Source organism: Mytilus trossulus, chromosome 9, assembly GCF_036588685.1.
Source record: "Mytilus trossulus isolate FHL-02 chromosome 9, PNRI_Mtr1.1.1.hap1, whole genome shotgun sequence".
NCBI classification, from domain to species: domain Eukaryota; kingdom Metazoa; phylum Mollusca; class Bivalvia; order Mytilida; family Mytilidae; genus Mytilus; species Mytilus trossulus.
Window position 1 is genome coordinate 26,031,765 of NC_086381.1, and position 144,179 is coordinate 26,175,943.

The 144,179-nt window shown below is 33.5% G+C and overlaps 2 protein-coding genes across 2 annotated transcripts; both read left to right on the forward strand.

The window, feature by feature from the left end:
• The first annotated feature begins 36,665 nt into the window (after positions 1-36,665).
• On the forward strand, positions 36,666-44,843 carry LOC134684426 (uncharacterized). Its single transcript, XM_063543710.1, has 4 exons — positions 36,666-36,708; positions 41,696-41,791; positions 42,983-43,054; positions 44,596-44,843. Exons 2-4 carry the CDS (start codon positions 41,713-41,715, stop codon positions 44,841-44,843), a joined length of 399 nt encoding a protein of 132 aa, XP_063399780.1. The 5' UTR covers positions 36,666-36,708; positions 41,696-41,712.
• A 16,032-nt stretch (positions 44,844-60,875) lies between these two features.
• On the forward strand, positions 60,876-85,973 carry LOC134685384 (uncharacterized). The gene is made up of 6 exons (XM_063545096.1): positions 60,876-61,178; positions 65,422-65,544; positions 73,835-73,894; positions 74,390-74,665; positions 79,786-79,953; positions 84,855-85,973. Exons 1-6 carry the CDS (start codon positions 61,046-61,048, stop codon positions 85,448-85,450), a joined length of 1,356 nt encoding a protein of 451 aa, XP_063401166.1. The 5' UTR covers positions 60,876-61,045; the 3' UTR covers positions 85,451-85,973.
• The last annotated feature ends 58,206 nt before the right edge of the window (positions 85,974-144,179 follow it).

Below are 144,179 nucleotides of genomic sequence, written 5' to 3' on the forward strand. Positions count from 1 at the left end.
AGTGCATGCATAAGACATTGTTACGTGTACGATGATGAACATTCGTGCAGGACTGCATTGTGTTTTTTTTATATGGAACTTTTGACCAGATTATGGCTTTTTGACTCTTGACCTATGCACTTTGGATGTCGAGTCATCATGTGTTCCTTGGTATATTACCCTTAATTCAAAGTATAATTTTAAATTGACTTTGCTTCTGAATATTTTGCAAGAAGATGTATTGCCATAAGATGGTGAGTTGTGTCACGAAAAACTTGAGCCTAAACTTTGCCCTTAATGTACAACTTGTATATTTAGTTTGAATTATATGGAGAATTGTCTGATTGCACTCATACCACATCTTATCTATATTAGATATATAGATATATTTGTTAATTTTGTGTACCATGATGACCTTTTCCTCAAAATCTGCTTTGTGTTGTTGTTTTTTGTTATGGAACTCTTGACCAGTCTTTGACGTTTTGACTCTTGACCTATATGCATATTGGGTGTGCCTCTTGGTATGATTACCTTGACAAAGTCAGGAGTCTCTGGTTTTTGTTAGTCTTGTATGTTTTTAATTGCAAGTTCAGTTTTATGTTTTGGAGTTTGAACTAGTACACATTTTGTTGGGGGGCCATCTGAAGTCCGCCGCCGGGCGAGGAATTTTCTCGTTTTGTTGAAGACCCATTGGTGGCCTTCGACTGCTTTTTGCTTTTTTGTCATGATACTGTCTCTTTTACACATTTCACATTTCAATTCTCAATTTTTGAATTGAAGAATGTTTGGATCAAATGAAAACTAAATGCTTTAATTGCCGTGAAAAATTAGAGAGAACATTTACTGCTTCAGTAGCACCATGTGTTGCCAGTTGTGATAGAGAATTCAAAATGTTTCAATCAGTTTACCTTGGATTTTATGTCATGGACATGCAGATATAGATAGTCTGTTTTTACATCTTAAAAAATCACACAGAAGGTATACGCATATAAATAAACTGAACTCAGTGCGAAGAACCTTTATAGTACACTTAGACAAAGAGTTCAATCTAGTGAAACACTTCGTTATACTGGTCACTGTCTGTTACCAAACTGCACCGCAATCCTGAAAAAAATATGCAAGTTAATTCTATTAGAAGTTATTTAAAAATTCAAAGAAAGTAAATAAACTAACTGAAATAAATGTACAATATGTCCATGAGCCACATATGCCCCTGCTTGTGATAAAAACACCACAAGTAAACGTCCACATATAGATGCAGGGTTCACGTAGTTTTGACTGTTTTGTGTATATAAGCATTGTGTATGAGTTTCAAAACATTTGGTTGAGGCAAACTAATTTAAAATAAAAAGAACAGAAACAACAGATTTAGCATTTTTCCTATCTTCAGGCACTGTGTTGATTCTTGTAGCATTGGTACTCGTACCACACCTTCTTATATCTAATAACTCATGAACACCACCCAATATATAACTTGATAGATCTGTGTCATTGGGTAATAAGCATTACGTATAAGGTTTATAACATTTGATTCAGTCAAACTTATTAAAGAGAACGAAAACGAAAATTAACATTTTCTATGTTTTTAAAGGAACATGATAACTCATGAACGGTAAAAGTGACACTACCAAATTTCAAATTTGATTTCTGTTATGTGGAAATAAGCATTGTCCCAGGTTAGGGAGATTGTGGAGACCCCGCTAACATGTTCAACCCCGCCTTATTCAGTATGCATGTGCCTGTTGCAAATCAGGAGCTTACAATTAAGTGGTTGTCGTCCGTTTCTTTTCTCGTTTGAAATTCGTTTTATCGCGTTTTTCTATGTTGTGATGTGATTGTTTCAGAAAAAGGGATAAGGTTTGGTACCACTAAAACGTTTAATCACGCTACAAATTTTTTGCACCTGTCCTAAGTCAGGAATCTGATGTACAGTAGTTGTCGTTTGTTTATGTAATTTATACATGTTTCTCGTTTTTCGTCTTTTTTATATAGATTAGACCGTTGTTGACGCCTCCGGGCGCGGGAATTTCCCGCTACATTGAAGAACTGTTGGTGACCTTCTGCTGTTGTTTTTTTCTATGGTCGGGTTGATGTCTCTTTGCCACGTTCCCCATTTCCATTCTCAATTTTATTGAATGGTTTTACACAGTCTAGTAATTTTGGGGTCCTTTATATCTTCTTGTTCGGCGTGTGCCAATGCTTCGTGTTGAAGGCCGTACATTGACCTATAATAATTTACTTTTATAAACTGCTATTTGGATTGAGAGTTGTCTCATTGGCACTCATACCACATCTTCCTATATCTATTTGCTCATTGTTGACGGCCGTATGGTGACATCTAGTTGTTAATTTCTGTGTCATCTGGTCTCTTGTGGAGAGTTCTTCTTTGGCACTCATGCCATATTAGGTGGAGGGTGGTGATCCCGCTAGTATATGTTTAAACCGCCTCATTCTGCATGTATGTGCCTGTCCCAAGTCAGGAGACTGTAATTCATTAATTGTCGTTTGTTTATGTGTAACATATTTGTTTTTGTTAATTTTTGGTACATAAATTAGTCCCGCGTTTCTTTTCTTGTTTGAATTGTTTTACATTGTCATTTCGATGGTAGGGTGACGTATAGCTGTTAATTTCTGTGTCATATAGTCTCTTGTGGAGAATTCTCACTGGCATTCATGCCACATCTTTTTTTTTATTTTGTATATACGTTTTGTAGTATTTGGTTGAGGCAACTAAAGTTAAGAAACGGAACCCTTTTTTTGGACGTTCGGGACGGACGAACCTTTATTATATGCCCCTTTACTGTGGCACCAACCACAGGCGGATTGGAGGGAGGGGGGCAGGGGGCCGGGTCCCCTCTTTTGAGAAAAAAATGTGGCTGCTTATATAGGGAATCACTGAGGCGTGACGAAATCGGGCCCCTCTTTGGCAACCAGTGGGCCCCTACTTCTGAAATTTTTTGGATCCGCCACTGCTTACACAGAAGTTCTGACAATTGTGCTGGTGATACTCATCCCACTAGCACTGTCATTAACACATACACAATTTTATTATAAAAATATTCAATCTTAATTTTGATTTGATTATTTTGGGCCTAATTATTATATGCATGCCCTTCACAAGGAGTATCAAATTTGACAAATTTATTGTACATATATAGATATAGGAAGATGTGGTGTGAGTGCCAATGAGACAACTCTCCATCCTAATAACAATTTTAAAAAAAGTAAACCATTTTAGGTCAATGTATACATATTTGTAATGTTTGATAACTTATTTTTCAATTAAATAAAGCTAACACACTTAAAGTGATCACCACTTTCTTTTTATAAACAAACAAATACTTAACTAGAGTCTCATCTCTTTAACATGTTTAAAACATTTGATATACAACACAATATAATATTAACAATTTATAAAAGAGCCACTCTAAAAAGAGTTATGAGAGACTGTAAAAACACATAATAAAATACATTTATATTAACTCTATTACATATCAATATATCTTATCATAAAACACCATACTATTAAAAACAATTATACAAAAGAAAACAAACAACATTATAAACACTTATCACGAGTATAAAATACACTTTCGCTTTTTAACGCGTTGTTTTAAACATTCTAGAAATAATAACGGAAATAAGGAAGGAGTAAATAAAAATAAATTAAAACAGAACGACTGAATTAAATAAATGGATGTTCGATATCATGTATATTTCGTTTTATTTTTAAAATCTATACGACGCTTTATTTTAATCTAGTTTCCTATTAAATCAAAATTATTAGAATGAGAAGATAAATACTTTACAGCTTCTTTTACCGTCGATCCTGAAATGTTTGATGTTCTAAATTAAAACAATTTTAGCGTCTTTGACCTACTTTATCTTTGTATTCGGATACTTGTGGTTATCTTCTCCAAGCACTAGAAGCACGATTTCAGTCTGAAACGGTCATTTTGGTCTGATCACATCTTGATTGACTGGATTTACCGCTAGAGGAAATCGTCGAGACTTTTTAGACCGTTTAAGACTCCGTTACGATCGATAGTCACATCAGGTAAATCAGTCCGTTAAGGCATGTCAAGATTATCAAGACTGAATCTCCTAGCGAGCTGTTAAGATCCGTTACGACAGTGTCAGACCGAAACAGACCATGGATACAAAATTACGTTAAGATGTTGTCAGACCGTGTTTAGTCGTGTTCCGATTTTATTAATTTGGACAGAAAACGGGTAAAACTTTCCCAGCGTTTATCAGGGGTTGCTCCCCTTTTAAGAAAAAAATTAAAATTAAAAAGAAGACGGTTTATGTTAACTGAAAGTCTGCCATGTTTTAATTAAATAAAGAAAATAATCAATTCTAATTCATAACTCTAACCAGAGACATATAATACAATTGTATTATATGTCTCTGCTCTAACTATTTAATTATTTAACATTTTCTATATTAAAAAAAAACATAAGTGGTTCAAAGTCATACTGCTGCGCAAACCGTGGTGAATTGAGTTTAAAATCAACAGATTGCCGAAATTATATTTAATAATTATACTCATTGAATATACACATCAAAACTTTATATTAAATGGTTTACAAGTGATTGTAAATAAATATGTATACAATTACAGACTGGTGCCGTGGGGGAAAATGTTTCAACTTGACGTTACAGATAATTTGTATACCCTTAAAAATTACGGATGTCGGGATTAACACTTGAAAACGTAATCTAAATATGTTTATCTAAATATGTTTAATTTATTAAATTGTTGATGTTACTTTTCTTTAATATTGTAAATAATATGCATTATCATTTAACTTTTCATGTTTTCTATATAAATTTCATTTAAGTTATTGTAAACTTAAGACAGGGAAAAACTCTAACAGTACTATGTATGTCTTTTGTCGTTTTCTGTTTATTGTCATAGCATTGTCCGTTCATTTTTGTCAGACTTGTGCGATTGATTTCCATATTTTTTTTATTGTGTCTATAATCCAAAAGCCATTTATAACTTTCTTACATACCAGATTTAGAGGCGTTCGTTAAAAAATAAAGGTTTAATATTATTGCAAAAGTCTGTGAATTATTGAAAATATGACGTTCCGAAAACACAAGTCGCTATATTAAAGGCTTGTAAATCTCTATTACATGTGGTGCGCTTTTATTGAAATACATTTCTGACTGTTACATAAAAAAAAGTGTAAAAACAGTTATTGAAATCCAGCTGAAAAAAAGGGAAAACGAATAGTGTCTATCTAACTTATTTTTCAAATATCGAATACACAAATAAATCTCTAACCATCAACGCTTGCAATTTGTTTTTACTGACAGGTGTTTGCTGGCATTCGATTGGATATCAGTTTTATGTAGGCGTAACAATTCATCACACTTATCCAATCAGCTGTCTTGTGTGCGATCTCATAAGGTCCACATAGTTTAGTTTTTTATACATGTAATGGTAGCGATAAAAAATATTCGTGCAGAATATACATATACTATGAAACAAACAATATCCTGTCCAAAAATGACTTACGTGACACCATATTATACCAAATAACTATTTAAAAACTAAGACAGCATAGTATTACATACATGTATAAACTATTATCATTCATAACAATTACTATTTAAAAGTAAAATATTTTACTATAAGTATCCTGGTCCTAGCAATTTAAAAAAAAATATCATAAAAGGACGTTGTTGCAATGGTTTGACAGGGACTTTACGGTGCGTCTAAAAACAACCTTGGCCGCCGTGGTGCACTAAGGTCTCGAAACTGCACTAAGACCATGATGGAACACTATAGCGAACTTTCTATACTTATGAAATGTCCATGTGTGGAAAAGAAATCCTTACTATACACTGTACGGACATTTAGACTTATTCACTAGCTGTGATATACAGCAAAAGATTTAGCAAGGATAGCAAGGATAAAAAAAAATACGATTTTAATAATGTTAGAAATTAAAAGGAAAGTGTACGGAATTCGCCAAAAGAAAACGTATTTTAGAATCACGAAATAATTGAAATCGAATTTAGATTAGATTTGTGATCGTTGGAATTTATTAAGACTGTTTAAAGTATCGATCTCTTTATAATTATCTTGTTTAGATCGAAATTAATGAGGTTCATAATATCATATATATATGTTAAGTATATATTAGTATTGAATTGGTCTATACTCATGCAAATAACCCTTTCAATTATAAATACTTATAAACTGATTTTAAAGTAATCAAACGGAACACATACTACAGGAGATGTGGGATATATTTCAGTTTGACAGCAACCAAACGACAAAAAACATAGATGAATCAAGAGCGCATGTTTAGTCTTCAACAAGAAACAGGTGTCTATGCAAAAGGTCACGGTCTGAATGATCAATCGTCATAAGTTTGTATAAAATTTGTAAATACAATAAATAAAAACAATTATATGAAATAGTCTTAACAACTTAATATTCATTATTTACAAAAGTTCGAATGATCTAAATAATCTACATTGTTTTTATCGTTAGAGACACGTTTGTAAAGCTCATTTTCTGTTCTCTTAATTTTTTTTACGGTCTTCTCTTTTTTCATTAATAACCCACAAAAGTTGCTCAACCTTTCATTCTGACAGCGTGAAAGACCAGAACCAAGGTAACACACTTATATAAGTTTTCACAAACCGGTAATTTCTTCGCCCAGGGATATGAATTTGACATTTAAAGTCCCTCAACAGCTTTACAATACCCGGCCGTGTCACTTCCATGTATATTGTAGATGGAACGGATAATATACACAATGAATTTCATACACCAGACATACTAATACAGGGGAATTTTACCTTTTTTGGAGGGCTCCGAAGAGGTGGTGCATAGCATGTGCGCTAATTTTGAACAAAAATCCAAATTTTTATTTGGGGTACGTTTGAACACCGCTAATGACCTCCTTAGTGCACTCAGGATCTTTCATATTCATCCTATTTGCACACGGGACGGGATGGGCGAATATATTCATTACACGCTGCTTATTTAAGAGTATAATAGAGTTTTTTTTATATAAGATGACCGATAATGCTGTCTCAATTCAGAGATTGAACATTAAAAAACATGATTAAGTAGGTATATAGTACAGAATAGTATAGAACGTGAAAGCGATTCGTTTGATATAAAATTTGCAGCAATTATCCAGTATAAAATGTCTGTCTATCTATAGCTACATGTACATCCAACGCTTTACATGTCATGATATAATGATATTCGTCAACTCTCAATCATTTTTTTACAGCCTTTTTTTTATCATAATATAACTTCTATAATAACTTTATGGAATTATACTGAATATAAAAGGGAATTTAACGTATGAATTTTTCAAATTGTTGAAGGCCGTACGTGACTATAGTTGTTAATTTCTGTTTCAGTAAAGTTAATCTCTTTTCATGCTTTTAGAGAGTTGTCTCTTTGGCAATCGTACCACATCTCGATCTTTTTTTTTTTTTTATATATTTAAAGTTAGACTTCAACCCCCCCCCCCCCATTTTTCATGAAACTCCTCATAGATTTATAATATATAGCTTACATATAACATATGTTTCGATAGCTAATATAGATCTTATTTTAGTTTAAAAACTTCGTTACGAATGCTCAGCAAAGATTAAACGTGTTGCCGCATGATTCGAAGTGATCAGACTATCGCTAGGCCATTTCAACTCAAAATATATAAAAATATCGTTGCATCGGTAAAACTTTGAATCTTTTTTGACAAAACTATTAGAATTTAAGGCTGCCCTGCTTTTATAATAACTGTTAACTTGTTATCATTTCAATGAATATCAAGTAATATTTGTCGATGAACGGTTGTTGAGTTAATGCACGGTATTGTGATTTTTTTTTCACAATTGAATTTATAGAACCTTTTGTTAAGATTCATTGTCCTATGTATCAAATTAAAATAGCTTTCTATTATCAGTTCTTTGGCGTTGCAACACCACTGCATGGTCATCCAATGAAAAATGGAAAGTCGTAATATTTATTTTATTAATAATATAATCTTTTATTCATAAGCAATACAACTTACAGAAAATAATTATTACAAATATTCAATTACATCAGAGAAATAAATTTACATTTAAACAATTAGTCAAATAATCATATAAGTAAGTATACCCATTTATATAACAGTACAGCACAGTATAATCAAATATAACACATTTTCAAATGAATTTAATTTTGTGCCTTCACAGTCAAAAATAAAAATTTCCCTTTAATTGTTAAGTTGCTTTACTTAATGAACAGATACTGGTGAGCACCCAGCCACTTTAAAAGGGGGTCACAACCGAGCATCAAAAAAAGGGACAAACTATATGTCCCTATTCAAATGCATTGATCGTCTAAAAAGTCTAAGATTCGACGGTTTTCTTCAACAATATGGTTTGATAAATTTCTTTTCACATACTAAAATAAAATGATATTCATCTCCAAATACTTGTTTATCACACATATTACAAAATTTTGGATATCTCTCAATATTATAAAATCGACAAGTTTCTATATGCAAACGGTGAGCAGATGTATGCGGTGTTTTCAAATAAATGATTCTATAAATATAATTTTAATACAGCATGATCTAAATAAAATTGTTGGGGTCAAATACATCTATGCAACAAACATTTAGGCGAGTGTTCATTTCACTATTAAAGCTACCGTTTAATCTATCTTTGAATTCAATTAATAACAAATTCACATTTTTTACACCATGATGTAACCGTACTTTTAAAGCGTAGTCATCCGTATCAATAAATTGTTTAATATCAAAATTAAAGTGCATGAGTATTATTAACGTCTGGGATGAGCGTGAGAAATCTCTGTTGATGGGAATAAACAAAATTTAGCTGAATTTGTATTATTCAAATTAATGAAAAGGCAAGCTAGTGTGTGTTTAAAATGATATTGTTGGAATGGATTTATAACATGACAAATGTGTGTAACCGATTTAACGTTGACTTGGACTGCGAATTTGAAAATAATATATTTGTGAAATCACATTCTACAAGATGACATATTTTGTAAGTACTTTAACCTTTGATTCTAATAATTCTAATACTAGTATCTTTGACATGCATTTTATAGCTGACTATGCAGTATGGGCTTTGCTCAATTTTGACGGCCGTACGGTGACATATAGTTGTAAATGTCTGTGTCATTTTGGTCTCTTGTGGACAGTTGTCTCATTCGCAATCATACCACATCTTCTCTTTTATTTTATATAGCTATTACTTAAAACTGTCATGTGTACATGTTCCAGGCTCGTGCCGCTGAAAGAGGTCTCCTTTCAAGTTTGAAAATATGTTAATAGGTCGGAAAAACTATCAGAAATATATATGATAAAAAAATCAGTAAAGTTCCCAATACTCTTTTTGTGAACTTTCTTGCTATTCCCGAGTTTTTTTTAATCGAAGAATTTTCTCTCTAATGACACTATGGTTATGTTAACCAGGATTGCAATTTAATATTTACGGAAGACTTGCGTTTCGTCTTTAAAAAAAAGGCTCATTAGGCTAGTGCGCTCGAATCAAAAATTAAAAAAAGGCAAAATAAAGTACGAAGTTGAAGAGAATTGAGGACCAACATACCTAAAAGTTTTCCCAATTTCATCCTCCGTAAGGTTATCTATTCCAGAGATAAAAAGCCTTAGTGTTTCAAAAATACAAAATTTTGTTAACTATAAATTTATAATTATGAACATATCAATGATAACTCTTCCATCCTTCAATTGCAAACCACATAAAACCTAAACAATTCAAGTGCACTTATCAATTAAGTGATGAAATGATGTAAAGCAAGACTTTAGTTAGCGTGCTTGCTTTGGTTTTTTTTTTTATTGTACAATCATTATGATAACACCAAATTTAATTCAAACATAATAATTTTATAAATACAGGTTAAACTATGCCGATACATATTTTTTAAAGATGTCAATCTTATTAACAAAGTTTGTATAAACAATTAAACAAACAAAGCAAGCAAGTAAACCAAAGTTTTGCTTTACATGCATTAGGAAACTAGCTGTAAAGCCTTAATTTAGCCGACTTGCTCAAACAATAGATAAAGTAAGAGACGGATTTGATAAAGTTTAACATATGGAGGAAAGTTTGGGTTTAAAACACTCTAAATAAATTCAATAGAAATTTCATTTATTTCAAATGTATTCCATTTAATTTCTTATAAATCGTATAGGGATCTTTATCCTTGTTTTTTTTTATCCATTTCCATATCCTTGTTTTTTTTTTTATCCATTTCCATGACACTTCACCACTAATTACGTACATCTTGATATAGATTGAATCGTTGGTTTTCCCGTTTAAAAGGTTTTACACTGGGGCCCTTTATAACTTGCTGTTCGGTGTCAGCCAAGACTCCATGTTGAAGACCGTATTTTGACTTATTTTTATTATATACTACATTTGTATAATAAACTGTGACTCGGATGGAGAGATGTCTCATTGTCACATACGACATCTTATCTATCTATGGCTCAATCCGAAACGAAACGGGACAAAAAGGGATAAAAACACACTTTTTTGATATATTTATAATGGGCTTAATATGAGTCAGAAAAGAGTAGAATAGTGAGTCGCGTTGGGGTATAAGCGTGACGCTGAATTGCCGATTGTTTTTGTAAGCGTGACACGTGAAAGTTAAATGATTGTGTCGTGAAAACGAGAAATAAAGTATAGCAGGACACGGAAAATTAAAAAAAATGAGAACTGCATAGTATAAGCGGGATACGGGAATCTGACAAAGCAGTAAGCGGGATCAGGTATCAGACTGTCTTTTTAAGTTCAACGGTAACATTAGAATAATCCAGAATAGAACCCAGATGGAACCAAGAAGTCGGGTTGCTATAACCAAATAACCAGGATGTTGAACCAGTTACCATGGTTTCGAACCAAAGAACCCGGATAGAACCAAGGTTCAGAACCAAACAACCCAGATGGAACCAATGTTTAGAACCAGAGTGCCCGAATAGAACCTATTGTATTCGGAATTCTCATGACCTTATACCGGCAACGTATTTTCCAAATCATTTATTTATTAAGTATACAAGATTGATCGTTTATATAAATATACAGTGTTAATTTCCATTGTTTAACCCAAGCGTACATTTTAGATAAATAAATTGAATGAAAACTACGGTTCCTAATTTGTGCAATGAGATTAAAAATTCGATATGTATCATTACTTTCTTTTGTTTACAACTCTGTCTTGTATAATTGTTCTGGTCGTACTATTTCAAATATTCAATTTCATGACTGTATCATGTGTTTCCATAAGTTTACCATAGTACTATCATATGGTTGGGTTAAAAATTAATGGTAAACCCTAGTTTTAGTGTTTTAATGTCTAATCTTACCGTTTTAATTTATTGTCATAACTGCACGACTCGATTCTCAAATATATGTGGTAAGATAATCGTTGCAAAGAATCCTGCTCAAACTTTAGTGAAAGACGGGTTTAACTTTGCATTGTTGCGAGAGTATATATTCTTTGTTGAAGGCAATTGTAGTGACCTGCAATACAAGTACAATTCAATTGAGTTTAGTTATATGTCTTGTGTTTCAGTCCTATGTTTTCTATATTTTCCATGTGTAGTGCATCATGACATAAGACATTGTTACGTGTACCATGATGAGCTTTCGTACAAGACTGCTGTGTGTATTTTTTTACATGGAACATTTGATCAGACTTTGACCTTTTGACTCCTGACCTACATGAATGCACGTTGGGTGTGTCATCATGTTGCAGTGCGTTCCTCGGTATATTTCCTTCACCTCAAAATATAATTTTCAATTGACCTTGCTTCTGAATATGTGGCATGTAGATGTATTGTCATAAGATGATGAGTCTATTGGCACGAGAAACTTAATGTGAGCTTGACCTATGCCCTTAAGGTAAAATTTGTATATTTTGTTTGAATTAAATGGAAAATTAACTGTATGATTGGCACTCGTACCACATCTTCTTAGATATAATAGATATATAGATATATTGTTAGTTTTGTGTACCACGATGGCCCTTTTCTCAAAATCCGCTTTGTGTGTTTTTTTACCAGACTATGACTTTTTGACTCTTGACCTTTGCATATTGGATGTGTCTCTTGGTATGATTACCTTGACGTCAAGTCAGGAGTCTCTGGTTTTTTGTTAGTCTTGTATGATTTTAATTGTAAGTTTATTTTATGATTTGGAGTTTGAACTGGTACACATTTTGTTAAATGCCATCTGAAGCCCGCCTCTGGGCGAGGGATTTTCTCGCTTTGTTGAAGATATGAAAAAGAAGATGTGGTATGATTGCCAATGAGGCAACTATCCACAAAATGACACAGACATTGACAACTATAGGTCAACGTACGGCCTTCAAAAATGAGCAAAGCCCATGCCGCATAGTCAGCTATGAGGACCTATTAGTGGCCTTTGGCTGCTTTCTGCTCTTTTGACATGGTTACTGTCTCTTTTACACATTCCACATTTCCATTCTCAATTTTTAAGAATGTTTGGTTCAGATGAAACTAAATCCTTTAATTTCCGTGAATATCAAGTAAGAAAATTTACTGATTCAGTAGCATCGTGTGCTGCAAGTTGTGATAGATAATGCAAAATGTTTCAATCATTTTACGTTAGATTTCATTTCATGGACATGTAGGTATGGATAGTCTTTTTTTACATCATAAAAATTCACACAGTATACGCATATCAATAAACTGAACTCAAGGCTAAGAACCTTTAAAGTACACTTAGACAGAGAGCTCAATCTAGTGAAACACTTTGTTAAGTTGGTCACATTCAACTTGAAATATCACTGTCTTTTACTAAACTGCACCGAGATCCTGAAAAAAAATGTGCAAGTTAAGTCTATTTAAAGAAGAATTCAATGGAAGTACATAAGCTGATTACTGAAATAAATGTAGAATATGTCTATTAACCACAGATGCCCCTGCTTGTGAAAAAAAATGAGTAAACTTCCACATATAGATGCAGGATTCGCGTAATTTTGACCGTTTTGTGACCATAAGCATTGTGAATAAGTTTCAAAACATTTGGTTTCAGCAAATTAAAGTTAAAGAACGGAAACAATAGATTAAGCTGTTTTCCTAACTCAAGGCTCCGGGTTGACATTTGTATCATTGGTACTCGTACCACCACTTTTTACATCTAAAAACTCATGAACAGTGACGCCATCGGTACCCAATATCGAACTTAATAGATCTGTTTTATGGGGTAATATGAATCGCGTATAAGGTTCCTAACATTTGATTGAGTCAGACTTATTTAAGAGAAAGGAAACGAAAGAGTCAGTACTTCTTATGTTTTTAAAGGGACATGATAACTCTTGAACGGTAAAAGTGACACTTAAATATTTAAAATTTGATTTTGTGTTGAGGTGGGGATCCCGATTACATGTTCAACCCCGCCTTATTCGGTATGTATGTGCCTGGTAAGTCAGGAGCCTGTAATTCAATGAATGTCGTTTTTTATTTGTTACATACTTGTTTTTCGTTCATTTCTTGTACATAAATTTGTTCGTTTATTTTCTCGTTTGAATATTGTTTTATAATGTCATTTCAGTGCCTTTTATTACTGACTATATGCGGTAATGACTTTGCTCATTGTTGAAATCTGTATATGACCTATAGTTGTTAGTGTTTGTGTCATCTGGTCTCTAGTGGAGAGTTCTCATTGGCACTCATGCCACATAAGGGGGAGGGTTGTGATCCCGCTAACATGTTTAGCACCGCCTTATTTTATATGCACGTGCCTATTTTGTTTTTCGTTTATTTTTTGTACATAAATTAGACCGTTTGTTTTCTCGTTTGAATTGTTTTACATTGTCATGTCGGGTCTTTAATAGCAGACTTTGCGGTATGAGCCTTGCTCATTGTTGAAGACCGTGTGTTGACCTAGGCTACATTGTATAATTGTTAATTTCTGTGTCATTTAGTCTCTTGTGGAGAGTTCTCATTGGCACTCATGCACCAGCTTCTTTTATATAGTGTGTATAAGTTTTGTAGTATTTGGTTGAGGCAAACTAAAGTTAGAAGAGCGGAACCCGTTTTTATGGGACGTTCGGGACAGACGGACTAGTGTAACTCTTTATGCCCCTAAATCATGGCGCCAACACAGACGTTCTGACTATTGTGCTGGTGATACACATCCCACTAGCACTGTCATTAACATATGTACACATAATTTTATTATACAAATAATTAATCTTAATTTTGATTTCTTTATTTTTGGCCGAATGATTATATGCATGCCCTTCACAATGACTGAATGAGTATCAAATTTGACAAATTTATTGTACATAATCACTGATAATTATACATTTTATTATATTTTATAACTTTTTATAACTATAAGATTTGTTACATATACTTCTCATGTATTTCTTTCAAATCTGACATTATTAAAAAGCCATTTAATAAAATTCAGTCGAACTTGATAATAAATGTGCAATCAAATATATATGCAAGTCGTCAACTGGTCAAGTGGGTAGATGCACATATCTTTAGCTATATAAACATCATGTCCTAATTGGGTGGTTTTAAAACTTCTAGCAAAGGCGGATCCAGGGGGGAGGGCTGCCTTGCCCCTTTCGTGGGAAAATTTTGGTTGATTATATAGGGAATCATTGAAGCATGACTGGAGCGGGCCTCCCTTAGGAAAAGTTCTGGATCTGCCACTGTCTAGACATATTTACGTAAATAAGGGATGAGTAAAGGAAAAAAAAAACAAACAAAAAAACGACTGAATTAAATAAAAGGATGTTCGATGTACTGTATACTTCGGTTTGTTTTAAAAATCTATACGATGCTTTATTTTCATCTAGTTTCCTTATCAAAATAATTAAAATGAGAAGATAAATACCTTATAGCTTCCTTTACCGTCGATGCTAAAATGTTTAATGTTTTAGTCTTTGACCTACTTTACCTTTTTATTCGGAGACTGACGGTTATCTTCTGTTATGTTCAAGGGGAACATTAGAATTATCTAGAATAGAACCCAGATGGAACCAAGAAGTTGGGTTGCCTTAACCAAACAACCGGATGTTGAACCAGTTACCATGGTATCGAACCAAAGAACCAAGGTTCAGAACCAGAAAACCCAGACGGAACCAAGGTTTAGAACCAGAGTGCCCGGATACAACCTAATTGCATTCGGAATTCTCATGACTTTTTATACCTACAATCATTTATTTATTTAGTATACAAGATTGATCGTTTATATAAATATACTGTGTTAATTTCCATTGTTTAACGCACGCGTACATTTTGAATGAAAACTAAGGTTCCTTATTTGTATATTGTGATTAAAAATTCGTATGTATCATTACTTTCATTTGTATACAACTCTGTCTTGTAGTGTTCTGGTCGAACTATTGCAAATATTTTGCATCAGTTTACCATAGAACTATCACATGGTTAGGTTTGAAATTAATGGTAAACCCTAGTTTTTAGTGCTTACCGTGTTAACTTATTGACATAACTGCACGACTCGATTCTCAATTGATAGTGGTAAGATAATCGTTGCAAAGAATCCTGCTAAACTTTTATGAAAGACGGTTTTAATTTTGCAGTGTTGCGAGAGTTTATGTTCTATTTTGAAGGCAATCGTAGTGACCTGCAATACAAGTACCGTTCCATTGAGTTTAGTTATATGTCTTGTGTTTCTGTCTCTGACCTACGTTTTCTGTATTTGGCATGTGTAGTGCATCATGCCATCAGACAGTGTTACGTGTACCATGATGAAATTTCGTGCATGACAGCTGTGTATATTTTGGACACGTCGGGATACAGTGACTGTGTATATTACCTTGACCTTAAAATATAATTTTCAATTGACCTTGCTTCTGAATATGTGGCATGTAGATGTATTGTCATAAGATGGCGAGTCTAGTGGCAATAGAAACTTCATGTGAGCTTAACCTTTGGCCTCAATGTACAACTTGTATATTTTGTTGGAATAAAATGAGGAATTGTCTGATTGTCACTCATACCATATCTTATTTTATCTATTTTAAATATAAAGATATATTTGTAAGTTTTGTGTAGCACGATTACCCTTTCCTCAAAATCTGGTTTGTGTTTTTAGACAAGGAATTCTTGACCAGACTATGACTTTTTGACTCTTGACCTCTGCATATTGGGTGTGTCTCTTGGTATGATTACCTTGTCAGGAGTCTCTGTTTTTTGTTGATCGTGTATAGTTTTAATTGTAAGTTCAGTTTTATGTTTTGGAGTTTGAACTTTGAAGACTTTGCTTAGGGGCAGTCTGAAATCCGCCTCCGGTCGAGAGATTTTCACGCTTTGTTGAAGACCCATTGGTGGCCTTCGACTGCTTTCTCCTCTTTTGTCAGGTTACTGGCTCTTTTACACATTCCACATTTTCATTCTAAATTTAAAAAAATGTTAGGTTCAATTGAAAACTAAATACTTTAATTTCCGTGAAAAATTTCAGTGGGTCTCATTGGGGTCTAAGAATGACGCGGGATTGCTCTCTTTTTGTAAGCGTTACACGTGAAAGTCAAATTATTGTGCCGTAAAACAGGAATTGAAGTCTAGCCGGACACGGGAATTTACAAAAAAAATTAGAATTGCTTACGTACATAGTGTAAGCGGGATACGGGAATCTGACAAAAAAGTAAGCGGGATCCGGGATCAGAACCCCCAACGAGACCCCCATTAGAGAAAACATTTACTGCTTTAGTAGTACCATGTGCTGCCAGTTGTGATAGGTAATGCAAAATATTTTAATCATTTTACCTTTGATTTCATTTCATGGACATGCAGATATGGATATTCTGTTTTTACATCTTAAAAATTCACACAGAAGGTATACGCATATCAATAAACTGAACTCAATGCAAAGTACCTTTAAATTACACTTAGACAGAGAGCTCAATCTTGTGAAACACTTTGTTATGCTGGTCACATGTAATTTGAAATATCGTTGTCTGTTTCCAAACTGCACCGAGATCCTGAAAAAAATATGCAAGTTAATTCTAGAAGTAGAATTCAATGGAAGTAAATACGCTGTTTACTTAAAAATAAATGTAAAATATGTCAATGGACCACAGATGCCCCTGCTTGTGAAAAAACATGAGTAAACTTCCACATATAGGTGCAGGATTCACGTTATTTTGACCGTTTTGTGACTATAAGCATTATGTATAAGTTTCAAAATATATTGTTAAGGCAAACTGAAGTTGAAGAACGGTAACAACAGATTTAGCATATTTCCTATCTTAGGGCTCCGTGTTGACATTTGTATCATTGGTACTCGTACCACATCATCTAATGACTCATGAACAGTAAAAGTGACACCACCCAATATCGAACTTCATAGATCTGTGTCATTGGGTAATAAGCATTACGTGTAAGGTTTATAACGTTTGATAGAGTCAAACTTATTTTAGAGAACGGAAACGAAAAATTCAACATTTTCTATGTTTTGATAGGGACACGAATTCTCATAAACGGTAAAAGTGACGCTACCAAATTTCAAATTTTATTTTGTGTTGTGTGGTAATAAGCATTGTCCCAGGTTAGGGGGATGGTCGGGATCCCGCCTTATTCGGTAGGTATGTATGTGCCTGTTGCATTTCAGGAACCTGTAATTCAGTGTTTGTCGTTTGTTTATGTGTTACATATTTGTTTTTCTTTCATTTTTTGTCCGTTTCTGTTCTCGTTTGAATTGTTTTACATTTCGGTGCCTTTTATAGGTGACTATGAGGTATGACCTTTGCTCATTGTTGAACACAGTATTGTGACTGTAGTTGTTAATTACTGTGTCATCTGATCCCTTGTGGAGGGTTCTCATTGGCACTCAAGCCATATTAGTTAAGGGTGGGGATCCCGTTAACAAATTTAACCCCGCCTTAGTTTGTATGTATGTGCTTGTAGGAGCCTGTAATTCAGTGATTGTCGTTTGTTTATGTGTTATTTGAACATAAATTAGGCTGTTAGTTCTCTCGTTTGAATTGTTTTACATTGTCATTTCGTAGCCTTTTATAGCTGACTATTGTGTATGGACTTTGCTCATTGTTGAAGGTCGAATGGTGACCTATAGTTGTTAATTTCTGAGTCATTTGAATTGGTCTCTTGTGGAGAGTTCTCATTGACACTCATGCCACATTTTGTTTTTTATATTGTGTATAAGTTTTGCAGTATTTCCCAATATTGGTTAAGGTAAACTAAAGTTAGGAGAACGGGACTCCTTATTTGGGATGTTCGGGAAGGACGGACTAGGATAACACCTTATGCCTCTGCACTATGGCACCAACACAGAAGTTCTAACTATTGTGCTGGTAATACTCATCCCACTAGCACCGTCATTAACACACACACACACACACACACAATTTAATCATAAAAATATTTTATCTTAATTTTGATTCTTTTTTGGGGGGTCGAATGATTATATGCATACCCTTCACAAGGAGTCTCAACTTCGACAAATTTATTGTACATATACATTTTTGTAATATTTTATAGCTTATTTTCCAAATAATTAAATCTTACAAACTTAAATTGATCATCTCTTTCTTTTTATATGTCTTTTAACATTTTGTTTTGAACAAAACGATTTGTTACATATAATACTTCATATGTATTTCTATCAAATCTGGCATTACTACAAAGCCAATTTAATAAAATTCAGTCGAACTTGAAAATAAATATGCAATCATTCAAATATATATGCAAGTCGTTAACTGGTCAAGTGGCTAGATGCACATATCGTCGGCCAATTGAACATGTCGATTTAAAACTTCTAGAAATATTAACGGAAATAAGGAATGAGTAAAGAAAAATAAAAGAAAACAGAACGACTGAATTAAATAAAAGGATGTTCGATATACTGTATATTTCGGTTTATTTTTTAAATCTATACGATGATTTATTTTTATCTACAATGTAGTTTCCTAATGAAAATAATTGAAAGAGAAGATATATATTAAATACCTTAAAGCTTCCTTTACCGCTGATGCTGAAATGTTTAATGTTATAAAACAATATTAGCGTCTTTGACCTACCGTTTATCTTTTTATTCGGATACTTGCGGTTATCTTCTCCAAGTTCAACGGGGACATTAGAATAATCTAGAATAGAACCCAGATGGAACCAAGAAGTTGGATTGCTATAACCAAACAACCCGGATGTTGAACCAGTTACCATGGTTTCGAACCAAAATAATGTTCGATATAATGAATCATTTCGATTTATTTTTAAAATCTAAACGATGCTTTATTTTTATCTAGTTTCCTAATCATTAGAATGAGAAAATAAATACCTTACAGCTTCTTTAACCGTCGATCCTGAAATGTTTAATGTTATAAAACAATTTATGCGTCTTTGACCTACTTTACCTTTTTATTCGGATACTTGTGGTTATCTTCTTCAAGTTCAACGGGAACATTAGAATAATCTAGAAAAGAACCCAGATGGAACCAGGAATTCGGGTTGCTATAACCAAACAACCCGGATGTTGAACCAGTTACCATGGTTTCGAACCAAAGAACCAAGGTTCAGAACCAAACAACCCAGATGGAACCAGGGTTTAGAACCAGAGTGCCCGGATAGAACCTTATTGCATTCGGAATTCTCATGACTTTTTATACCTTCAACGTATTTTCCAAATCATTTATTTATTTAGTATATTTACAAGATTGATCGTTTATATAAATATACAGCGTTAATTTCCATTGTTTAACGAGAGCGTACATTTTAAATGAATAAAATGAATGAAAACTACTGTTCCTAGTTTGTGCCTTGTGATAAAAAGTTCGTATGTATAATTACTTTCATTTGTTTCTTACTCTGTCTTGTATTGTTCTCGTCGTACTATTGCAAATATTCAATTTCATGACTGCATCAAGTGTTTCTATAAGTTTACCATAGTGATATCACATGGTAAAGTTAGCAATTAATGGTAAACCCTAGTTTTAAGATCCGATTTTCAATTAACAGTGGTAAGGTAATCGTTGCAAAAAATCTTGCTCAAACTTTTGTGAAAGACGTTTTAATTTTGAATTGTTGCGAGAGTTTATGTTCTATGTTGAAGGCACTTGCATATAGTGACCTGAAATACAAGTACTGTTCCATTGAGTTTAGATACATGTCTTCTGTTTCTGTCCCTGACCTATGTTTGCTGTATTCGGCATGTGTAGTGCATCATGCCATGAGCCATTGGTATGTGATGAAATTTCGTGCAGGACTGCTTTGTGTTGTTGTTTTTTTGGCATGGAACTCCTGACCAGACTATGCCTTTTGGACTCTTGACCTATGCAGTGTGGGTGTATCATCATGATACAGTGTGTTCCTTTGTATATTACCCTGACCTAGAAGTATAATTCTAAATTGACCTTGCTTCTGAATATGTAGCATGAAGATGTATTGTCATAAAATGGCGAGTCTTGTGGCACGAGAAACTTTATATGATCTTGACATTTGCCGTCATTGTATAACTTGTATATTTTGTTTGAAGTATATGGAAAATCGTCTGATTGCACTCATATCCCATATTTTATATCGATATTAAATATTTAGATATATTTGTATATTTTTAATTGTAAGATCGATTTTATGTATTGGGAGTTTGAACTAGTACACATTTTGTAAAGGGGCCATCTGAAGTCCGCCGCAGGGCGAGGGATTTTCTCACTTTGTTAAAACCCATTGGTGACCTTTGACTGCTTTTTGCTTTTTTTTAATATAGGTCACCGATGAGTTTAAAAAGATATTTCAAATTTAAGGCAAAAAATGGCATTTTTGCACCAAAGGGAGATAATTTGGAGCTTTTTCAATTTTTAAAGTCATCTGGGGCCATACCAAATCATGTTTAGTACCATATCATAAGGTAACAACTTATAATCTAACAAATAAAATATGTAATGAAAAAATAAAGGGTTTTTTTTTGCTTAAATTTTTGTACCCACGAGCCACCTTAAACACATTTCACATTTTCATTCTCAATTTTTGATATGAAGAATGTTTTGATCAAATGAAAAATAAATCTTTTAATTTCCGTGAAAATTAGAAAGAATATTTACTGCTCTAGTAGCACCATGTACTGCAAGTTGTGTTAATTGATAATTCAAAATGGTTCAAGCATTTTACCTTGGATTTCATTTCATGGACATGTTGATATGGATAGTCTGTTTAGGCATCTTAAAAATCACATGAATGTATACGCATATCAATAAACTGAACTCAGTGCGAAGAACCTTTACAGTACACTTAGACAAAGAGCTCAATCTAGTGAAACACTTTTATATGCTGGTCACTGTCTGTTATCAAACTGCACCGCAATCCTAAAAAATATGCAAGTTAATTCTAATAGAAGTAGAATCCAAAGGAAGGAGATAAACCGTTTACTGAAATAAATGTACAATATGTCTATGGGCCACAGATACCCCTGCTTGTGAAAAGAAAACACAAGTAAACTCCACATATAGAAACAGGATTCACGTAATTTTGACTGTTAAGTGACCATTTATATAAGCATTGTGTATAAGTTTCAAAACATTTGGTTGAGGCAAACTAAAGTTAAAGAACAGAAACAACAGATTAAGCATCTTTCCTATCTTTAGTCTACGTGTTGATATTTGTATCATTAATACTAGTACCAACTTCTTATATCTAATAACTCTTGAACAGAAACACCACCAAATATCGAACTTGATAGAACTGTGTTAGGGGGTAATAAGCATTACGTATAAGGTTTAAAAATTTGAATGAGTCAAACTTATTTAAAAAAAACGAAAACGCAAATTCAGCTTTTTCTATGTTTTTAAAGGAACATGATAACTCTTGAACGGTAAAAGTGACGCTACCAAATTTTAAATTTTTTTTTTGATATTTGGAAATAACCATTGTCCCAGGTTAGGGAGATGGTGAAGACCACGCAAACATGTTCAACCCCGCCCTATTTAGTATGCATGTGCCTGTCGCAAATCAGTGGCCTATACATTTGTTCATTTCTTTCCTCGTTTGAATTTCGTTTTATCGTGTTTTTTTCTATGTTGTGATGTTATAATATTGTTTCATTCGGCTGCAAATGTTTGCACCTGTCCTAATTCAGGAATCTGATGAGTAGTTAATTTATACGTTTTTTCTCGTTTCTCGTTTTTTCATTTAGATTAGACCGTTGGTTTTCTCGATTGAATTGTTTTACACTAGTAATTTTGGGGCCATTTATAGCTTGTGGTTCGATGAAAGCCAAGGCTCCGTATGAAGGCCGTACATTGACCTATAATGGTTTACTTTAATAAATTGTTATTTGGATAGAGATTTGTCTCATTGGCACCCATACAACATCTTCTATACCTATTTGCTCATTGTTGAAGACCGTATGGTGACATATAGTTGTTAATTTCTGTGTTACCTGGTCTCTTGAGGAGAGTTCTTCATTGGCGCTCATGCCACATGAGGTGAAGGGCGGGGGATACTGCTAGCATGTTTAATCCGCAGCATTCTGTTTGTATGTACCTGTCACAAATCAGGGGACTCCAATTCATGAATTGTCGTTTATTTATGTGTTACATATTTGTTTTTGTTCATTTTTTGTACATAATTTGTCCGTTTCTTTTCTCGGTGCTTTTTATAACTGACTATGCGGTATGGACTTTGCTCATTGTCGAAGGCCGTAGGGTGACTTATAGCTGTTAATTTCTGTGTCATTTAGTCTTTTGTGGAGTGTTCTTATTGGCACTCATGACACATCTTCTTATTATTTTGTGTATAAGTTTTGTAGTATTTGGTTGTGGCAACTAAAGTTAAAACAACGGAACCCTTTTTTTTTACGTTCGGGACGAACGGACTAGAGTAACTCCGCAGTTTATGCCCCTTTTCTGTGGTACCAACACAGAAGTTCTGACTAGTGTGCTGGTGCTACGCATTCCACCAGCACTGTCATTAACACACATACACACAATTTTATTATAAAAATATTCAATCTCCATTTTGATTTGATTCTTTTTAGCCTATAATGATTATATGCATGCCTTAATTTCACAAGTAGTATCAAATTTGACAGGGACGAACAGATACTGAAGTTCATTACACAAGCGTGATGGGTTTCAACTTTAAAGTTTAAAAATTCTGGAAAAAAAGGGGGTCAAAAACGGCCCTTTTTATACCTTTTCCTTTGTTGTACATATACATTTGTGTTATATTTTATAACTTTTGTTTTCAATTAAACTTAAATTGATCATCACTTTCTTTTTATATGTCTTTTAAGATTCCGTCAAGTCTGACATTATTACAAAACAGCTATTAAATACAATGCATTCGAACTTTAAATGTGCATTTAAATATATATGCAAGTCGTCAACTGGTGAAGTGGCTAGATGCATATATCGTTGGCCAATTGAACGACTAGTCTCCAAATTTTGTTGTTTTAAAACGTTTAAATATTAACGGAAATAAATAAAACAGAACGGCTGAATTAAACAAAATAATGTTCTATATAATGTACCATTTCGATTTATTTTTAAAATCTAAGCGATGCTTTATTTTTATCTAGTTTCCTAATCATTAGAACGAGAAAATAAATACCTTACAGCTTCTTTTACCGTCGATCCTGAAATGTTTAAAGTTATAAAACAATTTAAGCGTCTTTGACCTACTTTACCTTTGTATTCGGATACTTGTGGTTATCTTCTTCAAGTTCAACGGGAACATTAGAATAATCTAGAAAAGAACCCAGATGGAACCAGGAATTCGGGTTGCTATAACCAAACAACCCGGATGTTGAACCAGTTACCATGGTTTCGAACCAAAGAACCAAGGTTCAGAACCAAACAACCCAGATGGAACCAGGGTTTACAACCAGAGTGCCCGGATAGAACCTTATTGCATTCGGAATTCTCAAGACTTTTTATACCTTCAACGTATTTTCCAAATCATTTATTTATTTAGTATATTTATATATAATATATAATATATAATATAATTTATTTAGTATATTTATATATAATATATAATATATAATATAATTTATTTAGTATATTTATATATAATATATAATATATAATATAATTTATTTAGTATATTTATATATAATTTACATATAATTATTTTGTAGATAAATCAGTCCGTTAGTTTTCTCGTTTGCAGTTTTTTACATGAATTTGTCATTCAGGGCCCTTTTATAACTGACTATGCGGTATTGGCTTTGATAATTGTTAAAGGCCGTGCGGTGACCTAGAGGTATTAATTACTGTGTCATTTTGTCTCTTGTGAAAAAGTGTGTCATTGGCAACCATGCCATATCTTTATAAATAAAATAACACTGACGAAGGCTATTTTTTCAGCCGGAATATTTCGCAAAGCAATTTTATAACATCACCTTAAAGTTCGTATATCCCCACAATCAACCATCAATTAATCATTCGTATATCCCCATCTTATTTTAGAACCGCAGCGCAAATCTTCTAATTTTTATAAGTTTTCCCTATCTGCAGTGTCGTCAATTCTAGACAATGCGGTAGAAATTTTCTAGGTACGTAATAATCTGCAATTTGAAATGGATTTTTTTCGGACACGAAACAATACATTTAGAGACATACCTGTTTGTTACAGGCTTTTTATGTTGAATGTATAGGTCATATGTTACTATAAACTGTTTTATTTCAGCAGCAGATCCCTAATGCCTGGAAACGTCATATGTGTTTTGATTTTCACCTTTTTGTTGCATTGTAAAGGTAAATAGACTATTGTAATTATCAATTAAAAGTTGAAACGATTGACGCCATTTGCCAACCATATGTCCCCATTCAAATGCATTGAACGTCCTAAAAAGGGAGTTTCAACCCCCGCCCAGTAAAGAATGATTAAATGAGTCAATATTTTTTTATACCATAAGAATTTGATCAGAAATCTTTTTGTTTGCTCTCCTTCTATCTTTCATTATCGATTGTCTCGACAGTTTGCGTGAAATATAAAGAGTAACATAAAAAAAATCCACAAATTAGTTGTACATTGTATATCTCATTTTAACCAAAAGAATATTGGCAGTTAAACAACGAACATACATACCGTATCAGTTGAAAATGAGTCTAGATCGTATTCAACATACGATTCTATATCAAACGAAATGAGTTATATTGGAACACTCGCCTAATCAATCATAATGAAACATCTGCGAATCATTGTCTTGCAAGCCAACAATTAAAAACAAGTCAATTTCTTCTAAATTTGGAAGAATTTTGTCGGAATACAAGACAAGACAAGACAAGACAATATTTTATTTGAGTCTCACCTCTTCTAAAACATTTACATGATCATGATAATGTTACAATTTACATATTACAATATAAAACAAGAGCCACTCTAAAAAGAGTTATGAGAGACTATAAAAAATGGTATATACATTTACATATATATATATATATATATACAACTCGTCTAAACATCAACCCAACAATGTTAGATCTGTAAATTTGCTTTCGCAAATTTTTGGTTCTTCCCTCGCCGGGATTCGAACCCATGCTACTGTGATATCGTGACACCAAATCGCCTATATATATATATATATATACATACATAAAACATAAAACAAACTAGATATCATTGAGATGGAAGCCATCTCTGTGGGCCCCGCTGTCAATAACGTTGGGTAAATAAATATAGTGTGAATCAAAATTGTAAGCGATGGACAGACCAACAGATAGACAGACCTTTGACCTAGGAAGTTGTACATACATCATGACACACCCTCTGGTGTTGGTTAAAATGGATGTCAAGTATAATATTTGAAATCAAAACGGTTCCCAAGATATAGAGCGGACACAATCTTCAACTCAGGACACAGGGTTGTCAACTAAAACCAAAGTTTTTTTTACCTTGACCTTTGACCTAGGAAGTTGTACATACATCATGACACGCCATCTGATGGTGGTTAAAATGGATGTCGAGTATAAACTTTGAAATCATAAAGGTTATCCAGATATGGAGCGGACACGATCTTTACCACAGGACACAGGGTTGTCAACTGAAACCAAAGTTTTTGACCTTAACCTTTGACCTAGGCAGTTGTACATACATCATGACACACCCTCTGGTGTTGGTTAATAAACATGTTAAGTATTAAGTATAAAATCAGAACGGCTATCTAGATATGTAGCGGACATGATCTTCATCACAGGACACGAGGTTGTCAACTGAAACCAAAGTTTTTTTACCTTGACCTTTGACCTAGAAAGTTGTACATACATCATGACACGCCCTCTGGTGGTGGTTAATAAACATGTAAAGTATAAAGTATGAAATCATAACAGTTTTCTAGATATGGAGCGGACACAAAGTTAAAGTGTTACGGACGGACGGACAGACAGACGGACGGACGGACGGACGGACGGACGGACGGACGGACGGACGGACAGACTGATCACTATAGGGCGACCCGACTTTTAGTCGGGGCCCTAATTAAAAGTATACAAATGTTAAGAATAACATAAATCAGTTGAAAGAAAACAAATGTTAAGAATATAATAAACATTTTCTTTTCAGTAAAATATCATAGCAGATTTTGGCAGTGTAAAAATAAACATTTTCATCACTAAATAAAAATACAAATTTATCATCATCTGACATACTATTAAAATCATGACAAAAAGAATAAGCATGACTAAACAACACAGCACGAAAATCTGCATATAGTGGACATTTCAAAATTACATGTTCATCATCTTCTATGGTTTCATTACAACTAAAACATATTCGTTCATTAATAGGTAAGTTCTGATACCGGCCCGTTTCAATTTTTAGTAGCGCAACACCACAACGAAATTTTGCAAAAGCACTTCAGTCTATATTTCCCTGCAATAGTTTTACAAATGTAATTTTCTACCTTAAATTCTGTTTTAAATAATTTATAAGTACGAAGTTTGGCATATTCATTCGAAACCAACTTAGTATGCCATTCAGTTTTATATAAATCAATAGCTAATTATATAAGCATTCTATATCCTTAATTACATTTTTAGTTAACAATATATCACAGTTACAATATGGTTCAAGATTATACTCTTTAAACTCAGTCATCACTCTGAAGCATCAGTTTTTAATTGGCTTATTTCCATACTTATATGACCATATAAATACTCTTTTGTTCAATCTATCATTGTCCATTTTACAAAATCTGGACCATAATCTAAAAACAGCTGTCCATTGCTTTACATTGCATGGAATCAAGCCCATATCACCATACAGAGATAAGTTTGGTGTATACTTTCCTACACCCATAAACAATCTCATCGCTCTGTTTTAACAGCATTTATGCAAGAGAATTCTCTTGTTCCCCATATTGAAGCACCATAATCGATGACTGACCATACCAGTGTGTCAAAAAGCTTTGTATAAGTAGAGTAACAAAAACCACCATTTCGATTTACATTTTGCGATCAATAACCCAAGAGCTCTACTTGCCGACTTGGCAATAGCTTTTGCCATTAAATCATAATTTAAAAATTCTGTAAGATGTAGACCAAGGTAAGTATATTGTATTACAATTTCAATATTATCATTACCCAGCATAAATGTATAAATATATCTTGGAAAAGAAGGTGGTCTAAAATGAATAATCTTAGATTTACTCAAATTAACACTAATATCATTTGTATGACACCACATATGTAAAACATTTAAGAGCATCTGTAAGTCTGATTCATTTTCAGCAAGTAAAACAATATCATCAGCATAGAGCAAAATACATATTTTCTCTTCCTCTATCGGAATACCAACATTTAAACTTTTAACCTCATTTACTAAATTATTAATAAAAATATTGAATAAAATGGGCGATAACACACACCCTTGTTTTAAACCACATTGAACATCAAACCATTGGGTTAAATTCCCATTAACTTTAACACATGACTGTACTTTATGATATACATATTTTAAAGCAATTAACATTTTACTACTAATTCCTATTGACTCAATTTTACAAAATAATAAAAATCTGTTTACAGTATCATATGCTTTTTTGAAATCAATAAAAGCTGCAAAAGTTGACATTTTACACATTTTTCTTGTTTCAATAATAGTTGTAATTGTTGACAAATGATCAATAGTATTACGATTAGATCTAAAACCATTTTGTTCATCATGTATAAAATTTAGATCATCAAGCTTTACGGTTAATCTTGAATTCAGTACTCCGCAATACAGTTTATATGAAGTTGGCGCCAATGTTATTCCTCTGTAAGACATCGGGTCCCGAGGGTCGGAAGTCGAACTCTTCGGTATCGGGGGGATTATTCCTCTACTCCATAGCTCCGGTATCATTCCTGTATTATAACAAATGTTGAACACTTGAGTGAGGGCGTTTATAGCTGTCTGATTTTTATACATCTCCATCGGAATTTCATCACAACCAGGAGATTTTTCCGCTTTTGACAATTTTAAAATATTGACAAATTCTTCATTGGTTATTTCACTATCAAGAATATCATCGGTTATTATGCAACTGTTAACATCTGTTTCGGTAGTTTCATATAAATTTCCGGAATTCAACATATTTGAAAAATCACATTTCCATTTTATATCTAAAACAATTTTCGGATCGGTACATATTGAATTATCTTCCATTTTCACTTCCATTGGAATACTTTGCCTGTTGTTTCCTACTCCAATTTTCCCGATTTTCCTCCAAAATTCTTTTGGGTTATCTTCTAAATTCTTTAATTCATCTTGCATACTATACCAGTATTGGCGTTTGGAACGTTGACACGCTTTATCGAAATGTTTCCTCTTTTGGACATAATTATGACGTAACGTACTTTTATTACAGGTTGCTTTAATCCATATTTTTTCTGCAATACAAACACCATTCCATAAAACGGTTAGTTCTTCAGTCCACCATGGTTTTTTGCATCTACGGCGTTTGTTATTAAATCCATCCGTTATATATGTTTTACATGAATGTTTACTTGACATCTCTGATTTTACCACTTTAACAAATTCACAATACATCTGGTCTAAATCGACTTGTGACTTATTTGAGTTTTCAAGGTCTAAAATAAGTTTGTTTAAGTCACAAATAGCTTCCGAATTTAAAAGAAAGTCATGAGGTATATTTTGTGTGTCGTACCTCGTCTTAACAGATTGTTTGGTATTTTCACGTGTTATTTCAGTCACTAAAAAGTCTAGTGACATCTCCCATGATAACATAGAACAATGCAATTCTTTTAAGTCATATTTTCCGATGCCATTTACAGTGTCGACTAAGGTACTTGCACGACTTACACTAAACTTTTCAAAATTTTGTAACTTTTCGTAAGGTACTATACAGTAATCAACTACACTAGATCCTCGAGTAGATATATACGTAAAGTCGTTTTGAATCGTATTTCGGCCATTAAGTATACAACAGCTTATATCAGATAGAAAATCGCAAAATAATTATACTTCCATACGTATTACATTTAAAATCAACTACATTTCGTTCTGGTAAGGAATCTACGCCTGGTATATAGTCTAGCATATCACCACATCGGCTATTCCAAACTCCACATAGATAAAACATATTTTCATTCGGAATTGTATAAATATCACCGATAATATTATCAAAAAATTCTTGTGCGTTTACAGCTCTAGTAGAGTTCTCTGGTGTCAAATACACCACGCAAACATAAAAAAAGTTTTGGACACAGTTTTTTTTCAGTAAATCGAATCCACATGATTCCATCTTTACTGCTTTCGACAATTTCTATTGAAAACTGGTCAGCAAAATCGTTCCTGACTAAAACACCAACTCCACCCGATCCACATTTCGCACGTTTATGTATATTATTTCGGTTATGGCCAAACCATTGATAACCATGCATTACAATAGAATCATTTCCTCTTAAGTGTGTTTCCGCCAGTCCAACTATATGCAGATTACATTGTGCGATGATATCGGTTAAAAGGTTAAATTTATCCCGTTTACAATCAGTATTCCAGCTATTTAAGTTCCAAAACCCACATTTAACCTAATACCCTCTTCGTTTACCATTTCGACCTCTGACGCCACCATTTCTACCACGTCCAGAATTATTATTTGTTAGTTGTGTTCTTGATTGTCCATTCACTTGATTGACATCGCTTTTACCGGCTACGACAGGACTTTTCTCACTAGACACACGATTATCATATGATGTTGGACAAACCCTTGTTCCTCTCATTTCTAACTTATTCATACCGATTGCTTTCACTATTGCGCAAGTTGTTGTTCATTAGCCTCTGTGCTTTCGGTATATCGTTTTTCGATAAAAACGTCCTGGGAATTTCTCGACTGTTTCAGCTCTCTTTTCTTTTCCATCACTTTACGTTTTTCTGCACTTGACTGTAACTTTACTACCACAACCGTTTTCTTTCTTTCCGCTGAAACCACTTGTATATCTTTCAGGCGTAATCCATCTTTAAAAACACTGATAACTTTATTTACAACATTTTCTGTTTCTGTTTCAGGTAAGTTACGAATCACAAGGCTATCATCATATGTAGAGCGGTCTGTATTTGCTTTCACCACATTAGCGTAAGAAGTTTCCATCTTGTTTACTTTTTCGGTGACAGCATTCAGATCAACCTTAAATTGCTCTTTGACCTTACTAATCTCTTCAGATATTTTTGCATCAATCATAGCAGCGACTTGCCTAGGGATATTCATTTCAAAGTCATCCATCCGTTTTGTCATTACTTCACAAATACTAGTCATGGTGCCCGTTAATCCTAAAATCAACGATTTCAGTTCACTTATATCACTCTTATCTGTGTTATTAATATTACACTGTTGTGAATCTGTTAATCGATATATCTCGTCGTCTTTGTCACCACAAATTGATTTTAGTTTTTTACAGTTATTTGGTTTATAATTAGGATCTGGTGATAAACAGCGTTTTGTACCAACATTTGCTACTTTTTCTGTATTTTTACTCACATTGTTCTCTGTATGTATATATCTGCTGCTGTTGTCATTCTGTTTCCAACAGTAGTCTGGGACATTACCGACTGCACATAATCTTCTGCTGATTGTTGACTAAGTGGATCAAAGCAGGCAATGTTTAAACCTTCCATATTTAAGCAGTTTTATATAATCCTAATGCACTAATGTTTTCAAAAAGTAGAAATTTCACAAAATCCTCAACATAAACAATAAATAAACTAGTAGATTTACGGAGCAAAGGACAATTAAGGTATGATAAGGGCCGTTTTTGGACCCCCTTTTTCCAGAATTTTTAAACTTTAAAGTTGAAACCCATCACGCTTGTGTAATGAACTTCAGTATCTGTTCGTCCCTGTAGAACCTTATTTTTAGGTGGTATGTACTCAAATATGTTCAAACTTAGACCTTGAAAAGGTTAAAACGACGAAAAGTGTATATGAAATCTACATTGTTGTCATGTTCGGAGACGAAATTTGACATCAGCGCCAACGTAGACCATCTTGAAATTTTTAACCATCAACTGTACTCTTCTGTATCTTTCTCGTAATAAAATATCATGGTGGTCTACATTGGCGCTCATGTCTAAAAATTTGAAAATAATCCGATTATTTACATTATTTTGGCAAGTCATTGTAATAAGGCACGGGTAAGAAATTATTCCGGGATACATAATCGATCAGAATATCACGTACGGATAGTATTACGCCGTATCCAGTCATCAAGACATATTACTCTCTTAAAGAAATATGTTGTACGTGAAATTAGACCCATGTAAATCAAAATAGTCTAACACTGTGCAGCCAAATACAGAGTTGTGTCCCTTGAAATATGGTGAATTAATTTTTATTCATTATTATTTTCAAATATTCAACGAAATCTTACAAATGAATTTTATAAAAAATTCACAACATATTCAAACTCTTTTTGTAGTTCTGAAGAAAATCATTTCATCAAAACTCATATATGTTGCACTTTGAAGTTTTCTATTTAACCTGAGACTACTATAACACAGTGTTATAGTAGTCTCATATTTAACCAACTACATAAATAAATAGTTATGTATCATCTATAGTTTTCCATACTTTCCATACTTTAGGACATTCTTAAAATGAAAATTAAGAATATTACTAGACATGACTTGTAAGTACTAAACTAATACGGTATGCATCAATGCAGTCAGTATTGAATCCAAAGTATGAAATGAAATTATTTAAAGAACAGTTGATACTGAAATTAAGTTAACTACACTTATACTATACTGTAAATTATGTGTTCCAGCCTTTTCATATATCGGTAAACTAATAGTTTTTCTTATATATGTGTCAGAGAACTCTTTTGACAAGCTGTAACCATAAAATAAAAGTACACATGAAGCATTCAATTGACTTAGATCCTATTTGGATTTTCAAATAAAACATGCTATAGCGAAATTACGTTTAACATATTTTACTTTTTAATGTCGAGCACGTTCGTTATTTTAGATATGTCCGTACGTCCATCCATCCATCCGTCCGTTTGACTCTGTCCGGACAGATACGTATATTTATCTCCTTCAGTTTTTGACCTAAAAAGCTTTTTATTTATAATAGAGGTGTGTATGTCTACAGGATATTGATTTTTTTTTATAAAATTTTCTTTAAATGTCCGGTATATTGACACATTAACTTTTTGGTACAAGCTATAAATATAAAGAGTCGGTTACAGAGGCGGATTTAGGGGGAGGGGGCCCGGGCCACCCACTTTTGCCTAAATAGGGAATCACTGAAGCGTTACAAAATCGGGCCCCTCTTAGGCAGCCAGTGAGCCTTCACTTATGAAAATTTCTGGATCCGCCACTGGGTTATCCTACAATTTTTGAGATACAGCTGTAATACCTTTATTGTACACATAATTGAAGCATGCATTGCCACCGGATTTTTGTTATTCTTCAAATATTCTAAAAATGTCAGGCTTTTGGACTTAGTCAATATTTCTTGCTACTTAAAAAACAATTAGGGTAGTTGTTGAATATTCACCAAAAACGGTACATGTGTAGTTGAACTTGTTTTCCCTCGCACATGCTATATATATTATTGAAGACACAAATTGCACTACTAGTACTACAATTAAATGTCCCTAATGCAATAAATATATATTTTTTTAGTTATTTCAAATATTTATTCAATACCGGAAAGGTTGAACTTGGTGACTACTACAGCCGATATCATTGAGTGTGAAGTCAAAGGTATTTACCGTAATATCTTTAGTTAGTTTGCTGGTTAGATGAACCATTAAGTCATTGTTAGGCTAGGTTAACTACCCTCCTTTAAGAATATACTACTCAAGCAGATTACCAATCTTTTTATCTGATGGACTATGCTACTTCGAAAGAGGGTAGTAAACCAGACATTTCACGGTTCAACTAACAAGCAAGCTTACCATACTATACTTTTGGCTACACACTCAATGAAATCGTCTGTAAATCTTGAAATTGAAACCATTTGGCAGGACATTCAGACATGCAGAATGAAAATAATAAATAGATCAACATTGAAAGGAGAAATTAAGTAACTTCTTAGACCACTCGGCCACCAAGATACTTTTATTATCTTTAATGAAGTATGTCTACGTTTCTTATCAAATTCTAATGTTTTTGGGTATAAAATACTACTTACCAATAACTGTTTCATTAAAAAAAGCATAACATTTTGGATAAGATAAGGAGATGTGGTATGATTGCATATGATTCTATACACCGGCGATCAATGTGCTAATTTCAGGATATATATCGTAGAAATAATATAGTTGTAGAGAAGCTTGAAGATGTTCATGCCTCTTTCGTCTACATATCTTCATGAGTTTTTATCGTCTTAAACCCTGACCTCATCGAAAACTTTGAACTTTGTTTTCAGCATTTCCTTCTTTAACATATTGTGTTTTAGTGTTAAAAAGTTCACAGTGTACGATTCTTGAAGTGACAAACAATGGCATTGTACAGGCTATGCATACTTGCTATACATACTGTATAAAACTGATACTGAATCTTCAATAGTAGTTTTAATCCATCTGAGTTTTTTTATGTACCGGTAATCATCATGTAAATGTGAAATGCTATATTCATAACTTTCACTTTTATTTATGAATTATAAGTGTGCCACTTCTTGTATAACTTAAAGTTTTTTATGCCCCATTTATGGACATTATGTTTTCCGGTCTGTGCGTCCGTCCGTCCGTTAATCCGTCCGTCCGTCCGTTCGTTCGTCCATCTGTCGCGCTTCATGTTAAAGTTTTTGGTCAAGAAAATTTTTGATGAAGTTGAAGTCCAATCAACTTGAAACTTAGTACACATGTTTCGTATGATATGATCTTTCTAATTTTAATGCCAAAATAGAGATGCTGCCCCCATTTTCATGGTATACTATACTGGGGAAACATTCTTATATAATTTGTATTTATACTTTTTTTTATTTATTAAACAAACCAGTTCCTTGATAGCTATCTTTTTATTTAATACTAAAATTGAGAATGAAATGGAGAATGTGTCAAAGAGACAACAATCCGACCATAGAGCAGACAACAACGAGAGGCCACCAATGGGTCTTCAATGCCGCGAGAAATTTCAACACCATGAGACATCTTTCAGCTGGTCCCTAATCAAATATGTATACTAGTTCAGTAATATTTGGCGTCATACTAAACTCCGAATTATACACAAGAAACTAAAATTAAAAATCGTAAAACACTAACAAAGGTCAGAGGCTCCTGACTTAAATGCTGCGGGGTTACACAAATTTTATTTAGATCTCAACCATTTTTTTGGTAACAGCATGCATATGATTTAATATTTACTTCATCAAGATATAAATATGACACCAAAAATTCTTCTTCGGTATATAAAAACAACCAAAACATTATTTGATCGTTGCTAAGCACTGTTTGGTTGCTAATCTTTTTATCAGTATGATATGCAATTGACTTACTTTCATTTCTTACTTCTAGTTATTCTTGCATGTTTAACCTTTCTATAAACCTGGTTTTACTCTAATTTGTACCATTAAAAATCAAAAAGGTTTTTCTGTAGTTCAATTTGATTTCTATCTTTTTCGGCTGTTGCTAAGCAACTTTTAGGTTGCTATGGTCAATTTTATTTTCTTGAAAAAATAATGATGACTCAAACATCATATATACGAAAGAAAAATCATTTACGGTAGCTAAATCTTTAAATATTGCTATAGTTTTACCTCATATGGCCGAAATTACAAATTTTTGAACCGTTGCTAGGCAAAATTTTTGTTGCTAGGTTGCTAGGTTGTTGCTAATCAATTTTAAATGAAATTAAAGTCACTTTTTCTTTGCAAACTCAAGTTATTGTTAAACAAACAATACTATTTTGAATTATGCTAATGTGTAATGAGAAAGCAATGCATATGTGATAATTTGGCTATTTATCAAAACCGTTGCTAGGCAACCTTCCTTTCACCGGAACATAAAAAAATCATAGTTTTTAAGAGTTTCTATCCTAAGGCTATCAATGATGTATATATATAAACTTATTTAGGAAGGGGGCCAAAAACGCCTCTTATCATACCTTGTCCTTTGTGTACGTCCGATCACTTTGAAATCTACTCATAAAAATACATGTATGTGTGATTCAGAAGATAAGTTTATTTGTTGTTCCCTTAATTTACATGTATTGTTGTTGTCACTAGGGCACCATATGTGCAGTAAAAGTATATGCCTTGAATGGAGGGTTTCAGAAACCCGACTTATGCTGATTTGTCAGATCCATGAAGTTCGTCTGTTGGTTTTAATTGCTGATCCAAACGGAAATATCCTGGCAGACTGTCTTCCATTATTTCAAAGTAACTGCGAAGCATATTATAAGAATGGAACGATAAATTATAACGCATCAACGAAAGAAGTTGTATTTACAGTACATGGTACAATAAACAATAAAGTGAATGGTAACTGGACATGTCGACACGGAGCTAAAGGGAATACAGCTGTAGCGTTTGTTTCAGTCGACAACTCAAACGGTATGTACTTTGAAAATTAAAACAAAACAGAATTTATTTTTTAACTAATAGTATTTTATAGGACAGTCTTACATGTACTAGTGAGAGGTTTAGCTAGCTATAAAACAAGGTTGATCCGATCATCTAACTTGAAACATAAAAACTTATAACATTTGTCGAAAAAGAAATGTTTTGGAAATAATTAATGCTTGATAACTTTGGACCATGATATTTATTAACAAATTCAAATATTAAGAAGTAGTATTTTGTGTGTGCTGTAAATGCAAGTTCTCACAATACAGTGCACGAACATTTTAGTAAATACAACGAAAGAAAATTAGACCGATTTCTTTTATGAACATAATAACTTACTTAATGTAAAAACCATGTGAAATTTTAGGCAGACGGCAACTGCATTTTTTATTTTTGAATAACCGAGTGATCTGAATGTGACTAGCAATAAGACAGTTGGTGTAAAACAGAGAACTGCATACGCTTAAGCTATCGTTGTGTTGATTATCAATCAATTAAACCAGACATTAACCGTAACACACATAATCAAGGAAAGCTGTCAAAGCTTGAGATGCTTTTAAGAACATATTAAAGTTACTATAATAGGAACTAGTATATTAAGTTTATATTTCTTTCTGATCATCCCTGGTACACATCTGCATTAACTTTATTTCTATAGGAACATATTGGTACCATGTACCAACGACAAAAGTCAACTTAAAGTCTAAAATTATAAGTACTGATACGGAACAAACAAAAGGTTTGTAATATTAATATGTGTTATTGTTTCGGGAGGAAATACAAACTATATATAGGAAACGAAGGGTTAAAGTTTTTATGTCCTGATATAGAACTGATACATGAAAATAATCCGATTCCAGAAAATGCTACATGTATGTTGTCTCGCTACATTGAAGACCCATCGGTGGCCTTCGACTGTTGTCTGCTAGATATGGATGGGTTGTTGTAGCTTTGGCACATTCCCCATTTCCTTTCTCAATTTTATGAATTGACAAATACATCTGATCTACTTTAACAATAACATTTCTTGTTTAACTGGATTTTACGCATTCAAAGTTCGACAGGAATCAGAAAAGGGAAGAGGAAAGATTCTAGAGGGGCCCATTTCCATTCTCATTTTTATTTAATCTCATAAGTCTGAATCAAACAGACCTTTTCGCCATGGCTAAAAGTAACTTATAGACCGACAGACAAATAAACAAACACTAACACAAAAGACAACATAGAAAACCAAAGACTTAGCTATAATTTTTTTTTTAGTGAAACATAAACAACATTGGTATTGAACACAAATTAATTGATTTAACCACGAAGAGACACTTAAGTGGTCAATGTATTAAATTTGCTGAGTTTGATTAACAGTAAACTAAACTTTCAGAAAGATATTTAAAAACACGCCTTGTATACGAGGGTTTGGATGGGGCCTTAATTTATGTATTCTTTAAAAATTAAGGACAAAAATAAAATAAAACGATAATATAGACGTTACGCACAATATTGCGTCCCAATTGGTAACGTCAAAATTTGACGTTTTATGTCGGTAATCGAGTATACTTTGTTCGTTTTGTTTGTAATCATTTTTGATCGATATGGATACTTCAAAGTCTTGAATATGTATGAAATATTTGCTACTGGTAGATACACAAGCAAATGAACTTTTCGGACTTCTGATTCGGCTTGTGTTGTATTTTTCTTTATATTTATTGTAACTTTTATTTTTTTGCTCTTTTTTTTTTAGTTTCTTTATCTCTTTACACTATTTGATTCTCTCTGTCTAGGATTTGAAATTGTTCTTTTCTGAAATTATTTTTTTACCTATTTATTGACAAATTACCATATGTTTTTTTTTCATATTAGATAATTATTCATTTTCTATTTGATTATAACTACTTTTATATATTGCAATTCTTATCGTGGGTTCCATGATTCTATCTATTTTCGAAATTTGTAATTTGGTTATTTTGTTTTGTCCTCTGATCTCGAAACATGAAATCGAACCGTACTTGTTATTTAAAAACAATAAAATATCGTTCATATATCATATGATAATACGAACTGCTTTCAAATTCGATGGCCTAGGGGGGTGATTGGCCTAATGAGTTCATACAAAGTGATAAAAAGCATGGTAACTTTAAGATAGTTTTTACGCTCGTGGCGAGATTTGTTCGACTCTGATCCTAATCGACAGTTATTGCAACTATTTCACTTAAGGTCGTCTGATGTCCGGCTTCTCCTACTTTTGATGACAGGTCAATAAATTACAAAAAATGTCGCTTATACATGTCGTGGTGTTTAACACCCAACAAAAAGAACAAACTTTTAGAAATAATTTGAAAACACATATATGTATAGCGTCCCGAATCGAAAACGTTCAAAACGTAAGAAAATTGCTCAGTGGACAAACTTGCAAGACATTTGATTTGTTAAAAAACGAAGTCATTTCGACATAACAGCTTATCAAAAAGTATGTTATCGTATTGTGGGGTGAGAGCACAATTACGAAAAAGCACTGTTTTATATGCTACAAATTGAATATTTAATATAATGACGTTGAAACTGACAGTGTTTTTGTAAAAAGCGGCGAAATTCGACATTGGACAATCTTGCAAGACATCTTCCCGAAGCCAATGCGTTTTTATTTGTGGTGCGAGTGCTGTAAAATTCTGGATTTGAAATGGGCTATCTAAGCACATTTGTAAGAATAACTTAGGAAAGCAACATTTTTTATCATCTGATATTTTAAAAAGCGATAAATTTTGATAACTTACCATTTTCAGAAACCTGACCATGGCGAGGATTATTCATTTTTGAAAAAAATCAGCTTTTACCTTTCGATCAACACAAAACACAGCAATGGCGTCATAAATTATTTTAGACGTTTATATTCATGCGAATTTTCGCGGATTTTAAACTTTTTATTAGACCACAAAAATTCCCGCAAAAGTTATTTTGCAAATAATTTGTTACGTCTGACACGCATATTTTTGACGTTTTGGTAATATTTGTATCATTATTTGAAACTTGTATGAAAAGTTAAAGAACATTTTTTTATATTTTTGGAAACAGTAATACATGCCTAATCTACGGATATAAATTTCAATAAGCTGAACTATTTAGTTTTCATAGAAGAGCTATTTATCAAATTGCTCTGTCACATTTCACGGCATTGACGCAATAACGTGCTTATTAAACGACGTCATAGTAATATTTTCTGTAATTATATTGTTTTCTTCTTCTTTACATCGTTTATTGCTGAAATCAGTTTTATTTTCCAGAGTTGTTGCTTGTACTTTTGCACGCATCCAAATATTCTCTATTTTTCATATTTGGTCTCATTTTTCATATTCAATTATCAGTTTTCTTCATTATTCTTTAAAAATGATTACCCCGTCCAGAACTTCCAATACAGTAACTAGAAAATAACACAATACATTTTACAAAATTCATCCGTAAGTCAACTTATTTTTAATTCAAATATAAAAGTCTGGACAAATTTGAGAGACTATCCTTTGAATAGACTTATTAGGAAGGGATATAATATTACGATACTGTTGTCAAGTCATTAAAGATTGCTTATTTTAGCGTTAATATTGAGTCACTGATAAGGTCTTTGCGTCGGAACTAAACACATTTGTTCTAAAAACAGTTGTTGGCATGACACGGGTTATGTTCTTTTCATATATGTTATGATGGTATGATACTAAACCCCTAACGGGAAGGATTGTGCCTGATGTTCATATGATGAAATCATAATCTTTCAGTCAGTTTAATTGAAGTCTGGAGCTGGCATGTCAGTTAACTGCTAGCAGTCTGTTGTTATTTATGTATTATTGTCATTTTGTTTATTTTCTTTTATTACATCTTCTGACATCAGACTCGGACTTCTCTTGAACTGAATTTTAATGTGCGTATTGTTATGCGTTTACTTTTCTACATTGGTTAGAGGTATAGGGGGAGGGTTGAGATCTCACAAACATGTTTAACCCCGCCGCATTTTTTTGCGCCTGTCCCAAGTCAGGAGCCTCTGGCCTTTGTTAGTCTTGTATTATTTCAATTTTAGTTTCTTGTGTACAATTTTGAAATTAGTATGGCGTTCATTATCACTGAACTAGTATAAATTTGTTTAGGGGCCAGCTGAAGGACGCCTCCGGGTGCGGGAATTTCTCGCTACATTGAAGACCTGTTGGTGACCTTCTGCTGTTGTTTTTTTATTTGTCGGGTTGTTGTCTCTTTGACACATTCCCCATTTCCATTCTCAATTTTATCTAAGATCTGATGTCAACAAACCTCGATTAAAGAGCCTAACTTTTTAGCAATGTCAAAATTCAAAAGAACATCAATTCGAAAGAGGCACATACATTGTATATCTTACAACATGAATAGTATACGCACGGAATATTTTCAAATTGTTCTAAAAGTGTGAAGAACAAAATATCAGTCACATGTATCCAATTGTACGGATACTAGTAGGTATTCCTCATTACTATTTTATATTTTTGGGTCCTTTGGAGGTAAGTTCAAACCCTGAGTCAACTCTGACAACACAGTACCAAATGAAACTATTCAGTAAATAGCAACGGAATTCCTACATTTTTTCTTACAAACTAAACAATTTGTATGATTTGACATTATGCACGTCTTTCAATAGTATATTTGAATATACACAACACGTTCGCAGTATATATCAACAGAAAAATTCACACAAAGAAAGTAGAATCAACAGAAAAGAACAATTGAACGTGTACGAAAATTAAAAGTTATTTTTTATATATAATTGCCTTTGTATCCCTCAATAATAATTATGCTTAGTGAGAAATGAACGAAGGAGTAACCTATTAAAGTATTAAGTAAACATATTTTTTTATCTACTTTTCTTTTTAGTCCTTTTCAATTTGTTTTTCTACTGTTTTTATTTTTGAAAACATGTCGCATGTAAACTGATTGATCTGCAGCTTATCCCCCGACCCGCCTCCCTTAAGGTTTACATTTACACACTAAAGTATAAGATATTTATGTCCAACCCTTAAATTGGAAAGCATAAAATTGTCAAACATTGTTTTAGTGTCGCTACACTCGGTGATATTTTTTTAAATTTTATTGAACAACATCCCTTTAAAATCCAGGATCCGCGCATAAACACAAGAATACTTTTGAACTGTACAGAGGTATCCAGATTATAGTACAGTTAAAAAAGATATATATCGTACCCATGCTATGTGTTAACTTTTAAGATTGAGCAATTAAAATATATAAACAAAAATTACTACTTAATAGTAAGAATGCCTGAAAAAACAAAACAAAACTTCAAAATGATTTTTAAGTATAAAAATAAACTTCAGTTATTCGATTTAAACAGATGTCTATTTAATCATCCTCGTGAATCATTGGTCGGTTTGCTTCTACAAAATAAATAACGAATGGAAACTTTGATTTAGATCTTATAAACACACATAGGTGAGAAAAATAAGTCTCAAATCTTGTGAAAGTGTGTCCTGTACCGTCAGGTTAAATTAATAATCATGGATCATACATCTTCAAAATAAAACAGCATGGAAAACTATCCAAATAAGTACAATTAAGCTGCTCGCATGCTAAATTTTTGATTTGGTAAGTCATTGATGTGGAAATCTATATCCATTGATAGATATGGACGTACATGTAGATACATGTACAATGTATCTATAGTTGATAATTTGGGAAACTAGGTTAATTGTGTTATAATTTAGGTCTTGAGGCAAGCACTATGAATGAAATATCAGCTGAAGGAAAGGGCACTAGAAACTCTTCAACTACACCAACATTTATTACTGAAAGTTCTGCAGGTTTGTACATGTTTAAATAGGTAATGCCCATAATGATTAAAACGTTCTATAGGCCTATAGGTAGTAATTTCAAAATGCATTTTTAAAACAATAATTATAGAAAATTAGTTTGCTATTGTCTTCTGGCGACCTTTCTCTTTTTGGCTCGTTTTTCTACAAGCAAAAGGTTTCAATCAACCAATATCGGGTTGTTTTTAAAACTTTTTTTTTTAGATATACATGTAAATAACACAAGAGTGACACATAATGTTCGGAAATGCATACAGTCAAGAAATACTAATTCAACGCATACAGATTATTTTATGACGTCACAATTACGTCATAATATACCTGTACCGTTTTCACAAAAACGATGCAAAAAACAGTTTCCCATCGTTATATCCATTTTTGAAACATCGTGCGCTGCCAAGAAACAATATAATGGTTTAAAAGAAGCTTCATTATAATATAACCTAATATAAAGTTTTTTGGGGTGCACACATACTTTTCAAATCTAAAATATACTCAAAATTTTTTTGAAAAAAAAGTTTATTTCCAGTTTTGGGAGAAAAAAATAATTTGTTTTTGACCCCCGAAAATCAAATAGTTGTTGCATACTGCCCCTAGTTTTTACTTGATTTTGTTAGTATGTTCGTTTGATTTAGTTAAGCTATTTCATTGACCATCAGTATTGTATAGTGTGACTTTCTATGTTTTAATGTTACACTTCTGTTTCAGTTTAGAGTAAAGGTATGTATATAAAAAAAACAAATAGTATGTGTCTGTTAAAGAGCTGAAACTCACTGCATTTGCTTGCACCTGTGTTTTTAAAGTCGGGAATCTGTTGTTCGGTGATTGCGGTTTGTTGGTGTGGTTCATAATTTGTTTCTCGAACTCCCACTGGAAAACGAGGGTATATTGGCAATAGAAATATTGCAACGGGCAAATTCTGAACCCCACAATAATCAAGTTGCAAGGGTTCTGGACATGTCTAGAGCATCCTCTTAACATGAATACTATGAAAACCATCATGACCCGACACTGCTGCGTACTTGTACATCATACACAGTCAAACGGAGGGCCCACTTTGGGTATTACTGTGGGTAGGGAAATACCGAAATGATCATATTTCTATTACCTGCTGACCATTTTACAGTAGTTACAGTTCAAAAATATACACGTCAAAGGTTTGAACTCTTTCAATAATTGTAGATAATGCAAATGATGAATACGTAGAGAGGAGTACACAAAGCAATGTTAATCAGAAAACAGGAAGCGGAACAGGTACATAATATATTCTCTGTACTCTATTCTATATATGTACTCTGAGGTCAATTCATAAAGTTGTCAAATATGACGAAAAGGAGTAAGTTCGGCATGGGCCTTATTCGGCTCAAATATTAAGTTCATAGTATCAAGTTGATGAAAAGACCGGTAAATGTAAGGGACGACATCAAAAGTTCAATGTAGGATAAAAAAAATTAATTCACATAGTTTCTTCACTGACCCCCTACCCTCCTCTTAACTTAATTTGGAAAAAATTATTGACCAATAGCCTAGGGATATATGTATAATCGATGTTGGATTTACATGTTAACAAAACTTGCAGCAATGTTGATCCCCCACCCCAAACTATTTGATTTAAGTTTTTTTTTTTTTTTTATCCTACATCGAACTTTTGATGTCGTCCCTAAGGAAGTGAAACAAAATCATTTCAGTCATTTGTTTTAATACAGTTTTCACATTCACATCCCAAATGGACCACAAATAAAGATTTTATTTACAGCTTACACATTTTTCTGAATTTTAACCAAATTTAGAATTATTAACTATAGCGTGCATGTTTCGATAGGTAGAATTAATAAGACCTCCCGAATAAGACTATTTACCGGGTCTGGAATAACATGAGAAACATGACGGGTGCCACCTGTGGAACAACTTACCCTTCCGGAGCCCCTGAAATCACGCCAGTTTTTTTATGGGGTTCGTTTTGCTTAGTCTTGAGTTTCTATGTTGGGTCTTCTGTAATATTATTTGACTGTCCCTCTGGTATCATTCGCCCCTCTTTAAAGTCGGTTTGGTAAGTTGTTACAAGGAGACTCTGAATACAAATCGTTGGTTATTATAACAAAGTTAGTTAAATAGATCTTTTTGTCTACAAAATCGCATGCGCTTCATGTTTTTAATGATACACATCGATTAACATTTTTGTTTTGTTGTTGCTGAAAATGGGACCCTGATATGGCTTTCCCCAACCTCCTTAATTTAAAGGAGTGATAAACACTTGTTACACCTATTCTAATGTTAACTCACCTTTTGTATATATGTACTTTCCATACTATTGGTAAAAGTATAAACTATAATTCCAATGGACGAACCTCTTCGGCGTGATCATATTAATGTACTTTTATAAATTGTTATTTGGATAAAGAGTTGTCGTATTGGCACTTGTATCACATCTTCCTATATCTACATCTTTAAAAACGTTCTCAACTTGGAGGATGATCCTGAAAATAAGACTATATATAAAAAAGAAGATGTGGTATGATTGCCAATGAGACAACTGTCCACTAGAGACCAAAATGACACAGACATTAACAACTATAGGTCACTAGCCAATATTAAAGGCGTTCATTTTCAAACAAAAGTTATGTACAATCAATTGAACAATTTTACAAAATATAACAATATACAATTTAAAATATGAAACAAAAACATGTGTTCCTATAACACAAACTACTTGTTAATATATTGAAATGATTAAGAAAGGTAAAACATTTTAGAAAAATCTTCTTTTTAAAACTGCGGTGCAATTTATTTTACAGAATTAAGCCACAGTGAATTATATGCTCCATTAGCAGGTGGACTGGTATTATTTCTGTCTTTATTCGTTGGATTCAATATTTGGATAAGTCGAAAATGCCGAACTGTGAATTTTAAAAACGAAGAGGAATTTCTGAGAGTAAATACTTCAAGCAGTGCCCCCATTTCAAATACAGGCACAAATTATCCTCAAGTTGAAAACCATGTGTCGGTATATGAGATGATAAATGAAAACGAGATGATACAATAGTTACTGTGGATTCATTATTATTCGTTGGATACCAATTTTCGTGGATTTCGTGGGCACAGTCAAACCACGAAATTAAACATTCAACGAATGATAATTTTTCTATTGGTTTGTATGCAGACTTCAGCAAAACCACGAAATTAAATATCCACGCATATGGAAGTTTTTCTTAATCCACGAAAATTGGTACCCACGAAAATAAATGAATCCACAGTATCAAAGGTACCAGGATTATAATTTAGTACGCCAGACGCGCGTTTCGTCTACATAAGACTCATCAGTGACGCTCATATCAAATAATTATAAAGCCAAACAATTACAAAGTTGAAGAGCATTGAGGATCCAAAATTCCAAAAGGTTGTGCCAAAAACGGCTAAGGTAATCTATGCCTGGGATAAGAAAATCCTTAGTTTTTAGAAAAATTCAAAGTTTTGTAACAGGAAATTTATCAAAATGACCACATTATTGATATTCATGTCAACACCGAAGTGTTGACTACTGGGCTGGTGATACCCTCGCGAACGAAACGTCCACCAGCAGTGGCATCGACCCAGTGGTGTAAATAGTTATCAAAAAGATACAAGATCCTGTTGACTTGAGTATGCTTAACAAAACCGAATCAACCAGTGTAAGCAGCTGTTCCCGAACAAGTGAATCATCATCTGCCTCAAATCGATCATACTTGGAAGTTGTAGATTATAGTTTTATTTCAAATTCCTATGAAACATTACAGTGTAATAGATATTCAGACACTGTTCATATTTATAATACCACTGTTGCACAATTGGAATGTAAATTAGAGTCTTCAAGCATTGAGTCATCAACATTTCCTTCGTACAAGTTATCTCCTGAAATAAAACAGGAGGTTGTGACCACTGTCCCCAATCATCAAAGTCAATTACTGTTACCTACAAATGCCAACAAAAATGCTGCCAATGATGCTAGTCTAAAATCAGACACGAAGGAATGTGGAGATCAGAACACACCAGCTAGATTGGTGAAAATCGATTGTTTGGTGGTTCAAGACATTCCTAAATCAACCAATGCACCTAGTGTTTCACCATCCACATCTAATCCCGATAATTCTAACCCTTCTATTGAGCTTCCAAGGAGTACAAATCCAAGAAATGCAATGAGTACACTTCTGTAATACAAATTATGGAAATTCGTGGGTACATACATACAAATATTTTAAATTCTTCTGAATTTAAATTTACCTTTTGTAAATAAACTTATCATAGATACCAGGACTATATTTTTTATATACGCGCGTTTTGTCTACAAAAGACTCATCGGTGACGCTCAAATCCCAAAAATATAAAAAGGCCAAATAAAGTACGAAGTTGAAGAGCATTGAGGACCAAAATCGAATATATTCAATTTGATATTGTTGTTCAGACAAATGTTTTTTTTCTTCAAAATATTTTTGGTATATCAAAATGGTTTGCGAATAGTAGCATTACGTCATACAAATAACCGTATTTATTTACCGTCATCAGCTGGTTTCTGTTCACCATAATCAGCTGGTATTTGTTCACCATAATCAGCTGGTATTTGTTCACCATAATCAGCTGGTATTTGTTCACCATAATCAGCTGGTATTTGTTCACCATAATCAGCTGGTAGTTTCAATCGTCCAAAAGTGTAGCGACTACATCATCAGGTATATAGAGATCCACAGATAATAGTGATAATTTGTCATGCTTTGTTATATACCTATTATACTTCACATTTGCGTATATAAGTATCAACAAGTTGAAAGGAAATCTATTATTTTGATTCACTCATTAGTATATCTTTTCTGATATTTATAATTCAAAAATGAGTATTGTTCCAATAAAGACTTCACATAAAATTTGTCACTCGTTATACATGTCTGTTTATCAAGAGACTATACTTACACCAGCCAAGTTGTTTGTCATTATCAGCTAAATTAAGAATTTTGACCAGATTTTTTAAAACTTTTTCCTGATACTTAAAAAACCTAAACAGACACTCAAATTTGGCTATTACAAATAACATGAGAAATAAGTCAATAATTGCAAGAGGGGCGAAAGATATCAGTTGTAGTTACAACATTAGGAACATATCCGCTACTGTCTATGAAACGGATATTTAATTCTACAACAGTCAACAACTCGTGATGACGTCCGTAAAATTAACGAAGGAAGGTTTTCAACTTCACCATCTGGAACTCTTGATATAATAACTTCCTTGTGAGCAGTAACCCTCTACCAATGCAATTTTGATAGGAAAACAAACCTGGGAATATCGTATCAGTTGGAAGGTTTATACTTTGTAAGAAGGCGCAGCTGGAATGTTACATATAAACAGAAAAAGTTCTCATTTGGGGGGGCTGAAATCATCATTGTGTTTTGTTTTCACCCTCATTGTCAATTTCTAGATATACATGTAAGCTATATCTGCGGGGAGAACATATCTATCACGAAAGTAGGATTTTGCAACACGTGAGTCTTTAAAGATTGTTGTAACATGGCTATTGATAGGGCCATTCAGTTTCTTAATTCTGATTTGTATCAACGAACTCACAGCCTTAATGTATTCGGAAAGATTATATACGTGTTTTTCTCTTGTTTAACCCATTGCCGTCATGGCATAATCCTCGAATGAATCCATCAGTACCTTGAAGTTACCACCTATGGACAAAACAAACCTCGAGAGTCAACACACAGTGTTAACATAAGTCTAAACCGTAGAGCAGCTCTAAATCATTCCGTTTCAAAGAACATGTGAACTAATCAAACAGAGACAATTACATATCAAAGACCCACATAATTCCCCATAAAGCAAAGAAAACTAGGTGGAGAGAACCACTGATGGGATGTACGTATTAACATGTGGTGGTAAAAAACCTCATCAACGGTTTGAAACAAGTTGGATTTAATTTCAATCTTAATCCTGTTCTCATTAAAATACAACAGCATATTTAAAAGTTACATACAAGAACATTCAAGATTGTGTAACCCCATTCCAACTGATTTATGGATTGTAATGTATTCTTACATATCTGTTGATTCAGTCTCTTTTTTTTTGTTGTTTTTTGTTGTTGTTTGTGTAACTTTGTTGTTTAAACTCATATATGTCAAAATTAAAACTCATCAGTCGAACTTAAACATGTAATGATGTATGGTATTTGTGAAATGACCTCATTACAGTATCATGGATTGTTTGGATGTAATTTCAAACCCATTTTTCAATGACTCTACATGGACTCAAAATTAAATTGGTGTAACTTTATTGTAAACAAGGAAAGTCTACAAAATAAGCACAGAATAAACTTTTGTCTTGTATATAAAAAAAAGTTGGTAAAAAAACTGACAATTTAGGCGCAATTTGGGTAACTACAAATTTATTTTCATGACCCAAAAAAGAGTACAAAACTAAAGGCAATAAAATGTTTTGCCACACATAGCATGATAGGAGCACAGATGTATATTTAGCATATATATGTAATTGATATACCATGATTTGTGATTAGTTTGTGCAAATAAAATATTTGTATTTGTATTTGTATTAATAGTAATTCTTTAAAGGTGCAATACCACCAAACCATGATACACCACATCCGGTTGCATACGAAAGTAGGTCTAAAAAAATATTCCCTTGAATTTGACAGTTGTAGAAAATTAACCCTGCATTTCAATGCACTTAAATTTTTCTGAGTCATAAACATGTATGTTGGGTGTCTGAAAGCATCATTCTTTTTTTATTTGATGGTCTTATAAAATATTTTGGAAAGTTAAGGTTACATAGTTACCAAAGCAGGTAACCAGTAAATAACCTGGTAAAAATTTGGTTGTTTACTTCCGGTGCAGGTTACTTTCTTATATGCAATGAAATGTAGTGTGAAATTTCCACTGTAGCACTGGAAAGGATTAAACTTTATTCATGCAAAGTATTTCTTTGGTTGAAATAAAGGTAAATTTGGGGCCCTTTATAGCTTGTTGTTCGGTGTGAGCCAAGGCTCCGTGTTGAAGGCCGTACTTTAACCTATAATGGTTTAATTTTTAAATTGTTATTTGGATGGAGAGTTGTCTCATTGGCACTCACACCACATCTTCCTATATCTAAATACTGTACATTTTTTTTAAAAGTGCCAATTTAACAAAGACTAATGGGGAAAAATCAATGGTGGTATTACACCTATTTAGGGAAACAACACGTGCACTCGTGACCTTATTGTACTTTCATTTTTAAAAATGATTACTAAATTAGTTCATACGTTGTAAAAATGGACTATTCCGAATGGATTGAGACACAGAAAGCACGTTTGAGGGAAAATTGCATTGAAATGGGGGTTTACGGATGTTTGCTAAGTCAAATGGGTGGACAGACAAGGCTTTATTCAGTGTATAGTATTAGGTTTCATTGGGACAGAAAAAAAAGAACCTTGTATGGTCACAGATTTGCATACATGCTGCACACTGAGAAATTTGACCTATCAGATGAATTTGATGTGTCTCATCTTTGTCATCAGAAGAGATGCATTAACCCTGAGCACTTGTCTTTCGAGCCGCCTCATATTAACCAAGACCGCGAAGTTTGTCGTGGTACACATCCAACAAGGTGTCGAAAACACAAATCCTACCAAGACTGTTTGATTTAAAATGGTAAAACAATAATGGTTTAAAAGAGAAGTCCTATTTTTTTTCATATGATATGATTTATGAAATAAACTTTTGAATCAACATACATATATTACATTGAGACTTTTCTTATACCTTGCCATGCAAATCACCATTTTACGTAAGCCTCTGTGTCAAATTTTAAATCACCCTTACAGTTTTGTTTATACAACATGTGATTTTTCATTTCAGTGTTAACCATGATGTGACAAGCATTCTGTTGAAAAATCTTATATGTGAACCGGTCTGCAGATGACACTTTAGCATTGAGGTATATATCAACTAATGTCATTTTTTTTTTGGCCGCAAAAGTTTTACAATTTGCCATTGTGCCGTCTGTATTTTGCACCGACAAAATATCATCTCAACACTTGCCTTGGATTTATACATATCAGAATCCAGTCTCACATACTTAAATTTTATAATTCTTACCAATTTATTTTTTTACTCGCATTCAAAGGGACATAACCCTTTTTTAAACCATTTTGATGTATTTTTTATTACTCTTTCTCCTCATTTTCTAATGTAAAATACAAGAAGGTGGACCTTTTTTGGTGTAAAACTATTAGAAATATACTGCAATAAATAAATGAAATGACTTTGATATCAGTAACAATAATTTGTTGACTGAAAGGGAACCGTTATTTGTCACACTCGGGGAACAGACCAAAATCTCAAGTTACACATAAGGGCTTATAGAAACTTCGGTGGAGACTGTTAACATTTATAGAGACAGTTCTTTCAGCTAAAACACTTTAATTATTGATTTGACATTACATGTCTTTCATTTCTTTTGGGAAAATAATTACATTTGTTTTATTTTTTAGGCAAAAGATATCAAGTTTTGATGAAAAAAGAAGGAAGAAGGAAAAATGGACCAAAAACAGACCAAAACAGACCTTCAAATGAACTCTAAAAGGTGCAATAAAATTGTATATCATCTTAAAGTTGTCTTTTGTATCCTATTTAATTGTTTGAATGCTTAGACCATGAGTATATGATCAGATATAAGTCAACACTGCATTTTATAATGATACACTGAAATAAGGATTTTTTGAAGAAATTAGACTGAAATCGCCGTAGGATATGGCCTTACATTATAGTGATTTTCTCTGAAACTATAGATCTGACTGAGACAAAACTTGGCAGTTATGCTTGAAATAACTTGCAATTGGAGGGAAAAAAATTACATTAAGTTTATTTGACATTAAGGTGTTCTTTTAAAAGTCCTGAAAGTGACTAGTTCTTATATATATAAATGTCTGGTGTATAGAAACGAGATTTTGGCTTCTTAATTATAACATATTTAAATACTAGTAACTGTATGCTGTATTCATTGTTGTAACATTGTAATGCACTGTAATATGGGCCTTTGCCAATTATTGTAATTGTGTTTGTGCCAATAAAATATTTGTATTTGTATATAAAAAAACATTTTTTTTTTATATCAGTTGAAATCATACATATTTTAATTTGGGATCCTTTAAACTTCAATATGGACTAATTTGAAAACAGGTATCAGGTGAATCCACATATTTCTATTCAGCAGAAGTCTCTAACTACATATCTCCTTAATTTTATATGACAGTAAGTCCTACAAAAATATTGAAAATGTGTACATTTATTTTTTTTTGTAGCTTTTCTCATGTGAAAGCAGTACCTTTTTGGTCACTATTTATGTGTTGCGTCTAAATAAGAATTGTAACACTTTATAGTGACTGAACATGATAAACAAATACTTCTAAAGAAACCGAAAATGAAGACAACTTGAAACAGCACCAGCCATGCCAGTATACATGTATGTATGAATAAAAATTCAGATCAGAATAGCATGGACAATACAGGGGCAGATCCAGCCCTTTTTAAAAAGGGGCCTTCGCAACCCAGGACAAAGGGGGGAGGGGTCCAACTACTATATGTCCCTATTCAAATGCATTGATTGGCCAAAAAAAGGGGGTGGGTTCCGACCCCTGGAACCCCCCCCCCCCCTTTCAATTTCAATGCAATTTGTTAGTTCTATGTCCTTGTGAATATATCGAGAGGAAAGTTATCAATAATTCTGCAGGTAATGCAATTTTGTCAAGAGTTTTGTACATTTTCTGTTAAAATTTTCATACAATCAGTGAAACATTTAAACAGGCTAAACTAAATTTTTATTACTGAAAGTGTCAAACAATGACAAGTGTTTTATTTACCACTCATGTGTTTTTGTGAGAAAAATAATCATGTGCAATATTTGGAATTAAAGGGAAAGAAGATCCTTTTGCCTCGCACTGACACATGTCAATTGTGAATATATACTTAACAAAAATATTTCTTTATCTTGGTACTCACATCGACATTATCAAGAAGTACATATCATAGGAAAATACACAAATTACAAATAAAATATTTAAAATGCCCTATTTTGAGTGCATCTCCTGCCAAATCAGTATTTGTTGCGTCTATATATATGTACTAGATGAGTAATTTTTTGAAGAAAAACCCAAAATTAAAAAAAAAATACCCCAATAGTGTTGTACTATAACCCCAAAATCAATTCTAATCTTCCTTTTGTGTATTGAACCTCCTAGTGAAATTTCATGGAGATCCATTAACTTATACTCAATTTAAGTTATTGTCTGAAACCAAATGTGTCTTCTTGAAAACAACTATGACATGATTAAGCATTACTCGAAAGCAAATTTTTGACATGCTTGTATTTCTCAATTTTATTTTGCTGTCATATAAGAACTTGAATAGTAAGCGGTATCATGTAATACAAAAAAAATATATGCAAGAAATGACATAAAACTGACTCTGAATTTAACAGTACATGATATTGATGTAGAACTCACAAACTGGAGATGATCAGAAATACAAATGATTTTTATTAGAGTCAGATTTTTATTACCGAAGCCCTTCAGCGATATATATTAAAATTATTTAGTTTATCATAACAAATTGATTGCCAAATACGGCCTTAATAATAATTATCACCTAAAAAATACTGTGTACAGACTGACATGTGTGGTTTGGGAAGTTTTTAAGGTTTTAAGATATATAAAAGTTAAATTTATTTTGCATATCTGGAAGATAAAATCGTTTTTGGTAAAGATCTGGATTCAAAATATTTTTTTGGTCCTATGCTTGAACGGATTTTTTATTCATCATTTTTTAAATCAGAATTTTTTTTCAGGAAAAACAGCATAACCCTTATGCCTTTTCGAGTTCTATTTTTGTTCCCTTAACATTTTCTATCTGAACTTTATTTTAGACATAAACAATACGTTAATGTTGCCTTCGACATTCGTTCTGAACATGCATGAAATATTTGCCACTAAACAACAAACAACCAATCAGTACATAGGACATTGTCTTAGTATAAAGCTGGCATTTAAGGTAGCGCCTTCTTCATATTATGCCAGCTATGCTGGCACTTATGGTAGAAGCATCGTTTTGGGACAAAGAACGATAACTCTTTCTAGACGACCCATCTGAAAAGTTTCGTCACTCTCGTTAAATCTCGTACGATTATTTTTTTTAATGGCTGCCAAAATTCTCGTTCTATCGCGATCTTGTAAAAACAGGCAGAACGGAACACATTCGATGTTAAATACGACATAAATTTTGATTTGTTAAAACAAACAAAGAATTGTGAAATTTTGTAACTTGCGTAGTTTATTTAAATTTTATTGTACCACGGAAATTACCGAAGTTAGGACAACAACATCTGACGCCATGTTTCGTCTGCTTCAACATTCCATTATCAGTGAGGTCAAAACAAATTACCTAAATAATCACAGGTACTGCATTTAAAAGTCACAAATTCATAGTAAACGATTACATATTTAGTGTAAAAGTTCTGTCCAGTCATGGGAACACAGTGAAAAACTCTGCAAGCAATACATTTCGGATTTTTTTTATAATGGGCATGCGGGGTAAACTCCGGTGCACTGGTTGTGGTTGACCATGACTACTTATGTTCACCTGCCACATAATCCCCCGTATCAAAGAAGAGGGATAATGACCGTTGGTTATACTGTTGAATGTGATCACGGTAAGTCATGAAACCCACAGACTAATTCAAAACTTATGATTAACAGTACCCCCCTCATAATTCATAATCTGTCTGGTTTTTAAAAAAAGTTGGTTAAAAAACTGACAATAAATGTGCAATTTGGGTACTCTCATGTTAGCAACTTCATAGCTACAAATTTATTTTCATGACTTCCTTTGGCAAACTCTCAACAAATCTTTTCATCGATAATGTCACATAGATCACTTTAATAGATACAGTCCCAGGAGATGGAAACTGTTTTGTTTTCTCTCTCTAAGTTCAATTATAAAAGGAGACTTGAGTCTGAGTAGAACATTTAAGTACAGACTATATATTGTATGCTCCCATATTGTCCAAAATTAGATTTATGGGAAGATGGGAGTTAATTATATAATATGATAACCCATGATAATACCATGACTTTGATAGGTATATATACATGACAGGGCATACATTACTTGGGAGATTATCATGTTTGTGGGCTACATCCTTAAAAATTCAAGCTGCAACATTCACCTGTATATTTTATGCATCAGTTTAAACCTGATCAAAAAACATTTTCACTCTACCAAGTACTTTATCACTATATCACTATCAGGTTCACATTTGAACCTATTTAGCAATACACACTTATGGTTATATAACATTACAGTACCAAAACTGCACTCAGTAACCAAATTGCACCTTTTTAGCCAAAAGCAAATGCAAAATTCTTACAAGTTTTCTTTCACCATGTGGAGTTATTCAACAACAAAAAAGCTGTGGAAATCTTACAAGTTTTCTTTCATGTATCACCATGTGAAGTTATCTAATTATCATCTTTTTAAAATGAGTAAATTAAATTTGTTACCAGCATCATTTTCTTCAAAACATAAAAGTTTAAGCATGGAATAATGTCAAATTTATTGAAATATTTGGAGAAATAAAACAAAACATCTGTTTAATTCCAGTTTTAAGGATTTGAAATATGTATGGAATTTGATACTGACCTCATTACAGAATCATGGATTGTTTGGAAGTCAGTTGAAACCCATTTTTCAATGAATATTGATGAACTCAAAATTAAATTGGAAACCGTGTAACTATATTGTAAACAAGGATAGTCTAAAAAATAAGCACAGAATAAACTTTTGTCTGGTTCATAAAAAAAGTTGGTGAAAAAAACTCACAATATAGGTGCAATTTGGGCACTCTCATGTTAGCAACTTCACAACAGAACTACAAATTTATTTTCATGACCAAAACAAACAAAAAAGTACAAACCTAAAGGCAATAAAATGCTTTGCCATGCACAGCCTGATACGACCGCAGATGTATATTGAGCATATAAATAACACATTTTTTTTTTTATGTCAGTTGAAATCAAACGTATTTTAATTTTGGATCCTTTAAACTTCAATATGGACTAATTTGAAAACAGGTAGCAGTTAGACCCATATATTTCTATTCAGCAGAAGTCTCTAACTACATATCTCCTTAATTTCATATGATACATGTAGTAAGTCCTTCCAAAATATATAAAATGTGTACATTTAATCTTTTCTAGCTTCTCTCATGTGAAAGCAGTACCTTTTTGGTCACTATTAATGTGTTGCGTCTAAATAAGAATTGTAACACTTTAAAGTGACTGAACAGGTTAAACAAATACTTCTCAAGAAATCAAAAAAAGAAGACAACTTGAAACAGCACAGCCATGGCAGTATATGTATGTATAAAACTCAGATCAAAAACTCAGATCAGAATAGCATGGACAATATGTTAGTTCTATGTCCTTATGAATTTATTGTGAGGAAAGTTATCAATAATTCTGCAGAGAATGCAATTTTTTTTAAGTGTTTTGTACATTGCTGTTAAAATTTTCACACAATCAGTGAAACATTCAAACAAGCTAAACTGAATTTTTATTACTGAAAGTTTCAAACATTGACAAATGTTTCATTTACCAAATAACTCATGTGTTTCTGTGAGAAAAAAAAATCATGTGGAATTTTTGGAATTAAAGGGAAAGAAGATCCGTTTCTCGCTCTGGTGCATGTCAATTGTGAATATATACTTATGGTTACCTAATATTTTTTCTTTATCATGATACTCACATCAACATTATCAAGAAGTACATGTACATCATAGGAAAAATGCACAGACTACAGATAAAATATTTAAAACACCCCATGTTGAGTGCATCTCCTGACAAATTATATACTAGATGAGTATAATTAACCCTTTCACGTTCCGCTAAATTCGACGTAAACTTATGGAAAGACACTATCAAAGTTCAATCGCCTATAGCATTCGCACTGAGGCTTACATAAAGGTCGTTTAAGGTCCATTTGAGAGATAATTGATAAAATATTTCAAAAAATATTATATATCAGAAATGTTGTATTTTGAAGTCACGTGTTATCTGTCCAAAAGTCACGTGACTTGCGAAAAAAAAGTCAAAAAAATACAAAAGTCTTCCGAAAAAGGTCGTGTGGAGACTTTTATAATGGCTAATAGCATAAAGTTTTAGTGTCAAAGCAATGTCCTAAGTCTGATAGACACAGAAAAGTTACCATTATGGTATAGTTGGAAGAAATACGTGCTACATGCCCTCCAAACGTTGATGCCCGCAACATGCAAAATAACGGTTTTCAGCCGTTTTTTCGTCAAAAATCTTTTCTTTGACACAAATTTTAGCTTAAATTATGTTTTTCAAGCAGCACATAGAATTTTGACTTTGAAAGTTAAGATTCAATGAATTACCAATAATTACTTTGGTGCTTTGGGCCTATGATGTTTTAGTTTAAGGGGGGGGGGGGGGGCGTAATTCTTTAAAAACATACAAACATAGTTTTTAAGTTGAGTTTTGTGTGTATTCATCACCCTCTTTTTGAAATTGAAAGTAAAGTTAAATACAATGTAAGTTTCATTTAATATAGGAAATTATTTTTTCACCTCCGGCATTGAGGTTCGAACATGCAATCTTCCTACTGCGGGCTAGTGCGGCTTCCCACTGAACCACGGGAGTGCCAGTTTATCATATCGAAATTTTAATACTTAACTCTTTCATTAACGAACGAAGTGAAAGTAATCAAATAATCAGCCTGTTTACTGTTTTCGTATAGAAATTGTGTCTCGATATAACATAGAATTGTTGTAAAACCCATTATTTTGAGCAAATATAGGATGATATCATACTTTAGTCTGCCATGTTTTTCTAGACTTTTACCGGTTTCTTTATTTGAACAAAAGTGTTTTCGACATTTCCATAACCAGGCACTTCAGAAACAATGTTCTGTTACATCTATTTCAACTTCGAAAAAAAAAAATTCATGACTTTTTGTCTTTTTTGTCTTTTTTTCAATTAATTTGGAAAGAAATTACCACACATTGAGAGTGCATTTCAAGTAAATGATTGCGTTGGTACACTTTCAATCACTTTTTTTCACTTGAGTTCAAGTTTTAATCATACTTTGAATAGTTTCACTCAAAAATACACGGCGTAGTTAATAAACAAAAGTCATATTGCCCCTAAAATCATCAGTTTATTTTCCCATACTCTACGGAAATATTGTGTTCAAATTAAAAAAAAAACACGTTTTTTACAGGAGAAAACGTTGTCCGTTAGGGGCGATTTGATACCAAACCGTACTCGGAAGAAGTTTTAGGCACCACTAATCACACAGCTGTGATACAGGGGATTGATTTGAGCCATCAACCACTTATGTACGTCAACAAATGTCAAAGATTCAATACTTTGCGCAAGCTAGTTACCCAAAAATATAGCCTATCGGTACCAGAGTACCGATGGGAATAGGAAGGGGTTAATGTAAATAAGGTAATTTTGGAAGAAAACCTCAAAATTTAAAAAAAAAATACCCCCAATTATGTTGTACTTTAACCCCAAAATCAATTCTTATATCCTTTTGTGTATTGAACCTCTTATTAAAATTTCATGGAAATCCATTTAAAGCAATTTTTTACATGCTTGTATTTCCCATTTCCATTCTCAATTTTATTTTGCTGTCATATAAGAACTTAAAAAGTAAGCTACATTTTGTACATGTAACACAAAAAATATATGCAAGAAATGACATAAAACCGACTCTGAATTTAATATAGTACATGATATTGATGTAGAACTCACAAACTGAAGATGATCAGAAATACAAATGGTTTTTTTATTCGAGTCAGATTTTTTTTACTGAAGCGCTATCATTTAAAATTATTTAGTCAAAATTTAACACTAGTATTAAGGTTTTTCATAACAAATTGGCAAATACAGCCTTATTATCACCTAAAAATATACTGTGTACAGACTGACATGTGCGGTTTGGGAAGTTTTTATGTTTTTAGATATATAAAAGTTAAATTTATTTTGCATATATCTGAAAGATAAAATCATTTTTGGTAAAGATCTGGATTCAAAATATGTTTTTGTCCTATGCTTTTTTATTCATCAATTTGGGAATCAGAATGTTTTTTCAGGAAAAATAGCATTTTCCATCTGCGCTTATAATTTTATTTTAGACATAAACAATACGTAAATGAAGCCTTGGACATTCGTTCTGAACATGCATGAAATATTTGCCACTGAACGTTAAACAACCAACAACCAATCAATATATAGGACATTGTTAAGCTGGCATTTAAGGTAGCGCCTTCCCTCATATTATCCATTATAGCAGTAAACAAAAGTGTTTTTTTTTTTTATAAAATAATGATAAATTATATTGGATGACTACGCAGCTCATCCCTAACATGAAACATTGTTCCCGAGTCTACAGTTAAGGTAGATTTTAAGCATTTACACCATAAACAGCACAAAAAGATTATGTCTCGTACACGTACAATGTCCATAACACATATTTAAAAAAAAATAAGAAAATAGGCAAACGAAATATTACCGAGTCTATTTTATATAACACAAACACATTGCTATCCATAGTTGGACATTTAGCCTGCTCTCTATCATCTGTAATCTACAAGTAGTGTGTATTCTTAATTTTGTTTCTTTCCTCCAGCGTTGAAACTAATGCAATAGTTTGTAATTAACTTAACGTTTAACGGTAAAAACTTGCAGAGCGATGAGATGTTGTTGTTTATGCTTGGTGTTGATGGCCTCTTGTGACTTTGAGATAAAGAACGGCAATAAAAGCGCTGTTCCTTTGCTTTGCGTTGTTTGTTGTTTTTTTGTTTGTTGTTTTTTTGTTTGTTGTTTTTTTGTTTTTTTGCTGTGCATTTACTGATTTTGTATTCAGGATGGATACCTCATATCTTTTCTTTTTCTATTATATGTACAATAAATGAATCCAGATTAATATGCTTACTTAACGGATGTAGTTTTATCTGGAATCGAGGTAATTACTATATATCATTATCATGCTGAGTTTGTTTATCCTTCTCATAATTCTTTAGTCACATGTACATTATATATGATGTATTATCTTAATGTGTAGTACAATATGTTTGGATGATTTCTTGAAAATTTTATCATTCGAAAATACACAAACTTTAAGACACAATATGGTCGAATATTGAAAATTGATCGAATGTAGGAAAAAGAAAAAGACATGATGGAGAAAGATGAAGACTAATAGAATAATCTAAGGTAATTTATATTCATTTAAAGCAGCATTTATTTCTTTAAAAGTGATGCACCGTTTAAGCTTATTGGCATGTATTGTAATATAGTACGTATACATATTATGTTACACGCGATCCCTGTAATGTATTAAACTACGTATGGCTCTTATCAGTAACCATTTATGTTTCTGAATGAGTCTGTATGGTTATTCTTGTTTTTGTTTATGCTTTGTTATTGCCAGCTGGTATCATTCATGTATTGGACACCAGTAAATCATTGATTTGAATTGATTTCTAACAAAAAATATCGTTCCCAGAGAGTTAGTCCTAAACATTATCTTGAGATTTTAAGACCAGATATTACATACTATGTAGCCGCAGATTGTTAATAAATCAGATTTTGTTTGTAAGTGAGTAGTACGTAATTAGTAAAATATTTATTATAGTGACATGTGTAAATTATGCACAGCTTATAAACATATATGTATGATAAATAGTAATACACCCGGCCCAATGGACCTATAAGTCACCTCAAATAAAATAAATAAATATTAAACAATTATATCATGTTCCAATCTCTTGTTGACGTAAGTAAATTTCAAAAATATAATGACATAAAAATATTTGTTAACAAATAAATAAGTGTAATACAGCAACTGACGTCTTTTATGAAATGCACGAACTATATATTTTGCTAATTTTCTTATGTGGAAAGACATTAAAAAAGTTTAATTTGTCAGCCTGATTCAAATCTGTGAAGTTTTCCTCAATTAAAAGTCTACCAAAATAGTTAATTCGACATTCAATGTATATATATATACACATGACATATAATGTATTAACATTAACTATTTTTATTAAGACCGAATAAAACCAGTTAATCTTGAAACAAACAAAAATCTCGATTATTTCAGGGATTTTGTTAAATTGAAAGTCGAAAAAATATATCTTATAAAAATTATCAAATTAATAAATACTGATATAGCGAAAGTGGTATATAGGAGGACAAACACCGAACAAACAGTCCTCGTGGGGGGGGGGTCTAACCACAGAAAGAGGGGTGGGGTGGGGGTAATCCTAAATGACTGTGCACACATATATCAAACTAATATAGACCCCTTTTTCATAGCCAATTTAATCATATAGTTTGCAATGCCATCAATGTAAAATATTAAAGGGTCAGTAGTTTCCATCTTCCGATAAGATTTTGTATAATGCTGTTTTATCTTTTTAAATCAAATTATGATGTTGAGCTAAGAAATTGATAATGGTTTATGATTTTGTAAGGAAACATATTTATTAGTCGTGCTTTTCACCAGACTTCAAAAATATGATACAAATCTAGGGAGGACAAAAAAGGGGGGTGGTACAGCTACACGTGTATTCAATTATTTTTTGAATTCATTTATTGATATAAAACTAATAAACTAATTATTTACTTACTTACTATAAACTTAGTTATAAGAACATTATTTAAAAAGGTATAAAACATTTCTAGTCTTATTTAAAATAAGATTGAATTTAAGATTACAGGCTTTAATTTGGCACAGCTAAGAGTCATATTAGTATTTGTAAACAAACACACGAAATTCTATTCATCATCACCCTCGATGTTATTTAATAGATGATCCTTAATTAAGAATACGCTTTGTGTACAATGTCGTTGACATCTTTTTTCTTCTTTTCAGATAAATTACCATATATATATGTATATATATATACCAATATATTTCGCTGTGGACTAGTTATTGACCTTTTAATACCTGCTTACATCCTTGTTGATATGGCTACACATATTGACGTACTTACCTTTATAATTTAACACCGATCGATATTTATAGATTTGTAAACAGCTACCCGCTTAATGAAGATCTATAAATGGTATTGTGAAATACTCGAGTTTTGTACGAAGATAGACCATTGTGGGATATTCAGAGTGGTGCAGTTACAGAGTAATGTCGAAGGCCGTTCATCCTTTATCACCCCCGGAGTATTCAGGACCAGAACCCGGTTTTAATGGCGGAGCAAACTCCGGGATATATCCAGGGCTTGTGGAAATAATGACCCCCGATCGTATAGAAGACACAAGTAAGTAATTATATTATCCAATGTTAGTATGTCCTCTACATAAGACACACTTAAACAGCTTTGTATACCTTCCGGTTTTATACCGCATTTCCTTGTTTAATATTTATTATAAATTAATCTACTTCGTCAAATTCAAACGAAAATAATGTTTTGCTAAATCAAATACTTAATATTAAGAAGGGATATAGTTTCGATACTGTTGTCAGGTCATTAAAGATTGCATATGTTGGCGTTAATATTGATTCACTTGTAGGGTCTTTGCAGCGGAACTAAACACATTCATTTAAAAACCAGTTGTTGGCATGACACGGGTTATGTTCTTCTCATTTATGTTACGACGGTATGATACTAAACCCATAACGGGAAGGATTGTACCTGATATTCATATGATGAAGACATAATATTTTCTTTGGTTACAACTTCAGACATCAGACTCGGAATTCTCTTGAATTGAATTTTAATGTGCGTATTGTATGCATTTACTTTTCTACATTGGCTAGAGGTATTAGGGGGGGGGGGGTGCGATCTCATAAACATATTTAACCCCGCCGCATTTGTGCGCCTGTCCCAAGTCAGTAGCCACTGGCCTTTGCTAGTCTTATTTTAATTTTAGTTTCTTGTGTACAATTTGGAGTTTAGGTTAGTATGGCGTTCATTATCACTGAACTAGTATATATATTGTTTAGGGGCCAACTAAAGGACGCCTCTGGGTGCGGGAAATTTTCGCTGCATTGAAGACCTGTTGGTGACCTTCTGCTGTTGTCTGTTCTTCTATAGTCGGGTTGTTGTCTCTTTGGCACATTCCCCTTTCCATTCGCAATTTTACATACAGATTATTATTGTAAAATGAATAATATTGAAGATGAATATCATTTTGTGTTGATATTTCCTGCATATAGAAAACTTAGATGTATTTTTTTGCCAAAGTATTATTGTTCATGGCCAAATACACGAAAGCTAATTCTCCTGTTACAAGCTGGGTCAAAAAGTTCAACTAAAGATATATGTAATTATCTTAAAGCTGCATGGAAACTGAGATTGCAAATTATCAGTTAAAGTCATAAGAAACCTCAAATCAAAAAAAATAATGCATATGTTTTTTATAACTCAATGGATAGTTTTCATTATAAAACTTATGTACATATACTTTTTTCTGAAAAAAATTCTTTAATTTATCCATATTTAGAAGAAGTTTACTTTATTTTAATTGCTTGCTTCCAGCAACCAATTCCCCTGACATATTTTCCATATGCAAAGTGACCTCAGTGTGACCCATCTCGTAAAAATCCGGTGATCACAATACGCATGGATGTCCTTAAAATAAACTATTATCTGAATTCACATGTGAAACACGTGCTCTCTTTCCATGCTTTTTTGTTTATTTTTTGTCGATTGTTGACAAACAGGTGACCATCGTTAAACTTCGGCTTCAAAACACGAACTTTAATTACCTGCCATATTTACACAACAACACTAACCGATTGAAAAAAGAAATTGACGATTATACGAAATTTACACGAAAAAAAATGAAAAATTCGTGCACAGAAGACTAAGTTTATGATGTGTGTATGCATTGGTTCAAAAATTGGAAGAACATAATTTTTCACCGGTCACTCGTTTCTTATGACTTTAATATTGCCAATAATTAAGAAGTTCCGGATCGAATCCGACACCGATACCAATAGTATATTCACCTGTTACCTATTACTTTATCTGTACGTTCCGCATCTGACAGGCGCACCAGCAAACGGTGTATTTAGAATTTTGCTGTATACTGTTGTTGAGTAAAATATACTTCATTCCACATGTTCCAGGCCCTTTTGTTTTCCAAATTATTAATATTACCAATAATTGATAGGTTCCAGGTCGACGGGTTCAAACAGAAAGATTTTGAAAGTAGAGAAAACTGTGCATCTTATAATCTGCATGACTTTATCAGATGACAATACCAATACTTAAATAAGGCAAACATATAGTTATATATTTTAATTCAGTCACGGACCCGCGATATCACGGGTGTGTTCTAGTTATATTTATAATTATTATTTGCATTGTGTGTTTCAGCAAGATGAATACTATTTTACATTCTTAGTCTTTTTTCCAAGCCTGCAAATGCTAAATAAACAAACACCCTAATTAAATATGATACGTTCAATCAATTTAGTTAAAAGGACTATCGTTGTTCAGTTATCTATTGTCCTCCATTGTTCATGTCGATCAATACAAATTATTACAGTTATTACCTGAGGGGAACGTCTCAAACGATCTATCAAGCTTAGTTTATTTTTACAGTTGGAGCTTAACAAGGGATATATCTAAATCAAGGAAAGTTTAAAATTTTATGAAACATGAAATGATTTTATTTTATTATTTTTCTAGGTCGTACAATGCTACTAATATAATAAATGGTATATGGTGTTTATATTTGACAATTAATTTTGATGAACCTTGCCCATTGTTAGGTCTTATCTTTTGTATTCATGCATTACTTACATTTTGTATTTGCCTTAATTCATTTAGCATTATCTTCAATTATTGTATAATTGAAATAATTACATGCATACTTAATAAACTGTGGTTAGTTTTCCCAAACCTGTCTTTGTTTAGATATATAACCAACACTGCCTTATGTTCTATTTGGCCGCTGAATCCTTCGGGTGTATCCAAACTTGATTTGGGACGTTATATAAGTCATACCAGATCAAGCGTTGGCAGGGAGGCTGAAAAGAGGCAGTGTTTAACATCATTGGCAAAGGGGGGAAGGGTGGGTCCTTATTTTCATAACATAAGATTAATAACGGAAATTTGAATTGAGATTGTGACCATATCTTGAGGAAGATATATTTTTTAAGAGGGGGGGGGGGGGGGGATTTTTCTTTAAGATTTCAGAAATTTAATTAAAAATTTTCAAGTATGTTTCGCGTAAAAATATTTTTGGTTTTTTTGGGGGGAGGGGCAATTCGCAACAGCATAGTGTATTACACAAAAGCATAAACAAAGTGAGGTAAAAAAAAATATTGTAAATATTGTATATGAATTTGAATCACACCACCAATTCAAAGTTCTCTAACTATAGTTATTGTGTGTCAGAAACCTATTATGTGTCAAGTATTTAATCACAATCCAAACTCAGACCTGTATCAAACGCAAATATTGGTCCGAGTACACAGTTATTTCGTAGTGCATTTCTTTTAGACAATAAATGAAAATTAAAAAAATCCCACCTGCGCTTTCTCAATAATACTTTGACAGCGTGTTGTACTACTTTTGGGACAAATTATATCAAAATTATAGAAAACTTCATCAGCTCTAACTCAAAATATGGATAATTTTCTGTTAAGGGGGTCGTGAAATCTTTTGACAGCTTCCGAAGTGCTAATTTTTTACCTTTTTCAGCTGGACCTTATCACTACTTTAAATTAATATTTATGACCCAATTTTTTTTTACAGTGTCATTTCACCCCCTACTTGCTATATGAGACATAACACATGAAGAAATAAATTTGGAAGGGGTATAAAAAAAAAATTGGCAAGTAACACACTGTCCACACTAAGGACTAAGGACGATAACTGTATATTCGGACCTATTGTGTCCATATTTGCCCCACTTGGTCAGGGTTGGACCTGTGCGGTCGTATGCAGCTGCGGTCGGCGAATCAATTATTTTTTCCTATCTTTATCTATTTACACAAACAAAATGAACTACATCTGAAAGTAATCAACAAAACAAGTTTGATAAAGAATAGAGAGGGATTTCACAAATTTAAGAAATACAGATGCATGTAATTAGATATGGGACGCCGAATACCCAATGCTGATCATGGTTTATAACCATTGCAGACAGCTCATATGAGACCCAATAATTCCTGTTCTACAATGCGGTTTGATAAGAATGGTACAAATTTGAAATTTATATACTCGAAGCTTTTAATAATAATAATACTTTATTGACTGAGAAGCAATACAATTATAGCCGAATATATTTACATTTTTACAATAATAAAATTGAGAATGGAAATGGGGAATGTGTCAAAGAGACAACAACCCGACCAAATAAAAAACCAACAGCAGAAGGTTACCAACAGGTCTTCAATGTAGCGAGAAATTCCCGCACCCGGAGTCGTCGTTCAGCTGTCCCCTACACAAATATATACTAGTTCAGTGATAATGAACGCCGTACTAATTTCCAAATGGTACACAAGAAACTAAAATGTTTGAATTAGAGTGATCTTTCTTGTTTCAGCACCTCCACCAGCATACGATACAATTTTCGTCAGTGAACAGAGCTCCAGTCAATCAAAACCTAACGTGCACCATGATGATAGAAATTTGTGGGAGAAAGTTCACGAATGGTTTGAATTCTCGAGTAAGTATATGTATTGCGGGCATTCGTTACCACTCGGCCTATTCCGTACTTTCATCTAACGAATTGAAGAAGTGTAGCGGATTCACCCGAGTAAGTCCGATTGATATTGTGGATATTTTCGTTCACATACAAATTGTAACATGAAGCATTGCACTATTATAATGATTGTTGGTGTTCTAACTAAATGCCATTTTTAAGCGCCACTTTTGGTATTTCGTGGCGGCCAGTTTTTATTAGTGTAGGAAGCCGGAGTGCCCGAAGAAAACTTCCGACCTTCGATAGAGAAACTGACAATTGTACTATATCATTTTGATAAGAACAAAGAACAGGTTGTATAGATAATTAACCAATTAAAACGGATTGAAACAATTTTTAAAAGCATATTTCCGATGAATTTGTCCTCTTAGGGTAAAAAGTCAAAAGTTGTCAAATCGTACAGGAAATGAAACGTTATTCTAAAAAGAGTAGTCATTATTTGATTAATTTTGTTTCAATAACACAATATAATGACCTACAGTGGAGATCACTTCTAACCTCTCATTAGAACTGTCAGAATAATCTGTCATAGAACTGTTCTAACCTGTCCTAGAACAGTTCTAGGTAGAACTGACTAAATCAGTTCTAGGTAGAACTGTCAGGATCGGTTTTAGGGTAGAACTGTCAGGATCGGTGCTAGGGTAGAACTGTCCAAATCAGTTCTAGGTAGAACTGTCCAAATCAGTTCTAACCGTAGAACTGTCAGCAGAATTGACTATAAATCAGTCAGGACTGTAGAACAGTTCTAAATGACGTCACTACAGTAAGGGCACTTTAGAATTTAGAAGAAATAAATCACTTCCAATTACTTTGCTATTTAATAGCAGATTTTCTATATTTTTTACTAATCAAACGTTACATGTACACATATCGAAGTGAATTGAAGGTTATCCAACTCATCGGAGAAACATTTTTATAAGATTGCATAGAAAACATCATTGTTTACGTTTCTTCGTTCCCCGTCTTTAACAGTCTCTTCATTAAACTCCGGTACCACGATTTCCCGAGAACTACGAGAACAACATAATATCCCGAAAACAAGATTATATATCCCGAGAACAAGATTTTTAATTGTGTTATAGGTGTTTTTATTGTGTTTTTACTACTTTTTACGATAATAAAGAATACTAATAAGGCATAATACTCGTTTTTATTCAATAACCAGATGCTTCGCAGGGCGTAGCTTTATACGACCGCAGAGGTTGAACCCTGAACGGTTGGGGCAAGTATGGACACAACATTCAAGCTGGATTCAGCTCTAAATTTGGATTGTTATTAAATAGTTGACACAGCATAGGTTTCTGACACAGAATGAATGTGTTTTAATGAACTTAATTTTTTTGTTTTCTCTTAGAGCAATTCCTCTCAAAATAATGTTTGAAGAAATTTTCTTTTTATTTATGAAATTTCAAATGAGAAAAATTGAACCCAATTTTTTAATCACATCCCCCTTTCCCTTATTCCAAAACTAATCTCAATTAAAATATTCTAATGGAGTTTGCAACAATAACTACTCATTTAAATACATCATAAAATAAACTGTAAATAAAATGTAAAAAAACTGCTTGTTATCACTGAATGGTAAAGATTATTTAAATTTATCAGTTGGTAGTAAAAAGTGAATATACATTGTATATTGTATATAACAAAGATTTAAATTGATTCTGGACAAAGAAAGATAACTCCAATTAAAAAAAATTCTTGCAATAAGATATTTCTTGCTTACTATTTTGGACAAAGAAAGATAACTCTAATTAAAAAAAAAATTGCTATTTCACAATATTGTGAAATTAGATATTTCTTGCCAAAAGACTTGCTATTCCACAATACTTAATATAATAATTTTAGATCCTGATTTGGACCAACTTGAAAACTGGGCCCATAATCAAAAATCTAAGTACATGTTTAGATTCAGCATATCAAAGAGGCCCAAGAATTTAATTTTTGTTAAAATCAAACTTAGTTTAATTTTGGACTCTTTGGACCTTAATGTAGGCCAATTTGAAAACGGGACCAAAAATGAAGAATCTACATACACAGTTAGATTTGGCATATCAAAGAACCCCATTTATTCAATTTTTGATGAAATCAAAAAAGTTTAATTTTGGACCCCGATTTGGGCCAACTTGAAAACTGGGCCAATAATAAAAAATCTAAGTTCATTTTTAGATTCAGCATATCAAAGAACCCCAAGGATTCAATTTTTGTTAAAATCAAACTAAGTTTAATTTTGGACCCTTTGGACCTTAATGTAGACCAATTTGAAAACGGGACCAAAAGTTAAGAATCTACATACACAGTTAGATTCGGCATATCAAAGAACCCCAATTATTCAATTTTGATGAAATCAAACAAAGTTTAATTTTGGACCCTTTGGGCCCCTATTTCCTAAACTGTTGGGACTGAAACTCCCAAAATCAATACCAACTTTCCTTTTATGGTCATTAACCTTGTGTTTAAATTTCATAGATTTCTATTTACTTATACTAACGTTATGGTGCGAAAACCATGAAAAATGCTTATTTGGGTCCCTTTTTGGCCCCTAATTCCTAAACTGTTGGGACCTAAACTCCCAAAATCAATACCAATCTTCCTTTTGTGGTCATAAACATTATGTTTAAATTTCATTGATTTCTATTAACTTAAACTAAAGTTATAGTGCGAAAACCAAGAAAATGCTTATTTGGGCCCTTTTTGGCCCCTAATTCCTATAATGTTGGGACCAAAACTCCCAAAATCAATATCAACCTTCCTTTTATGGTCATAAACCTTGTGTTAAAATTTCATAGATTTCTATTCACTTTTACGACGACGCCAACGTGATAGCAATATACGACGAAATTTTTTTCAAAATTTGCGGTCGTATAAAAATGCAATTTCAGGTCAAAAATTCGATTTCTATGTCTTGTATGCAAAATCCTTGTTGAACACAATATGGCGGACATTCTAAAGGTAGACAACTTTAGAAAATCAAAGTATTAGAAGAACTGACAGAAAAGAAAAGTATCAAATGTACTGAAGGAATAGATTTTATTAAAAAAAATGTTAAACATTCATATAAAAACTGATTGTTGTTAATTAATTATATGTCTCTATTGTTAATAAATTTTATTTATATCGTTATTGTTATTGTTAATAAAATGAAATAAATTATGATTCGTCAAAGTTTTTACTAAAATAACATGTTTTCAAAATCTTAGTAATTATATTGTTTTCTTATGATATAATTAAATGCTGTAATTCCTGTACAATTTTCTCCAAATATCTCCTTTTAAACTAAAGCTTGGTGTGGTTTTAATACAAAATACAAAAATTTCAATTTTCTCAAATTTTGTTCATCAAAGAAATATGAAGACAACGGCTTGGTATTATTTTAGTAACATTTTGCATATAAAAAGTGATTTACGATTTTGGTGCTTATTCTTCCAAAATGTCAGAGGAAATGAAATATCCGTTTATAAAATGTACTGAATGTACTGATGATTGTGTCATTGATGCATCTACCTTACAAAATATGACGTCCGCCATATTGTTTTCAACAAGGAATTTGCATATAAGTAACAAGACATAAAAATCTATTTTCTGAAGATTGCGTGTACTTTTATTAATTATGAACGCCATAAACCTTAATTATTATATGCTGTTACACTTATTTAAGCAAAAAAAACACATTTAACACCATAAAAAATCTTGTTCTCGGGATATATAATCTTGTTTTCGGGATATTATGTTGTTCTCGTAGTTCTCGGGAAATCGTGGTACCCATTAAACTCTGCATTTGATTCATGGAAGTTTAATCTTAATTTACCTTGTTTGCCTTGGATTTACATTCATGATTTAAGATTCTGTTTTGACAAATGTTCAAACGAAAATTGTACAGTGGATGAATTATGGGATATTTTAACGAAAAAAGTGTTGTTTTAAACGTAAAAAACTATGTAGGCTACATTTGCATTATCTCGTAAATAATCTGGGAGTGTGGAAGTTGGAACGTCAGAAAAATATACTCAATGTGAACATGAATGAAACATTTCCCACTGGACTTTAGGCTACAACCAAAACCAATCATTTTCCTCCTTCAAATTATTCCAAGATACATGTACTTTTCATTTTAAAATAAAGTATATGAATCAGTCATGTAGTGTTGGATGATGCCGTTAAATAGTTTTGTTTAAAAAAAAAACATCATGAACTACACTGACTTAAAAAGTCACTTTTGTGACGATTCATTATTTAATAATTTAATTTTGGATGTAACGGGTCACTGATTGGCTGACGTTATTTTGTTATCAGCCCATAGATAAAAGTTAGTCATGTGACCGTATCGTCATAAACGTTTTTTCATTGTTTGCCAAGGTTTAAATTGGAAGTGTTAAAAAAAACCTGCTACCCGCGTTATTCAGTGTGCACCAAATTTTTTATGTTATTTCTTCATAGACAGAAAAAATATTACAGTCATTTCTTAATAAATAATAATATTATCGATACAGAGAGGAAATAAGGGCTCGCTAAATCGATTTTGAAATTTGGTATTGTCTTTATCATGCAGTATCTATCCTGACATAGAAACATTATTGGTTTACAATGAGGCCATACATGTATTTATTTACATGATGAAGTATATATGTTCAGTTTTGTTTGATGTGGTCAAATAATGTTGTTATTGAAACAACTCAGTCTGATATATCGAAACTACTGAAATTTGTTAGCAATTCAATATTTTGAATATAAAGAGGACATGCTGTCATTTGAATTATACTATCCATCGTGATCGGTTGTTGTCTGCTCTTTGGTCGGTTGTTGTCGCTTTGACACCTTTCGCCATTTCCTTTCTCAATTTTATAAGTGATTTACTATGCAGCTATATAATTATCTAATAAAGTGTAAATATGGTCAGTTTTGGTTGCTGCAGACACACAATTTTGTTATACCAGCATGACCAGTCTGTCTTCTGTATGAAAACTACTGAAATTTGTTTATGATGCAATATTTTGATTAAAAAGAGGACACGCTGACACTGTTAATTGATGCAAAAGAAATTAGGTGTTCCAATATTTCTATCATTTGTATTATACAATCAATTCTTACATAACAATATAACAGATTTACTATGCAACTAAAAGAGTTAACGGTACATAAAAAAGAGCAAATATGGTCAGTTTTGGCTGATGTAGTCATATATGGTCAGTTTTGGTTGATGCTGTCAAATATGGTCAGGTTTGATTGATGCAGACAAATAATTTCAGATATGAAAACTTATGATGTTTGTTTCTGATGCTATATTTTGAATAAAAGTAGGAAATGCACTCTCAATCAATGATTTTTTTTTTTGTTGTCTTTAATTTCCAATATTGCAGTTATTTATATACTACAGTCCCTCTTGACCTAAAATTATAACTGAAGTACTGTGCAGCTATATAGACTTGCATAAAAAAAGCAGATATGGTCAGTTTTAGTTGATGCGGTCAGTAGATTTTATTACACAACTCAGTCTAAAGTATGAAAACTACTGATATTTGTTTACGATTAAATACTTTGAATAAAAAGAGGACATGCTGGCACTATAAATTCATGCGAACAAAGTTTTGAGGTCATCATTGGTCATTGTTTTCCAATATTGCTGTAACTTGTATATTCCAGTCCCTCTTGACCTAAAATTATATCTGAATTACTGTGCAGCTATATAGATTTGCAGAAAAAAAGAGCAAATAAGGTCAGTTTAGATTGATGTGGTCAAAACATTTTATTACATGACTCAGTCTGAAGTATGAAAACTACTGATATTTGTTTACGATTCAACATGTTCAATACTTTGAATAAAAAGAGGACATGCTGGCACTTTAAATTCATGCGAACAAAATTTTTAGGTCATTGTTTTCCAATATTGCTGTAACTTGTATATTACAGTCCCTCGTGACCTAAAATTATAACTGAATTACTGTGCAGCTATATAGCTTTGCAGAAAGAAAGAGCAAATAAGGTCAGTTTATATATAAAAAAGAAGATGTGGTATGATTGCCAATGAGACAACTATCCACAAAAGACCAAAATGACACAAACATTAACAACTATAGGTCACTGTACGGCCTTAAACAATGAGCAGAGCCCATACCGCATAGTCAGCTTAGATTGATGCGGTCAAAAGATTTTATAACCCGACTCAGTCTGAAGTATGAAAACTACTGATATTTGTTAATGATTCAATACTTTGAATAAAAAGAGGACATGCTGGCACTTTAAATTCATGCGAACAAAATTTTGAGGTCATTGTTTTCCAATATTGCTGTAACTTGTACATGTATATTACAGTCCCTCTTGACCTAAAATTATAACTGAATTATATATAATTACTGTGCAGCTATATAGATTTGCAGGAAGAAAAACAAATAAGGTCAGTTTAGATTGATGCGGTCAAAAGATTTTATTACAGGACTCAGTCTGAAGTATGAAAACTACTGATATTTGTTTAAGATTCAATACTTTGAATAAAAAGAGGACATGCTGGCACTTTAAATTTATGCGAACAAAAATTTGAAGTCATTTTTTTTTCGATATTGCTGTAACTTGTATATTACAGTCCCTCTTGACCTAAAATTATAACTGAAGTACTGTGCAGCTATATAGATTTGCAGATAGAAAGAGCAAATAAGGTCAGTTTAGATTGATGCGGTCAAAAGATTTTTGTATAACAGGTCCATCCGAGGTAAGAAAACTACTCGTAAACAGATATCACATTTGTTTAAGATTCAATATTTCAAATTAAAAGAGGACATGCTAGTATTATAAATTGATTGCAAATAAAATTTTGAAATCATTAATGTTTGCCAATTAATATAATTGGTATCCTTGCCTTAAAATAAACTGAATTCCTGCAATGTGCAGCTAAAGTATATAGATTTATATGAAGAAATCAAATATGGTCAGTTTAAGTTTATAGTGGATCGATGGCAGATCCAGAGGGGGTGACCCCTTTTTTGGACGATCAATGCATTTGAATGGGGACATATAGTTGGACCCCCCTTTTTTTCCTGGGTTGGGACCCCCAACCCCCATCCCCTTTTAAAACTGCCGGATCCGCCGGAACAACGTATTACATTATAGATGGTAAGATAATTTTGTTATTTAAAACGAGCCATCCTGACTCCCGGAATGACAAATGTAAAACAATTGAAATAATGCCTCCTCCCCCATATTAACGGCCTAATTTATGTTCAAAAAATGAAAGAAAAACAAATAATTAATGTAATACATCAACAAAAGAAAATCACTGAATAACAGGCTCCTGACTTGGAACAGTCACATACGTGCAGAATATGGCGGGGTTAAACATGTTCTCTTGCCGACGAAAAATTTGAAATAAACCGTCAAAATAGCAAAACTCTTTATAATATTAATCGCTATTTTGTCGAAGCCTTTATATTTAGTCAAAGATTTCTTAAAAATTATAAATCAATTCTAGCCGTAGAATTTATAAATCAATTTTAGCAGTAGGATTTATAAATCAATTTTAGCCGTAGAATTTATAAATCAATTCTAGCCGTAGAATTTATAAATCAATTCTAGCCGTAGAATTTATAAATCAATTCTAGCCGTAGAATTTATAAATCAATTCTAGCCGTAGAATTTATAAATCAATTCTAGCCGTAGAATTTGTAATCAATTCTAACCGCAGAACTGTTCTAGAAGTGGTAGAACTGTCAGGATCAGTTCTAGGGTAGAACTGTCAGGATCAGTTCTAGGTAGAACTGTCTAAATCAGTTCTAGCTAGAATTGACCAAGTCAGTTCTAGCTAGAACAGTTCTAACCTAGAACTGACTAAAAGGTGTCAGGCTGACAGTTCTACGTACTGTTCTAGAACAGTTCTCCTGACAGATTCTGACAGATTTAATGAGAGGTTAGAACTGATCTCCACTGTAGTTTTAACGCGTCATTGAACATACAATTATATTTAGATCAGATTAAGTTTGATTGTCAATGGAAGGAGCTTCTTGTGTTGTTCAGATGAGGTTTTACTATCAAATCAATTATATATAAGAGTGTGACCGCCATTGGCAGTTAAACCAATTCTGACCCACCAACCAAGCAACTGTAGTCCGACTAGATTTTGATTATGACGTAGCTTGTTGAAAACATGTGTGTTATTAAAATTCTCGTCAATTGTTATTTATTCCGATGATGTTTGCGATTTTATAGTTAACATTCAAATGTTAACAACATGATGTTATTGTTTTGATGTGTTGTTTACTTTTTTCAGTCCTACAACAAATAATTTGGCTTGGTGCTCTCGTCTTTGCGACAACCTACATTCGTTTCGGTAAGTTAATACTAATGTAATATGAAATTAAATAATTGAAATCAAATTATAGATCATCATAGATACCAGGATTGAAATTTTGTATATACGCCAGACGCGCGTTTCGTCTACTAAAGACTCATCAGTGACGCTCTAATAAAAAAAAATGTTAAAAAGGCCAAATAAAGTACGAAGTTGAAGAGCATTGACGAACAGAAATGTGTATGTACATGTAGTTCAAAATTTTTGTGTTTTATTATACCGTCATCTATAGATTATTTTATTAATTTTAACAGGGATTTAAACCAAATCAAAATTCTACATGTTGTAGCTATCCAAATTGTTGTTTAAGTAATGGACTTCGTGCGTACGCATGTAATGTTCGTTAAACATGTTAAAGATATAGAAGTCATATATTTCTGTTGGATTTTTGGGACGTTTGCTTGTAATGAATTGACGAATATCCGGCACCTCCCTTTTATAATGTTAACTATTTTTTTGTATTTATTACTAAAGGTTTGAAATATGCTGGTCAGTGTTTTCGGAAAAAGTACGATGGAAACGGCAAAACCATAGAAGAAGAAGACCTTCCTTCATTCATGAAAGCAGAGGGTGGAGTTTTGTGTGCATTAGTTCTCTATGTCTTCGTTTGGCGTTTAATATTCATCTGTGACAGGAAGCGGACTCATCGCATCAACAAAGCAGATTTGGAGGGAAGAAAAAAATGTGGTGGCTACTTGTTTTTCTTCTGCTGCGGTCTATGCTTTGCAACTTTTGTTTTATGTATTATAGGTATGTACTAATAGCTTCAGCACATGTTTTCTTTAGTAAAGCAAAAGAAAAATAAACAGATATTTAAAACTGTTTTTATTTAGAAATTAAATTGTCTAATTAAAATCAAAGACAATTTTAAAAGCTACCTATTTTATTATAGTTAATATAGATTGCACTTTGTAAATACAGCTGTTTCTCAAACCACGCCTCTTTTGGGGAGATCAGGAATATTCTTAGAAAATTAATTTGGTTCCCAGTTATGCTCTCTGTGTTCCATCTCACGGAGACAAAACTTGGGAATGTTACCAGTAAATATATATGTGCATATTGTTTACATTAAAATGTGTGGTAACCTTTCATTCGAGGTAGGGGTAGTTAAAATTAGTGCGAGTTTAAACTCTGAGAAGTTCAGGGCATATAAAAGTTGAAAATACATGTATGCCGCACAGTCCTATAATAGCCCTGTACTAAGTACTCCCTTCCGCAAAGATAGAGAAAATTATTGGATAAGGGAGTTAGGGACTGCAATGCCATATGGTTGCAATGACAATATTAAAGGAGTAGGAAATTTGTCAAGTCCTGCCTGCAGTGATGTTAATGTAATGGGTTTATTTAATACTACCTTACGACAACAACGTAGTCATGGGCAAAAACATTACCATCGGCCTAATGTAAAAAAGTCTTCCAAATCTAGATCACCATCTGGGAGCTTTGATGACCTTCTTTCACATCTTCATCATCCACTAGGGTTACATTACATAAGAACTATTCTCTTTTCACTGCCAGTTAATTTTCTTAAACGTTTGAGAGATTATGCACTTGACAAAGGAGGCACCAATACGTTTTCTGCAATATACAGACTTGTCAGTATTATTTGTGATGTAGCTCTTTTCCGTCTTTTCAAACCAGTAAGATCTGAACCTTTACATGAAGAAAAGAGGAGATTCCTTCCTGTTGATTTTGCCAATAGAGGAATCGATGCAATCAATATCTGCAACGTTCTACATCACAAGGAGGTAACATCTAAAATTCCTATTTATTTTCAAAATCAGTCTGTTCCTATTGTATCCTACAGTTACACCAAAACCATTGCACCTAAAATATTTAACTATAAACAGGCATTGCAGGACCTTGACTTAGAACAATACCTTAAAAACCCTCAGACATGTGACTGTTCCCACTCGCCTTATAATTACAGCCCCTCTGGTCATGTTATAACTGGGGATCTAAATATAATTCAACATGAAAATCTCCGAAAGGTGATTTCTCATGGTCCTAAGTTTAGAGAACCCCAACACATCAATTGGAACCATAACTTCAAAATAATTATGGATTCTATTGAGGACTACGCCAGAGCATGGGCTAAGCGAGAAGAAGTTGAACTGGACACTTTGTCAGAATGGGTTAAAACTATCAGGTCTCTGATAAAACGTCGCATTCACAAGTTGAAAAAGTGTGTGAACGATCGACCAAAGTCCGTTTTCAGAGACAAAGAGGTCATGAAATGTCTATCAACTCTTCATGATAAGTATGTTGTTGTTCCTGCGGACAAAGCTTCAAATAATATTGTCTTTGTATGTAAATCGTATTACTACGAATGTCTTGTAAAAGAATTGGGTATAACGGAGCACTCAGGTAATCCCACATACAAAGACATATCATTTGACAAGGATGAGATTTTAGCAAATCATAAGTCCTTCATGGCTTCAATAAACATTACATTGAACACCAAATCGGAGGACTTACCTTGTTTGTATTGGATACCAAAGCTTCATAAAATTCCGTACAAACAACGGTATATTGCTGGCTCATCTTCATGTTCCACTAAAGAATTGTCTATTAGATTGACTAAAATTCTGTCCGCAGTGAAAGAGGGTCTTCAGAAATACTGTGAAACTGTTTACTCGCGTAGTGGTATTAACCATATGTGGATTCTTAAAAATTCTAAAGAACTTCTAGACAATTTCAAATCTCGGTCTCTTTCTGAAATAAGTTCCATCAAAACTTTTGATTTTTCAACCCTGTATACCACCATTCCCCATGTAAAATTGAAAAATCGCCTAAAAGAAATTATCCACAACGCCTTTCAACATAAAAATGGTAGCATACGCTATAAATTTATTACTTTGGGATTTCATAAAGCATATTTCGTTAATAGTGACAAACAAAAAGGTAAATCATGCTACACAGAAGAACAAGTAGTCAGTATGCTGGAGTTTCTTATCGACAACATATTTGTTGAGTTTGGAGGTAGACTTTTCCAACAAGTTGTCGGCATTCCTATGGGAACAAACTGTGCGCCTCTTCTTGCCGACCTCTTCTTATTTTCATATGAATCGGAGTTCCTCCAGATACTTGTCAAAAACAAGAGGATCAAAGAAGCCAGATTATTTAATTTCACTTTCAGATATATTGATGATGTTCTTTCCTTAAACAATCCGAACTTTTCTGATTGGGTTCCATTAATATATCCCCCAGAACTCGAGATTAAAGAAACAACAGACACGGCTTCCTCCGCCTCATTTTTAGACTTATATCTCGAATTTGACTTACACAGTCATCTCAGTACCAGAATCTATGACAAACGAGACAATTTTAATTTCGAAATTATAAATTTCCCCCACCTTAGTAGCAATATACCAACTTCACCTGCATATGGGATATATATTTCCCAACTTATTCGATATTCAAGAGCTTGCAGCTCCTACTCAGACTTTGTAAAACGTCATCAGTGTCCGAGTAGAAAGTTGATGAACCAGGGGTATGTCAAAGAACGTCTCGTCCTTTTTCTAAAAAAAGTTCATCGGAAGGTACCAAGACCTTGTTGATAAATATTCCGTATCAACTTCTCAAATAATACACGATGGTCTTGATGTATAGATTCTGCGTACTGATGTTGTGTATCATCTTAACAACATGTTTTATTGTTCTTTTATTTGTTTTTGTTCTATTATTAAGATTACTTTTACTGTTGAATGGTTTTATGTGATATCCGTTTGACGTGGCTCGGTACTTATACATCTCGTCAATGTGTTTGTATTGGCTTTCATTTTTTGGTGATTTGTTTTGTATATGTGACTCTTTGTATTTCTTTTGTGCTTATAACGTGACTCTGTACTTTAAAAGATCCCGTCAGTATGATATTTGTCTATAATATGTCATTATGATATATTTCTATTATGAATTACTTGTATACGTTGAACCACAAACGTCTAATCAATCAATGGCGTAGTGGAATTGACAATTTTTGGATTCTCATAAATTCTATGTATAACTTTTGAACTAGTTTGAATCTCGGTCTATTTCTGTAATTTATTCTTACATACTTTTGATTTTTTAACTCTGTATGCGTACATTGCCTATGAAAATTTTTTTTTTAAATTGTTTGTATGCACATTTATGTGACGTATATAATTTTTCTAACGTCAGACACTCAAATCAATCCATGTGTTCTTAGACAGTAGATGTTATTGTGTCCTGTTAAATTGTTCCCTTTAAAAAGTTTTGGATTCTCATATATTCTATGTATAATTTTTGGACTAGTTTGAATCTCGGTCTATTTCTGTAATTTATTCTTACATACTTTTGATTTTTTAACCCTGTATGCGTACATTGCCTATGTAAATTTTAAAATTGTTTGTATGCACATTGAACGACAAATTTATGTGACGTATATAATTTTTCTGACGTCGGACACTCAAGTAGATCCATGTGTTCGTGGATAGGTTTTTGTGTCCTGTTAAATTGTTCCTTTTAAAAGTTTTGGATTCTCATAAATTCTATGTATAACTTTTGGACTAGTTCGATTTCTGTAATTTATTCTTACATACTTTTGATTTTTTAACCCTGTCTGCGCTCATTGCCTATGTAAAATTTAAAATTGTTTATAATCCAGGTACTTTTGATAACTATTGTATGCACATTGAACGACACATTTATGTGACGTATATAATTTTTCTGACGTCAGACACTCAAATCAATCCATGTGTTCGTAGATAGTAGATGTTGTTGTGTCCTGTTAAATTGTTATACGATGATGACTGATGTTCCCATATTTTGACTATTTTATTGAGTGTGACTGTTTATTTAACGCATCATGTAAATGTAACGGAATTTGATGAGACTGTTATTAAAGTGAGAGGGTTAGCGCTATAGAACCAGGTTTAATCCACCATTTTCTACATTTGAAAATGCCTGTACCAAGTCAGGAATATGACAGTTCTTGTCCATTCGTTTTTGATGCGTTTTGTTTTTTGATTTTGCCATGTGATTATGGACTTTCCAAATTGATTTTCCTCTGAGTTCAGTATTTTTGTGATTTTACTTTTTACCTGAAACCAATTGCATTGCATATGAACTTTCAATTCTAGGATAAGATTTTTATAATAACGTCATAGTAAAAGTGGTACAGTTTTAGTCGTATATGAAGTTCCTATGGGAAATTGCATTGTCAATATTTACAGAAATGTAACCTATAACTGTACGTATTGCTGAGTATTTGTTTAGGGGGTGATGGTTGGGAGGGATTAAGATTCCATAAAACATATCCAATCTTTTATCACACCTTATATAAGTCAAGAACCTCTAGCCTTTGTTCGTCTTTGTGCTTGTTAGATTTTGGTTCATTTGTATGTTTCGGAGTTCAGTGTGACGTCAATTTCGCTGGACTATATAGAAATAGAAAATGACAGTAATTTGAAAGGACTGTATGTGTAAGGGGAAAGGAAGTACAAATGTATACTGCTGTTATAAATCTGTTTAATATTTTTTTTTCTTCAGTATCGAATTGAATAAATTTTCGGTTATGGATTATGTTTTGCATAAATCTGGAAGATAAATTTGTTAAGGTTGTATTAAATCCTTCAAGTTTTGGTAAGACATCTTCCAGTAATATTGTAATTAGGCAAGAGGGATATTATAAATATCATTTCAACAATCAGATTTCGTAATCTTCAAGTCTACCTGATACATGTAAAATCCATTCCTAAACCACGTGCCTTGCGTAGTACGTATAACTACTTTAACATATGATATTGTGTGTCTGTACAGGGGAGAGTTTATGTACTTTTGTTTTATGTGTGTGTGTGTGAGAATCAGCAGAAAGTATAAAATAACTTAATATAACAATTTTTATCCAGGAGCAACAAAAGTTTTCCAATTTCATGATGTCACTAAAAACCACACATTGAAGTGTAACGATGAGTTCTACAACTTTTATCACGATACCAAGATAGGACAGATGGTCATACTGATACCGTATGCTGTTTACGTCATTGTCTCCATGTTTATTGTTATTCCTAAAGCAAGTAAGTATGATGTATACATAATCTTTCAATCAGTTTAGTTGAAGTCTAGAGCTGGCATGTCAGTAACTGCTAGAAGTCCTTTCATTTATGTACCACTTAAACACACCCGCGAAATCGCGGGCATATACTATGAGTGGCCGTTCATGTCATTTGCGCGATTATATACGCGTATATAATTTTCAACGCGTATATATACGCGTATATTGTGGTTTTCAACGCGTATATTGTGGTTTTCAACGCGTATATTGTGGTTTTCAACGCGTATATTATCGTTTTATACGCGTATATTGTTAAAATAAACACGTTTATACTTTATTCCAATTTATTTATCATATACGCGTTAATATACGCGTTATTTGCATAAATATACGCGTTAATATACGCGTTAATATATATACGCGTTATTTGTGTTAATATACGCGTAAGAAATCATTATATACGCGTTAATAAACATTCGTTTGTCTTATTGTTTTAACCAATGAAAGCTGCGTTCTTAAACTTGTTTGCATTTTAAAATCAATCGGGTCCAGGACCAATCCAGTATATCGTATCAAAATCCTTCGTTTTTAATTCAATTTTCTATGTGCATACAACTAGAATAATTAAAGATGAAGAAGAGGTGGAGCCGCTTTCTTATTTTTATAATTGTTCTCTATTGAAGTCATTTATGTTATTGCAAGATCTTCTAAAACGAATAATTTCAAAGGATTTATTACTGCAGAAATTATTCGTTTTAGAAGATCTTGCAATAACATAAATGACTTTAATAGAGAAGTCCAACTTTTTAAGTCTAAACTTCTTAAAAGAGGACATTACGAAAATGAGATTGACAACATTATAACTAATACAACAAAACGAGAAAGGAAACAAACTTTGAAATACAATTATAAAAATAAGAAAGCGGCTCCACCACTCGTTTTTGCAACTAGATTTAACCCAGCATTTAAAGGAATCGGAAGAGCGTTAAGGAAACATTGGCACCTAATCGAACAAAACAGGAATACTAAAACGATGTTTCCAAAACCACCAATTATTGCGTACAAAAGACATAGAAATCTAAAAGAATATTTAACGAATTCTAAAATGGAAAATAGTGTGATAATTTAAAATCAAATAAAAGATAAAAATATCACACATATTAAATTTTAACACAGCTAAAATATTAGAAGAGAAATAAATAACAAAAGAACAGATGAAACATAAAAAAGAAAGAAACGAACTAAAACGTATAACAGGTGTCGTATCCCCATAAGAGAAATCAAATTTAAACTATTCTACATATTACAAAGGAAGAAACAAATAGGCTAGGGATACCTGACGAGGATAAGCCTAGGTCAACATGACCATAACCGAAACACCTTTTTTCAATACAGACACAATAATTATTAAACTACAAACATGCAATTGTGTATATCTAGAAAAATACGAAAACAAATGCTGAAAAAATATATTAAATAATCGGAAATATATATTTATCATCTTTAATTATTCTAGTTGTATGCACATAGAAAATTGAATTAAAAACGAAGGATTTTGATAAGATATACTGGATTGGTCCTGGACCCGATTGATTTTAAAATGCAAACCAGTTTAAGAACGCAGCTTTCATTGGTTAAAACAATAAGACAAACGAATGTTTATTAACGCGTATATAATGATTTCTTACGCGTATATTAACACAAATAACGCGTATATTAACGCGTATATTAACGCGTATATTTATGCAAATAACGCGTATATTAACGCGTATATTTATGCAAATAACGCGTATATTAACGCGTATATGATAAATAAATTGGAATAAAGTATAAACGTGTTTATTTTAACAATATACGCGTATAAAACGATAATATACCCGTTGAAAACCACAATATACGCGTTGAAAACCACAATATACGCGTTGAAAACCACAATATACGCGTATATATACGCGTTGAAAATTATATACGCGTATATAATCGCGCAAATGACATGAACGGCCACTCATAATATACAGCTTGTAAATTGTTGTAGGATGATTTTTTTGGAAAAAGATATTTTGACTGGAGAATTTCATATAAGGAATCAAAAAGCCCTCCGTTATGTGTTTCCTTTCTGTTAAATAGACCACTTTCGAGTTCATCCGTCACCGGAAAAAAACTCGTCAAGTATACGCGCCTTTATCACCGTCATGTGTGCGTTTAGGGGCGTCGTCACTTCCCTTCCAATGTTGAGCGAGTGGTTGGAAAACTATAATTCTATATTGTACGAATTATTCGGCAAATTGAATTCTCAAAATTGACAATCAACACTGCTATCATTAGGGAATTGTCAGTAAGTACCTACAGAGCAACCATTATATCTAGTTTATCCTACACAAAGAAGATCACTAAGACGCTTGATGAACGTAAATAGTGCAGGGATATAGGCGACCCCCTCTATCTGGTAAATGACGTCATAAAGGCGTGCATAATTGACGAGTTTTTGCTGGTGACGGATGAACTCGAAAGTAGTCTATTCGATTATTTTTTTGTGTTTCTGGCCTTATGCAACAATTTTTCTTCCTCTTTAGTACAATGCATTTTTTGATAAAAGTCAAATTAAATTAAAAATTTGCACCGCTTCAATCATGAAACAAATGAAACTGCTTATATACCATTATTATTAGATAATAAAATGTGCTTGTAGAACAATCCATCAGTGCTTTTCCATTTGAAAGCCATAATAACATGTCAATGGTAGGATTTGAATCTCGTATAAATGACTAACGCTCATTTGAGGGGTGGTCTGAGGGGCCCTGATTCTGAAATCCCAGGCTTAAAAACATGAAATCCAGAGATGTGTATTTTAACGAAATTCATATCCCGACATCCCAAAATAAAAAAAATATTCCCGCATCACTTAAAAATCAGTTCCGAAATCCCGAGCTTAAAAGCACAAGATCCCGACGTTCCTAATAAGTCTTGCCTCCCGCTAATCTTTACCCTACTTTTATTTTGACCAAATCACTACTTTCACTTTCAACAATAAATTTGTATGCCCCATTCTTCCATTCGTTTGTTAGTCCGTCCTTCTGTCCGGCTTCAGGTTAAAGATTTTGTTTAACAATAAATTTTCATGCCCCATTTATGGGAATTATATTTTCTAGTTTGTTCTTCCGTCCGTCTGTCCCGTTAAAGTTTTTGTCGAGGTAGTTTTTGATGAAGTTGAAGTTCAACCAACTTGAAACTTAGTAAATATGTTCTCTATGATATGATCTTTCTTATTTTAATGCTAAATTAGATTTAACCCCATTTCACGGTCAAAACATAGCAAATGATAGTGCCGATCGGATGTGGCATCTGTTTACTATGGACACATTATTAACGTGACAAATAAAACATGATAATTTAGGCTATGCCTGTGTCGTTATTTACGTGACGATAAGTGAATGAAAAAAATGATTGTGTTTATTTTCACACAGCCTGAGTCGTTGCTTACACTTGAGACAACATATAACGATTCAGTCAATGTGAAAATGGCTTGCATGAATCTTAAATAAAACATGATAATATAGGCTATGTATGTGTCGTTATTTACGTGACGATAAGTGAATTACACAAAAGATTGTGTTTATTTTCACACGGCCTGGGTTGTTGTTTACACTTGGGACAATATTCTTATATAACGATTCAGTCAATGAATCTTTAAAACATGATAATATAGGGTATGTAATGTAAATTTACAAAACTTCTGGAAAAATAAACGGAAGAGGAAGTTGTATATGAATAAAAGACGGGGTGATGACAGACACATATCCGGACTTCTTTTTTTCCGTTTTTCTCCCAAAATAACCTTAACTGAATAATCATAAGAATGGATGACAGATGCGACTATGCATCGAACCTATAGGACATACAGTAACAATGATCAATTTATTGTGGAAGGAGGAGAAGCGACACCCAAAATGAGGTCTTCTCGTTTAATAGTATAGATTGTCATATCGCTTAGTTTTTTTTGTTACCTACTCTGACATATGTCTCGGACCTCTTTTAAACTAAATTTTAATGTACGTATTGCTATGTGTTTCTTTATTTACATTTGCTAGAGGTATAGGGGAGGATTGAGATCTCACAAAACATGTTTAACCTCGCCGCATTTTTGCGCCTCTTTCAAGTTAGGAGTCTCTGGACTTTTCAGTTTTGTATTTTTTTTTTAATTTGAGTTCATTTGAATGTTTTGGAGTTAAGTGTGACGTCAATTTTCTCTGAACTAGTACACACTTGTATATAGGGGCCAGCTTAGGATCACCTCAAGGTGCGGGATGTGCTCGCTGCGTTGTAGACCCATTGATGGCATTCGACTGTTGTCTGCTCTTTGGTCGGGTTGGTGACTGTTTGACATAATCCCCATTCCCATTCTTAATGTTAATTATCATTAGTGAGAGATGTTTAAATAATAGAGTTGTTGGTGACAGATTAATTAGGTGTAAAACCACGTATAAGTTCCAAAAGTACGTAATATTTCTGAGTAAAGACATGACTTGGCTAACAAAGCTGCATTTTATAAATCATAGCTGGTAGATTGGTCTAGTGCGATGGACACGATGCAGGTTGTGTTGCAACGATGCCTCTGAGGTAGGGGTTCGAATCTCGCTGAGGGAAGAACAACATTCATGGTTAATGGGCTATATTTGAGAAGAAGAATTACCAAAACAATTATACTTCTTTTTATGTTTTATACGAGAAAAATCTTTATAGTTTAATTAACAAATAAACTCATCATAAATACTAGGATTGAACTAGTTACACAATCTTTTTTTTTAAATACAATTTATTTTTGAAATGGCTAATTTTAAAAATGGATTTTATATTTTGTGCCATCATTCGAAGTTATATTATACATGCATATTCATCAAGGTATTCTTTTGTTTTTAATCACAGAAAATTGGTTTATGCGACATAAATGGCACCAGTGGGCCAGTCTTCTTGATGCCGACCAAGATGGAATAATCAGTTCTGATGATATGAGAAAAACCAACGCAACGCTTGAACATTTACGACTGGCCATTGGTGATAGGAGGACTGCATTGAATGCAGATGCGCAGAAAAAATGGTGGGATGATCATATTTTCAAAAGAGGAGCCAACAAACACATCTCTGTTGACGACTATGTCGCTTATCTGGAGGGAATTTATAATCCCAGAGATATGGGGAACAAAATGCGCCCAGTTATCACCGGCTTTTTTAATTTCTTCTCGACTCCAGACTTCCGGAAGAAGAATTGCATTTTGGCGGAAGAAGATTTTATAAAGTTTTGGATAATTCTGAAGAATGTCGATAAAGTTCATTGCAGGAATATATATATTAGACATTTTTTGAATCCTACTACGATGGAAAATTTGCTTGGAGACTTTGTTGCCTTGGTTTCCTCTAATGATTTCTTTGATGAAAACACCATTAGAGTCCACACTGTATTGAAACCCCCACGATCAGCATCATGTGATCCTATCTGTCATCCTTCATGTTGTGGTGTCTGAACAAGATGAATACAACAACGAACTCTATATTGTTATTATCAGATATATTACCAACGTTTGTATGATTTACGTACTACTAATGTGTTGATGTAAAACAGATCTTAAAAATCAAATGACGGTAATAACCATGATAACTTTAATAACAATCATGTGTAAAACATCAAATGTTTAGTATGCCCCAAGTACTTTATATTGCATAATATTAATTTTTTAAATGATCTTGAATGTCTATGTCATGCAAACACTGCGTCTGAGTGTATCAAAAAAGTTGTGAAGATATAAATGTACACGCTATATAAAGGATATCAAAGACATTTATCTGAGTAAGAACAACTGCAGATCTGTATTTTAACGAGCGGTTTATGCCTATATCAATGTTGTCCTGTTGTAGATTGTTTAAATATAAATTGTGTAGATACATGTAGGTATGAATAGAAGCGATACACTAGTATATCTGAAATATATGAATGGAGTATGATAGGTGTCAGAGAATCGCTACTAGTCATTTTTTTGATTTACTGGATTTTATAAGGCAGCAACCATTTGATTTTCTGGGGGGGGGGGGGGGGGGGGCTATGGTTTTTTTTGGAAAAAAAAGTTTGTTTCCAGGTTTTGGTGAAAAAAATCATTTGTTTTGGACCCTGAGAAAAAAAAAATGTTTGTTTCACCCTCAGCTGCCACTATATGTAATGCTAAAATTGAAGAAAAAAAAAAGTTTGCACAGAATCAAAATGTATGTTGCTCGAGAATTAGCAAGACAAACCTTTTTCCAACAATTTGTTTTTAAAATATTTTGTATTTTTATGAACACTCACAGGCCTACCTCATTGTAATCTTTTAAAATCAAACGAATCTATAACTGCCCATTACCTCGATTTTTAAAGTATGTGTTAGTGATAAAAAATAAAGAGGCATTTTTAAAAGTGTATTTTAATTTTCTTATATTTTGTTTTATATTAAATGCATGTATGTATCTTTTTATGTCCTTTATACATTTAATTTTACAATGTTTTTTATACTTTGTTTTAAATATCTATATATAAACAGAAATCGTTTTAACTGATAAAATAACTTGATATTGAATTTTTTTAAATAGGACAGGCAGATATATGTTAACCTCCAGTGTGTAATCTGCTAGCTGTCTGCATATAGATAGAAAAGGCAAATGGGGAATTATTATATTATACATTTATATAACTTTCATTGATGGGCCGACAGAGCCACACGGGCAGATGTTTTTATTTTGTATCAACACGTTTACATAGACCGTGTTTCTAGACACTAGCTTTCTGTTTTACATTAAGAGCTAGACTTACGCCCCAAAATCTGTGACTTTGCAGTACTTTAAGTTAATTGGTTAGATAAAATATGTAATAAAGTATGACACATTCAGTATTATAAAGACAAATCCTAGTAGTATTATATTCCGTCTCATTTCCCCTTTAAGTCACCTACAATTACTGTTAACGTATTACAATTTGATGAATGATAAAGTTTAGCTTTTGTTTCTTTGGAAAAATCAGCATGACATCAATTATTACCCCAAACCGATTTTATTTTCATAATAATATATACAAGTCTGAGACATTAAACAAACTCTTCAAACACATCCTTAATATATACATAGAAATAACAATTTTAATATTTGTCTCTGATTGTGATATTCCAATGAAGTTACTAAAATTTTAAGATGTTTTATAGAAATATTTGTATGCAGCACTTCGTGAAATCGCATTATCTAATCTTGCATTATTGTCTGTTTGCAGTAATAAATGGATGCACAAATGTCTAAATTTAAGAACTAATAGGGTTTTGTGTCAGGTGAAAATTTTTGTTTTATTTATAACTATTGAATTCTATTAGTAAATAACATACACTTTAAGATTATTATGTTGTTTAGTTTGTGTGTTGTTATTTAATAAAATTACTAAATACTGATGATTTCTACACTGCACTGTTATATTATTAGTTATAATTCACATTAAACTAATGGAAATAAAGTGAAATTATAAAAATAACGAACTCTTTAAGCAAATGGCAACATCAAAAGATGTGGACTGGAGAGAGAGGCAACAGTATCACCTGAATACCTTATATAATCTTGAATGTTGTAATGATTGACTGCTAAGCATTACATTTATAGTAATCTAATATGCTTTCAATATGTTATCAAAACAGTTTTAAACAGGTTCTAGACATTTTTATTAGAAAATATGCAAATATGGTAAGCTGGCAATAATTCTTGTTTTCAAATTTAAAAAAAAAAATTGAAACAGAGGAGGGGGTATAAAATGTACAGTAAAGAAAAAGTTAGAGTATACGCAGTGATTTCTTCAAGGCTATAATTCTGATAAATGAGTACTAATGTGAGAATCAAAGAGCTGAAAGTTCTGAGGAAAAATGACGCCACTGCTTCTAATATTGGGATTTTTTTTATGCAAGTCTTGATTTTCTCATACCGTAATAAGTTTAACATTGCAACATGTCTCGTTAGCATATAAATGATATTCGTATATGCGGGTGTGAAGTGAAGATGACAACTGACTATTTTTAATACAAATGAACAGGTCAACATGGTCAAGAGTCAATACTACCTGAATGACCTACAGTATCCAATGAATACTGGCTGGTTTTTTTTTTACAAAAAATAGGTCAAGAATACTTGAATGATCTACAATATCCAATGATTACTAGCTGTTCTTTCGTAAAAGATTACAGACTCATATGTATATACAAAGTAAAGTAAAACCTTTGAAAATATCTAAGTAATAAATGTGTAATTTTTTTCTTGCAATTACATTTTTCTAAATCAAGAATACAGACTACTAGTATCCTTTCAAGCCAAATGATTATGAAGATCCTGTTGTAACAAGCTCTTATACCCCACTAGTCCTATAACATATGACCTCGCATTCTTATTCAGTTTCTAACGTTTTTATACTGATATTTTCATTTTGTTTTATTTTGAATGCGAAGGGTGACACATTGATTGTAAAACCAATATCAGAACAGTAAATAGAAATATAAATAATGCTCCCGAGGTCATATGTTATAGGACTAATTACCCACATACTCATTAAATAAGTTATTAGTTATTTCTATTACTTGATGCAAATTATATTTCTGTAGATATATGCAATAGCATAATATTGTGTTGGTTTTTTTTTTTTATCTTTTATTTGTTTTTCAATAGTCAGGATTTTACAATACCCCTACAATCACCACCTGACTATGGTTTTTGGGGTAAATATTGAAATTTATATACAAGACTATTCGTTTTTTTTTTTTTTAAATTTATATTCATAATACAAGAATATAGTTATTAAAGAAAAAAAATAATATAGCTGCTCACACTCACACTTTCTCTCACTACTTACACACAGTCGTTGCAATCTTACCATTAGTATGCATGCATGTCTATATATAAAGTAAAAATTCAAAATACCACTGCTCACTACAGAATAATTTTAAGCATAAATGATAATAAATCATGAAAAAATTATATGTAGTGGGGACTTGAATCTTTCATAAGATGCTGCTCTATTATTTTTGTTTGCAATATAAAATTCATTTGATTGGTATTGCTTTATTCTGAATTTAAGTCCTATAAAACTAGGAGCTATATTTCTTAACTTACATCTAAAGATGTAGTGTTTAGCTATAATTATTAACAAACTTATACACAAACTCTTATTTAAAAATCCCAATAAAATTTCCATCTTGCTAATGTTGAAATGCTCATCAAATAATTTTATTTTCCGTAAAAATGACAACCAAAAATTGTATGTAACATTACAATCATAAAATAAATGTTCTATTGTGTCCTCTTCCTCATTACAGAAGGTACATAGACTTGTTTCCTTTGGCTTAATTCTATATGAAAATGTATTGCTAGGTATAATTCTATGTAATATTTTATATTGAAAGTTCTTTAAATATGTATCCCTTCAACATCTTTTCAAAAGAGAAAAATACTTAGACCATTCTGATATTTCAGAATTTGTTACATCCTCCCTTTTAAAACAATTCTCATATGGGAGTATGCATTAGTTATCTACAAGATCTCTGTATACAAATTTTAACTTCTTATTCCAAGATCCTTTTAGAAAATGTATCAAAAGTAACAAAAAGTTCAAATCACAATAATCTTTAATGTATTTTTTTTTTATATATTTTGGAATGTTAGATAATAAACTATAGTATCTCAAAAAAATTTCCAAATTAAGTTTTTGTCTTACTTGTTGGAATGTTAGTAGTGATTTACCTTGAACATCTACAATGTCTCTTATAAATTGTATACCATATAATTTCTATTTCATATAAACAGGGTATTCAGATAGTGGTATAAAGTTTAAAATATCCAATGACACAATTTCTGGAACACATAACTTTGTATTAAGCTTTGCCATGTGTAGACATTCAAATATGTCTTTCCAAAATGGATTTTTTACGCAATTAGAAATTTCTTTAATTTCATCCTTTTGCAATGTGAAGACTCTGTCACCACCTAACTGTTTTAGTTCTGCTAGTAATAAATTCTGCCAAGTACCTTCTGAATTTGATAAAAATCTCTTTACCCAAGATAATTTAAGATATGTACAGAAAGACTGCATATGCACCATATTTAATCCTCCCTGGCAGGTCAGTCATCAAATGAATCAGTCTTGGCAATGACAGAGTCTTAATTACAGTAATTTTTCCAAGTAATGTTAATTTTCTATGTTGCCAGCTTTTTAGTATAGCTGAAACCTCTTTTATCTTTTTTTCTAAAATTAATATCAAGAATACTTTTTAAATCAAGCGAAAAATCTTTTCCTAAAAGTCTAAAGTTTGTGTGTGACCACATAAGATTGTAATTAGGACACAATATTTGATCAGAATATTTTTTGTTACCAATCCAAACAGCTCTTGTCTTTGATGTGTTCATTTTCAATCCAGATAACATATAAAAAGAATCAAAACAATTGAGGCTTTCTTGAAGTGATGTTTCACTACCATCTAAAGTTAGAAAAGTATCATCTGCATACTGACATAAAAGTGTTTGTTTATCATTAATGAGGATACCGTGAATTTGGGGTTTGACTTAAGATTCAACGATAATAACTCTACACCAATAACAAACAAATAAGGGGAGAGCGATTCACCTTGTCTGCAACCTCTCTCAAGATTGAAAAAAAATGACAAATTGCCATTGTTGATTACATGTACACAACTTTTAGCACTTTTGAAGAGAGTCTCAAACCATCTGCATATTGAAGGACAAAATTAAAACTTTTTAATGCTTTTTGTAAAAATACCCAGTCAACAGAGTCAAATGCCTTTTCAAAATGAACTAATAAAAGTAAGGCGCTCATGTTGTGATATTCAAGATAATGCTTCAAATCATACAATAATCTAGTATTCTCCCCAATGAATCTCCCCTTGATAAATTCCTTTTGAGTGTCACTTATAATAAATGGTAATACAGACTTAACTCTGTTTGCTACAGCTGCAGAATCTATCTTAATGTCTGTTTTTAATAGGCTGATAGGTCGCCAATTACCAATATATCGCCTATCTTTTCCTTCTTTTGGTATACAAGTTATGACACTTTGATATTGAAAATCTGAAAAAAAAGTCCAGATTCATATCCATAGAATAATGATCGATAAACAAATGGTCTAAGATCTCTCCAACAGAATTTGTAAAAATCAACAGTAAATCCATCGCATATTACTCAATGCAAAAGCACATTTCTCGTATGTCAAGTTACCCTCACACAGGTCATGTTGTTCTTGGGTGAGGGCAACATCATGAGAAAAAAAGCTTTCACTTGAACAATCATTTGTTTTTATAAAAAATATTTTGTTCTGAGAGAATCGTGGATTGGTCAGATATATGATTACCCTGATCACCAATCATTTCAACCATTGTCTTCTTTATAAAATTTCTCTTTTCTTATTTTCAAAAGTATTGGGAAAATTTTTCACCATTTTCCTGCCAGTTTGCCCGGGACCGTAATAGTAACCTCTATCTTCTGCTCTCACATGGATTCTAATTCTACTTTTTTATCATTTGAAATGGTCTGTACAGCTTCAGTAGGGGCTGTATTCATAATAATATCTAAATTTTGTATATCTTCTTCAAGTTTCAGAGTAGCTCTTTTTCCTTCTTTTGATTTAGATATACTGTGTGTAATGGACAAGGATCGGATTTTCATCTTCAGTACTTCAAGATCGTTACAAGTAAATTGTTCATGAAAAAGGTCATCTCTACTGTCTGAAAGATAGAACTCAGAAACAGTATCCTTAATACACATCTTTACCTTTTCAACATATACAGTATCTCTCACCAACTGTGAATTAAACTTCCAATATCCCTTACCCCTTTTATCAAGACTGGCAGAAAATGTGAAAACAATGGCTGAGTGATCGGTTTTGTATCCAGGTATAATTTAAGCATTTTTCATAAGTGAAAATATTAAGTCTTCGATCACTAAAAAATAATCTTATCGACTCTGCTTGATAGGGGAGGTTTGACGCCAAGTAAACTTTTTGTCATCTGGATGACAAGTTCTCCATGGAACTAAAAGTTCAAAAGTTTGTGAAATTTCTTCAATCTTATTACGAGAGTTCAAATTTCTATTGTGCAGAATATTTTAAGAGTCCATATGAAAAACTTGTACAACATTCCGGTCACCACACATCATGATGCTAGTATTAATATAGCAAGAGGTGTGATGTAAAATATCACTAAACAATGATGGTTCATCAATATTAAATCCATAAACAGTAACAATAACTGTTTAACAATAAAACGACCTTTCTGGTCTATCTTAGAATCATGAATCTTAAAATCTTAACCCTTGTTAAACATGACACTAACACCATCACTTTTATTTTTGCAGTGACTGACAATGCATGTTTTACCTCATTCATTTTGCCAAAGTTACTCGATATCCTCATTACTGTGAGTCTCTTGAAAACAAACAATAGATGCATGTTTACCTCTAACCAAATCAAAAATATCTATTAATCTTTTTTTCTTGCTCGAAAATATGTCCTTCACATTCATAGATAAAACTGTAATATTATTATCAATACTCATTAAGTAATATGTTCAATCAGACAAAAGACAAGCAAAGCATTACAATTATACTTAAAATAAAAATGCATACCCATATGATACTATAACTACACATTTATACATCACAAACATACACAAAAGATGGCGCTTGAAACAATATTCAATATACATCAGATACACATGATATTGTTATACTTGTTTTATTTCATCTTGACGATTAGACAAATAGGGATACTCCTTTGATTTTTTATTTCATGTCAGTCAGGTCCCTTTATATGAAACTTGAACCTCTTCTCTGCCATATTGATATTTTATAACAACTCTGCTCATGACCCATATAATTTGATATTCATTCATTTACCATATATCATAGTAAGCTAGTTTTTTTTATTTAACACTTATCCACAATCTTTCATGTCAAATTTCTGTCTCCATTTAAGTTTATGCCATTGAACCATCATGGTATTAAACACAATTCCAAGTAATTATTCTGTTATAGTGGGTCACCATATATTCAACTTGGGTGGCATTCCAGTTATTGAAATTTGTGTCAGATTGGATAATAAACTAGACCTTTAGAAATTGATCTCATAATTTAATATGGAGCAATAATATCGGACCCCTACCTGGTATTTAACAAAAATAAGCATGTCAAACGGCCAAATTTATCAACAGAGATTACAAGTCAAGAGAAGATGGATAAGTCTCCAAAATGCTTGCCAAACTGGAACTACAACAAGATCTCCAGACAAGGACTAACAAGGAGTTGAAGCCAAAGTTATTAATTATGCAAAAAGTAGTTGAGGGACTGATTAACGCTATTGACCCAGACGACTTCCTCAAAAAGCATGTCCAAAGAGAACAATAACTGCGTGAAATTCAAAGAATACCACGCAACAATTATTGTGGAAAACAATGGAAAAGCAAGTAAAGAATAACTCTAACGGTGAGTGTATTGACATTACACCAAGTAAAACACCGTACAATATTCAAACTCATCCTTTGTAAGACAGTATTCGCGCCGAATCAGCTAGACGACACTGTTGTGCACGTATCAAACGTAGATAGCTTCAAATCTGTTCTCCCGCCCCACAAATAAATCGGCGGCTCTTTCTCCAACCGTTGTATTAAAGCCATCATCTATATCGACATATTATTCACATGTCATACAGATACAGTCTGTAGCTTTGTAAACAAAGATTGAGTCGAATTTCCGATACTTCGATCTGTCTAGCTTATAACCAGTAGAAAGTGGACCAACACGGACACATTATATTTTCTTATAAAAAAAGGCAGTTGTTTGTAAAAGGTAAAGACTATCAAGTATGCCCCGATTAGTTATATATCTTTAATGTTTTAACAATGTTTTAGTTTTACTTCACATAATCAATAAAGTTATGAAAATAGATTTATGAGTATCTTAACTACATTGGTTGGTACACTTTAATCTTTTTTGGTAATAAGAAGGACCGGATGTATTAAGCTGTTTCCGGTTGATTACTACACATGGGGTGTGTTTGGATATACGCCTAAGGTGGCCTATGATTACCCATAGGTATCTATGGTTTGATTATTTTATGCACAAAATATCAAACCATAGGTTTCTTTTGGGTAACCATGGGTGTGTTTGGATATACGCCTGAGGCAGCCTATGGTTACCCATAGTTACCTATTGTTTGATATTTTACATATAAAATATCAAACCATAGGTATCTATGGATAACCATAGTCTGCCTTAGACGTATATCCAAACACAATGGGTGTGTTTGGATATACACCTGAGGCGGCCTATGGTTACCCATAGGTACCTATGGTTTGATATTTTGTGTATAAAATATCAAACTAAAGGTACTTATTGGTAACCATAGGCCGCCTCAGGTGTATATCCAAACACACCCAATATGATATGGGTGTGTTTGGATATACGCCTGAGGCAGCCTATGGTTACCCATAGGTACCTATTGTTTGATATTTTACGTGTAAAATATCAAACCATAGGTACCTATGGGTAACCATAGTCTGCCTCAGGCGTATATTCAAACACCCCCATTCGCTATGGTTCGATATTTTAAACACAAAATAGGCCGCCTCAGGCGTATATCCAACCCCCCCCAATGATAATACAGGGTGTGTTTGGATATACGCCTAATGCGTCCTATGGCTACCTTTATGTAACTCTAGGTACCTATGGTTAGTTGTTTTGAGAAATAAATCTGACCATGGGTGACCTTTTGTACCTAAGGTTCACCCACAGTTTTTGTTCGTTATCAAACTATAGGTTGTCATTCCTACCCATATTTAAGAGCATAGTTAAATGAAAATATGTCACAAACATGGTAGAAAACCTGCCGATTTAGTCGTGTTACTGGGTTAACACAAACATGATCCTATCTGATATCGTTCGCCCCTCTTTTATAATCGGTGAAGCGGTAGAAAGTCGGACGGGAAAACGGAAAGACGGTACCGTTATACGAATCCCCAGCACCTCCATTTTGTTGACGAGATGACGAAAAAACATTTAATTCGCGAACATGCAGACATTTAAGTGTTATTTTTACATGATGGCAATGAGGGCACGAAGGGTCATTAATGAAAGATCGTTATAGAGAATGAGAATGTTACTCCGAGAACCAAAGGCTAACTTTTTTTCTTTGAACATTCTGCAGTAAACTTTTATTTCTATAATCAAAATCATTAGAAAATTTATCATCTTATCAAAGACGCTGGATTATGATATATAATATTTGAAAAAAAATGGACTATTCACATGAATATGATATACCTTGATGAATTTATCAAACTTTATTGGTTCTTGAAAAAATATTCCAGGAGTTTGAAACACGCCAATACAGGTAACCAAAAAAATAAGTATTTGTTGATTATAAAGGGTATCACTCAAACACGACTGGAGCTTATGTCAGTCAGCGTCCCCCCTTTTATGAGAAGTTCTGGATCCGTCACTATAGGTAAACAGTTTTCGTATTTCGATTCATATGTCAGTATGTTTGGCAGTGATGCAAATAATGCATGATATAAGGCAGTAGAAAAGTTAATAACTAGGGGTACGGCGTCGGCAGCTCTATGTCTGGCTTGTCTTATATTTCGCCAAAACAATTATCGCATTTGTGTTAATGATACTGTCTCAAAATCACAATTACTTGTAAAACATTTTTTTTTTGTTCGCTTATATTGTTAATTTTCTATTTTTAGATGGTGATGCTCCTTTGGCAATATCTTCCGTTGTTTAAATTTCACAACTCGTTCGCTATGCTTGTGTCTGCTGTGACGTTTTTGATTTTAGCAATCGTTATCTATGTATTACTGATAAATTATTAAACCAGGGATATGGTTACCATAAATTAGTTAAAACCTTTTCTTGAATTTTCAAATTTTTTTATAGGTATAAAGATTTGGTTTTGAAGATTTGTTGTTCCTGTAGAAAACTTATTTCAAATGGGATAGCACATCCTCATTTTTACAGAAATGTTGCACAGAAATTAAGAAATGATCCTGGTTATCTTATCGCTCCTTTCAGTAAACTTATTCTAAAAGGTTACCAATTCAACCCTGTTATAAAATCATCGAATATTGTTTTTATTGGTATAAATATTGATTATGTTATCAGTTGATTAAAAGCAAATTAAATATTATTAATGCTTAAGCTATTAAACACTTGTTAAGGTCAATATGCAGAAACCATATCGGCAAAGGTGAATCCAGGGAGGGGGCGGTGGATTTGCGCCCCCTTTTCGATGGAAACATTATGTTAATAAAATAGGAAATCACTGAATCATGACTGGATGCCTCCTTTTATGTTAGTCAGCTCTACACCCACCCCCTTTATGAAAACATCTTGATCCGCCACTGACCTCACAAGATGTCTTGCTTAATCGAAAATGAATCTTAAATTGGTATCGTCTCTGAATAGTAATAAATAACTTTTTTTCTACTGTTTTTGTTGTGCAAGAAAAACAATATCTGCTGTGCATTTTTCATATGAATGGTAGTGAGTAATGCCATGACATTGAGTTCCATCTGAGTCACATTCATCATTAACATACATTTTAATAGCCTTTGTTGTCGTTAATTGTGTGCCATTTTAATAGCCACAGATGATAAAAAAAATCGTTTGGAATTTCTTATGCAAACCATACATATTCTAAAGCAAAACCTTAAGGTAGCCCATGGGTTTTGAAATGGTTTTTCCTTTTTGTAGACGAATCCAATGGTTAAAATCACTTATAATATATGTATGGTTTTTCGACTTCCGATTTGTCAGCCAATTCATGCTTGCTATCATTTGCACTGCTCTTGACTAAAACATCAATATTGCTGTTTACTTCTCGAACCTTGGATTTAAACATCTATTTTTGATTTTCTCTGCCCTTTTTGTGGCTTCGTCAGAAAGTTGGTACACTTTTGATAACAGCTTCCTCAATTCTTTAATGTAATTTGTTGAAGTTTTAATGTCATACTTCCGCAATTCAAAAACTCGTCTTAGACTTCATCCAAACGTCAATACGTTATGTGACTGACCAGTATTCGTGCTTTGTTCAGTTACAAATATGTACCAAAGGTCTTATGTACTGTTTCCAGTAGACTTGATGTAATTGTCAAGAGATTAAAGCATGTACAATACATTACGATTGATTGGTTTATGCATACCTTTATCGATAGCATGGTAGTTATCAAAGGTACCAGGATTATAATTCAAAACGCCAGATGCGCGTTTTCTCTTCATAATACTCATCAGTGACGCTCATATCAAAATAGTCATAGAGCCAAAATATTTTTTGTACTTGTGTTATTAATCTATATGGTGTCCGCCAATGTATTGTATTGATTGTCACATGTATTAATCTGTATTATCTCCCTTACTCCATGTGTCATGATTATACATGTATGATTGATGGGTTATTTCCCTTTACTGTTTACCGCCTCACGATCATTATTAAATGTGCCTTTCTAACGATCACATGTGTTATGTTTTCTCTGCTTATTGGCGTGGCGGCAGCGGTTTAAGAACCTACATCTCAAATAACTCAACAATTTGAACATTATTCCACTCTAAAAGTAAAAGGTGAGCAGGAAAATTTGTCATTTATTCTGACTAACACGACAACATTTTCTATTGTTGCACTTAACTGATCTTTACAAAATGGCAGGCACACGTGCTCCAAAACAATGGTCACTCTCAAAAGTTGAAACAATAACATCGTTTGAAGCATGGAGACAAAACTTACAATATACCTTGTCCCTTGATCAAAACTTCGCAGCGTTCCTTGTAGATGGATTTACATGGCTGAAGAAAACCAAAGCCAATCCTTTACGTGGCATTGTTGACGATGGCGAGGCGGTTGCCGAAGCTAACCGACGAACAGCAGCCCAAAAGTGCACACATTTGCATTGGACCTTATCCTTGGGCAAATAGCAAATAACTGTCCGATTATTTCAAGAAACACTATAATTAAAAATTCGACATCCATTAATTCTATTTGGCAGTCAATTCGTCTACACTACGGATTTCAGTCTACTGGTGGACACTTTCTTTTTGGAACCAGATGAGCGTCCTGGGGACTTATTTCAGCGATTAGCTAGTTTTATTGAAGACAATATGCCTCGTGCCGGTGGCAATATTCACCACCACGGAGAAGTACCCGAAGCCGACGAAGAACTATCGCCTTCTTTGGAAAACATGATTGTGCTAACTTGGTTAAGACTTATTAATCGTGACTTGCCCAACCTAGTGAAGCAGCGATATGGAACTGAGTTACGGTCAAAAACACTAGCTTCTTTGAAACCTGAAATTTCACAGGCACTTGATAGTTTACTTGACGAAATTCATTCAGACACTGATGCAAAGGTTTTACGGGCGTCCATAAAAGACAAACATTTTTAAAAAGTGCAAAAAAGACAGGTAGTATACGAACTGGTCGTCAAATAAAGTGTTGTATTTTATGTAAGCAAGCAGGTCGTCCGTCCCAACATTTTTTAAGTTCTTGTAAATATTTACCTGATGAAGACAAACAATATACATTGTATGTCCAGAGTAAGACAATCTTATTGTACAGAAGTAGGTGATAGTGAGTCTGAGGACAATGTTGATAATGAACAAGTCTCATTTTTAAATGATAATGTAGGTCCTAGTAAGCTTAGAGTTGTATCTGCATTAAGACGGGTGAGCACTAAACAGTCCCCTTACTTTAAGGCATTTTATAAACATTTCCCGCTTGAGCTAACACTAGATACGGGTGCTGAGGTGAGTATGATAAAAGCTTCTTCCGCGGATTACATCGGCGTAACAATCAAGAAGAGCAACCATTCCGCTTTACAAGCTGACGGTGTTACCCCGTTAAATATAGTTTGTGAATGTCATTTCACACTTTCGAGAGACGGAATCGAGTTACAGTTAGAGGCCCTAGTAGTGAACGACTTGGACGTTGATATTATCGCCGGTATTCCTTTCATGTCATCGAACGACATCGCGATTTTCCCTAGCAAACATAAAATCGTAATTCGCGACAAGGTAACTGTTATGTATGGAAGCCTAAACGAGGAACTTAACTCTAGTAATACTCGCGTACGTAGAACACAGACCTTTCTTATCCGGGCTCCATCAGCAATTTTAGTAGTTTGGCCAGGATGTTACGGCGAATACGACATCCCATCGGAAATAGAATCGGATTGCATTTTTGTGGTCGAGCCTCACCCTGACGCTTCTCGTACGAAAGATTGGCCCAGTCCCCAAATTGCCCAGTCCGTCGCAGACAAAATACGCATCGTGAATAACACGTCGGTACCGCAGTTCATACAACGAAATGAACATTTCTGTCAAGTACGACTTACGACTACCATAGACAACGCACCTGAGGCTCCGGACAAAATCCGTGACATAAAAACAAAAAACTACATAGACTCCACGCATACTTCCCAATTTTTCAAGCAAGTCTCTGTAGACCCAGATAATTTACTTAGTCCAGATCTCCAAACCCAGTTTAATGAACTTCTTCGAAAGTTCAGTGAAGTTTTTAGTCCTAACTTTGAAGGTTATAATGGGGAAATAGGTATTTTTGAAGCATCTGTTAATATGGGTCCTGTCCAGCCTCCCCAACGGAAAGGTAGAATGCCACAGTATTCAAAAAGTAATTTGGTAGAACTCCAAAACAAATTTGACGAATTGGAATGTAAAGGAGTGTTCCGTAAACCCGAAGACGTCGGAATTTCAGTCGAGTATATTAACCCGTCATTTCTTGTCAAAAAAGCTTCCGGTGGTTTCCGACTTGTAACAACATTTGCCGATGTTGGCAGATATAGTAAGCCGCAACCTTCTCTTATGCCTGACGTGGATTCCACACTCCGTACGATCGCACAGTGGAAATATATAATCAAGTCTGATCTTACGAGCGCGTTTTATCAAATCCCCCTGGCAAAAGATTCGCAACGTCAGATATTGCTACCATTTAGTGTAACAGAAAAATGACGTTAAATTGGAAATGCGCTTTATCTACATGATCTAATTGTTCCTGCTTTCCTTTTTGGGTAAATGCAAAAAAGTATAACACACAAGTATAAATGTCGTGAGAATCCAATCTAATTTGATTTTATAATCAAAATAGGATATTCAATTTTACTGCTAGTATTTATGTGTTTTGGGGGAATATTGCTGCATTATATATTCAACCCGAGTATGATTTTATTCAAGTAGTGTCATACAATAGCTTATACTTATGACACTGAAGTTTTCTTACTTTTTGATCGTCTAATAGATGTGTATTTTTGTAATGTGTAAATCATTTCGTTTTATTGAAAGCAAGACCTTTATATTTAGTGGAGGAAGGAACATGCGAAAATGCAGTTAATGCCGTCCCTAGCAAATTACGCTTGTGGCGAGGTCAAATTATGATAACGGACAAACTTGCAAGACATTTTCATTAATCTGTAATTTTTATAGATAACCCTGTAATCTTAATGTTATTTGATGTCCCAACTTCTAATTTAAAAGTACTTTTTATTGGTATAGTTATCAAAGCCGAAAAATAATCTTCACGAAATCAAATCTCTGTTTGTTTGGCCGTAAAAGTTTTGTGAAGGCATGAAAGTTTAACTCGGACATTTCCGCAAGACATTGCAAATCTATTGTTTAGAATTGAATATCTAGCTCAATTTATTTTCCAATTCGAATTTTGGGAGCTAACACTTAGTACAAAACGATCGTACTTACAATTTAATGAATTATCTGTCAAAATTTTATTTTTGAACTAAAATGTTTCAAGTTTCGAAATAACATTTCCGATGGGACATTTCCGTACATCTTTTTTTTTTTTTACATATGTATGCAAATTTTGAATAGAGACAGCCATGTTAACCAATACTGAAATATATTACATCATAGAATGTTCATGCAAAATTTCGAAGAGTAGCGTGAACATTTAGCAAATTGTTCGAGTTTTATGGTTCTAGTTTGTTACATGGGACAACGCTAAGTAAACGTTTTTTTGAATAATCTATGTCTTCCTAAGCGTATGAATATTATATTTTTATTCTTTCTCTATCATAATGTGAAAATTTAAGAATCAATCTTTATTTTCATGTATAACTTGAAATATTTATTTCAGCATTTCTATAAAAAAATTCCATTCAAATATTTACTTAACGCTATTTTTCGTGGTAGTAGCAATATCTAACGTTGCGTCATGATCAAAGTATTGCGGAGTCGCGACCCCTTACCGTGGAGTTCGCGTATATACACGTTGTGCGATGGTTCCGAAACGGCTCTTGAAGAACCAATGTGTCGTATAGTGGGGGATTTCTTACAAAAAGGTTGCGTAGCTAAGTTGGCAGATGACTTATTTTGTGGCGGTAATACACCGGAGGAGCTTTTATACAATTGGGAGTGCGTTCTTCAGTCGCTACAAAAATCAGGAATTTGACTATCACCTAGCAAAACTGTTATTTGCCCAAAATCGATAACAATCCTATGTTGCATTTGGTCACAGGGTTCGATTTCCGCTAGCACACACAGAGTAGTAACACTAGCATCGTGTCCCGTACCAGACACTGTGCGGGGTCTTCGATCATTTATCGGGGCGTACAAGATGCTAAGCCGCGTCATTCCGAATTGCTCCAACTTAATTGCCCCATTATAAGAGAAAATAAGTGGTATGAAATCAGCTGACAAAATTATTTGGTCCGACGTGCTAAGAGAACATTTCGAGTTTGCCCAAAAGTCTCTGAGCTCCCGTAAAGCCATCACGCTACCTAAATGCAGTGATCAACTGTGGATAGTCACAGACGGTTCCGTCACTAAACGCGGTATCGGAGCGACCCTATACATAAATCGTGACGGTAAAGTGTCCTTAGCAGGATTTTTCAGTGCTAAGTTGCGTAAACATCAAGTGTTGTGGCTACCGTGTGAAATCGAAGCGCTTTCCATTGCCGCTAGTGTCAAACATTTCAGTCCCTTTATTATCCAGTCAAAACTTTAAGCTAATGTGTTGACAGATAGTAAACTATGCGTACAGGGATTTGAAAAACTATGTCGCGGTGAATTTTCGGCCAGTCCGCGTGTCACATCGTTTCTTTCTGTTGTAAGCCGATACCAGGTCAGCGTCAACCATTTATCCGGTCGTGCAAATATTCCATCCGACTTTGCAAGCAGAAACGCACCCGTTTGTACAGAGCCTAATTGTCAGGTTTGTTGCTTTATATCGCGTACCGAGGATTCTGTCGTTCGAGCCGTAAGCATTCAAGACGTTCTCAATGACGAATTTCGCTTACCTTTCACCACCAGGTCGGCCTGGATTAATATTCAATCAGAGTGTCCCGATCTTAGACGCACTCACGCTCATTTAAAACAAGGCACTCGTCCCTCCAAAAAACTGACAAACATCAAAGATGTCAAACGTTACCTGAATGTTGCATCAATCGCCAAAGACGGTTTGTTAGTTGTTCGCCGTTGTGATCCTCTTGCTCCACCCAACGAATTGATCATTGTTCCACGTAACGTTCTTGACGGACTCGTCACCGCTCTACATATTAAGTTGGACCATCCGTCAAAACACCAATTAAACCTCGTCTTAAAGCGTCACTTTTACGCTTTAGACATGCCAAAAACGGTCGAACAGGCTAGTGACTCCTGTCACACATGCGCGTATTTGAAACGGTTCCCTAAGAGCCTCGTCGAGCAGTCTTCAGAAGACCCACCGGACTTGGTTGGCATATCTTACGTGGCCGATGTTCTTAAGCGCAACCGTCAACACATACTGGTCGTCAGAGAAACTGTAACGTCGTACACTAGTACATGCTTTATCAAAGACGAAAAACTAGGTAGCTTGCGAGATGGGCTAATACACCTATTGATACCTTTAAAGCCTTTAAACGGTCCAAGTGTTGTCGTTCGAGTTGACCCGGCCGCGGGTTTTCGCCCTTTATGTGACGATTCATACTTAAAGCAACTCAACATAGCAATTGAAATTGGCCGTGTTAAAAATCGGAACAAAAATCCAGTTGCCGATAAAGCCATCGCTGAGCTCGAAGACGAGTTACTTCGTGAGGAACGCGATCATTCTACTCTATCTGAAAATACACTAGTAATAGCTACTACGAGACTTAATTCTAGGCTTCGCCAGCGTGGATTGTCCTCCCGCGAACTATGGACTCAAAGAAGTCAGTTTACTCATGAACAGTTGCCAATTTCTGACATGAACCTTCTTTGTGCACAGCACGAATCTCGAAATAAAAATCACGGATTTAGCGAAAAGTCTAAATGCAGTCGACCCGGTCGTCCGACCCCTGATATTAGTATAGGGGATTTGGTTAACCTTTATACCGACAGATCAAAGACCCAATCGCGAGATCGGTACCTTGTTGTAGCCCGTGATGGCGAATGGTGTTTCACCAAAAAATTCTCAGGCAATCAACTCCGCGCCTCGTCCTACAAAGTAAAACTTTAGGAATGTTATAAAGTTTTAAACACTGTAATTGCCCAGCAAAATCCAAGATATTCTCAGAATGTGTACAATCAGAAGTCTGATTCAGATGGCCATGACGAAGATAGCCTTCCTGGGCCTATCCGTGACCTACCACCAGATCGCGCGGAGCCCCCGCCTATTCTTATTTGCGAAAATATCGACGATGTTGAAAATCTGGACGAGTCAACTGCGCAACATGACTTGACACTTACAAACTCGAGCACTAAACAAGATAATAAGCGCGTTCTCCGTAAGCGCTCTGAATTGAAAACGCCAGCGCGGTTTAAAGATTTCATTTCCTTTTAAGTTTAATGCTCACTCGTCACCTTTGGTCAATTTTTTACTTAGAGATACACCAAAATGTACGTCGTATTTCATTTACTGCTTATTTTATGTTTACTACAATGTATATGCACAGTATTTTTTGCTTAACTTCTTATATAGTAATATGCATTTGATGAAGATATAGAGACTTTAAAAAAAAAGGAGAAGAAGAAAAAAATGTCAGAATTATTTTGTTTCTTATTGATAGCTATGTGTTTAGTTTATGCATAATGATAACATTTATTTTCATTCATGTTCTTATAATAGCAGAGATTATTAGTTGAAAATTGTAAAGAGTGAGAGAGAGAGAGAGAGACTTTAAAGGAGAAAAGAAGTTGCGCCAATGTATTGTATTGATTGTCACATGTATTAATCTGTATTATCTCCCTTACACCATGTGTCATGATTATACATGTATGATTGATGGGTTATTTCCCTTTACTGTTTACCGCCTCACGATCATTATTAAATGTGCCTTTCTAACGATCACATGTGTTATGTGTTCTCTGCTTACTGGCGGTCTTTGAATTAATCTGTTGTGAAGAATATAGCTTTAAAATCTGCGGAAGTGTAATCAGTCTGATTACGTGTTGGAATTGCTTGTTCATATATTTTGCAGTGATTTGTTATGACGAATATATTCTAACCTACCTTTGATAATACCTTTCGGAATAGTAGATCCTCAATGGTCCCAACTTCGAATTTTGTTGGCCTATCTTATTATTTGGTAAGAGTGTCACTGAAGAGCTTTTGGTAGACGAACCCCGTGTCTGGCGTACAAACTTGTAATTTAGATATCTAAAAAGAGTTTATTTGATTGTTCTTCATTTGTGTTTTCCCAAATAATTGATAGAAACATGTTGCGTGTCGTTAATATTTAGATACGTATTTGTTGTATCGGAGGTCTTTTGTTCGTTGTTGTGTTTCTGCTTATACAACGATCACATTGTTTAATCCAATGTTCAAGTGAACGTCGATATCTATTCTTGATCAATAAAATCGGTAGTGATTTTTTTTCTTCATTTTCCAGGATGTCTTATATCACTTTAAATAAAGTTGATGCATTAGTAACATGCATATCTAGTTGCTTTCTAATTTTCTAATTTTAAAATTCTGTATGTTGTCAGTCAATGAAAGATGTTGATTTTGGCGCGAAAATGAACCAGACTGAGTCATATATCGATTCAAGCTTTTCTTGTCTGACGGACAATACAATCCATGATCTGATGTCATAATCCATATAGGTACTTTTTCCCAGTCATTAAATATTCAAAGATTGATTCATCTGTTGACAATATCATGAACGATCTCATAAGATGAAATAGTATGGAACGCCAACACTGTCTTGTTATGACCATTTTCATTATATGATGTACATTTACCTTTATATGATGTGCACTTGTCATTATATGATGTGCAAACACCTTTATATGATGTGCAAACATCCTTATATGATGTGCAAATATTCTTATATGATGTGCAAACATCCTTATATGATGTGCTAACATCCTTATATGATGTGCTAACATCCTTATATGATGTGCAAACATCCTTATATGATGAGCAAACATCCTTTTATGATGTGATAACATCCTTATATGATGTGCAAACATCCTTATATGATGTGCAAATATCATTATATAATGTGTAAACATACTTATATGATGTGCATATATACTTATATGATGTGCATATTATACTTATATAATGTGCATATTGTAACGGAGGGGGTCGGTGACGACACCTCCCGGGACGTGTAGCGGCCAGTACTTCGCCCCTATTCGACCATTGGGATACCTGATATCAGATTATGGCTGAACAACAGACAATGAATCAAATGAAACTATAATTTATTCACAAATGTACAGTAATTGCATGAATATTAAACAAAGTCGGAAATAAACAGGAGTCAGAAAACTTTCTATAATGGAGTTAAAAAATAAAGTAATTTCAAATGTAAAATGAAAAATAGAGTGTTCCCAGAGTTAGTCTTTTAAATAAAATAAGGTAAATTTGCTTCGCGTTGTGTTTTAAAGTGGTAAAATTGCACCTAAAAGGGGTGACTAACTCTGGCGAACTGCACCGAAGTGGTGGCTAACTCTAAACTCGATTAGTACTAATATTAGTTCCGGCGAGTATTTTGCCGACTCCGACTGAATATTAAATGATATCCTAAACTTGTCATTAATCAGGAGAACTTTAACATAAAAGGTACTGAAGAAAAGTTAAATAAATGAATATTCTTAAAACATTATAAAAACATCAAAAGTTAAATACTAAAACAGTTAAATTAACATTCATTACTTTTATTTTACTATGTTTAAATCAAATTTAACTTAAAATAAACATTTAAATACTAAATAATTAATCTGTCCAAATTAAGGGGAATTAATCAGGCACATCAAAGCACATCTATTACAATATATACTTATATAATATGCTGCTATACTTATATGACGTGCAAATATACTTATATGATGTGTAAATGTGCTTATATGATGTGCGAATGTACCTGTATCCTGTGCAAATATTCTTAATAATATATGATGTGCAAATGTACTTAAAGTATGTGCAAAGATCCTTATATAATGTGCAATTATACTTATAGCATGTGTACATATCATGATATGATGTGCAGTTACCATTATATTATGTGCAAATATCTTTATATGATGTGGTTGTGTCATTATATTATGTGCTTGTAATCCTATTTGATGTGGTTTGGTTTACTTCATTATATTAAGTCGAAACGTCATTATATGATGTGCTTTCATCGTCGTTATGGCCAATGAACATGATTACGATAAGAATGATTACCGTCTACGTCATAACTGATTCCGATCTGCTTCTGTAAACTATAAACCCGGCTCAAATATGTGTCTATCGCTAGCGAGAGTGCAATTAATAGGAAAAATGAGACAAGGCAGTTTAACAAAATCAACGTTTCAAACATTTCAGAGGGAGATTAAGATTTATTAATACATGAGGTAATTGGAGAAATTTGCGGCTGTGGCGAAAATATGAATATACAAATTTTGAGATTCTTTATAGCTTGCTATTTGGGTTAAGCAAAGGCTACGTGTTGAAGGTCTTACTTTGACCTATGATTGTTTACTCTTACACATTGTATGACTTGGATAGAGAGTTTTTCTCCTTGGCTCTAATACCACATCTTCTTATTTTTTTTACACCATTACACTCAGAGTCAGTTTTAAAAATATTTCACAATAATAGCTATACAATTATCTACTCATGCATAATATGGCGAGATGTTTTTTTTTATAAAATGTTATAGAATAATATAAATGGTAAGATATATAATGTTTCATTACTTCTCCAAAACCATAAAAAGTCGGAAATATTTGTGATATGACGTATACATGTAGTGTTTCGTACTTCCTTTATTTGTCTTTGAAACAATCTTTTTTCCACAGAAAAAGCCAAAATATCCAAATTCGGAGACCGCATGCTTAGTCCACGGACTGCCAGCGAAATGCGAAAAGGTCAGGTTGGGTAATGTTCACATATTTGTATATACACATTATTTATTATACTTGAGATTTTTTAATTAAATTCTGCAGGTTGCGTATGTCAACAGATTTGGAGTGGCGTCAACGGTTTTTGAGATACAGAGGGGTTGATTCCTGGTGAAATGTTTTGGATTTTATATTTCATCCGATTAACTGGGATTTTTTTCATTGTGTACTCATTTAGATTGTTTTCGGTAATGTCAAATGATTTTACGTAGTTCATACGGTTATTTAGTTAAAAGGGAGAAAAAACACACACTGAAAATCACACTTTGCCACACTTTTTCAATTTAGGGTATTTAATATTTTCATTTTCCAACAGAGATGAATGGGGGATGGCCGTCTTTTACATTATGTTCCTCATTTTCGTCTCTTTAACGAAGAAGAATTAAATGCATTAACCGTGTCCAAATCCTTAATGTGTAAACCTTATTATTGTGTCCACACTCTTTGTTTCAACACTTGCCCAATTGTTCCGCGATTTCGCTGGCATCTTCTAGTAATTATAATTTGGAATACTTTGCTTGCTTGCGACATGGTGTTCGACAAGGAGAAAACTTGTTACCTTTTCTATTTTTTTTTATTTTTGATTGACTAAATAAATGCCTTAAAGAGTAAAATATTACAGGACTTAACAGAACTATACCAGAAGATCTGGAAAGAAAATTAGAAATATTATATCTTAATTTTTTTAATATATTGTGTCGAGTACTCGAAAACCAGTCTTGAAGATGTTTTGCTCATTTTTTTTTTTTATATAAACGCATGCATTTGTCCCCCTGCCTAAAGACTTTTGAAACATCTTCCTCTTGTTTTGTATATATTGTAAAGTTATTATTGTTATCTCTGTACTGATGTCATACATTGACTTTCTGAGAATAAAGATATAGATTTAGAGGCCATACTTATGATTGATTGATTATTTGTTGATTGATAAATATTTAAAGCCACTTTCAACACTTTCATGCTATTTCGTGGCGGTGAGTTTATATTAGTGGAGGAAGCAGAAGTTCCCAGAGAGACCATCCGACCTTCGTTTAGAAAACTGACAATTTTGGTCAATTAAGATAGGCGTCGAGCTTACCTGTCACATGCGGTATTCCAACTCATACACCTAATTGTCGACAGACTAGTGATACAGTAGTTCGACTATTCACACCACACGACCAAGGTGCATATATTTCACATCTTCAATATAGATATCTATGGATGAAAGCTTGATGTTCAGTGGCAAATTGATATGCGTATTCGTACAAGAACATGTTACAGCTATTTTTCTAATGTATAATGTAGTTTTAAGGTTTGATTGGCTTGCTTGCTTTGTTTGTATAAATGTTTGTTCAAGCATTCAATAACATCATAAAAAGTGAAACCCAGCCTATCTGTTGATTAGAATTGTAAAACTTAATTAGAATGCATGAGCAAACAGTAATAGAAACAAAGCAAATCAAACATTTGAACTACATGCTTTAAGAAAATAGCTGTAATGTGATATGAATATTAACCCTGTTTTCTACTAGACCGACATTTTTAACATTCACAAGGTAATTTCCGAAGTGAGACATTTCACCTTGACCGGACAAATTCTTCTGATTCCGAGCCGACCAGCGTTTGCTCTCTTTTCTAATTTCGCGTGCATAGCAGGGAAGCAGCAAATATCAATTTGAAAGTCTTTGGATTTGACCCGACCGGGGTCGTACCAATGACCTCTCCCACTCTTTGCGAACATGCTACTACGAAAGCACCACCACATGCAGTAACCCGCAATATAAAGGGTTGCGTGGTAGGTCGCTCATTTTTGTTTGAAGAGGTGGGGGAAGGGAAGCGAAATAGTTTGTTTTCCACTTAAGATCAGGGAAAAATAAAACAATAATGAAATTAAGAAAGAAAATAATCATGTTCTTTTTTAATTAAAGTCCATTAAGAAAATACACGTGCTCCTACCCACACTACAGTCTAACAAATGGTTAATATATAATGTACAGATCATCTGTCTACGCTTTGGTTACAAGGATCTGACAAGACTTCGTTTTACTTTCTGTCCTGGTTAATATAACATCATCCGACAGAATTTCAGCCTTCATATTTTTGAAGGGGTGTGGATAAATCCGACAAAAACACAGAATCCCCAACCAGGCAGAAGCTAGCGAACAATAGCTAGCGAACAATAAGCCAGCGAACAATAAGGCGATATATCGAGAAACCAAAAAACAGAATAAGACAACAACGGCCGTTAAATAAAAAAGTATTCAAAAAGGCAGAAAATCAGTTAAAATATAGCAATTTTAACTCAATTTTGAAATGGTTTTTATCCAATCCATTGATTTAACAAGTCGCATTACTTTTTAGGCTAATATTCAATACCACAATAACTCTGCATCTATCAACGGATTATTTGTAGGTGTAAGGCCACCAATGCACCCACTTCAATTTAGAACGTATGTAAAAGTAGTCCTACCCTGTAAATTATAGCACCTTTTATGTCATTGTTTGATTTAGAGCTCAAAATTTGAAAAAAATGTCAAAAAATTAGGGGGGTCGGCCTATTCCAGGGCTTCTAGAGAAAAATAATGAGGGGTGTCACGGGGAATGACTATATAGGTCTTGTAGAGGAGAAACATGCGCTTCTTTTGCGCTAGGTATTGAAGGGCGCTATGTTCAAAAATCTGAAACTAGAGCTCAAAATTCGAAAAATTGTCCAAAAAATGGGGGTAGGGTCGGCCTATTCCTGGAGTTCTAGAGAAAAAAAATGAGGGGTGTCACGGGGTATGACTATATAGGTCTTGTAGAGGAGAATCAGGCGCTTCTTTTGCGCTAGGTATCGAAGGGCACTATGTTCAAAAATCTGAAACTAGGGCTCAAAATTTGAAAAAAATGTCAAGAAATTAGGGGGGTCGGCCTATTCCAGGGCTTCTAGAGAAAAATAATGAGGGGTGTCACGGGGAATGACTATAAAGGTCTTGTAGAGGAGAAACAGGCGCTTCTTTTGCGCTAGGTATTGAAGGGCGCTATGTTCAAAAATCTGAAACTAGAGCTCAAAATTCGAAAAAATTGTCCAAAAAATGGGGGTCGGGTCGGCCTATTCCTGGAGTTCTAGAGAAAAAAAATGGGGGGGTGTCACGGGGTATGACTATATAGGTCTTGTAGAGGAGAAACAGGCGCTTCTTTTGCGCTAGGTATCGAAGGGCGCTATGTTTAAAAATCTGAAACTAGGGCTCAAAATTTGAAAAAAATGTCAAGAAATTAGGGGGGTCGGCCTATTCCAGGGCTTCTAGAGAAAAATAATGAGGGGTGTCACGGGGAATGACTATATATGACTACCTACGCAACAAATTAGTCGATTTATGGCAGAAATAATAACACGTTAAGTGGCGATTGACCCTTTAAATGGAGACTGCGCACAAAGTACTATTTTTTTGGCGTATAACGATTAACCATGATGTGAACAATCATCTTAAGATTAATTTTGAAATGTCTGACATTGTAAAGTTCGACTATAGTAAAAGTGGTAAAATGCAGTTTTTTGTACAAAAAAAACACCTCATTTTGTTTTTAGAATTGTGGTTAGATAAATATTTTTTTTTCAATCATTTTTTGTTCGTTAAAATGCCAATATTTTCATAAACTATGTTTCAATATTATTTTAAATATATTTTATCTTATTCCATCAAAAATAAAAGGCTGATTATTCAAGTTTTAAAAAATCAATATTTTGCAATACTTTTTTCCATGTGTATATATAAAAAAAGATACATTACTTTTTAAGTAAAATATATTTAATATATTAGTTTGTAATATTTTCACGATTAAAACTAATGACCTGAATAATTTATTCATGATCATTTAGTTTTAGTTTTTTAATTCGAAGATAACTTAACGCCATTTTCCGATTTCAAACAAATACGCATTTTTTTCAACCATTTACCTTTATAGAGATGGAACTGAGTTTTCCTTTTGATCATTAAATGTATCGAGCACTATTCAATGTCTCTAGAATGACTTTGAAAGGCGCTAAAGACTCGTCTTAGAGATACTGGTACAACATTTTAACGTCCCCGAGGTTGCAACTCACGTGAAACGAGGTTGTGTGAAGATTGGCAAATCCGCATTATTCATCTCCATAATCGATTTGGAGAAACTCATGGAAGAAACAAAAATAGGCTATATGCGCAAACAGTTTGTAACCGACTTTATTTTAGGCAGTCTAAGAGCTCGTCGTTCGTTGAAGTGACCTATCCTTACGCAGAATCGAAGGATGTTGCGAGTTAAATAAGGGGGTTCGGATTCGATGACATAGTCTAACATGGAGGCAAATCCTTTTTACCGCTGAATCGAAATTCAACTTGACATTTATCGACGGCAGAGACATGGTCTGCCGCAGGTGCAAGGCATGCTTTTTGATGCGTGCGTACAGGAAACAAATTGGCTTTAGGGTGGCGAATTAATGGTATGAGATGGATAACCTACCAGGAACGCCCCGATCTGACAATTAGTGAATGAAACCTAAATGTAAAAAGGTATAGAAACGAAATTCTGGCTCCACTAGTTCTCCCGTTTCTCCGAAGGCATCGTTAAACTACATTTTTAACAGAAAACGCCCGTTGTAAACACATTTTAATGAGTTTTGGAGAATAATCGCATTCGAGTGTTGCCGTGGCCAGTAATGTCTTCAGATTATCGCCAATGGGACATCTTTTGGGACGAACTTGGACGACTCACCAAAAAGAGCCCAAATCCATCGGAAACGGTCATCCAACTTGAATAACACTTTTCAGGGAAAATAACAACAGAAAAATTCATTGATAAAAAGGGACGATCAAGTGTAGTTTCTTCAGATACTGGAACATGAATGACTACAATATCACCATCATGAAAGCTCTGAGGGCCATTTCGGATGCTGTAATGAAATGTTGGTTCATTCAAAAGCACGTATGAAACGGATATAAAATGGATGCAAATAGAATATGATGCAGCAATAAAAGAACATGAGAAAAAAATAATGAACAAGCTGGACAAATGCAAGTATGACCACAAATTAAAACATGCAGAACCATTGATTTGTTAACTTCACGAAAATAAAACGACAGCTGAGATCCAGGTGATGAATGTTTGGTAAGCAAAACAAGAAGAACAAGAAAGAGAAATTGAATAGGTTCACGGAGTGAGATGTGTTGAGACAAACTAGAGTAGATATCGAAACCTTAAAAATTTAGGGTAATACGTTGCATCATACTCATACCTCTCGTAAATACCACACACATGGCGTTTACTATGTGCCGCACTCAATGTAATGTCACGTCACTTTGACATCTTTCTATGAATAATACGTCTCTCACATAGTTAAGAAGTCCTTTATTTCTATTTTAAGAAAGGAAAAGTAATACAAAGCTTAAAGCCATTTGTTCCGGAAATGAACGAGCACTTACAAGACTTTAGAAGAATTTTGGATACATAACTAGATAGTTTCGATATAAAAATTGAGGAATTTTAGATTCATTCTCACAAAAAAGTGATATTTATATAGGTCATCATGATAAAATTGTAGAAGATTGCTGGTATAAAAAGGTGGTGGAAGAGATTTAGCAAACAAATCAGTAAATGTTCGTTCAGATTAAGAAATTCGTTAAATTAGATTATTCAATCCTCACAATCATCTAGTTATAACTTACCCGTCAATACTATCGTTTTTTGAGGTAGCCATGTTACTACCTCTAATACACAAATACATATCATAATTTCACCTACAGACAATGTCTACCCGCAAGTCACTCCTCTCAATAGCACCGGCAGGCCAATTAAATTGATGCACGTCGACATCTCTTGTTTAATAGAATGCAGCATATATTCATAGTAGTTACTCTGATTTATCAGAGAAAACCGCTGAATCATTGGTTACAAGTAGTAACCTTTACATTCTCACAACCTTTACAGTCCTGGAGAATCAACAAGAATATAGACCTTCTAGAGATGTTAGTTTAAGCATAGTTATTTTAAGTGTATTTGGAAACAAGTTATTATGAGTTAAATTAATCATACCCCTTTCTACTTTTATTGTGCGAGTGCTGCCTTGTAGCGCCATTAGCCTGCTTTTTAGGAAGCTAACAAGTTGTCTTTTACGTGCAAGTGGTATGGCTCTCTTTTAACACGTGATCAGTCGCGTATCCTTCTGACAGAGTATCGTTGTTCCAGAAGACGATACTCGCAAATGGTGTGAAGGAAGAGCCGACAATTTGGTCCCTGAAATTGTCTCCCAGAAACGGAGATAAAAACCACGAACCTTTGTGTTTGAAAATAGAGGTTGTGACTCCATGTCTTATTGTTTGAACCAAGAAATGAATGACTGAGAATACCTTTCCATTCCTCAAAGAGATCATTTACATCACCCCAAGTATACGATTATAGATGCGATACGAGGTATTCAGAAGTTCGGGAACCCTGTTTTTCCTCATTGTTAAAATTCTGGAATTGGTAATCACGCGGAACTGACCCTGCTGTATAGTTAGTATGTCTGCATACAAGTTACACTTCAACTTATTATCTTTCACATTTCTTATAAGTTGCGGCCACATGTCCTAAGTCGATTGCTGTTTGGTGGGGCTTTTGTTGGTTAATGAGATCATCTAAAGTACCAATCACGCAAGTGCGAATATTTTTGGCTTTAAAGTATATTTTCATCTTCCCCATCATGGTATGATCTCAGTGGTCGAGAAAAACTCGAGTTTCCTCAAATCTTGCGGGATCGATAGAGTAGACATCAACGCAGTGTTTTATACATAGTACTTTGATCTCTTTGTTTTTGAATTCGGTAATCTTTTCCGTCCATAGTTTTATGAAAATACTTGACTTGAATATGGTATGAAAAGCAACCTGGATCATCACAACTTCTTGGTCTTGGGCGGCACTTAGTCATATTGGCAAGTAAAACATAAATGATGCGAAGAATAAACGTGAATTCTTTTTTTTCTGTTGAAACAGAACTGTAATCCAAGTTTCACTCAAACGAACAACGATTCAAGCATCGTTTCTCGAATTTAAGTCGAAATATTTTATCGGTTTAACAAACTTTTCTATAGAGACACCTAGACCGATTTGTACTTTTGTGAAGAAGAGGTTTGTTAAACGGCTGACGAGATGAAGTCGGTTATATAGTGCATAGTTAACAACCCATGTTCTTTAACTCACATAGTTGCGAGAGTCGTTGTATTCTTATGTTGAGCATCGACTGCTTATTTGCAATAGGCGAGTGACTTATTTCAAAAAGACGCTTAGTTAACAACCCTAATTAACCCATCTTACGCACGGCTGTATTATATATACACATAGAAAAAAGTATTACAACACCTTGATTTTTTAAAACTTGAAAAATCAGCCTCTTTTTTTGGATGAAATATAATAACATATGTGTATGATATTATTGAAACATAGTTTATGATAACATTGGCAACCACAATTTTAATAACAAAATGTAGTGTTTTTTGTACAAAAAATGCATTTTTCAACTTGTACTGTAGTCGAACTTTACAATGTCAGGTATTTCAAAATTAATCTTCAGATGACTGTTCGCATCATGGTTGGTCGTTATACGCCAAAGAATTAGTACTTTGTGCGCAGCCTCCAATCAAACGGATTACCGCATCTCACCGTATTCTGATTCCTGCCATAAATCGGCTAATACGTTGTTAAGGTAGCAGCAACCATTTCTGATGAAGGGCATTGTTTATTTCATGATGTGTTTGAACTGGTGTGTCTTTTTGTGCACTTTCCGCCCAATAGTGTCCCAAATATGCTCGATATGGTTCAAATCCGGGCTACGATCTGGCCAAGGAAGATGAACCGAATTCAATTTGAACAATGGATTTTCCTCCACGATGCTAATTTCCAATTTTGGAGAGCTCTGCACTACATTGGATACGGATAACTGTGTGTCTGTTCGTAAGCAAACGTCCCTGAAAGGGTCTTATCGCACAATAACCAGAAGGGAGGATTCAATCTCGAAAAATTATTGTTAAAAGGCTCCTGTATGCCCAGTCCTCTCTTTTTAGGATTGTATTGTATGCAATGGGTTTCTTTCTGACTAAGCTTTATCATGCCTAGCAGGTGGCATAGGGGGTCTTTTTGATCTCGGATAGTCTTTTATATCGTGTATTGCCTCATTTTTTATTTTTTTTTATCTAAACGACTTATAGTGGAAAAGTGATGACCGACAATACGTGCAATTGTAACAGCGACATTCCTGCCTCTCTCATGCTGATAATCTGCCATCTTGCTGCGGTTAAGAGTTGTGGAGGACCAATTTCAAGGTGTCAATCACACAACTTTATAAACTTGGTTATTTAAAGTGTTGAAAACAATGAGAATGAAACACATGTTTTGCTGTGTACGGGTACAGTAGCTGCATGTGCAGATAAGAACTTATCGAGTCGATAATTATTGATCAAACTCCGGTGATATTTAAATAGTGTTTAACTAGTTCAATTTTAACAAATTATATCAGAAAAAAATAAAGAGTGTTTTTTTTTAATTTCAATTCCAATTTGGTTATATACCATCTGGCATTCGCACTAAAGTTCTTTCATCTTCGTTGTTTTCTTTTCGACATAACCTTCACAGCCAGTAATCAGCATTTTGTTATCAGTATTTACATAACACATTTTACAAACTCTTTTATCATGTTATTCGGATGGGGAAATTATGACTTTTTATGACAAGAAATTGAAAATTAGTCTTTGCTGACTATCGTGTTTTTATTTTGGTTTTCGCGTTCTTGTCTGATAGTTGAGTTTTTCATAAAAAAAATTAAGTTCCTTTCGACAAAATTGAACATAGCACCATTTGAAGACTTACGCAAACGGTTCGCCTGTTTTCCCTTCACAGGACATTCACTGATATATTGTAGACGAAATGCGCGTCTGGCGTAAATATAAAATTAAAATACTGGTATCTAAGATGAGTTAAAACTTAAAATGCAACCACTGAGTCGATACCACTGCTGGTAGAGATTTATTTCCCCGAGGGTATCACCAGCCCAGTAGTCAGCACTTGTGTTGACTTGGCTTATCATTGATATAATCTTATAAATTAACACCGCTTTGAATTTTTTGAAAAAAAATAAGGTTTTTATACACCAGGAATAGACTGCCTTACCTGTATTTGGCAAAACTGCTAGGAATGTTATGTTCTCAATGCTCTTCAAATTCGTCCTTTATTTTGGCCTTTCAACCATTATTTTGATTCGAGCGTCACTAATGAGTCTTTTGTAGATGAAACGCGCGTCTGGTATTTATGATGAGTTTTTTTGTGTTATGCCGCTGCTGGCTGACCCCCTAATTTTTGACATCTTTTTCAAATTTTGAGCTCTAGTTTCAGATTTTTGAACATAGCACCCTTCAATACCTAGCGCAAACGAAACGCCTGTTTCTCCTCTACAAGACCTATATAGTCATTCCCCGTGACATCCCTCATTATTTTGCTCTAAAACTCCTGGAATAGACCGACCCTACCCCCATTTTTTGGACAAATTTTTCGTATTTTGAGCTCTAGTGTCAGATTTTTGAACATAGCGCCCTTCGATACCTAGCGCAAAATAAGCGCCCGTGTCTCCTCTTCAAGACCTATATAGTCATATCCCGTGACACTCCTCATTATTTTTCTCTAGAACTCCTGGAAAAGGCCGACCCTACCCCTATTTTTTGGACAATTTTTTCGTATTTTGAGCTCTAGTTTCAGATTTTGGAACATAGCTCTTAGATAACTAGCGCAAAAGATGCGCCTGTTTCTCCTCTACAAGACCTAAATGTAATACCTCGTGACACCCCTCATTATTTTTCTCTAGGAGTCCTAGAATAGGCCGACCCCCCTAATTCTTTAACATTTTTTTCAAATTTTGAGCCCTAGTTTCAGATTTTTGAACATAGCGCCCTTCGATACCTAGCGCAAAAGAAGCGCCTGTTTCTCCTCTACAAGACCTATATAGTCATTTCCCGTGACACCCCTCATTATTTTTCTCTAGAAGCCCTGGAATAGGCCGACCCCCTAATTTTTTGACATTTTTTTCAAATTTTGAGCTCTAAATCAAACAATGACATAAAAGGTGCTATAATTTACAGGGTAGGACTACTTTTACATACGTTCTAAATTGAAGTGGGTGCATTGGTGGCCCTACACCTACAAATAATCCGTTGATAGATGCAGAGTTATTGTGGTACTGAATATTAGCCTAAAAAGTAATGCGACTTGTTAAATCAATGGATTGGATAAAAACCATTTCAAAATTGAGTTAAAATTGCTATATTTTAACTGATTTTCTGCCTTTTTGAATACTTTTTTATTTAACGGCCGTTGTTGTCTTATTCTGTTTTTTGGTTTCTCGATATATCGCCTTATTGTTCGCTGGCTTATTGTTCGCTAGCTATTGTTCGCTAGCTTCTGCCTGGTGAATCCCCATGGTCTTGAATTGAGCGTTTTCAGATCGGCGTAAGCAAAGCTTGAACACACAATACCTGTAATTTAATCAGATCGGTGGCTAAATGAACTTAAACATACTGCATTATTTATTTATTGTTTACAAGAATGATCGTTTATATAAATATACAGCGTTAATTCCCATAGTTTAACGCGAGCGTACATTTTAAATGAATAAAATGAATGAAAACTACTACGGTTCCTTATTTGTGCATTGTGATTAACAGTTCGTATGTATAATTACTTTCATTTGTTTCTTACTCTGTCTTGTATCGTTCTCTTCGTAATATTGCAACTATTTAATTCATGACTGCATCAAGTGTTTCTATCAGTTTACCATAGTGCTATCACATGGTAAGGTTAGAAATTAATAGTAAACCCTAGTTTTAAAAGTTTTAATGTCTTATCTTACCGTTTTGATTTATTGACATAACATCACGATCAGATTTTCAATTAACAGTGGTAAGACGGTTTTAACTTTGAATCGTTGCGAGAGTTTATGTTCTATGTTGAAGACATTTGTATATAGTAACCTGAAATATAAGTACTTTTCCATTGAGTATAGATACATGCATGTCTTCTGTTTCTGTCCCTGACTCATGTTTTCTGTATTCGGGATGTGTAGTGCATCATGCCATGAGACATTGTTACTTGTATAGTGATGAACTTTCGTGCAGGACTGCTTTGTGTTTTTTTTTTTTGGCATGGAACTCCTGACCAGACTATGACTTTTTGACTCTTGACCTATGCACTTTTGGTGTGTCATCATGATACAGTGTGTTCCTTTGTATATTACCCTGACCTAGAAGTATAATTCTAAATTGACCTTGCTTCTGAACATGTAGATGTATTGTCATAATATGGCGAGTCTTGTGGCACGAGCTGAGGGCACGAGAAACTTTATATGATCTTGACATTTGCCCTCATTGTACAACTTGTATATTTTGTTTGAAGTATATGGAGAATCGTCTGATTGCACTCATATCCCATTTTCTTATATCTGTATTAAATATATAGATATATTTGTATGTTTTTGATTGTAAGATCGGTTTTATGTATTGGAGTATGAACTAGTACACATTTTGTTAAGGGGCTATCTGAAGTCCGCCATCGAGCGAGGGCTTTTCTCACTTTGTTAAAAACCCATTGTTGACATTTGACTGCTTTTTGATTTTTTGTCATTTTACTGTCTCTTAAACACATATCACATTTCCATTCTCAATTGTTGATATGAAGAATGTTTGAATCAACGAAAACTAAATCTTTTAATTGCCGTGAAAAATTAGAAAGAATATTTACTGCTCTAGTAGCACCATGTGCTACCAGTTGTGATAGCTAGATGATTCAAACTGGTTCAATCACTTTACCTTGGATTTCATGTCATGGACATGTTGATATGGATAGTCTGTTTAAGCATCTTAAAAATCACATGAAGGTATACGCATATCAATAAACTGAACTCAGTGCGAAGAACCTTTAAAGTACACTTAGAGAAAGAGCTCAATCTAGTGAAACACTTTTTTATGCTGGTCACTGTCTGTTATCAAACTGCACCGCAATCCTAAAAAAAAAAAACAGCTGCGCCATGAGCGCATGATACACCCGACGTCTTGTGTGGAAGTTTTATGCAATAATTATAAATAATTTCTGAGAAAGTTTTAAGCAATAACCATATATTGTTTTTGAGACACGGCGGGACATGTGAAACCCCCAACCCTGTTTTTTTTTTTTACAAAAAGCTAAATATCACTAAAATAAAATTTTGAATCAAAACCAAAAAGTATACAGATCTTTAGATTAATATAACAAAGAAGTATGTAAAGTTTTAAGCAATAATCATAAATTATTTTTGAGATACTGCGCGACATGTAAAAAAAAACTCCCCTGTTTAACAAAATACTCAATAACTCCAAAATAAAGTTTTGAATCATCACCAAAAAGTATTCAGATCTTTAGATTATTATAACAAAGAAGTGTGTAAAGTTTTAAGCAATAATCATAAATTGTTTTTGAGATACGGCCCAACATGTAAAAAAAAACTCCCCGTTTTTTACAAAATACTCAATAACTCAAAAATAAAATTTTGAATCATGACCAAAAAGTATACAGATATTAACATTAATATAACTAAGAAGTGTTCAAAGTTTTAAGCCATAATCAAGAATCGTTTTTGAGATACGGTGCGACATGTGAAAAAAACACACCCCTGTTTTAGTAACAAAGTGCCGTAACTCAAAAAGTTTTAATCTTATTTTCACCAAAAAGTATACAGATCATTTGACCATCATAAGAAACAACTATTTTAAGTTTCGTGAAATTTGGATAAGTCGTTCTAAAGTTACGGTGCGACATGTTTACGACGGACAGACAGACGGACGGACGGACAGACACCGGACATTTGTATACCATAATACGTCCCGTCAAAATTTTGACGGGCGTATAACAAATGCAAGTTAATTATAATAGAAGTAGAATCCAAAGGAAGTAACTAAAACCGTTTACTGAAATAAATGAGCAATATGTCTATGGGCCACAGATGCCCCTGCTGGTGAAAAAAAGTAAACTTCCTCATATAGAAACAGGATTCACGTAATTTTGACTGTTTAGTGACCATACGCAGTGTGTATAAGTTTCAAAACATTTGGTTGAGGCAAACTAAAGTTAAAGAACAGAAACAACAGATTAAGCATCTTTCCTATCTTTAGTCTACGTGTTGATATTTGTATCATTAGTACTAGTACCAACTTCATATATCTAATAACTCTTGAACAGTACATCCAACATCGAACTTGATAGAGCTTTGTTATGGGGTAACATTACGTATAAGGTTTATAAAATTTGATTGAGTAAAACTTATTTAAAAGAATGAAAACGCAAATTCAGCATTTTCTGTGTTTTTAAAAAAGGAACATGATAACTCTTGAACGGTAAAAGTAACGCTACCAAATTTCAAATTCAATTTTTTGTATGTGGAAATAACCATTGTCCCAGGTTTGGGGAGATGGTGAAGAGCCCGCTAACATGTTCAACACCGCCTTATTCAGTATGCATGTGCCTGTCGGAAGTCAGTGGCTAACATATTTAACCCCGCCACATTATTTATATATGTGCCTGTCCCAAGTCAGGAGCCTGCAATTCAGTGGTTGTCGTTTGTTTATGTTTTACATATTTGTTTTTCGTTATTTTTTTTACATAAATAAGGCCGTTAGTTTTCTCGCTTGAATTGTTTTACATTGTCTTATCGGGGCCTTTTATAGCTGACTATATGCGGTATGGGCTTTGCTCATTGTTGAAGGCCGTACGGTGACCTATAATTGTTAATGTTTGTGTCATTTTGGTCTTTTGTGGATAGCTGTCTCATTGGCAATCATACCACATCATTTTTATATACATTTGTCCATTTCTTTCCTCGTTTGAATTTCGTTTTATCGTGTGTTTTTTTCTATGTTGTGATGTTATAATATTGTTTAATCCGGCTGTAAATGTTTGCACCTGTCCTAAGTCTGGAATCTGATGTATAGAAGTTATCGTTTGTTTGTGTAATTTATACGTTTTTCTCGTTCTCGTTTTTTATTTAGATTATACCGTTGTTAAAATGCAAGTCGTTAACTGGTCAAATGACTAGATGCATATATCGTTGGCCAATTGAACGACAGGTCTCCAAATTTTGTTGTTTTAAAACGTCTAGAAATATTAACGGAAATAAATAAAAACAGAACGACTTAATTAAATAAAATAATGTTCGATATAATGTACCATTTCGATTTATTTTTAATATCTAAACGATGCTTTTCTTTAATCTAGTTTCCTAATTATTAGAATGAGAAAATAAATACCTTACAACTTCTTTTACCGTCGATCCTGAAATGATTAATGTTATAAAGCAATTTTAGCGTCTTTGACCTACTTTACCTTTTTATTCGGATACTTGTGGTCATCTTCTCCAAGTTCAACGGGAACATTAGAACAATCTAGAATAGAACCCAGATGGAACCAGGAATTCGGGTTGCTATAACCAAACAACCCGGATGTTGAACCAGTTACCATGGTTTCGAACCAAAGAACCAAGGTTCAGAACCAAACAACCCAGATAGAACCAAGGTTTAGAACCAGAGTGCCCGGATAGAACCTTATTGCATTCGGAATTCTCATGACTTTTTATACCTTCAACGTATTTTCCAAATCATTTATTTATTTAGTATACAAGATTGATCGTTTATATAAATATACTGTGTTAATTTCCATTGTTTACGCACGCGTACATTTTAGATAAATAAATTGAATGAAAACTACGGTTCCTTATTTGTACATTGTGATTAAAAATTCGTATGTATCATTACTTTCATTTGTATACAACTCTGTCTTGTAGTGTTCTGGTCGAACTATTACAAATATTAAATTTCATGACTGTATCATGTGTTTCCATCAGTTTACCATAGAACTATCACATGGTTAGCTTTGAAATTAATGGTAAACCCTAGTTTTTAGTGCTTAACGTTTTAACTTATTGACATAACTGCACGACTCTATTCTCAATTGATAGTGGTAAGATAATCGTTGCAAAGAATCCTGCTAAACTTTTATCAAAGACGGTTTTAATTTTGCAGTGTTGTGAGAGTTTATGTTCTATTTTGAAGGCAATTGTAGTGACCTGCAATACAAGGACCATTCAATTTAGTTAAGTTATATGTCTTGTGTTTCTGTCTCTGACCTACGTTTTCTGTATTTGGCATGTATTTGGCATGTGTAGTGCATCATGCCATAAGACATTGTTACGTGTACCATGATGAAATTTCGTGCATGACAGCTGTGTATATTTTTGACATGGAACTATTGACCAGAATATGACTTTTTGACTCTTGACCTAAACACGTCGGGTCACAGTGACTGTGTATATTACCTTGACCTTAAAATATCATTTTCAATTGACCTTGCTTCTGAATATGTGGCATGTAGATGTATTGTCATAAGATGGTGAGTCTAGTGGCAATAGAAACTTCATGTGAGCTTAACCTTTGGCCTCAATGTACAATGTATATTTTGTTTGAATAAAATGAGGAATTGTCTGATTGTCACTCATACCACATCTTATTTTATCTATTTTAGATATAAAGATGTATTTGTAAGTTTTGTGTAGCACGATTACCCTTTCCTCAAAATCTGCTTTTGTGTTTTTTAGACAAGAAATTTTAGACCAGACTATGACTTTTTGACTCTTGACCTCTGCATATTGGGTGTGTCTCTTGGTATGATTACCTTGTCAGGAGTCTCTGTTTTTTGTTGATCTTGTATAGTTTTAATTGTAAGTTCAGTTTTATGTTTTGGAGTTTGAACTAGTACACACTTTGCTTAGGGGCCGTCTGAAGCCCGCCTCCGGTCGAGAGATTTTCACGCTTTGTTGAAGACCCATTGGTGGCCTTCGACTGCTTTCTCCTCTTTTGTCATGTTACTGGCCCTTTTACACATTCCACATTTTCATTCTAAATTTAAAAAAATGTTAGGTTCAAATGAAAACTAATAAATATTTTTATTTCCGTGAAAAATTTCAGTGGGTCTCATTGGGGTCTAAGAGTGACGCGGGATTTCTCTCTTTTTGTAAGCGTTACACGTGAAAGTCAAATTATTGTGCTGTAAAAACAGGAATTGAAGTCTAGCCGGACACGGGAATTTACAAAAAAAAATAGAATTGCTTACGTACATATTGTAAGCGGGAAAAGGGAATCTGACAAAACAGTAAGCGGGATCCGGGATCAGAACCCCTAACGAGACCCCCATTAGGGAAAACATTTATTGCTTTAGTAGTACCATGTGCTGTCAATTGTGATAGGTAATGCAAAATATTTTAATCATTTTACCTTTGATTTGATTTCATGGACATGCAGATATGGATAGTCCGTTTTTACATCTTAAAAATTCACACAGAAGATATACGCATATCAATAAACTGAACTCAATGCAAAGAACATTTAAAGTACACTTAGACAGAGAGCTCAATCTAGTGAAACACTTTGTTATGCTGGTCACATGTAATTTGAAATATCGTTGTCTGTTTCCAAACTGCACCGAGATCCTGAAAAAAATATGCAAGTTAATTCTAGAAGTAGAATTCAATGGAAGTAAATACGCTGTTTACTTAAAAATAAATGTAAAATATATCAATGGACCACAGATGCCCCTGCTTGTGAAAAAACATGAGTAAACTTCCACATATAGGTGCAGGATTCACGTTATTTTGACCGTTTTGTGACTATAAGCATTATGTATAAGTTTCAAAATATATTGTTAAGGCAAACTTAAGTTGAAGAACGGTAACAACAGATTTAGCATATTTCCTATCTTAGGGCTCCGTGTTGACATTTGTATCATTGGTACTCGTACCACATCATCTAATGACTCATGAACAGAAAAGTGACGCCACCCAATATCGAACTTCATAGATCTGTGTCATTGGGTAATAAGCATTACGTGTAAAGTTTATAACGTTTGATTGAGTCAAACTTATTTTAGAGAACGGAAACGAAAAATTCAACATTTTCTATGTTTTTATAGGGACACGAATTCTCATAAACAGTAAAAGTGACGCTACCAAATTTCAAATTTTATTTTGTGTTGTGTGTTGTAATAAGCATCGTCTTAGGTTAGGGGGATGGTCGGGATCCCGCCTTATTCGGTAGGTATGTATGTGCCTGTTGCATGTCAGGAACCTGTAATTCAGTGTATGTCGTTTGTTTATGTGTTACATATTTGTTTTTCTTTAATTTTTTGTCCGTTTCTGTTCTCGTTTGAATTGTTTTACATTGTCATTTTGGTGCCTTTTATAGGTGACTATGAGGTATGACCTTTGCTCATTGTTGAACACAGTATTGTGACTATAGTTGTTAATTCCTGTGTCATCTGATCCCTTGTGGAGGGTTCTCATTGGCACACAAGCCATATTAGGTAAAGGATGGGGATCCCGTTAACAAATTTAACCCCGCCTTATTTTGTATTTATGTGCTTGTAGGAGCCTGTAATTCAGTGATTGTCGTTTGTTTATGTGATGCATATTTGTTATTTGAACATAAATTAGGCTGTTAGTTCTCTCATTTGAATTGCTTTACATTGTCATTTCGTAGCCTTTTATAGCTGACTATTGTGTATGGACTTTGCTCATTGTTGAAGGTCGTATGGTGACCTATAGTTGTTAATTTCTGAGTCATTTGAATTGGTCTCTTGTGGAGAGTTCTCATTGACACTCATGCCATATTTTTTTTTTTTATTGTGTATAAGTTTTGCAGTATTTCCCAATATTGGTTGAGGCAAACTAAAGTTAGGAGAACGGGACTCCTTGTTTGGGATGTTCGGGAAGGACAGACTAGGATAACACCTTATGCCTCTGTACTATGGCACCAACACAGAAGTTCTAACTATTGTGCTGGTAATACTCATCCCACTAGCACTGTCATTAACACACAATTTAATCATAAACATATTTTATCTTAATTTTGATTTCTTTTTTGGGGCGTCGAATGATTATATGCATACCCTTCACAAGGAGTCTCAACTTCGACAAATTTTTTGTACATATACTTTTTTGTAATATTTTATAGCTTTAATATTTTTCAACTAATTAAAGCTTACAAACTTTTTTTTTTTTTTTTTTTTTTTAATAAAATAATGTCTTTATTGCACTTTTCTTTGCTGTTGTAACAAATTACTCGACCTACAGCAGTTGGCCGAGTATCCCTGAGAATTAGTCACTGGATAACCAGGGAATTTATTCAGCTTACAAACTTAAATTGATCATCTCTTTCTTTTTATATGTCTTTTAACATTTTGTTTTGAACAAAAAGATTTGTTACATATGCTTCACATGTATTTCTATCAAATCTGGCATTACTACAAAGCCAATTTAATAAAATTCAGTCGAACTGCTTAAATAAATATGCAATCATTCAAATATATATGCAAGTCGTTAACTGGTCAAGTGGCTAGATGCACATATCGTCGGCCAATTGAACATGTCGTTTTAAAATATTAACGGAAATAAGGAATGAGTAAAGAAAAATAAAAGAAAACAGAACGACTGAATTAAATAAAAGGTATTCGATATACTGTATATTTCGGTTTATTTTTTAAATCTATACGATGATTTATTTTTATCTACAATGTAGTTTCCTAATGAAAATAATGAAAAGAGAAGATAAATACCTGACAGCTTCCTTTACCGCCGATGCTGAAATGTTTAATGTTATAAACCAATTTTAGCGTCTTTAACCTACTTTATCTTTTTATTCGGATACTTGCGGTTATCTTCTCCAAGTTCAATGGGAACATTAGAATGATCTAGAATAGAAACCAGATGGAACCAAGAAGTTGGGTTGCTATAACCAAACAACCCGGATGTTGAACCAGTTACCATGGTTTCGAACCAAAGAACCAAGGTTCAGAACCAAAAAACCCAGATGGAACCAAGGTTTAGAACCAGAGTGCCCGGATAGAACCTAATTGCATTCAGAATTCTCGTGACTTTTTATACCTTCAATGTATTTTCCAACTCATTTATTTATTTAGTATATTGATATATAATTTATATATAACTGAGACCTGTTGTTCTCTTACAGATAGAGAGTTGTGTTTTGAATTTTTCAAAGTGAAGATTTACGGCAACGGCTTTTAATATTTTGTGTTTATCCTGAAAACTATGTATGATAGATTTAAAAAAAAATACAATGTGTCTGAGTATACTCTATAGTAAAGGTCCTTTTTGGGCAATTTTGGCTTTTCAGAGTTTTGTTGTTTTATCGGCTATTATATTGATAACTTATCTATAGAGAAACCTTTTCTTGAAAACTGGTATAGACAAGAACATATATAATCAAAGTAGTGAAGTTCTTATCATCGGATGACCGCAAATTTTTGTGGATGGTCACAAGCACTTAAAAATCATATCTGTACCTGAAAGTAATACTAATGTACAGAGATTTTTTTCTGTCAAAAGTTCGTGCGTGGATGATGAATAAATGTTCGGGAATTCAACCTCACCGTAAAAACTATTATATTGTAGTGATCCAAATTAAATTATATATTATTAATCAGTGATCTAAACAAAATATTTTTATGAGTATTCATTGAAGAAATAAATTATAACAAGCGATAAGGAATGTTATTTTGCACTCTATTAAATCGGTTACCAGTCAAAAACGAAAGCTTCGTAAGTAGAAATCTCTTTGATTACAATACATCGGAATGTAAAAATAAATAAATAATTTATAATTATGGTAATTTTCGTTCATTGGGGTTGGGGACGTGTGAGGAAAAAGAGGTATTTCTCTTTTTTTTCCAAGTCTACACCTTGAAGATGGAAAAACAGTCAATAAATACCCCAAAGACCTACAAATTTCACCCCCCCCCCCCAAAAAAAAAAAAGCCACCATCGGACAATTACAAACAAACGCATATACACAAATTTTCAATACTTGTGTTTGTTATAACAAAAAAATAGTATTAAGTTTCTAAATGCATTATAAGTTTAAAATATTGCGTCAGTAGTGAATCTAGAACTTCAAGTGTGGAAGTTGTTTGTAACTTCACGAACATAATTTGGACTTGCCGGTTATGGTCTTTTTAATATTTACCACACCTTTATTCGATATTAGCTTCAGATAAAAAAAAAATATCCTAGTGAAATTGTTGAAACTAAGGATTCAGGTTTTAACAATTGATTTGAGTGAAACGAGGCGTAAAAATTGATGCCTACGGATTTTGAAGACATCGCCATAACATTATACCGCAAATCTATAAATATAAAATTGAATGCACCTTTTCATTAAAAAAATTCTTAAATTATAGGCCCCTTTTATTTCTTCCGATCCCCCTTTTTGAGGTGACAAATGACTGGTCCCTTATATGAACCAGTACCCTGTCACAGTCCGACCCCCCCCCCCCTTTTCCACTCTTGTGTGTCTATCTTGAGAATAGAGAAACTCGAAGAGCTTAAATAATCAGCAATGCAAAATTTACATTAATGTACATACTAGAAATTCGTGTATCAACTTCTTAAGCTGGGGTCACACATTCACGATTTTTACTAACCGTCCTCAACAGGACCATTCCCGATTAAAATTTATCAAAAGTCTGATCAAGATCCTGTGAATCGTGGATGGAAATTCAAATTTAAATCAAAATTTGTAAAACAAAAACAATTTGATCACGACAACAATCAGATAGTGTTCAGGAAGCGAGGATATTCAACAGTTTCTAAGCGAATTCGTCCCTATAATCCCGTTCTGAATCCGCTTCTAATGCGGGGTTCACACATTGCCGATTATTGCTCCCGTTTGAGATCCGGCAGCAATACGACACGAAAAGTGAAAAAGTCGGATTAGTATCCTCAATTATCTGGAATGTCCTATCATTGTCTGAACGCAGTCGTTTTAGTTCGTAACAGATTCATACGGGTCGGGAAGGGTCCGAATAGTTCGGCAAAGCACCCCGACTGTTAGGTGCGTCCCGTAACATTCGGGACAACTCAGCCGATTTTGTCTAGTCGGATTACAATCTTGGCTATGTCGTGAAAGATTCTGCTGTATCGGATCGAATTCTGAACAATGTCTTGTGTATTCTGGACGGTGTCTTGTGGAACGGGAATGATCTGGAGTAATTTTTCATAGTTGTTTTTCTACCGATTGAGTCTAGATTGCATCCAAATCTTGTCGATTGCGAACCGTTTTTTTGCCGAAACCGTTCAAAAACAGTCCCGTTATTAATACGAAATTAATCAATGATACCCACGTCAGAGTCCCGACAATTACAGAATACAATACGACTGAGACCAGACAAAGCCGTTTGCAATGCGATAGAGCGGACCGTGATAGGATTACGTTCCGACAGTACCTGATCATTCCGAATATGCCGACAGTTTTCTAACGGATATCTTCCGTCAGCGTCGGTTCACTGTCTGGTCACTGTCTGATCTCTGACGGATTACGTTCGGTAGAGTCGGGACGAAGTCGTGACATATTTGATTGAATTTTACCTGTCGAAAAATACAAATCGGGTTAGAAGCGGATTCAGAACGGCATTATCGGGACTAATTCGATTAGAAACGGTTGAATATCGTCGCTTCCTGAACACTATCTGATTGTTGTCGTGATCAAATTATTTGTTTTTACAAATTTTGATTTAAGTTTGAATTTCCATCCACGATTCACAGGATCTTGATCAGACTTTCGATAAATTTTAATCGGGAATGGTCCTGTCGAGGACGGTAGTGAAAATCGTGAATGTGTGACCCCAGATTAACCCGATTTGTATTTTTCGCCAGGTAAAATTTGACTTCGTCCCGACTCTACCGAACGTAATCCGACAGCGATCAGACAGTGACCAGACAGTGAACCGACGCTGACGGAAGATATCCGTTAGAAAACTGTCGGCATATTCGGGATGATCAGGTACTGTCGGAACGGAATCCTATCACAGTCCGCTCTATCGCATTGCAAACGGCTTTGTCTGGTCTCAGTTGTATTGTATTCTGTAATTGACGGGACTCTGACGTGGGTATCATTGATTAATTTCGTATTAATAACGGGACTGTTTCGGAACGGTGTCGGTAAAAAACGGTTCGCAATCGACAAGATCTGGATGCAATCTGGACTCAATCGGCAGAAAAACAACTATGAAAAATTACTCCAGATCATTCCCGTTACACAAGAAACTGTCCAGAATACACAAGACATTGTTCAGAATTCGATCCGATACAGCAGAAACTGTCACGACATAGCCAAGATTGTAATCCGACTTGACAAAATGTTACGGGACGCACCTAACAGTCGGGGTGCTTTGCCGAACTATTCGGACCCTTCCCGACCCGTAAGAATCTGTTACGAACTAAAACGAATGCGTTCAGACAATGATAGGATATTCCAGATAATTGAGGATGCTAATCCGACTTTTACACTTTTCGTGTCGTATTGATGTCTGATCTCAAACGGGAGACATAATCGGCAATATGTGAACCCCGCATTATAGAATTTTTTTATGCCCGCGTCACACTGTCCCGATTTTTACGCAGATGGCAACACGATTATGGAAATTTTCAAAATCGGGACTGATCGTATCCAGATCGGGCTATTCGTAGTACCATCTTCAACCATCGTAGAACCATCGGCCACTTTGTCTAGCCTTCGGGGACAACTTCGGGAAGGGTTCTAAATTTTTTAACATGTTTAAAAATCCCCGAAGGTGCGTCCGATGTTGAGGGTTCGTATTGAGTTCGTATCACCATCCTCACCATCGTAATGTCACCGGGAATGCATCTTTGAACATCGTATTGCATTAGTGTTTCCATCGTTTCCATAGAGCAGTTTTGACATTACGATGTCTACACGAATGAACCATGAAGCTATCCGAAAGTCTTAAGATGGCAACACGACTTCGTGAAGACCTCGTAATTCCGTCGTGTTTACATCGAATAAAAGTACGGAGGCGACAAGATGGAACTACGAAGGCAATAAATCCAGCTAAATGTAAGTTAATTTTTGCACTAAAATACATTCAAAGTGCCATGCACGATATGCACTGGTCAGTCTAGTACGACAGTTAAAAAGACGTTCACAAAACATGGAGCTCATATCAAATGATTCTATGAGAACAAGAAAGACGACAGCATTGTTTCTATTAATTCAAATGGAACAAGAAGAGCAGTTATTACAGGCTCAGGATTTACTTTTACAAGTAAAATATTATTTTTTGTCAATTTTTTATATCAAGTAACATAATGAAAATCATAAACGCGCCTCGGACACCAACACTGCAGGTACACGTATATAGGGGAACCAACATTGTCTTATCGGGGCCTTTTATAACTGACTATGATGTATGGGGTTTGCTCATTGTTGAAGGCCGTACGGTGACCTATAGTTGTTAATGTTTGTGTCATTTTGGTCTTTTGTGGATAGTTGTCTCATTGGCAATCATACCACATCTTCTTTGTATATTTTTCTTCATTATTCTAATTTTTCATGTCTCGTCTGAGTTGTTGTCACCCGAATGTTTACTCCATAATCATTTTGTTTTCTATGTCAAATTTTGACGCATTTGTTGCTTTCCCCACATCCTTCCTTTTGTCTATATTATTATGATATTCTCCTGAAAAGAGCTCTTTTTGAATAAAAGGGATCAACGTACCCATTACCTTACCTTTAAGATAGATCAGTAAACATGGGCATAATCATGTGTGATTATTCAGACTAGTGCACACATTTTACAGTCCAAACAAGGCATTTCCGAGCGTGGCTTCCCCCCAGTAAGTAACATATTGGCGATAAATATGGACACTATATTTGTATATGACACATGCAGAAAACGGTAAATTGAAAATGCATATTTGATACATAAACTATTGTTTTAGAAATCAATCAAAACATTCAGTAACTGGAAATACTTTTAATATTGTCTTTAGAACCAGCAGGTAAAAATATGAGCAACCAATTTCCTGTGTATTATGCTACTTCAAGGAGAAAAAACAAGTCCATCTGCTTGACCTTTACCTTTGGCCTTGAACGTAAAAAATGTCAGATCATTACAAGAAGGAACAATATACCAAATGTGGTTTAAATCTTTTGGAGTATATTGGTTTTAGTGTGTCCACAAGGGTGATATTGCCTTGTATTACAACTGCCACTGTGACCTTGACCCTTGAACTTTAAAGTCAATAGCGCTTAAGATATTCTTAACGAGTAACACCATACCAAGTTTTGAGCATTTTGGTTCTAGAGTGTCAATAACAATTTTATCTACACGCAACTTACATGTATTAGGCGAGGGGATAATACACGAAGTTTTATAAGAAGTAGACAAAAAGATCGATTTCCTGCAATGCATTCCCTTTTCCTCTGCCTCTCCCTGATTTTGGTGAAATTATATGCAGAGACTCAGAGGTTTTACCCTTCAAGCCCACGGTCTTCCGTCTTATGATTAAACCAGAAATAAAATGTACAATATAATATATATTCAATATTGATTAAATAATTTTAAACGCATGATGCCTTCGGCATATAATTCAAATGCATCGTAAGCTGTACAAGACGTATTTTAGACATCGTATGGCCATCGCGCCATCATCGTAATCCATAGTGTAGCCTTCGAAATCCACCGTGTAGCCTTCTTTATCCATCGTGAAGGCTTCGGCTAAGATATGAAGCTTAATTACACGTCTTCGGTTAACTTTCGTATGTCTGTTCCGGACCATATGAGTATTTGGACCATACGCGTATGGTCATGACCATATGGGTATATACTCATATGGTCCGACCATACGCGTATGGTCCAACCGTACGCGTATGGTCGGGGTAATTAACAGGTTTACTTCTAGTTGTCGCGTCATTAAAAAGACACTACCAAAGGTAACTTTATTATAGATTTATAAAAAAATAAAATATAACAAGATTAACAAAATGAAATAAGCAGTTTCACACAGTAAATTTTATCACTAGTCAAAACTACAGTAAAAACATTTTTTTTCCATTTTTCGATATGTTATTACGAGTGAATGGCAAAACGTCAACCTGGGAAGATGACTTCCAAAAATATCTTAATGAACTCTGATACACAAGAAATCAATTGTTTTACTATAAACTGACAAAAAAGTCGACAGGATAAAGAGTCTGATAATTTGCTTATTTTTGAAACTTTATATAATTAGCATGTATTTAGCAGTGCAATATTCCGAATTTTTATACTAATACGTGCTTGGTTGTTAAAAATGAATGATGTAACCGGCATGGACCCGAGTTTAATTTTCTAAGTTGTCTGGTGATATGATGCACTTAAGCCTTGTTATATATTGGAGATCTAGAGCTTTTTAAAAAACATCGTAGACAAATTGGAATGACCAAGGACCCAAGGAAAGCTATGGTACCGTATGGAAGTAAATGTCACCCTACGCATACAAGCAAGAATACCATTAGCGATGAAAAGCAGCTTTGGCATAACTATTTAATGCTATTTGAATTGTAAATAATACAATTGCATGTAGAAATCATTGTTTTATATAAAGTTTTCTAATGCATATTATTGAAAAAACAAATACCTATATGGTCCAAATACTCATATGGTCGGGCCCGTTAATAACCAAACGAGTATCATACTCATATGGTCCGACCATACGCGTACGGTCGGACCATACGCGTAGGGTCGGACCATATGAGTATACGCATATGGTCATGACCATACGCGTATGGTCCAAATACTCATATGGTCCGGAACATGTCCATCTTTTACTATCGTATATAGTTTCGACACCATCGTATAGACCTCGTCATTCATCGTACTTGCTTCGGTCACTTTTTGGTATTTAAACGAGATCGGGATCAACTTCGTACGAACTTACAATTTTCGCATTCGGGTGTCCATCCTATACAAAAATCGGGACAGTGTGACGCGGGCATTATGGTGTACAGAAATTGACAAACATAATGCCTTCCCTTGTTACGATTAGCATAGAGCATGAAAAAAAAGAATTATTTCTTAAATTTAATAATTTTAACCGTGTGTTATTTATTGCAGACACTATGGAACGCCATAGCTGTCTTATGTGTCTTTTTTTTTATTGCTTTTCTATTATACGAAGGTGCTTTTCTATTATACGATGACGGTTTTCTATTATACGAAGGTGCTTTTCTATTATACGAAGGTGCTTTTCTATAATACGATGGTGGTTTTCTATTATACGATGGTGGTTTTCTATTATACGAAGGTGGTTTTCTATTATACGAAGGTGCTTTTCTATTATACGAAGGTGGTTTTCTATTATACGAAGGTGCTTTTTAATTATGTGAACTAGAACACACCCGCGAAATCGCGGGCATTCAGGGCGTATTTGAAAGGATGTAAAGTGTTGTAGGAAGAATTTTGTAAAAGATTTAATGACTTGAGAATTTCAGGAAAAGTATCATAAGTCATAGGTACTTTGGGACAGGAAAATGTTTTTTTAACCCTCCTCCTTCATTCCCAAAATTCCCATTTTTTGTTTTCTATAAATTTCATTATGAACATACATTTAGTGTACATGTATTATGAACATTCCAGTCAGGAGCCTGTAATTCAGTGATTCAGTGATATTTGTTTTTCGTTCATTTTTTGTACATAAATAAGGCTGTTAGTTTTCTCATTTGAATTGTTAAAAAATACATTGTCATTTCGGGGCCTTTTATATCAGACTATGCAGTATCGGCTTTTGCTTATTGTTGAAGGCCGTAAGGTGATCTTTTAATGTGAATTTCGGTGTCATTTTGGTCTCTTGTGGAGAGCCGTCTCGTTGGCATTCATATCACATCTTCTTTTTTTTTGTAAAATTAGTTACACAGGAAGGAATACTTAAAAAAACTCATCTTATTCACGATGTAGCAATGGATATTTCAAATTTCTTTGTGATATGTTACCTGTAAAATGGCGGAAATGAAGGTTTAATTTTTAGCGCAAATGAAATATAACCTTGTGGCGCAAATGAAAGATTGGATTTTGTCAAAATTGGCGCAAATGTAAACTTTCACTTGTTATTAAAACTTTGTTGTTTGTTAAATGAAAACTGGAAACCGGTACGTCTAAACACCACCTAAGCCGCCTTGGTGCGCTAAGCCCATGATGGCAAATAACGGCAACAGTAGTATACCGCTGTTCGCAACTCATAAATCGAAAGAAAAAAACAAATCCGGATAACAAACTAAAACTGAGAGAAACGCATGAAATATAAGAGGAGAACAACGACACAAAATTACAATGTAACACAAGTCATACAGAAACGAACTAAGCATAAAACAAAACCCGATGAGAATAACAAATATAACATCAAAACTAAATACATGAATTTAGGATAGAAATAGTACCGTGACATAGTCATATAAGCACCAAGATCATTCAGTACGATAAAGTTTTGAATAAAGAGCATATATTTAAATGTTGGTGTAAATATAATTCAGAAATTAAAGACTTATTAACATTTTATGTGGCATGCATCAATTTTTGTTTAATGTGTCAGTTATCATACAGATAGTGTTGATTGAAGCTTGACGAATTCATAAAAACTGCAATAAGGAGATGAATTAAGAAATAATTGATGCAAGCTATACTTTATTGTAGTTTTAACATGGGTAGGCATTATATTTTAGTATTTTACCGAACTAAATATATTTTATCAAAGTCGGGAAAATAGCCACTGCCTTAAACATGATGATATGGAATTAAAACAAAAATCTCTTATTTTGCAACTTTTCTTGTAGAGAAACAAATTTTTACTTTAAAGTTATTTTTTTGGTATAATTTATAAAAAAAGAAGATGTGGTATGATTGCCAATGAGACAACTATCCACAAAAGACTAAAATGACACAAACATTAACAATTATAGGTCACCGTACGGCCTTCAACAATGAGCAAAGCCCATACCGCATATTGTCAGCTATAAAAGGCCACGATAAGACAATGTAAAACAAGTAAAAACTAACGGCCTTATTTATGTAAAAAAAAAAAATGAACGAAAAACAAATATGTAACACATAAACAAACGACAACAACTGAATTACAGGCTCCTGACTTGGGACAGGCACATACATAAATAATGTGGCGGGGTTAAACATGTTAGCGAGATCCCAACCCTCCCCTAACCTGGGACAGTGGTATAACAGAACAAACTATAAAAATCAGTTGAAAATGGCTTAACTCATCAGATAGACAAAAAATACAAGTGGACGTGGCCGGGTACTTATACACCACGACACAAAAAGACACAATGAACGGATCTGAGAGTACTCGCAGTTATCTGACAGCAAGTTCAAAGCCACTAACAACTAATAAAATAATCATGCCTCTAAGACTAAACACTCAATCTGTACACATCCAACATACAATGGATTTAGTGTAAAGACGTCATAAACAGCCAGAGAAAAACATGACCTTGTGCATGCCAAGTTACAGGTATCGACAGATTGTAGATCCATGAAAATGTATACGTATATAACATACCAGTAATATTTAGTAAGCTTTTAATCTACTGATAACAAAATCAATATTTATACCAATAAAAACAATATTCAATGATCTTATTACAGTGTTAAATAGGTAACCTTTTCGAATAAGTTAATTTAAAAGAGCAACAAGTTTACATTGATCATTTCTAAATTTCCGGGCACGGTTAACTACATTTCCGTAAAAATGAGGATGTGCTATCCCGTTTGAAATAAGTTTTCTACAGGTACAACCAAACTTCAAAACCAAATCTTTATAGCTATGGAATAATTTAGTAAAGGTTTTAAGTAATTTATGGTAACGATATCCCTGGTTTAATAATTTATCAGTAATACATAGGTTGCGTTCGTTAAAATCAAAAACGTCAAAAACAGACACGGGCATAGCGAACCAGCTGTGAAATATAAACACCGCAAGATGGTGCCAAAGGAACATCACCATCAAAAAATGGAAAATTAACAATAGGGAACGAAAAATCGTCTCTTTTGTCGTAAATTTTAGTGTGTTGTTTCCCGTTTAAAACCGAAATATCTAAATCCAGGAAAGGACAGCTATTACCGAATACATTTGATTTATTTAAAGTAAGTTCCTTGGGGTAAATTTCAGCAGTATATTGAGAAAATTCTTGATTATTTAACGAAAAAATATCATCAAGATAACGGTAAGTGTTGTTGAATTTATCAATTGAATGCAATTTCGCCGGGTCTTTACTGAGTTTAGTCATAAATTGTGATTCGTAACAGTACAAAAACAAGTCTGCTATTAAAGGGGCACAATTAGTGCCCTGGGGGATACCTACAACCTGTCGGTAAACTTTGTTGCCGACACGTACGTAAATATTGTCAAGGAGAAAATTAACAGCTTCAATCATCTCATCACACCTCCAGTAAGTGTAATATTATCTAGCATATTTACCTTTCTCATTAGAGAAGAAGGCTTTAAATGAGTTGCAGCAAATATATCTACATTCAACTTTACCAAACGACCATTTAATTAAATAAGAAAACTGTTGTTTAATAAGAGAGTGTGGAAGTGTAGCGTAAAGAGTAGAAAAATCAAAACTATTAACAGAATCGAAAGGACCATCAAAAGTCCGTAATTTATCTAAAACATCCAAAGAATTTTTTACACTCCAAAAATGGTTTATACCACTATGTTCATATATTTTATTACAATAGTTTATGATAAGCTCTTTAATAGTAGTTAATGAACTAGTTAAGAGCACTGACAGATAAGGTGTAGAACACTTACTAGAGGCCGAGATGAAACGATATTTAAATGTTTTTTTGTGAAGTTTAGGTAGCCAATACATAGAAGGGACCTTCAAATGTTCAGAAGAAGCCTTAAGCTTTGATGTGGTTGTGATATGCTTGTTTACTTTATATATGACTCTGTGTGAGGCGGATGGACTTGAATGTAGATGAATTCAAAATTTCATTCTTAAGAACATCCGCGTAGTATTTTCGTCATGCGACAACCATATTGTTGGCTGTTTTGTCGGCCGGTACAAACACACACCGCTTTGAAAGTATTTGAAGTTTATTTTTTTATTCTGGAAAAAGGTGTATTATGTACTCTATTATTTACATCTAAATTATTTTCAAAATGTGATATTCTCTTATCTACCACATTCATACATTTATTTACATAAGAATCAAGAGATTTTATATCAGATTTTCCCCGTTTACACCATTTTTTACAAAATGAGGAAAGAGCATCTTTGGTGACTTGACGACACTCTTTCCAATCTATTTTAGACGGAGGACGATATTTTGGTCCTTTTTTTTAAATTTTTTTAACTTCTGTCCTGGACCATATTGAGGTCCCCTGTAATAACATGGCCATAGGAAACATATCTAAACTTCGACGATTCACAGTTTCAAGTTAAGGGAGTATTACTATCTATATTCACGTTTGATGTAACGGACGTATAATTAAAAATTAAACTTCTTCTGGTTTTTTTTATATGTGTATGAAATTATAGGTGGTTCTATATTATCAAAATAGGGAGGTATAAAGTTTGAACGGTAGAGTCATTACATATACTGTATAATTTATTCATTTTTCTCCGAGATTCTTTTTTTTCATGAAATTTTAACTGTTAAACAAACGAGATAGAAATATTTTTTGTCGATCAGTTCAAAACATTTAAAACGTTTTTTCGGCGATTTTGAAAACTGTTCTCAAAAACATTTATTTTTACTTTAAAGATTTTCATATATAATATATTGATTAATATCGCATAACAGATTTCTATGTCAAGCTATCTTGACATTTGTTGTCGCTAATTTCAATTATTTTTAGTAAGATTAAACGAGGTACTAAATGCCAAGGTTTATCTCTTTTTAAATCTGAACTATTTTCCAATCGACAGCTAAAAATTTGAGCCTGACTAATTGTTACTCCGCAGAAGTAGATCGGAAATAATCGCTTTAATCGTAATCATGTTCATTGACCATTAGGACGATGAATGCACATCATCATAATGATGTTTCGACATCATCATAATGATGTTACAACATCATCATAATGATGTTCTGACATCATATAACGATGTAAACCGAACCACACCATATGATGTTACATTGTCCTAATATAATGACATTACCACATCATAAAAAGAAGTTTGTACATAATATAAAGAAATCTGTACATGATATAAGATAATTTGCACATCATATAAGACCATTTGCACATCATAGAAGATAATTTGCACATCATATAAGATAATTTGCACATCATATAAGATAATTTGCACATCATATAACATAATTTGCACATCATACAATATCAAATTACCATCATATAAAGGTGATTGCACCTCACATAATGCCGTTGCCGTTTCTACATCGTATAAGGAAAGCACGTATAAGGACTCTATCACATCACATAATGGAGAAAGCACATCATATAATGAATTGTGGACATGATATAAAGATGTTTGCACCTCATATGAATGTGTTTGGACAGTATATAAGAAGAACTTCACATCATATAATGACAAGTGTACATCATATAAGGACAAGTTCACATCACATAATGACAAGTGTACATCATATAAGGACACGTGCACATCATATAATGTCATTTGCACATCATATAAGGATAAAATGACATCATATAATGGCAAATGAACATCATATAATGAGAAATGTCATAATAAGACGGCGTTCCATAAAATAGCTAAGCTCTCTATTTATGCTGTTGGCACATATGTCTACAGATAGTTTTGACGGATTAAAGAGGTATATACCATTTGTAGTTGGAGTCAGTAGTTGTACAATACAGATTAAAAGTATCTGATTGCTACTCATTCAGCAATAAACAATCCAGTTTGAAAGCAACCTGTTTCTGGTACACAACAGCTCCAAGAGCGTCCTCAGATGCGTTTGTTTACAGTTCGTGTATTTCGGAATTATCTTTGTAACAAGGTAAATTTGCTGATCTGAGATTTTCCTGCAGTTGTTTAAATACTGTTTCTTGTTTCAGCAATTATTTACGTTTTTTTAGTCAAGTTTTTTACTGTCCTTTGTTTTTGTTAAGGTATTAACTCTGTTTTAAGGTTGTGGTATCTTACTTAATTAGATATCCCCCGTTTTTTGGGGCGCGGTTCGTGTTCCTTAGTTTTTAGTTATTGATGTTGTATCTTGTGTCCTATTCTTTGTGTGTTTGTCTTTTTCTTTTTTAGCCTTGGCGTTGTCATTTTATTTTTGATCTATGAGTCTGAATGTGTCTCTGGTATATTTCTCTGCTCTAAACTGGCGAATGAAATATAGTCATATAAGATAATGTTAGAAAAAATTCAAAAATCGATTAATGTCTTTTACTAGGGAGAGGTTTATATAGCTATCAAACCGGGTTAAGTCCACACTTTTTCCATAAGAAAATGTCTGTACTAATTGATCCAAATATGACATTTGTTATTTGTGATTTTCCAAAAAAGGATGATAATGTCGATGAATATAATACATATCTTTAAGTTCACATCGCCTTATATTTCTACCATAAGTCTTTGATAAGTTGCTTGTGAATTTGTAAGTCCAAAATGAAGACGGTTTTACTCATGACGACTCAACTGTCCTACAGTTAACAATGTTTTTTTCTTGAGTTCCTCTTTGGTCGACGGATAAACTATCAGTGTTTTCATCATTTGGTGTATGATTGAAGTTCGCAAACTATTGCTCTAGTTGGAATGGCTTTCGTATTCGTTGTAGCATATGCTATATTCCATCGAACGTATAGAGGATACGGCAAATACTGTCAAACCTACCTCATATCTTTACTAACATCTATATATTGACCATTTTGAACGGTTGAAAACAATAATAGGTTCACGATTCATAATTGACCTGGACTTAATAGATCCTATAGATTAGTCCCTGATCTGACTTTGTGAAAAATAAATATTTATTTATAAACATTTATGGTCGATTATGTCAAAAAGCAAGTTTCAATGAAACAGTCACATTGTCTAATTTAAGTGTAAAATATCATGTTAGTCATTTAAAAAAACATAAATATTGGAATTCTGTCAGCGTGGAGTAAATATAAATGTTGACCATTCAACGTCTTCAATTTGAAACAAAAATAGTATCGTCAATAATATATCAAAAGCAGTTATATTCATTGCGTAAAATCATAGCTATTTAGTTCTTAAAATCGGTTACTCATATGCATTACAGAAATACATTGAGTTAAATCTACGTTGAGAGGTATCAAAAGGATTTTACATATGTATATATACATACAAGATGCAATTTTTCATCTTTATTGTATAAAAAATAAGATGTGGTTTGATTGCGAATGAGACAACTTTCCACAAAATGACACAGAAAATAACTACTACAGACTAATTCAATAGTATAAATAAATACAACATCATGTATACGTTATGAAATTGACAAAATGTAATCCCTGACCCATGCGCAGACAAGGGACAGTCAGAATGGCTTTTAAAACCCAGGAAGTAATCATTTATATATTTTTTAGTATAATTCTAGAGAAGTATCTTCCGGTAAGTCATATTATTAAAAAAACATATTAATTTCCTTATTTCTCATACGGATGATTGATATTATTATTGATCTAATTTTTATACATGTAAAAGATGAAAACAAATGTATCTCCGTGAAATTAATCAATCGATACTTCCAATAAGCTGTACATTCATAACATTTTGAAGTTTGACCAACCTCCAACTATTTTGAATCGAGCAAGATGATGAGTTTTGTAGCCTGGAATACCACCTAAAAAGTCTGATATTATTGATAAGTATTATTTTTTGTAATGATAACGTTTCTTCAATTTACAATAATTTGTCTTATTTTTTTGGTGATTGTTAGCCTGTTTTGAGCCGCCCAGTGGCAGAAATTTGATGCATGTTCTTGACAATGAATATAATAGCTACTTTAATAGGGGTCGATCAGAAAAAGGGCGATAAGTTTTGACGGCAACAGAAATTTAAAAATAAACGCCTTGTAACATGCCACCCACACGCCATTCAAAGAGTTATAACAAAGGTTCTACAACACGAAAAGAACCTGTTGTTATCCACAACAAAGACAACGGATTAAAAGAGGGGCGAAAGATACCAGAGGACAGTCAAACTTATAGATCGAAAAGAAGCTTACAACGCCATGGTTAGAATAGAAAAAAACAAGCAGACAAATAATAGTACAAAAGACACAACATAGAAAACGTAAGACTAAGAACCCTAGAAGAAACTGGGGTGACATCAGGTGATATGGAAGGGTAAGGATATCTTGCTCCACATGTGGTATCCGTCTTCCCCTTAACGTCACCATTCCTCTGCATGTTGTTGCATTTTCATACATTCCACATGATAAGACGGATGCCCCACTTTAGCAAATGTCTGAGAAATACAAACAGTGTCGATATGCCAATACCTTAGTCATATACGGTTTTGTTTGTTCTGTTGTCTATTTCTGAAATTTATTCTTATATACGTTTGATTTCCTAACCCTGTATGCTAACATCGCCTGTGTAAATTTTAAAATGTTAATGCATGTGTTTGTAGATAGATGTTTTTGTGTTCTGTTAAGTTGTTCCTTTTAAAATTGTTATACGATGATGACTGATGTACCCTTTTTAGGACTATTTTATTTATTGTGTCTGTTTAGTTAGTGCATCAATGTTGATATAACGGAATCTGATGAGACTGTCATCAAAGTGAGAGGGTAAGCGCTATAAAACCAGGTTTGATCCACCATTTTCTATATTTGAAAATGCATGTACTAGGTCAGGAATATGACAGTTATTGTCCGTTCGTTTTTTATGTGTTTTGTTTATTTGATTTTGCAATGTGATTATGGACTTTGCGTATTGATTTTCCTCTAAGTTCAGTATTTTTGAGATTTTACTTTTTACCTTGATGAATAGTTCAAAAAGATAAATAGCAAAAAAAGGGAATGCTGATAAAAATAAGTGTGTTTTTTCTAACAAGTTACCCGTTGTTCAGATGAATTATCATTACAAGCGCTATACAAATCACAAGGATTACTAATGGAAAGACATACACGTCTTTTTTCTATCGCACAAACACCACTTCAATTTGCACTCAAACTTTTTCTATGAAACTATACCTATGATGTTTGTTGTCGAGTCGAATACTCGATCGATTGATTACTGCTAGAATGCATACGTCTAATTGTAGAAAGGTAATTTAAAAAAACAATTAAAAATAGATCTCGCAAAAAGGTACGTATAAACCAACATTAAAGACATTTATAACAAATGACTTATGGAGATGAATATAATTATTGCTATTTATTCATAATCTTATTATTAGTATTACGTAGGTGGTTTTGGCAGAAATGAAGTAAAGCAAAGTATATATAAATACACAACATAAAAAACTTAAGACTATACAACAATTATATGGTGTAACGATATCGCAGTAGCATGGGTTCGAATCCCGGCAAGGGAAGAATAAAAAATTTGCGAAAGCAAATTTACAGGTCTAACATTGTTAGGTTGATGTTAAGACGAATTGTATATACATAATGTACACAGCCATGTATCACCATCACTGCTGGTGATCCGATGGATAAATCTGTTGTAGAGTTGTCACTGGCTCAGACGTACTTATAAATATAATTATTTTCTGTGATTGTATATTACATTAATTTGTAGGATCCTTTACTATAGATAATTTAGCTGATCTGTAAAAATAACATATCCATGCCTTATATATCATATACTGTTGTACGCCGCTAGATTAAAACTGACGTGGAAAGGTAAAACATGGCCAGCGAAAGCTTCATTTTTATGAAGCCAAGGTGGTCGTGTGGTCGGCTACAGTGCAGGCGATTTGGTGTCTTGATATCACAGTAGCATGGGTTCGAATCCCGGCGAGGGAAAAACAAATGATTTGCGAAAGCAAATTTACAGGTCTAACATTGTTGGATTGATATTTAGACGAGTTGTATATACATAATGTACACAGCCATGTATCACCATCACTGCTGATGATTCGATGGATACTGTAGTACGCCGCTAGATTAAAACTGACGTGGAAAGGTAACACATGGCCAACGGAAGCTTCATTTTTAGCATTGTGAGCTTATGCCATCACTTGGCGTCCGTCGTCGTCCGTCGTCTGTCGTCGTAAACTATTTCAAGAATCTTCTTCTCTGAAACTACTGGGCCAAATACTTCCAAACTTTAACTGAATGTTCCTTAGGGTATCTTGTTTATAAATTGTATCCGAAGTTTTGATCTATCTACAAACATGGTCGTCATTGCTAAAAATAGAACAAAGGGGTCAAATGCAGTTTTTGGCTTATATCTCAAAAACGAAAGCATTTAGAGCAAATCTGACAGGAGGTAAATTTGTTCATTAGGTCAAGATCTATCAGCCCTTAAATACAGATTAATCAAAAACCCATTGCTGGGTTGCTGCCACTAAATTGGTAATTTTAAGGAAATTTTGCAGTTTTTGGTCATTATCTTGAATATTATCATAGATAAAGATAAACTGTAAACAGCAAAAATGATCAGCAAAGTAAGATCTAGAAATAAGTGAATATGACCAAATTTGTCAACTGACCCCTTAAGGGGTTATTGTCCTTTAATGACAATTTTTCACAATGCATCATATTTGCTAACTTTAAAAAATCTTCTCAACCAAATTCAACCAAACTTCAACTGAATGATCAGAAGGGTGTATAAAATAAAGTTTTTTGTGTTTTATTTCTATTTCGTCAAAAAAACATGGCCGTCATGGCTGAAAATAGAACACAGGGTAAAATGCAGTTTTTGGCTTATATCTCAAAAAGTCCAGCAAATAAGACAAGAAGTTTAAGTATTTATTAGGTCAAGGTCTACCTGTCCTGAAATTTTCAGCCGAATTGGGTAAC

What these genes read in the sequence shown, in the direction of transcription:
- LOC134684426 (XM_063543710.1), top strand. Translation starts at nt 41,713, where the DNA reads ATGAATGAAATATCAGCTGAAGGAAAGGGCACTAGAAACTCTTCAACT. An exon ending in TATTACTGAAAGTTCTGCAG is followed by an intron (nt 41,792 to 42,982) that starts GTTTGTACATGT and finishes CAATAATTGTAG; the next exon opens with ATAATGCAAATGATGAATAC. An exon ending in GAAAACAGGAAGCGGAACAG is followed by an intron (nt 43,055 to 44,595) that starts GTACATAATATA and finishes TTTATTTTACAG; the next exon opens with AATTAAGCCACAGTGAATTA.
- LOC134685384 (XM_063545096.1), top strand. Translation starts at nt 61,046, where the DNA reads ATGTCGAAGGCCGTTCATCCTTTATCACCCCCGGAGTATTCAGGACCA. An exon ending in CGATCGTATAGAAGACACAA is followed by an intron (nt 61,179 to 65,421) that starts GTAAGTAATTAT and finishes TTCTTGTTTCAG; the next exon opens with CACCTCCACCAGCATACGAT. An exon ending in TTTTGTTTTATGTATTATAG is followed by an intron (nt 74,666 to 79,785) that starts GTATGTACTAAT and finishes ATTTTTATCCAG; the next exon opens with GAGCAACAAAAGTTTTCCAA.